Source organism: Medicago sativa, chromosome 1 (assembly GCF_051527215.1).
Source record: "Medicago sativa cultivar Bolivia chromosome 1, Bolivia_mono, whole genome shotgun sequence".
In the NCBI taxonomy this organism is placed as follows: domain Eukaryota; kingdom Viridiplantae; phylum Streptophyta; class Magnoliopsida; order Fabales; family Fabaceae; genus Medicago; species Medicago sativa.
This window is the reverse complement of record NC_140749.1, coordinates 32,364,057-32,508,235: the sequence shown is the minus strand read 5'-3', so window position 1 is coordinate 32,508,235 and position 144,179 is coordinate 32,364,057. Positions and strand designations below refer to the sequence as shown.

The window sequence follows — 144,179 nt, the reverse complement described above, 5'->3', positions numbered from 1 at the left end:
AGATGAGAGCATCTCAGAGTAGGCAGAAGAGTTATCACGATAAGAGGAGGAAAGACATCGAGTTTCAGGTTGGTGATCATGTGTTTTTGAGAGTGAACCATGTAACTGGTGTAGGACGTGCTTTGAAGTGTCGGAAGTTGACTCCTCGTTTTGTTGGACCTTTTGAGATTGTTGAGAAGGTTGGGGTTGTAGCGTATCGGATTGCGTTACCGCCATCTTTGTCGAATCTTCATGATGTGTTTCATGTGTCTCAGTTGAGGAAGTATGTGTATGATGCGTCCCATGTGATTCAAGTGGATGATTTGGAAGTAAGGGATAATTTGACCGTTGAGACCTGGCCGGTTAGGATTGAGGATCGTGAAGTGAAGCGTTTGCGTGGCAAGGAGGTCGTTTTGGTTAAAGTGATTTGGGTTGGACTAACCGGTGAGAGTGCCACTTGGGAATCAGAGAGTAGGATGAGGGTTGCGTATCCAGAGTTGTTTTCTTCAGGTAATTTTCGAGGGCGAAAATTCTTTTTAGTGGGGGAGAGTTGTAACAACCCGATTTTCGCTAGTTTTATTTTATTATTTATTTATGTGTGTTATATGTGCTCTTATGTGATTATTTGCCTCTGTGTGTATTTTTAGTTGGGATTCGTAGAATTCGGTGTAGAAGGGTATTTTAGTCATTTTGGACTTAGAGGCATTTTGGTCATTTTGAGGGCAGTGACAATTTTGTAATTTTGCAGAAAGTTATTTTTTTTTTAGTGTTTAGTGGAAGTTATTATTTTACCAAGTTACTAGAGAGGGTTTAGTAATTATTTTAATTACCGTTAAGTGACCGTTAGTGTTATATTTTACCGGTAAGTGAATAGTAACATTTTTGAAGTTGAATTAGAAATGGGTTAGGCCCATTAAGGTTTGTGAGATAAGCCCATTAAGTGAGCCTTTATAAACTAATGTTAGTGAGAAGAGATAGGGTTACAACATTTTCATTTCATTTCATTGGAGAAGAGAAGAGATAGAAACTAGGGAGAAGAGCAAGAACAAGGGTTAGAGGCAAGAGGGAGATTCACCATCTAGGAGCTAAATTGAAGCTTGAATTAAGGATTCTTAGTGTTAGAGGTAAGGGGGTTAGTCTTTACTCATAATCACCTAGTTGTAGCTTCTACCCTAACTTCTACATAAGTGCTTATTTGAATAATTGATTATTTGTGAAATTAATGGTGAAATTCGTGCTTATGTTGTGATGCAATGTTTGGGTATGTGAATTGAATGATAATTGTGTTGTTGTTGTTGAATTTGCATGACAAAATGGGTTTATATATATATATAACATGTTCTTGAGTGAAATAGTTGATGAATTATGTTGTAGTTGTTGAATTGGTGGTAAATTCATGATGTTTAGCGGCTGTTGTTGTTGAGAGATGTTGTTGTTGATGATTAAAACATTGGGTAATCATAATTGGAGAGTTTGATATGACTTTGTGTTGTTTTGTTTGAAGTTTGATGAAAAATGGGTCAAATGATGATTTTTGTTGTAAGGATGTTTTGATGCAAGTTTTACATGATTTTGAGTGTCTTTTCTTGTTTAGAAATGTTTAAACAAACAGTGGGATCAAATTTGAGCTTTGGGAAGTCAAAATTGGGGTTTTGGGGTGAAAAAGTGAGTTTTTCTCGTAACAGGACTGTCCCAACTCGCCACAGCGAGTGGGAGGCGAGCAGGAGGTGCTTTCGGTGAGCTTACTCGCCTCGCGAATAGATTTACTCGCCACGGCGAGCTGCACGGTGGCAGCATCCTCTGTTTCGCGTTCTCGCATCTTTTTCCCTCGTTTCTGTTCTGAATTGGCTTTTGGTGTAAACATGAAAGTTGTAGATAATTTTGTTAGCTTTCCAATGGCTTTGGTTTGACTTGAAAATGATTCTTTGTTTGTGAGTTATGAGGAAAATACTCCAAGGTGGTCTTAGAAAAATTTCACGAAAAATCCGCATAACTATTTCTAAGTCGACCCAAATCTTATGGATTGTTTCCAAACTTCAAACTTGGGTTTTATGAGTTCAATTAAGGTGTTTAATACTATCTAATCTATGAGGTGATGGATCTAACTTGTTTTGCTTTGAAAATGGAAAATTTTGTGAAAAGTGAAAAAGTGAGACGAACTTTGAGTTTTTCTTGAATTCGTCGTTTTTGGCCGATGAAATACTTATGTATCCTCTACTGCACCTATGAGTGACTTGTGAGAATACATGGCATAGGCAATTGAGCTTGTAGGATTGGTTTTGGTTCATAACTTCTATTATTTTTAAATGGTGACTTTTGGAGACGAACTTAGTAGAAATGAATCTTGATGCACTAAAGTCTTATGAATCTTTTGTGAATAGGTCACATAGGACTAAGTAATTGTGCCTGAATGATTGTGGAAGGTTGAGAATGATGTTATCATAAATTGTTGTGTTATTCCATTTTACTTGATTTATGTGATGTAAATGGAAATGAATTGTAAAAGGATGTTGATGAATGTTGATGAATTTTATGTGAGATGTGATTGTTGAATGTATGGGCATGATTCTTGATAATGCAATGTTGTTGAGTTGTTGAAATGTAAAAGGAGGTGTACTTTTACATTGTTTTGATAGTTGTTATGTTGGAGTTGTGCATTATCGAGTCATTGTTATATGCCCATGCATCATACCATGTTATTGTTGTTGTTGAAATGTAAAAGGAGGTGTACTTTTACATAGTAAGAGGAGGTGTACTCTTACTTAGATGTTCAGTTGGCATCTATTGTTGTTGATCTGGTACCATATGCATATATGTGTCAAGTCTAGGCGCATTGCATAACTTTAATTGTCAGATGGTTACTTTTGTGATTGTTAATGATGGGTGGTAAGTGTGGACTTGTATTGCTTATATGATTGAATGTTGATGTTGGACATGTATGTAAATATCTATGAACTCTTTTATATTCGTACATCTATCCATTATGATTTGATTATGATTAATGTAATACTTACCCCCAGTGGTTTCGACCGCCTACCTGTCTGTATGGATGGGTAGACGTTGTGCAAGACTAGACGCTTGGTGAGTTTGCTTGTTGGATGTTTGGACGACGGGAGCTTTCTCCGTTGTCGTGTCAGTGTCGTAGTATCTAGGCTCTGATTAGGCTTAGCGTCTATTTGTTGTTTTGGATTCTGTTGCTATGTTGTTGCTATTGTCCACTTGTCGGATTTGAAGTAATTTCATATGAGGATTTATTTGACCATGGCATGTATATGTTGAAGTTATGATTTGAATTCCGCTGTGACCGTTGAAATATTATATATATGCATGATATCTTTTGGTTTGTTTTGAGAAGTAACATCTATTTCTAGAATATTTCTGATGTATTCGCGCGTTTTACCGCTTAATAGAAATAGGGTGTTACAGGGAGTGAGAAGTTCGTTGCATAGAACTAAGTATATACGTTTGAGTAGTTTGGCGTTGTTTGCCATCTAAGTATAATACTTTTTGAGTTTTTCGACATTCCAAGTCCTTGGAATTGCGTTTTGATGGAGATCTTCGAGTCCGTAAGCCCCCGTCCCGGTTTTCATCCGGATTTTGTAAGGACCGTCCCAGTTGGCGGCGATTTTCCCATCTTCGAATTCCCTCTTTATAACTTCCCGCAAGGTAGTGTCAGTCCTGACTTCGTCAATAAATTCGAGCTCTTCACATAGATTTGCCGTGTTGGCCGGGAAGTCGGCGTTGGCGTCGGTTCGCCATGTGAGTTCGGTTAGCTCAATAGGTAAGACCGCCTCCGTCCCATACATAAGTCGAAAAGGTGACTCACCAGTTGTGGAATGGGGAGTAATTCTATAAGCCAAAAGGATCGCGTGTAACTCTTCAGCCCATTGGGTTTTGGACGTCTCTAGCCTTCTTCGTATCCCTCGTAGAATGACCCTGTTTGCTGCCTCGGCGAGGTCGTTGGCTTGAGGGTGTTCAACTGAGGTGAAACTTTGTTTGATGCCGATATTCCTTAGGTAGTTCTGGAAACTTTGGTCCGCGAACTGTGTACCATTTTTGGATATCACCAGAGCTGGTACTCCAAATCTTGCTAGGATGTTTCTTTTGAAGAAACGGAGTAAGTTTTTAGCTGTGATCTTGGCCAATTGTTCAGCTTGGATCCATTTAGTTGAGTAGTCGATGGCGGCCACCAGATATTTTAGCTGCCTAGTGGCTTTGGGGAACGGTCCCAGAAGGTCGATGCCCCACCATGCAAAAGGCCATGGGGAAACTAAGGATGTTAGCTCAGCAGGGGGTGCTAGGTGCATATCCCCGTGTCCCTGGATTTTATCACAAAGGTTCACATAATCTTGAGCGTCCTTCAACATGGTAGGCCAATAGTATCCCGCTCGTAGGACCTTTTTTGCGAGAGATTTGGCACAAAGGTGTTGTCCGCATATGTCGTTGTGAACGTCAGTGAGGACTTCTTGGGTCTCGTTAGGTCTTAAACACTTGATGAGTGGGGTGATGAAGCCTCTTTTGTACAAGGTTCCCTCTACCAAAGTGAATGAGCAGGCCCTTCGTTTCAGCCTTGTTTTTTCGTGTGGGTCGGAAGGGAGTTCTCCATTCTCTATGTATCGAGAGATGGGTCCCCTCTAGTCTTCCATTCCGATGATCGAGTTGATCTCTTGAGATTGAGTTCCTTTGTCCGGGATGCTTGGTTCGTCGAGAACTTCCTGTATTATGGTTTTGTTCCCATTTGCAGTACGCGTACTTGCGAGTTTTGAAAGAATATTTTCTCGAGTATTCTGTTTGCGGGGAACGTGATCTACTTCGATAGTTTTGAATTCTTTCATTTTCTCTAGTACTAATTGGACGTACTTTTGGAGGTGGTATTCGTTCACCTGAGACTCTCCCGTGACTTGGGAAGCAACGAGTTGCGAGTCGGTAAAGATTTTCACCTTTTTTGGCCCCATGTCTTGGGCGGTTCGTAAGCCGGCCAAGAAGGCTACGTACTCTGCAGTATTATTAGTTATAGGAAAAGATAAAGCAAGAGAAATCTCGATAGTGATACCTTTGTTATCTTCTATGATTATTCCAGCTCCGCTTCCTTTGGAATTGGATGATCCGTCCATGAAGACGGTCCATTCCTCGGAGTTGTCCTCGGCTGGAAAAGTCATTTCGGCGAAGAAGTTAGCGAACACTTGTGCCTTGAGTGCCTTTCTGGACTCGTAGTGTATGTCGAACTCAGATAGCTCGAGTGACCACTTCATCATCCAACCAGCAACGTCAGGGCGACCCAAGATTTGTCTGATGGGTTGGTCCGTCCGGACTATCACCGTGTGAGCTAGAAAATACTGCCTCAATCTTCGGGCCGCTGTGAGGAGGGCGAGGGCCACCTTTTCAATTCTTTGGTACCTCGTTTCAGACCCTAGCAATGCTTTGCTGGTGAAGTATACTGGTTTCTGTCCCTCCGTGGTTTCTCTGATGAGGACGGCGCTTACCGCGTCAGAAGAAATGGAAAGGTATAGGTACAGTACTTCACCTTGGTCGGGTCGCGAGAGAACTGGCGGTGCGGAGAGGGTTTCATTGAGATGTTTCAAGGCGTTCTCGCACTCGTCTGTCCACTCGAACTTCGTTTCTTTCCTCAAGAGTCTGAAGAAAGGAAGTGCGTGTTGAGCGGACTTAGGCACGAATCTGGAGAGAGCAGTTAGCATACCATTGAGTGTTTGGATTCACTTCTTGGAGTGGGGCGTTGGGAGCTCAGTAAATGCGCGACATTTATCTGGGTTCGCCTTAATTCCTCTTTCCGTCAGGTAGAAGCCAATGAATTTACTCGCTTGGACTCCAAAGGTGCACTTATTTGGGTTGAGCCGCATGTTGTACTTACTAGTTTGTTCGAACACTATTCTGAGGTGAGCGGCATGATCCACCTCTTGTTGGGATTTTACAATCATGTCGTCCATGTAAACCTTGAGAATGTCGTCCAGAAGCGTCTTGTCATAAACTTTGTTCATCATACGTTGATAAGTAGCCCCCGCGTTTCGCAGACCGAATGACATTACGTTGTAGTAATAGTTCCCTGATTCGGTCATGAAGGCTATTTTTATTTTATCTTCTTCAGCCATGGGTATCTGGTTATACCCAGAATAGGCGTCCATGAAGGATAAAAGTTTGTAACCGGAGGAATTATCTACGAGTTTATCGATGTTAGGAAGAGGATATGCATCTTTAGGGCAGGCACTATTAAGATCGGTATAGTCAACACACATACGCCATTTTCCATTAGATTTCTTGACAAGTACAACAATGGAGAGCCAAGTAGTGTATTTGGCCTCAGAAATAAAATTTTCCTCTAAGAGGTCTTTTACAGCTTTTTCTGCAGTCTCTGATTTTTCAGGAGACTGATTTCTACGTCGCTGGGCTACAGCGCTAACTCCGGGATCTACTGTCAGCTTGTGACAAGCGACGCTAGGGTCGATTCCGGGCATGTCGGCAGCATTCCATGCGAACAGGTCGACGTTCTCTCTAAGGCAGGCGATCAGCTAAGCTTTGACAAGTTCGGGAAGATCCTTACCGATCTTGAAGTTTTTCGAGGGGTCATTTCCGAAAGGGACCAGCTCGAACTCACCATCAAGAATAGGTCTAAGAAGTTTTGCGTTGAGCGGATCCTTCTTTTCCCGTTTTTGTTCCTTAAGGTCTTCCTTGGCGAACCTGGGGTCAAGTTCGACCAAGTTGGCATCCAGAGTGCTCGCAGCAGCTTCCCCTTTGTCTTCAGCAAGTTTGCTAGATTGGGAAACCGAGTTCTGGGATTTATTAGCTTGGAGGAAACATCTTCTTGCCGCTTCAATGTCTCCGTTGAGAGAGGCGATGATGCCATCCTTCGCATGGTATTTCAACTTTAGATGAGCGGTTGAACATGCGGCCCCTAGTTTGGCAAGCCCGGTTCTCCCTATGATGCAATTGTAGAGAGAAGGGCAGTCGATCACCAAGAATGGGATCTTTATTGTTTTCTTGGCCTCCTTTTCGCCGAAGGTGACCAATAGTTCTACGTACCCCCATGGCTGAGTAGACGAGCCGTTGAAGCCGTAGAGTTCATTTCCAACATAGGGAGAAAGGTTTTTCTCTGTCAGTTGGAGAGTTTTGAAAAGGCAGGTGTACATGATGTCGCACAAGGCCCCTATGTCAATCAGGAGTCGTTGGACGTCTGCGTTGGCCATCGACGCTCGTACGAACAAAGGGATGGCGGAATTTGAACCTCCACTAGGAAGTTCAGAATCATAGAACGCCAAAGGTGGCTTTCCTCCGTGGTTGGAGGGGGCCACCAAGTTGACGCTCATGAGCTCTTCGAATTTCCTCTTCATGCTTCCCATGGAGATATTCAGTGTTCCTCCAGTGACGACGTTGGCAGTGGGGAACTGTTCCCAGGTGCATGAGTAAGGGATGATCTCCACGTTGTCAGGGAAATCACCGAGATGCTCTACAGACATGACGATGGTTTTGCCAGGCTCAGAACCATCACAGATGAGCTCGACGGTTTTTCTTTCTGCTTCTGGGCTCTTCAAGAACTGCTTGAGGCGACCTCTTTGAATGAGGAGCTCAATAGCATCCTTCAAGTGGATGTAATCGTCGTTGGTGTGTCCGTGGCATTTGTGGAATCGACAATATTTTGTTTTGTCGACCCCCTTCCTCTCCTGAGACGGAGCCTTTGGTGGCTTGATGCCAGCTTCCGTTAGATCGGCTACAGCGATCTTGGCGAGGATTTTCTCCCTTGACATAGCGAAAGGTGTGTACTCGGTAAAGTGACCGTTGGGTCTTTTGCTTTCCCGAGCAGCTTTGCCTTCCTTCTTTTTCTCGTGGAAGGGCTTTTTGGAGGATTCAGCAGCCAGCTCCTCCTTCATGGATTTGTTGAGGCTTTCAGCTTACAGCTCTTCTTCATAGGCAATGTAGATCGTGGCGATCGCTAGGAACTCGTTGAGAGTCCTTGGGCGATCCAGGCAGATAACTTTATTGACTTCTATGCCTTCACGCAGACCTTTGGCAATGAGGTACCGTTTCATTGTCTCATCAGCACCTCTTACCTGAACAGCTTCTTTGTTGAACCTCTCGATGTAGTCGCGGAGGGGTTCGCTTCTTCCTTGAACAATGGCTTCAAGGGATGCCACCATTTTTGGTTGCGTCCTTGAAGCAGTGAAGTGGGTTGTGAACTCGTAGCAGAGGTCGCTCCACGAATCAATGCAGTTTCTCTTTAAGTTCTTAAACCATGCGACAGCTCCTCGTCTAAAAGTAGTGACGAAGAGCTTGCATTTGACTGCGCCTCGCACCGATCTGTAATTGAGAACTGCCTCGATGTTCTCGATGTGCTCATCCGGGTCAGTCGTCCCGTCGTATGAGTCCTTTTGTGGAGGCTTCTCCAGTCCGCGGGGAATAGGAGCTTCTCGGATGCGTAGTGTAAATAGGAGCTTCTCCTGGTGTAACTTGGAGATCTGACGCTTACTGAACGCCGAGGGGATCTGGTACGTAACCTGCGAGGGCTCATTCCCCTTCTGCTATGTACTGGGGAGGGAGTCCGTCTGGTGAGGTGGCGTGCCTGCTCCAGATCCATCAGGCGTCAGTTCTTTTCCTCTATTAACGATGTCTGTCGTTGAACCGTGCGGATCAGGTTACCGGCGAGGGCACTGGTTGGTGTGGTATCCTCAAGTGTCTCCGTAGGTCGTAGGGGACCTTGCAAAGGCCTTTGCTGGAGAGGAACTATCTGAGCTGGTTCCTCCTAAAGGGATTTTAAGAGGGGTTTTTCAAAAATTTAAATATTCTTTGTAGAAGAAATCCCATTGAAACGGATCTTCATTAAATCATTAATCACAAATCAAACACATACTTAAACAATTTAAGGATTCATGTGTTTACCTCTTGAAGAGCAGAACTTTTATAGTAGAATTATTTCTGATCACGAGCAAAGCAAAGCAGCGATGCCTCTAGTTAGTCCACACGATCAGTGCTCCTCCAAAACTTGGTGCTAGCCAAGGAATTAAAAGTGCAGAGAAAAAAGGTTGCTCCAAAAACCTGTATCCAAAAACTACAGCACTAGGGTTCTATTTATAGAACTTCTAGTGTGCTTTGCAAGTCAGAAGTCACTATTGGGCTTCAGTAAGCCCAACAACGAGTTTAGTAATTTTGCTAACTAATTAGCAATATTTACTAAACGCACCCCTTATATAAGTCATACTTATATATTTCTCTTTTGACTGTTCTTTGTGTGTGACCCTATAGGTTCTAGTCACGTTGGCAATAATATTAAATATAACATTTAATATTATAAACAATGAGCGGTATCTAGCAACACATCATTGCTACCCAAGTGACAAGAATGTCAAGTGATCTGACGAAACCTTTCCATGATAATACTTATGTGTACAATTACTCCTTTGTCTCGATATCTTTATTGATCCCAAGGCATAAATATTGTCACCCTTGTATAGATCAATGTTTATATTTCTTGATTCCGAAATATACTGAATAACGAATAAGTCCAAAATATCTTATATTGACTTAGTTCGGCATGGCCATGCAGTTTTACAGTCATATTTCATCAAGAGGCCTAAAGATATATCTCCTATTTATGAGGAGGGACAAATCCCATCTTGGACACTCATGTCCCTCAGCATGCTTCATCAGGTACCCATCAACCAACGTTATGGTTATCCTTTTACAGACAACGTTAGAATGGCAACAAAGCACTTGAGTCCACATCTAGGGATCATAGTGGTTTCAGGTCTAAGAGCGATATACACTATTATCATTGTGAGAATATCTTATGACAATTGCATAACTTACTATGTAGTATTCTCACGGCGGGTCAATCCAATATAAATATTACTCCTAATATTTATATCTATGTGAAGACTTGTAATTCTTTATCCATGATCTGTGAGATGTGATCATCAGTCTACCCACATAATAGTCTCTATGCTTTAATGATATCCCACTTCTTAATAAAGCTTGACTACAGATACTTTTAGAATAGTTTTCTTATGTTTAACGGGGTCTCACAATTAAGTTATACTTAATGTTCCATTAAACGGACTAACTATTCTAGGGACTTTATTATTTTGAAACAAAACAAAATCAATAAAGAAATGCCTTATAATTTATATATTCACAATATATATACTTATATCAATATCATGATATAAAGCCAAACCCAATCAATATAGATTGGCTATTAGGGCTTACTCCAACACCTCCCTGGTCGTTTCCACAGGTGAAGGTGAGGATGTCATACCATCCCATTAAGGGACGCGTATCTCACTTCGTAACTGGGAACTGGCACCGTTGGCAGCCATGGTAGTTTTTATGGAAAGCTTTGGTTTTTAGGAGTATAAAAACAGGGGAGCTTACTATGCCAGCGCTTTAAATGAGGTGGTTGTGACGGTGGTGGAATGCGTCAGAATGCTTCTTGGAGCGGATGGGGGGTGTGTACCTGCAGGCACTCCGACGCTCAAGTCAGTAGAGATCAGAGAGTGAGGGTTTAGAGGGAAGAAAGAATTCTACCTTGGGGACTGCATTGAGTCCCCTATTTATAGAGGTGGGGGGCTGCAGAGCCGTTGTAATGGCACACCTGGCTCTGGAGGTTACGAAATCATGGGAAGTGTAACCGCCAGAGAGTTTATTGCGGGAACGTGTAGAGAGACGTTGTGGTTAGTTTGAACCGGTCTCGCTCGCTCCGTGCACCCTCCTCACGGAGAGGGCGTACGTCGCAAGTAACGCTGCAAACAAGGAGTTTGGGCTTTGGAATGTATTGGGCCTAAGTAATGGGCCAAAGATCCTTTTGGCCGGTCCAGAACAGAATCCATGTAAAAATTACATCTGGCTTAATTCTTTTTACTAGAGATAAATGAGGGCTATAAAAATTCATATTTTGATTGATAATGTTTTTATTTTATAAGAAACATTATTAATCATGTACTTACTTTAGACATGGTCATGACACTTGTAGTATTAAAAAAAAAAAAACATTCCGACCCTTTTTTTTTCTTTCTTTTGAGCAGATACATGGTCAACGAATGTCTTTGGAATCCATGTAAAAATATAGTTTCTACAAGAGACAAAGAGACAAATAAGGGTTATAAAATTTCAGATATTTGATTTGATTCATAAAGTTTACCAAACACGTTATTTTTATTGATTCGTTTCTCTCTTATGAAATGGACCGGAGTGAGTATGTTTGTAACTAGACTTAAATCCTCCAGTGTGCCGATAGTTGCGTTTGTGTTGAGTATAATGGCAGAGTTGATGGGTTTGAGTATACAAATGGCTCTTGCAGCATTCTCTTTACCTTGATGGCTCCCTTCTTCCTTCATCAATTTCAAAAGGGGCCCCACCCCTCCTTCCTCGATGATCATCTCCCCGTAACGGTCGCTTTCATTTGCTAGAAATACCAGGGATGCGGCTGCATCAGAACGATCCTCCAACGAGTAGGTACGAAGGATGGAAATTTGTTCGCAAATAAAGGAGAGGACGGGTCGGTCCATAGCTACCTTGGAATTCAAGAGAGAAATGGCCCTTGAAGCATTCTGTTTACCTTCTTGTGTTTTCCCTTCTTTCATCAACTTTAAAAGGGGGCCCACCCCTTCTTTCTCGATAATCATCTCCCCGTAACGGTCGCTTTCATTTGCTAGAAATACGAGGGATGCGGCTGCATCAGAACGATCCTCCAACGAGTCAGTACGAAGGATGGAAATTTGTTCGCAAATGAAGGAGACGACGTGCTTGTCCGCTGCTATGTCAGAAACGAAGAGAGCAATGGCTCTTGCAGCAGTTTGTTTTCCTTCTTGTGTGTTCCCTTCCTTCATCAACTTCAAAATGGGAACCACCCCTCCTTCCTCGATGAGATAATGTTTGCAAAAGTTGCTGTCTTGTGCTAGTGATAGAAGTAAAGCGGCGGACTCCGAACGATCCTTCGGGGAGCCAGTGCGGAGGATGGCAATCAATTCCCAAATGAGGCCAATCATGCGATAATTTGCGGCTATGGGAGGAAGGTCGAGATACTTGTTGTCGTCGTGTGCTAGTGACAGAAGTGAAGCGGCCTCATCGTCCGAACGATCCTTTGGGGAGTCGAGGAGGATGGCGATCGGTTCCCAAATGAGGCCACTGATGAGATAATTTGCGGTTATGGGAGGAAGGCCGAGATACTGGTTGTCGTTGTGGAGGGAGGAGGTACGGAGGAGCCAGGAAACGTTGACAATGGAATTTTCAAGTTTGAAGGAAGTTTTGCTAAAAGCGGAGACGGAGACGGAGACGGGATGATGATGAATATGCGCTTCTTGAGAAGCAAGGAAAGAGCCTTGTTGAGTACCTTCTTGGTGTCCCGGAAGATACGCACAGTCGGATGCTTGTTCAGTTCAGAGATGAACGCCTGTCGGAGAAGATCGGAGAGTTTCTCCACTTTGGATTTGATGTCCCCACATTCTTGCTTCAACGGGATTGCCTCCTCTGCTGCTTTCGCTACTTTGTCGGCCAGCTGGATCAACTTTGCTAGTTTTTGTTTCACTACATCATTGTGTTCACCCATTTGATGATACAAAGAGTATATTCAAATGCGTATTCTAATTCTCCTACTGCCTAACACTTCTTCTTTTATCGGATTAAGCTGCAACGGACAAAACATTCTTTGCCACACATAGCCTTACCCAGTCTAGTCAAACCGCGTACTTTGTGTCGTTACCCCATTGATGATACAGAGAGCATATTCAAACGCGCTTTCCAAGTCTGTACTAGTAGTCTACTACTGCCTTCTTCTTTTTTTATAAACCTGCCATGCTTTCTGGGTTAAGCTGCGCAACAGACAAAACATGTCCTTTTCTTTCTGTGTGTTTTATTCACCTTGCTTTTTCTGTTCCCTTTCCTCTTACATTCTTGTAATCTCTCAATTTAGTTTTTTTTTTCAATTCTAAAAGAATAAATTGGCCTAATTTCCTACACAAAATTTTTAGTTTATATTCCTTGCCATAAGAACATAAGTAAGCTTTTCCCATTAAATAATTAATAAACTAGTTGACTCCATCCCTCCAATAAAAATGGTAATGTAGTTGACTCCAAGATCCAATGGTCCAGACATTGACGTGGTCTTAAATAGAAAAAATAATTCATATTTTAAGCTTCAACTTACATTGTTTAATATTTACTAGTCGAGATACCCGTGCTACAGCATGGGTAGCGCGGCTACGCCGCGCAGCGAGACACATGTCTTTGTGTGGTGAGGCATGCGCGATGACTTATATAGTATTGAGCAATCTTATAAAATTATTGTATTATAATCAATTTTATCATTTGTGACTAAATTTAATTGATTATGTAGTGAAAAGAATTAGTACACTACAATAGGTAAGTAATTTTAATTTCCTTTAAAATCCTGCTAAATTATTGCATTGAGCTCCGTTGAAAAATAAATAATAATTATAAAATATAATGATAGAACTAATATTATATTAAAAAAGAACTAATTTATATTTTTACAAAATGATTTTTTGTATAAAACATTCATTAAAATATACTTGAATACTAATTTTAATTTATTGATAAGTGATTGTTCTGGACCGGCCAAAAGGATTCTTGGCCCATTGACTTAGGCCCAATATCTTTCAAAGCCCAAACTCCACGTTTGGCATTATTGCTCGCAACATACCCTCTCTCCTGGAGGGGGGTGCACGAAGCAAATGAGACCGGTTCAAACGAACCCCAACGTCTCTTTGCACATTCTGCACGTTCCCGCAATAAACTCTCTGGCGGTTACACTTCCCACGATTTCGTAACAGTCAGAGCCAGGTGTGCCTCCTCAACGGCTCTGCAGCTCTCCACCTCTATAAATAGGGGACTCAATACAGTCCCCAAGGTAGAATTCTTTCTTCCTCTAAAACCCTCACTCTCTGATCTCTACTGACTTGAGCGTCGGAGTGCCTGCAGGTACACACCCCCCATCCGCTCCAAGAAGCATTCTGACGTATTCCACCACCGTCATAACCACCGCATTCAAAGCACCGGCAGTCACCTTCTGATCAGGTACGATCAGTGGCGCCGTCTGTGGGGACATATAAGCTCCCCCGTTTTTATAATCCTAAAAATACCATAAAAATACCATGGCTGCCAACGGTGCCAAATCCCAGTTACGAAGTGAAGTGCGCATTCCTCAACGGGATGGCATGACATCCTCACCGTCACCTGTGGATACACCCAGGGAGGAACCAACTCAGATAGTCCCTCTCCAGCAAAGACCTCTGCAGGGTCCCAACCGCCCTACAGAGACTCCGGAAGATGCAACAACTGTCGCACTCATCAGTAACCTAATCCGCACGGTTCAACGACAAACGTCGTTAATCGAGGAACAGAACCGCCGACTGATGGACCTGGAACAAGCACGTCCAACCGTCCAAACCAGGCGATCTCTCTCCCCAATACGTAACAGACGAGGAGAGAATCCCAGCCGGTCACGTTCCAGGTACCCCCGACATTCGGTGAGCATCAGATCTCCATCCTACACCAGGAGGTCAACTAGGAGGTCTCCCCGATGGTCTCCACCTAGGAGATCTCCTCCAAGGCGGTCTCCACCCAGGAGATCTCCTCCAAGACGGGCCTCATCGAGGAGATCCCATCCACGCCGGACTCCTCCCGGGAGGTCTCCGTCCAGGCGCAACGGGCGTTCATGGTCGCCTTCCAGTTCAGGGGACACTCATGATACCCGAACGGACCGCAACGCTTACGGTCCATTCACACGGCGTATCCGGGAAGCTCCCATACCTCGCAGACTGGACCAGCCACCGCAAATGGACTCATACGACGGGACTACCGATCTGGATGAGCACATCGAGAACATCGAAGCAGTTCTCACCTACAGATCGGTGCGGGGCGCCGTCAAATGTAAGCTCTTCGTGGCCACACTAAGGCGAGGAGCGGTCACGTGGTTCAAGAACTTGAGGAGAAACTACATCGACTCTTGGAGCGATCTCTGCAATGAGTTCACCACCCATTTCACCGCGTCAAGGACGCAACCAAAAACGGTGGCTTCCCTCGAAGCCATCGTCCAAGGAAGAAGCGAACCCCTCCGAGACTACATCGAGAGGTTCAACAAAGAAGCCGTCCAGGTCCGAGGCGCAAATGAGACAATGAAGCTATACCTCATTGCCAAAGGCCTGCGCGAGGAGACGGACGTAAAGAAAGCTGTCTTTTTGGATCGCCCAAGGACTCTCAACGAGTTCCTAGCGATCGCCAAGATCTACATTGCCTATGAAGAGGCTTTGTACGCGGACAACCTCAACAAGGTTAGGAAGGAGGAGCCTGCTGCTGAATCCTCCAAAAAGCCCTTCCATGAGAAAAAGAAGGAAGGCAAAGCTGATTGGGAGAGCAAGAGGCCTAGTGGCCACTTCACCGAGTACACTCCATTGGCCATGTCAAGGGAGAATATCCTCGCTGAGATCGCTATAGCCGATCTAGCAGAAGTTGGCGTCAAGCCACCAACGGCTCCATCTCAGGAGAGGAAGAGGATCGACAAAACAAAATATTGTCGGTTCCACAAATACCACGGACATACCACCGACGACTGCATCCATCTGAAGGACGCCCTTGAACTCCTCATACAGAGAGGACGGCTCAAATAGTACATAAAAAATCCCGAAGTAGAAAGGAAAGCAGTCGAAGTCGTTGGTGACGGGTCTGAGCCCGGACGGACCGTTGCCATGTCCGTGGAGCACCTCGGCGATTTCCCTGACAACGTGGAAATCATCCCCTACTCATGCACCTGGGAGCAGTTCCCTATCGCCAACATCATTACCAGAGGGGCACTGAACATTTCCATGGGCAACATAAAGAGGAAATTTGAGGAGCTGATGAGCGTCAATACCATGACCCCCTCTCCCCTCGAGGAGAAAGGCCGCCTTTGGCATTCTACGACTCCGAACTGCCTGGTGGGGCTTCAAATTCCGCCATTCCTTTGCTCGTGCGAGCATCAATGTCCAACACAGATGTCCGACGAGTCCTGATAGACACAGGGGCCTCATACGACATCATGTGCACCAACCTGTTCAAAACTCTCCAACTAACGGAGAAAAACCTTTCTCCCTACGTTGGGGATGAACTCTACGGCTTCAACGGCTCTTCTACTCAACCATGGGGATACGTGGAGCTACTGGTCTCTTTCGACGAAAAGGAGGCCAAGAAAACAATAAAGATCCCATTCTTGGTGATCGACTGTCCCTCCCTCTATAATTGCATTATAGAACTGGACTCGCCCAGCTAGGGGCCGCATGTTCAACCGCTCATCTGAAGTTGAAATACAATGCAAAGGATGGCATCATCGCTTCTCTCAGCGGAGACATCGAAGCTGCAAGAAGATGTTTCCTACAAGCCAACAAAACCCAGAACTCAGTTTCCCATGCCAGCAAGCCTGCTGAGGACAAAGGGAAAGCTGCTGCGAGCATTCTGGATGCCAACTTGATCGAAATTGACCCCAGGTTCACCAAGGAAGACCTAAAGGAACAAAAACGAGAAAAGAAGGATCCGCTCAATGCGAAACTTCTCAGACCCATTCCTGACGGTGAGTTCGTGCTGGTTCCTTTCGGAAGCGACCGCTCGAAAAACTTTAAGATTGGCAAGGATCTCCCAGAGCTTGTCAGGAACCAGTTGATCGCCTGCCTCCGAGAGAACGCCAATCTGTTCGCATGGAGCGCGGCCGATATGCCCGGAATCGACCCCATCGTCGTTTGTCACCAACTGACAGTCGATCCCTGATAGGGCCAAACCGCAAGTGCACGGCCTATCGAAGTAATAGTAGTAAGTAGAGTATCGTTCCGCTAGGGAGTTGTTCAACTTAATAAATTTTTTAAAGAATGATTAGAGGAGGAGAAAGTTTATAAAAGGAGGTTTGATTGCTGAAAGTAATTAACAATAATAATAAAGAGCCTTGGGATCATTGGTTCGTCATAACAACAAACCCTTCACTAGACAAGACTTAAACATCTAATTTCATGGTTTACACACTAATTTCTAAAGACCGGTTTCCCTTAGCCCCTCACCTTTCCGATGAAAGTCCGGTGAGAGTTTACTTCTAGTAACCAAGCCTATTTCGCTGACTTGATTACTAGAAGATGCATATAGGATTGAAACTACTTGTGTCTCAATAATTGCTAAGACTATTTCACTGTTTTGCAATTATTGTCTAGATTCACTTGTTCCAACATCAAAACTCCGCTCTCGCTTTATGAATTAATGTTTGGGATGATGGATTAACGATTATCAAACCCTCCGCTTTCGCTTCCACAGTTTGATAATTGTTAATCCACGTTAAGACGGTGAATCTAGATTAGAAATTAGGGTTACATAAAATTAGGGTTTAAGCTTGGTTTGTTTAGGATCATGTCATTAGACTTCCCAACAATCCCAAGACAAAGAAGTCTACTCACTCATGTTCATCGTAGACATGGGGGAAGAAGAGAGAAAATAACAGTAAAGTAAAATTGCAAGAAAGAAAGTAAAGAAATAAAGACTTTTATTGATAATTAAAATATTCTAAGCAAAAGTAAGGTTCCCTGTTTATGGTGGAGAGCTACTCTATTTATAGTTTTACAATCGACTTAGAAACTAAGCAACTAAAAGGATAAAACAGTAAAGCTGCAACAGGGTAACTTGGGCCCGAAGAAAAAGCAGCAAAAGAGGTTTCTGGGACGGGCCGTGCCAAGCTTCTGACTATGTGGGATTATATTTTTGTCCCGTATCTTCGTATTTTCGCACTGTATTTGCTCCAGTCCTCTTTTTTTTGCTCCAAGACACCTTCCACCATATATTCGTTCCTAAAATAAAATAAAAAGCAATTTCTGCTTTTTATCTGCCTTGGTGCTTTCTGACAGACTTGGATAGTGCTGCTCAAAGATTGATGTGATGGTTTCATCATTGTCGTCTTCCACAACTTCATCCCCCCAAAATTTGGAGAGAATTTGCACACTCTTAAGGGCTGCAACAGAGTGGCGAGAGGGTTTGGAGGCAAGGACCAAGTTTTGGTTTGAAGGGAGCTTGTCACTTGTCAAACTATCATAGCTGGTAGTTACAGGTTGCTGCATAGATGGATGAGAGGTGTTGTTGTCAAGAGTAACCTTGACACTGGCATCAAAAGCTGCAATATGAGCACAATCACCTGGCTCTACATGAAACTGATGAAGACTCTTATCAAAGCTTAAATGACCGGGATCAGAACAGCTAGGCAAAGCCAAATGGGTGAGAACTGGAGTATTAGCCCAATGTAACAGAGTAACCGGATCCACAGCCTTTGAGGGCCTTTTTCAACATAAATAAGTGCCTCATCACGAGAATTAGACAATATCTCAACAACCTCTGAAGGAGAGACAATAGAAGCATCCTCAGAGAAAGCTTCCCCCAGAACCTCAAAATTCTCATCATTCAACAAAGCATACGAATTCTACAAATTAATACATAAATCAGCAGCACATCCTTTCCTATAGTTTTAGTTTGTTTGGTTTATTGAGTGGCGTCAATGTTATCTCAATGATTATTTGATAGGGGGACAACCTTATGATAATTAGGAACGCTTCGTGCTTGCAACGTAGCAGTCTGAAGTGCCTTAGCAACCTCTGAATGGATGCCAACATCCACCTCTTGGGTCTGCTGTACATTTGTAATGGTGCGGTTTTGCTCTTGTTGATTCCTTGGCAGTCTTCTAACCTTGTTCACTCCCTCCTTAGCTTGTACAACATTGACTCTCTTACATGACTGAATAGTATGCCCTAGCAACTTACAATGTGAACAGTAAGCTGGTTGCCTCTCATATTACACTTCTACAGAAAAAGCGTAACCCTCTCGCTCAACTATTACTGAATCAAATAGCTTTGAGGAAAGATCCACATCCACTAACACTCTAGCATAAAGCCTGAAAAGTCTAGCTTGTGTTGCATCATCAATAACCAAAGGAGTGCCCAGGCCTGAAGCAATTTCGAAAAGCGTCTGGTACTACCAATACTCCCACGGAAGGTGCATTAACCTCACCCAAACTTGAACATGGGTCTGAACTTGATGAAACAGATTGAAATCCTTGGACCAACAGAAGAGACTGAGTATCCCTAGCTTAAAATTAACTACCCCTTGCGACCATATTTTACGCATATCTTCAATGGAATGGAATTGGAATTCAAAGCATTGGATTTCAATGCTTTCGATGTAAGAGGGGCATCACTTTTCTGCATTGTAACTCGACAAACTACCCCTTGCGACCATATTTTAGGCATATCTTCAATGGAATGGAATTGGAATTCAAAGCATTGAATTTCAATGCTTTCGATGTAAGAGGGGCATCACTTATCTGCATTGTAACTCGACCATGAAGAGCCGCTGACACGCATCCAACTCCTTCTCATACACTGACTGTGTAATTTTTACACGCACAGTATCACTAACAATCACTTTGGAGGGAGTTGGTCTAGCTGGATCGCACAAGTGGTTGAGACAGCCTCTGCAAATGATTTCACCGGCGGAGTGCGATTATCCGGCAACACCTCTTCTGGGGAAACCAAGAACTTCCAAGGGCAAGCCATTAATACACACCGCTGAACACCAAAACTGCTTCGAAAATGCTAAAGAAAGAAAGGACAAACTAGATCTCACCGGATAAAACCGTAGGTCTCGACGGAGAAGGAGGTGAAGCACCAGTACCGAGGCAAAACCCGTGCCGTACCAACCTCGAAGCCACAAAAAACAAGGAAGAGCAAGCGAGAACTCACCGGAGAATACCAGAGATCTCGCCGAAAAAATGAAGTAGAACCACGAAAAGAGCCAATCGTGTGGGATAATCAAATAAATGGAACAAGAATGCAAAGATTGGAGAGAAATGATGAAGAATCGAACAAGAACTGGTTGAAACCAATGAAAGAACCTTCACCGGAGTAACGCCGTAAAGTATAAAAACCCTCGACGGAGCTACGAGATCAAACTGGAACAATCGCGAAAACCATGGATAAATTTTGATTGAGGAGAAAATTTGACGAAGAACGCAACAAAAACGGAGAAGAATGAAGCAAAAATGAGGTAAAACACCACCGGAAAAGTTAGTTATGGTGGCCGGAAAGATGCTTCTGAGGAGAGAGAACGAATCTCCATTCCATTCTTGCAAAAAAGATTCCCATATGAATGAAATCAACAACGTTATAAAAAGAAGGGTCATGTTAACCAGTGCCCCTGGGGCACTGGTTAAGGAAGCCAAAAGTGGAAACTTTAATTCAAAAAAGACATTTTTTATGCTTTTAATGCAATGACCGCACAACTTTCAATACAAAATACTACTATATTTGACCCTTAACCAGTGCCCCGGGGGCACTGGTTACATTTCCCTAAAAAGAATCATGCATTAAAGAATTAAATTTAATTAATGGAAAATTTAGGTGTATTTCCTTATTTAATTTCAGGTTTGAAATTCCTCGGCAGTTAACTGCCGAAGTTTTCCTTGACAGTTAACTGCCGCAGGGGCATTTACGTCTTTTACTAGTGTTTTTCAGCCTTATCATATGTGTATACAACAGATTTCCTATAACTATTGAGTGTTGTGTGGTAACATGGGAATGATGTTGATGACACATTATCATATGATGTTTTTAGCTATGTTATCGAGTCTTTTTTTAGTTATTTGATGACATTTTATATGTTTTAACGTGTGTTACTTATGGCTTGAGAGATGTTTTGTAATGTTTGTATTTTAGTCATTGTAATTTGTTTTCCTTACTGATCAAACAACTTCACAGGTGTTTTGAGTCTTTAATTTATGGTACAAATCATGTAATTCAGAACACCAAAAAATCTCATTGAAGTTATGGAAGCTAGAGGATGAAGCACAGGGAAGAATTGAAGACAAAACAACATCGGGAAATTTTGTACCAAGTCTCAAGCTCATATCAAGGCTGAAAAATGCATGAAGAATAAAGAAAACAAGGAAAAAAAGCCTATGATCCATGCGCCCCAGAGCGTCCTAAAGATTGCAGAGCACATAACCACTCATTTGTCCATGCGCCTCATGCGGAAATTTTACCCTATACCCCGACATTCAAACCTTCACCCCTACAAATTATTGATAATTCCAATTTTATCCTTTTAACCCTAACATTCTACCCATTCAATTTTCACCCTAACTTCCAATATTTTCAATTTCAACATATGTTCACCCCCACATCGCATCCCAGTTTCAATAATTTCACAAAACTTATGTATACAATCATGATTTTTTTCTTAAAAATAGTTCCATTTTTTCTTACAAAACTATATTCAAATTAAATGGCAAAAAGGGCTAGTAACATAGATCTGAGTTTTCCATTGCCTATTACAACCGTAAGCTTGACTTGACTAGTAACGAGATCTGCCTATTATGAAATGGAATCATCCCCATGAGTTTTCCAGTAAACCATATTTGAACCAGAATCATCTTTACGCGTTTTCCGATAACGAGATCGGAACCGTAAAGTTGGAATGCGTTGGAACTGAACCTATACCAATTGGAGGAAAAGTCATCTGATAATCGATTTGAATCAGAAACTGCTGGTTTGGGTTTACGATATAGAAGGACACTGGATATACTGTTTTCCTTTGTTTCTCGGCTACTTCCTCTTTCGTTTTATCTTCTGCACATCGGAAACAGTTGAATTTTTTTTTAAACAAATGAAAAAAATGAGGTTTTTAACTTTATATACGAGGGTAAAATAGGTAGCTTATCTAAAATGTATGGGTGAAGGTATAATTGTTGGGGTATATGGTATAACGTTCGCCTCATGCATGCTGAAGAAAAAACAACTTCGAGGAATTATGTCATAGGTCCAAGCTCATATCAAGGATGAAAAACGCATGAAGAATAATGAAAACAAAGAAAAATGCCTATAATCCAAGTGCCCCGCATGTCCTAAAGATTGCACAGCTCAAAACTACTCACTTGTTCATGTACTCCACACACGATGAAGACAAAAAAAAAATTGGTTGATAATCAAAGGAATTGGTTAATAATTATCAACTAATTGAAAGATTTATAGTTTATAAATTATAAATTATTAATTTGATTCAATTGAAGGAATGATTCTAGAGATTAATTAATATTCAATGTTAATGTAAAATTATTTACACTTTTGTATTCAATGATAATTGCTAGGAACTCGTATACAAATAAGATATAAAAAAGAGTGAATAAATAAAAAAAAAGGTCGGGCTGAGCTAACCCATTTATGTAGTCGATCCTCCCGAGCTGGGACAACCCATTTGACACCTCTAATCATGAGTAGCTAAACACTTTAGATTATGTTTCAGAATGTGTAACAGCCCAATTTAAGTATGAAGAATTTAAAACTATTTCATCTTAAATGGGAGTTTACATTAAAATTTTAACTTCAAAATTTCAATTACATAACTTTGAATGAATTAATTTACAATAAACAATTACAAATATTTGAAAATTACATACAGTAGAAACTCTTTAATTTAATACTCGGTAAATTAATAAACTCTCTAAAATAATAAATTTGTCCGGTCCCGACTTGGGCCAATGTAAAAAATTGAAAAACTCGATAAAATAATAAGATAATAATTTTTCGGGAGATCCCTTTATAATTTTCGGTCCCAAGAAAATCATAAATTAATAATTCATAGAAACTGAAAAAAAAAATATTAAGAATGCATTGAACACATTTGTTCCTCTTGTTTACATTTACTGTACTTCAAAAGTCATTATTGATTTCCAATGCATATGAACACAGTAGTTACTAATTTACGTTGAGTCTCAAGGTTCGCTACAACGTAATTCTAAGAGGCATAGACTAATTTGCCTTTTTGTTTGGTATGTACAGTAGAATTACTTAAAAACTCTTTAAATTAATAATTATTAATTTATCGATAAATTAATAACTCTCTAAATTAATAAATTTCTCCGGTCCTGACATTATTAATTTATAGAGTTTTAACTGTAGTACTTTTTGAAAGGTACAACAATTAAATAGATCCTAAATTAGATTGTGGCTTAGATATGTTCTTTTGTAATTCATTATAATGGCTTATACCATAAAAAATATAATTAACATGGGGTGAGATATTTACTATCTCAGCGAGCCTTCCAAGTTGGATAAAACATAATCTTGTCATTGAACAAGATTTTAGTTAAATACACAAGCATAATTTAAGAATTTAAGTATAACAATCAATTTTGTCAAAAACAATGTACAACAATTAATTAAACTCATGCTAACATACACATAGGTGATATAATTAATTAGGTTACAAAATGTGGGAAACCTCATATAACCTAAAATATTCTAAAAACTATGTGGTAAGATGGAGGTAGATTAACTCCAATAAACATCATCTCATTTACCCTTTCTTATACATCCTGTTGTAGATGGAGAATCCACCTACTAGCTAGGGTAAACCTCAATATTCCCACTTAGTTCCTAAATTTTATCTTATCAATCATTCTATTACATTCTATTATAATTTAGGCTAAACTGCACTTTTTTTTCCTAAGTTTCAACATGTTGCGATTTTGGCCCGTTATTAAAAAAAAAATTAAAATTTGGTCCCTTTCGTTCCAAAATTGCTGAGAAAACGCCACGTATCCTAAAAAGGGGACCATAACTGGGAGTGTGAAAGAGAGCAAGAAGGGTAAAAGGAAGTTTATCCCTTATGGAAAGCTCTTGTCTGAATTGAACTCTTCTACAAGAACAACTTGATCAAGAACCTGAAGGATTATGGAGCATTTTCAGAGTTAGACACAGTATGGAAAATTGCTCAACTCTGTCACTTTGGTTAATATGAAGATTCTGAAAAGTGATGAGGTTTTGGATTCCAAACTTCCTTTATCTGTCAGACAAAGGAATCCAGACTTCATTAACGACTATCATGTTATCTTAAGACTTGATAACAAGGAAGTCATTCAGAGTTACATGGAAGAAGGAGTCAACATCAACATGGAGGATATACCAGAAGGACCTCTAGATATGTACAAAGCACCAAAGAAAAAGAAAAGCAGACTCTGAGGGTCAGAAGGAGCTTAAGGAGAAGGCTCTTCCAAAGGCTTCGAAGACCAGAAGTGGTGCTTCTCCTGCCACTTCTGAAGAACAAATACCTCCTCCAGGAAAGAAGAAGAGGCTGAGGAAAATGATCACAATTGATGAAGATATAGTAGAAGAAGAGCAACCCTTGATCAAGACCATAAGGGAAGCTAATCTTCTAGCTAAGCAAGAAAAGCCTTACCGATACATGAGCAACACTCAATAATTGAAAAAATATATTCTTGGGAATTGAGTATTAAATCAGTATAAACCAATTGCAAAATGTATGCTTCATATAACTGACATTAACCAATTTGTAATAAACCCATTCCAAAGATGGAAGTAAATCAAACAAAACACTAGTTAATCATTCAATGGACACGCATGTAATCTACCTTTATCAGTCTACAAAGGTACAATGATTAAAGTTTCAATGGTATCCAACTATACAAATCATTACAAAAGAATGTGTCTCAATCATTAGAATATTACGTGTAGGCACGACATGTATACGACATGTATCCTCTTTGTTTCAATCATTGATCAATTAACGTTTCTGCCTACCGAAGGGATGATGCAACAAACATGGGAAGGCAGCAATGTAGTGTGTAAAAGTAACACAAAGGTCATGTAAAAAAAACAATCAAACTGGTCTAATTTTAAAATTTGGAGTACTGATGTGAACAATTGAATGCAACATAAACAATGCCAAATTGAAACGGATGAATAGACAACAATATAAGACTGAATTTTGTGTATCAGGAACATGAGAGAACAAAATATTTACCTGAACGATTGTAATTTTTATTAATAGGGGGAAACTTTGGTTGATTCAAGAGAAATCTAAGAAGGGAACGGAACCTGATTGGCCAAGAAATTGGTAGCCGTATTCATTGTTAGATGATTGTTAGGATTCAAAGAGATTTCCTTTGATTAAATGAAGCTTATTATGTACCATGATCCTCCTTAACATAGCAGTGCTCATCATTTTCTATTCTTTCACACTCACCATCACCAACGACATTGTACCTTCGGATTTTACACCAGAACAGAAACCATGCATGCGATAACACATATCTATTGTATCGCCATTATTTTCCATAATAACAAGTTGATACCCATTGTGTCTTGTTCTTCTCATCTCAAAGTTTCTTCTTGCACTTAAAAGTGAATATATCGGATGTTAAACTAACATTTAAAGATATGTGCAAAGATTACCATCAATATTGCTTCTTCTTGTATGCAGCATTCACAATTTCACATATACTTGTAACTTAAAAGTAACAGACCTATATTAACAAACTGACAGTTTACATTGACAAACTAATAGAAACAGACTAAACTCAACTATACCAAATCCCAATTGACGTCCTTGTTTCAAGACCATGCAGATAGTAGATCCGGACTGTCATAAGATATTCACCACATATCGCCTTAGAGTTGAATAGGTTAAATTATACATGGCCGAGTTCTATCGCACTCGGCAAATTATACATGGCCAAGTTCTATAGCACTCGGCTCACCTGTTTCATATTTGGTCCATGAAGATATTTGGTCCATAATCTTCATGATCGACCTGTCCTTCCTCATGCATTATTGTAACATATAGAAAGAAACGGACTGAGGTTTTTACTTCAACAAACCTACTGGTAACAGACAGGGATCACACGAAGAAGGTAACTGCTAGAGGATGATTAAGCTTAAAAAGGAAAAGACGCTTGAGAGAGAAGACCAAGTCTTTCATTATTAACAACCAAACATTCTGATCATGAGCACAACTCTTCGTCAGCAGATGACTTAGATTCCATCCTGGAACACAAGAGTGTTAAATAAGTGCCCATCCAACATTGTTTAAAAAAAATTCAAAAAAGATAGAAATTATGTTTTTATTAAATTGACACATGTTTAACTTGTATTTTGAAGACAAATTATCCTGTTATTGATTCCTAAACCAATTGTTAGCAAGACTCAAAAATATGTTGTAACGATACTTAACTCTTCTCTTGTGCACATGGTTGCGGAGTTTGTGATGAGTATAACTGCTGAGTTGATGGGTTTGAGTATACGGATGTCCCTTGAAGCATTCTCTCGACCTTGAGTATTCCCTTCTTCCTTCATCAACTTCCCCCTCCTTTTATAACCGTGGCTTTCATATGCCAGTAACACAAGGGATGCAACGGCGTCGGAAAAATCCTCCGGAGAGCCAGTACGAAGGATGGAAATCAGTTCGCAAATGAAGGAGACGATGGACCCGTCTGTGTCTTATGTTGGAATTGAAGATAGTAATGTCTCTTGAAGCATTTTGTTTGCCTTCTTGTGTGTTTCCTTCTTATTTCATCAACCAGTTAGCTATAGACTTAGCTGTCCAAATCTTGCAGTTGCCTAGTGATGTTCAAAATTATGAACCTATGCATGAATTAATTTGCACAGTGAGGGGTATTAGGACAAACTATTTTTTACCAAAAGAAAAATTAGTATTATAAAAGCAATAGTAAAATCAGCAACAATAGAGGTATGCATAAATATTTAAAAATGTTCTGCTTTTTCGATGTACAAATTGAATGGAAATAAGGACAAGGGAGTTATACCTTATCAGTATAGTTATTTCCATTTACTATTTCTTTCTGTGATCCATTACTATTTTCATTCCTGAACACAACTGAAACTCTACCTTCCGTTTTGCCTCTTCCACTGCCACCATTCTATCCTTTGCCCACAACGTCAATCCTGTGTGACACCATTCTTGTGAGCGACATTGTAACTTTTCATATGTGCGCAACCCCATGATAGTAAGATCTCTTGCCAGTTCTTCCTAATAGTAGCATTCATAATTGAGAGGATGAATTTCAACAATGCATTAAGATCCAGTCATAATAATGTTATGTATGCCTGGTGAAATGAAAGCCTTCCAGCCATAGTAAAAAGTGACACAAGCTCCTAGCTTATGACAAAAAGCTCTTCAATAACCACACCAACCTGTCTTTGGAGGAATAAAACTTTGGCATTGTTATCACTTTCATACATTGCAAATAATGAATCTAACAATGTGAGATCTCAAATGAAATAGTCAGGGTTGAATAGAATGCGTTACGTACCAAAAGTGTCCAAGATTCAAAACAGAATGACAGCAAAACAGACAAACAGATAAAATAGTTAGCAATCAATTATTTAGACTGAATCAGATACTAAAAATGCAAGCAGCCATGTCTAGGCGACTTTGGCAAAGGATCATTGATTTTCTTCAGTTCCTCTCTCACTTTTTGCAGTCATGTCTTATGGTAGCCAATTCAGGCAGTTCTTTCAATCAAAGTTATAAGACACCAACACAAATAGACGCATAAGTGCATCCATCTTGGGCAGTGTGTCCAACTAATTAATACAATTATGAACATGTAGGGAAGCTCTTGTGCTAAAAATTTATTACAGCATCTATCTATCTTTTCAGTTTAGACATCTAAATTTGGTAAATTATGAATTTTTTTTAAATGCTTGAAATTAACTAACGTAGACTTCATTTTCCAATTCAATCAAACAGCTCTGTTGACTCTTTTCAGAAACACTCTACTTCTTTTCAGATATTATTTGGTTTACATATTCATACATACAACATGAATAAGTAGAAAAGGGAAGTATTAGAAATGATAAAACTGAAATCTAAAGTTTTAATTATTCACACATGTTCAAGCAGCAAATTACATCATCGAAAAAACTCAAGTGTTTAAATTCTATTTTCATTCACAAAAGTAGATTCCACCACTGAAAGTTCCAAACCATAATAGTGATAAGATAAAATCCTCTACATTCAAATCAATCAAATAAAAGACTAATTATTATTATTACATATTTTCCACATTAAGCCACTCTTTGACAGTAAACACATCTAGACATTTTTCCAAATAAGAAACATCTCCATCAATTTCAACCCTCAATTTCATTATATTTTCATACTAACTTAGAGCACATAACCTATTTAGATTCACACAGACAAAATTAGAAGATTAAGACAAACCCAAAAGGTGGAAATTGATAATCTAAAATTTATAGATATCGTGTCAGCAAACCGTTCAATAATCGATGATGATATTATAACTAAGGAAAATTAGATGACAACATTGAGGGTATCTCATACATTCATAATATCATTCTTCATAAAATAAAATAAAAATATAAACAGAAAAGAAACACTAATTGGTTTCATCTTCAAAATCATCACTTGGAAGCTCATTCAAATCGAAATTCCTGACAACTTTTGGCCCTAATTCGGTTTCATCTTCGGTAACATTCTTCTTGCCTTCAATATCAAGGTTAGAGACTGCAGGTTCCTTTGAATCTTGTGATGTTTGAAAAATCACATCTTTTGGAATCTTCAACCTCAGCACCAAGTTCTTTTCGTTGTGGCAAACACACCTTGTTAGCATCACACCTTGTTCCTTCATCTTCTCATTATCATCCACCGTATTGCTGGAAATCTTCTGCCTTTTAGTTGATCCCTCATAACCCCCGTAAGACATGTATAACAATGTTTTTGCAGCAATAGTAATTTCCTCATCATCATCAGCAGCAATATGCCTTCTCCTGGGACTCCGTTTTTTGGTTTTATACGATATTGGTGGCAAGTACTTTGACAAGTCAGTTACTGGTAGAAACTCAAGATGACTTTGTTCCAAGGAAGATGGGGCAGTCGGTGAGTGGATAATAACACCCTTCTTCGAACCCTTTTGAGTATGCCATCTCATATGTCCATTCAAAGCACTGTTGGATGAAAAAACCTTGTTACAAACATCACATGTATGGTTCTTCAGTTTCCCATCATCATGATTATGTTTGTGAAGAGAAGAAGAAAAAACCCAAGTAATTTTTGTAGTCTTCTTCAAGGTGCCGCCGTTATTCACAGCATGATCATGGATCTGTTTGTTTGTTTTAGGTTGAAGAAGAGTGTTAGAGGAGCGGTGAATGGTTTTGTGACCACCAAGTGATTTACCAGAGGTGAATGTTTTGTGACAAAACTCACAACTGTAGATTCTTGAACCTGGGTTTTTCTTATCATCTTCAAGAGTCTGTTGGTGATAATGATCATGGCTGTTTTTGGGTTTATCAAACGAATGGTGAGAAGAAGGTGAAGAATAGTGTTTGTTCATGATGTTGTGAGTGTTTGGCTCAGGAGAGTGTACAAAAAAACTATAGGGTTTGAACTTAGGGTTTGAACCTTGTTGTTTCTGAATTTCATTATCATGATGATATTCATAGTTGTCTTTGGGTTTGTGATCGATTGAATGATGAAAATAGAAATAGGGTGAAGAAAAAGAACTCTTCATGATGATGTTGTGATCGAAGTAGCAGTGGAATTGAACTGAGAAAATAGGGTTTGAAGAAACAAAAGAAACAAAGCGATGGAAAGCGTGGATGTGAAGCAGCAAAGAGAACGCGCGAGGTTTATAAAGTAATAGCTAGGGCTTTTTCGAAGAAATAGCTAGGGTTTATCTTATCTTACTTTCTCTTTCTTTCATCAAACTTCAACTTTGTTACCTTTAGTTTATGCCTAGTTTTCATCACTCCCTTATTCTATTTTCATCACTCCCTTATTCTCATTTATTTTATTCTACAAAAAATAATCTCTTTTTACTAATTTTTTGTTGAATAAATAATATATATTTTTAGTAAACTAATATCTGTTCATTGCAATTTTTCTGACGACACTACATTTTGTTCCGGCCTGAACAAAGGCTTAATCCCGAGGTCAATGCTCCAATCGTGGAGTCAAAGACCAACAAGACATATAAGTCCAGTACAAACCACTTACAACAATGCATTTCTCGAGGTTTTAAGGTGAGAGGAGCCTTGGTTGACCATGGAGCCTTGTTTTTTTAATGCATAGTTATCATTGAATTAGTTGCAAATTTGACGATGAAAATGAAATGAATGCAACACTTGCTCGACATTTTGATGAAACCGAGGGATGAGTTCAATTGAGGATGTATCTCCAAGCAGAGCGTTATCCAAATGAGGATGGGGAGAAATCCACAACTTCAAGGAGTCGACATATTAGTAACATCAAACTTAGCCAACCAATCAAAACATTCATTACCTTCTTAGAGTATAAATAAAGGAGAGCTCCCAAGAAAGAGAAGAAATCTTCCTAATAAGAGAAAGCAAAGTTGCATGAGGATGAAGTCATTCTGCTTGGTATCAAAAATTTCCATCAATAAGTCCTTATGAAAATTATTGGAAGCATTGAAACATCTTCTTCTTTGATCAATCATCCCTCGTATTCTTCTCCATCAACTGCATTGACAAAAGCTCAAGCCAAAACATTGGGAGGTCACCATCTTTTTCTTCTTTGTTCATAATGTCATCACCATCTTCTTCTTTGTTCATAATTACATCATCACCCTCTTCTTTGCTCATGATAAGATCACCATCTTCTAGGTTCATAAAGATATAACTTTCATGCTCATTTTTCAAAATGTATTTCCTATAATCTACTTTATTTAATGCTCTCTCTATTTGATTGGTAGTTTTAACCACTTCAGTTTTGTTATTTCAATTGTTAAGTTGATTTCTTGGATTTTGATCAATATTTTCCCCCAGCCAAATATTATTGTTCTCTTACAAAATGTGAATGCAAGAGCACAATATAATAATGGACTGAATGATCGATAAAACTAAAATGCAAGATCAAAATAATAGTGTTTGTAAACTTGAAAAAATAATGAGATTTTACTTTTTTTATGAGACTAAAAACACACTATCGTTTTTTTTTTTGAAGGAAAAAACACACTATCGTTGTTGTTAGTACATGAATTAAAAAAAGAAAAGAGAACAAAATAAAAATATTTTATATTTTAATTTTATATCAATGAAAAATATTTAATTAACCCAAAAATAAATAAGATAAAAATATACTTAAATAAGCTAGTAACATACTAACTGGTCTTTTTTTTTTTTTTTACGAGCATACTAGCTGGTAATTGATCTAAGTTTTAATATTCACATTTTTTTTTTAATAAAAATTCAAACGAATGAGGTTGCTGTACTTGCAGAAAAGTACGGTAAGGAATACTAGGATTCTAGGGTTTAGACTGATGATTAGATGCCTTGAGAATGCTCTCAAGAGTAGTATTTATAGCCTGTCATGGGCTTGGGTTTCGGTTGCTTGGTTCCCAAGCAACAGGGGTATTTATGTATTTTAGGCGGTTTCTAGAGGTTTCTAGAAGCCTAGAAGGGCGGTGCCTCAAGGCGAGCGCGCCAGAGTCTCAAGAGCCCTTCTGGAGGGCGCCTGAGCCTTTCTGGAGGTCTTAGAGCCTTTCTGGAGGGCTTCTAAGCCTTTAGGAATATTATGACGGTTCACAGCCCCCCAAGCACGAGTCTTGGGACAAGGCGAAGTGATGACAACATGGGACTGGATCTCCTAGAGATCATTAAGTCTTTAGAAAGGTTTTGGTGGTTCACAACCCCCCAAGCACGAGTCTTGGGACAAGGCGAAGTGTTTGAATTTCTTAATGCTTTTTCCTTTGGGCGTTGTCGTCCGAACTTGGAGAAACCCCCTAGGGTGATTTTATGTTTTCTTTATAGACCTCCATGGAGTATCTATTCGAATTGTTTTTATAGGTTGATCACTCACAGCCCCCCAAGCACGAGTCTTGGAACAAGGCGAAGTGGTTTGTATCGTTGTGACGAGTTTACTTTTTTATGGCGTCTCCTCATTAAATTTGCGTCGGTTTTGTTTGCTGAATTTGTTTTTGGAGATTTATATAAACGATTTTATTACTTTTGATGCTTCGGCGATTTGCAACAATTTGAATTTTGTCGTGCTTATTTTCTCGTATGCTCCGGTGACTGTGTGAGCTCAGATTCTCAACATTTGGCGTGATGTCCTGGCGACTTTTGTCGGTTGATCTTCATTTGTTTGGTGTTTGTGACTTTGAATATTTATTCAAGCTATGTTTGATGCGGTATCCCTTTCTTCTGTGGCTTGATTTTCCACGAACGTTAAGTAATTTTATGATTTTATACGTTGCTTTGATTTCATTCTGCATGTTGGTGCTTTTTGGTTGATTGTTGATGGGATGCGGGAGTCGTTTCTTTAAAAGTGAGCGTTTCAGCGACTACGTCTCTTTTGTAGATCCGATTAAATCTTTATCAATCAACTGGTACCTTTCGGCGTCCTAAAATGTTGACATAAGCACTTCGGCGATCATGTCGAGACGCCTGGCGTTTATTCTTTCGGCGTTTATTTTTTGTTTTCAAGAGAAACCCTGATGGCGGGCAGTCCGATTTATTAGTTTACACTTCCAACTCTGATGGAAGGCGCTTCCCACTCTGAGGGAAGACTTTTGCTTCCCACTCTGAGGGAAGACTTTTTATTTTACACTTCCAACTCTGATGGAAGGCGCCTCCTACTCTGAAGGAGGACTTTTGCTTCCCGCTCTGAGGGAAGACTTTTTATTTTACACTTCCAACTCTGATGGAAGGCGCCTCCTACTCTGAAGGAGGACTTTTGCTTCCCGCTCTGAGGGAAGACTTTTTATTTTACACTTCCAACTCTGATGGAAGGCGCCTCCTGCTCTGAAGGAGGACTTTTGCTTCCCACTCTGAGGGAAGACTTTTTATTTTACACTTCCAACTCTGATGGAAGGCGCCTCCTACTCTGAAGGAGGACTTTTGCTTCCCACTCTGAGGGAAGACTTTTTATTTTACACTTCCAACTCTGATGGAAGGCGCCTCCTACTCTGAAGGAGGACTTTTGCTTCCCACTCTGAGGGAAGACTTTTTATTTTACACTTCCAACTCTGATGGAAGGCGCCTCCTACTCTGAAGGAGGACTTTTGCTTCCCACTCTGAGGGAAGACTTTTTATTTTACACTTCCAACTCTGATGGAAGGCGCCTCCTACTCTGAAGGAGGACTTTTGCTTCCCACTCTGAGGGAAGACTTTATTTTACACTTCCAACTCTGATGGAAGGCGCCTCCTACTCTGAAGGAGGACTTTTGCTTCCCACTCTGAGGGAAGACTTTTTATTTTACACTTCCAACTCTGATGGAAGGCGCCTCCTACTCTGAAGGAGGACTTTTGCTTCCCACTCTGAGGGAAGACTTTTATTTTACACTTCCAACTCTGATGGAAGGTGCTTCCCACTCTGAGGGAAGGCTTCACTCTGAGAAGGCTTTTATCCTCGTTAAAAACCTGCAAAACAAATCTCAAAGTTTGATAAAGGTTAGGATAACTTAGTGTTTTATTAATGGCGGGACAATCGCTTCCATATGCATTATGGCGTGCTGTTTGGCGAGTACTCTCCTTTCGTTAATCTCGCCTTTGGCGGGCTTGTTTTGCCTCCCAAGCCTTATTTATCTGAAATATAACAATTCTTCCATACTTTCAAGAAATCAATATCATAAATAAAGGAGCCTTTAATCATATGCAATCATACTTAATGAGAACTAACTATTTAACTCGCCCATATGCAATCATACTTAATGAGAACTAACTATTCTTCTCTTATTAACTCGCCCACATTTCTTACTCCTCTTCCTATTCTTTTTCGCTTTTCTCACTCCACAACTTTCTTAATTATCTTGTGATATTTTTCTTTCTTTTTGGAATTAATTCTTCAATTCAACTTTTGTCGCTTCTCTTAAATCGAAACTCACTCATTCCTTTCTAAATCTGACGTAACTCGCCACTTCATCCTTCTTCTTTTATACTTCTCCTCTTAAATTGGACTTGGCTCGATTGATATCTTATCTTCTACTCTTCTTTATGATCCTATTATATTTGAATTAACTCGGCTCATATTTTAATTTTTACACACTCTCCTTATTAAATCGAAACTAATTCTTTTATTCAACTCTATCCCCGTACTTCTTGCTCGCCCGAACTTGGGACTAATTCTTCGTTAAAGTCCTTTTATTCTTTCCCCTAACTCGCCCAATATGTATATCATACTCCCCTAACTTGAAATGAATCCTCCATCTTCTACTAAATTGAAACTAACTACCCTTCTTGTTATCTTATTCTTTTGCTCCTCATACACTCACTTGCCCACCAGAATAAATATTTTTGCTAAAACAATGTGTTAGTGAAGGATAACAGCATGTCGGTTGACAGTCCACATATCATGTATATGCACCAAAAAATAATTACAAAATAAACAAAAATCGATAAGAGCCTTCAAAATATATTTTCTCAAAATATATTGGGCAAGACACTTTCTTCAAAAACAAAAAGTGGAAATATAGTCTCCAAATATAAAAATTTTCTTCAAATCAAAAAGTTTAGATATATTTTCTCGAAGTATGTCGAGCATAAAATTTTCTTCAAAGCAAAAAGCGTAGATGTATTTTCTCAAAAGATATTGGAAACATAGAACCTGGTATTTTTTCGAAAAAGAATTCTTTCGAAAGAGAATTGCTTTCGGGTGGGAGAATCACTTCGAGGAAGTACGTGTGGGAGAATCACTTCGAGAAAGTACGTCGTCGCCAAGATTTTGAGACTTGAATTTGGTTTGGTCTTCGCCGGCCATCATCTCCTCGTCTTTGAGGTAGCCGCTATGTCCAAGGGCGTCATGTGCAGCTCCAAATTCTTTGATGTCACATGCAACACTATAACTTGCAAACTTCGTTGTGAAGCTCGCGCTGATATTCGCCTCATCTTTCTCGGTCTTCCTTCCGTATGCACTCCCCAACATAGAATTGGTGCAATAACTCAATAAACACAAAAAGAATAGTTATCTTTAATGATGAAGTATAGCCACCGATTAATTTGACAAAAGACTAGCCATCAATTAAGCTTTAATAATATATTCACATGAACAAAGTAGTCATTGAAAACCCAATAGCATAAAAATAAATAGATATTATTGGGCGTTTAGGCAAGCAAGGCATTATCGATGAAAATAAACTATAAGGTATAGCATCGGTTATTCACAAATAATTAAAGTCATCCATGAAAAAGTAAAAAGGATAGGAAATTGAAGCCGCCGATGACAAATTCATTCATATAGTTGGTTTCGATAGAAAAAACAAAGTCATCATCGCTGAATAATTGGTTGTAAATATATTAAGCATTGATGAAAACATAAGTAACATAGCAGTTGTCGAAAATTGTATATGATCTGTCACAAAAGAAAATAACATGGTTTGAATAACCTGATATGATCTCCGGTGACGAGTTGTCCGTGATGATTGGCCTTAGGATTCTTTTGAGATCGCCGGTATATTTTTAGGTCTTCTATTTCTTGGTCTCCGTCTTCTGTTAATTTGATGGATACTTTAAAGTAACCGGCAGCTTGTCGTTAATGATGCCGCTTCGGTCCTTGCTGCTTTGAGCATTTATCCGGGTTCGTTCCTCGTGACATGATTGTATATGATATCCGCTTGTTCATAAGGATGACTATGATGGTGACGAATTGAGCTCCACTGTCGGTCAGATCTTATTCACCGAAAACCGGGTTGATGAGAAATTGAGTTCGTTTGTTGAATCTTGAGGCCCTGAAAATTACTTAGAAAATACAACACCCTCGCTGTAGTATTAATAAAGTCAGGGATGAAGGTCCAACCTATTGTCTCCAGAATATCAATTATCATACTAGATCATTGCTAAGAGAAAAAAACTATAAGCCAATTGCAGCACAAGGCATATATATATCCACCGAAAAACCAATGCAAATATGATAACTTGTAATAGATTAAATATTGGGCATTGTATATCACGTAAACAATAATCTTGCTTCAGTTGAGTGAGTTAAAAATTAGTAGCGTTCATCTCCTGATAAGTTAAACTTTATGACACATGTAGCAGTTAAAACCAAGCATGCGATGACTAATATACATCTTTTATATTGTCTATACGATAGTGATTGCACATAATAAAGTCAAATAGATGACAGATAACACTATGTTTGTCAACTAAGAAATTTACTCTAACAAAGGGATAAGAAAGTCTATTATGATATGGATACCGCAAAATCCATATGTTGGGATATATTTTAACAAATAGAGGTTAAAAACAAGTAAGAGTATGGTTCCTACTGTTATGGATTTTAACAAGAATTAAATAACTGGACACAAAACTCTAACCATGATAACACAAGCTGACGTGCTGATACCATGTTTGACGGCTATGGTGCGTATGAATATATCAAACCGAATCGCCTCACAGAAAACAATATTACGTCGGTTTGCTTTAGTTTGCCAAAACTGAATTCAATCGAACGTATGATAAAATTGAAAACACATATATCGAAGCTAGCTGAATTATATACATGTCGTACAAACGACGGATAGAAAGTATAGTAATAGCATAAACTAGATTCCAATTCGCTTAATTTCACCAAGAGATACGCGACTCAAATTATATAGGTCAGAAGCCATTTTAAGGATTTCGACAAAAGGATCAATGGAGAATAATAGAGTTAGAAAGGTACAACCTGATAAAATATTACGATCTTTAGGCGGCTTGGCGACAAGGGCAGCCTTTCTTATCTACCTCGGCGGCGTCGACGGAGCAGGAAGGCCATGAAGCAGGAATGGTCTCATGATGGTAAACTTGAAAGGAGGCATGTTGAAACTTATGGCGATGAAGGAACAAAAACTTCATCGGAGAGATGGCGAGGTTGGGATCCTAAATCATGATGAGAGATGCGATTTAGGGGTCTGTAGTCGGAGGCTGCGATTAGAGTTTTAGGTTTAGGGTTTTCCAAATCACGATTTTGCGATTTAGAAACGTGGTCAAGGTCAGTTTTACCTTTTCCCACAGACGGCGCCAACTGTACTTGCAGAAAAGTACGGTAAGGAATACTAGGATTCTAGGGTTTAGACTGATGATTAGATGCCTTGAGAATGCTCTCAAGAGTAGTATTTATAGCCTGTCATGGGCTTGGGTTTCGGTTGCTTGGTTCCCAAGCAACAGGGGTATTTATGTATTTTAGGCGGTTTCTAGAGGTTTCTAGAAGCCTAGAAGGGCGGTGCCTCAAGGCGAGCGCGCCAGAGTCTCAGGAGCCCTTCTGGAGGGCGCCTGAGCCTTTCTGGAGGTCTTAGAGCCTTTCTGGAGGGCTTCTAAGCCTTTAGGAATATTATGACGGTTCAGTTGCTCATGCTTTAACACGGGTAGCCACATCTCGGGTTAGTTCTCAAATACATGAGCAACACTCAATATGAGAAGGTTACAAATGGGAACATATTTTGGTAATTTATGAAATTATAATTCAAAAATTATTTATATTCTTGGGAATTGAATATTAAATTAAATGAGTATAAATCATTTGCCAAACGTATGCTTGACCAAAAGTTGTCTTCTTTTTGGGAGCAGAACTTTTTTTTTCTCCCTGAGCGTAATATTTACAAGACCAACTTGAGTTGAAAATTGTGAAACATGACATTCCGACATAGAGCCGATTGATGTTTCAGGTTCATAATGAGTAAACTCTCCATTTTGTGTATCCATTTAAGGTCTATAAAATATGTTGGGGTTAGTTGGTGGCAACGGAAAATGGTTGGGTTTGTCGGCAGTGACGAAAATTGAGAATTTTGAGAACTTTGGTTTTGGTAATTTTGCATAAAATGCAAAGATTGTTGATAATTATAATGATTGGGATCCATTGGAGGATATAAACAATGAATAATAAAAACCAAAGAGATGAAATTATGAAGTTAAACTTACGAGGAGGGTGAATTTGTGTGTAAAAATATGAGCAAAACGATAAAATTGTGAGGAAAAAATGTGCAAAAATAAGAGCAAAGATATAAAATTGTGAGAAAAAAGTTTTGTGAAATATTTTTGAATGAACACAATTTATAAGTGAAAAAAAAAATGGTAAAGAAATAAAAGAAGATGTGATTTGTGCATAACGGTAACATGTTTATACATTTTTTAATCAGTAACCGTTGCTTCACCAATGTAGTGTGTAAAAGCAGATAATTATTAAAAACAAGGGATGCTTAGATTGATGTTATACCCTAATTTTGGACCTAAAAATACTTGTTTCCTCTTTTCCTGCATTTCAAGCCATTTGAACTGTCTCTGATCAATTACATCTGTCTCTGCATTTTATTTCAATTTTATTTGCAAAATTCAGGGAAAAAGGGCATTTTAGTCATTTCTTATGTCAAAATCTCTTCCAATCTTTAAAATTTTGTTTGAGTCCTTTCAAGTAGTTTGGATAAGTCTTTGTTTCATTCTATGTCAAAACCCTTTCCAAAAATTGCATTTGAAGTCATTTTGGGTCAGTTTTGCCCCTAGGGGCATTTTAGTCTTTTCATGTGTTAAAGCCCTGTTTAAATCCTAAAAATTGTCTCTGAGTCTTTTAATTTTGGTTGTATGAGTCTTTGCTTCAAGTTCTTGTAAAAATCCATTTCAAAATTTGTATCTGAGTCATTTTCAGTCGTTTTAGCCCTAGGGGCATTTTGGTCATTTCACACGAAATTTCGGCAGAGAGAGGTTACTTTAAAGTACCTCATTTAGGCCATTGGTTCGTTTTAGTCCGTTTTGTCAAATTTTAGACGTTTCACTTTACGTTTAGTCAAATTACCATTTTTTATTCCAATTTTATTTTTAGTTTTTTTTTCTAAGTCCTAAAGTTCCTAAAATTGCACTTTGGTCCTTCATGTTATTTTATCTTATTTTAAGATTTTTTTTTAGGTCAAATTTCGTTTAAGTTTTTTGGTCAATTGCACTTTAGTCCCAAAGTTCCAAATATTGCAAGAGAGTCCTTTTTGTCCAGGTTATTTCTTTTTAAGTTTTTTATTTTGCAGGTCAGTCCTTTTAATTCTCAAAATTGCAGGATGGTCCCTGGGTCCAAAATACAGCAAGGCCGAAGCCAGCTAAGCCAAAAATCCACATGTCAACAATTCATTGGTCCAACATCACACTTGGTGGCCTATAAATAGGCCACATCACCCAATGCAGTGCCAGAATCAATAATCACGCGCCAACTCATCAAACCACAGAAACAGAATCAAAACTTTCTCTCTCTTGGCAGTTAGATCAAAATTCAGAAACTACCAAGAACAACGAAGAACACAGTGAAGAACCCTAGAATTGCAGAACAAGAAATTGAATCAAATTGAAGTGAAAGCACTGCAATTCTCAGAGATTCACATTCGAATCTTCATCATCGAATTGAAAACTGCAATTCCAGCACAATTTCAAGGAAATTGTACGATCACAGTTCGAAGAAGAGAGAAGAAAGGGGAAATTGAAGCAAGATCACAGTTCGAAGAAGAGAAAGATCAAAACACCGATTTATTTTCGGTCTCGAAGCTTGCTCCAGGATCTTTCGTTCGAATCTCCAAACAATTTCAGGTATATTCAAGAAAAACCTTCTCGTTTTTGCTCGTATTCATCATCGAAGGTTTGAAATCAAGAATAAACGGTGAATCGAAGGAAAATTTTGAAAAAGATTCGAAGAAGTTTCGAACGAAGCCCTAGAAGCATGATTCGTCCAAGATTCACCGTTTATTTCATCAATTGAGGTTCAAATCCATCATCAGTGAAGAAAGTAGTTCGAATTAGGGTTTTGCTTCAGAAAAATTTGAAAAGAAAGTTGAAACCCTAAAAAACGTAAAGATCCAAAATCAAACCTGTAAAAAACATGTAGATCGAAACGTTTTGAACACTCTTCTTCAAAGAACTTGTAGATCGAAACGTTTCGAACTCTTTTTCTCCAAAAATGTCAAAATCGAACGGTTCGAACAACTTTCTTCAGAAAAATAGCAAGATCGAAGTGTTTTGTGTCTGTTCTATGATAATTTGTGATTTGATTCATAGCTTATGGTCCAAAATCATGTTTAATGTATGAAAATCATGAAAGAAGCCATGAGAAAGCGAGAGAGAACGAGAGAGTCTGAAGAGAAGAAAGAGAAACCTAGGTTTGGAATGAAGGTGGACCGGTTTCGCCATTTTTATAAGAGTGTGAACCAGACCGGTTCACCTGAACCAGTCTGGTTCACCCTCAGACCGGTCCTTCCTTCATTTCTCACCGTTTGATGTAGTTAGGGATGACGTGGACGGCGTGATTGCATTGTTATGGTAGTCTGGATGTGCCTTATGGTGTGCCTTGCGTCCCTGGCCCTTAGATTTAGGTTTGTGATGAACTTGGATCAATCCAACGCCTCTGAGGCATCTGGATGGTCCAAGATCCATCAAGAACCTTGGGCCTGGGTCACTTCTTGCTGAATCCCTCGTTTTTGCTCATTTCTTGCTAATTACACCCCTGGACTTGGCTTCCTGCACCTCCTGTGTGTCAAAATTTTTTGCAAAAAATTCCAAACCATTTTTCCATGATTTCTTGATATTTTCTTGGTGTTTTCCTAATACTTTTGCACTGGAATTGTTGATAAAAAATATATAGGCAATTTTAGTGTTATTTCTTGAAGTTTATGTTAAAAAATGGATGAAAATTGGTTCAACTTTGTTTCTTGTCTTTGATGCACACTTGTGATGCATGATATGTGTTCCTCTAACTTCTTAACCACTGTTTGAACATGATTTTGATACTTGTGTGTGAAATTTAGTTAGTTGCTTAGCTTACAAGTTAGTTGTGTAGTTAAATAATGCGAGTATGCTTAAAATTTGTTTTAAAATGCCAAGTAAATCATATTGCCTTAATTCCCATTCCAAGATTTGTTTCTAAACCTTTAAAAATGTATTGGAATGTGAGAATTATGGGTCATATGGTTCTTGCATTCTATGAACAAATTTTAGTCATGTTTGCATTCATTTTGCCTATGTTTTCTATCTTTTATGTCCTAGTGTTTCTATTGCTTTATTTCCTTTGATAGTGTCATGTGCTACTAACTCCTTTCATTTCATGTTTCATCATTTCATAAGCATCTCCATTTCATCCCATATTCATCTCTATTTCCTTCTTGCAACTTAATTTGTACCAAAGTTAGAATGTAAACACTTAGGAGTTTTGTAATATTTTTCCTTTATGCACTTTTAACTTTCTTGGCAAAGAGGCCATAGAATGTACCTAGGGTATGATGTAAAGGACAATGGACTCTAATGATGCACACCGACACAAGCACCGACACATGCACACACTTCACTTTAGATGTATGGCTAGGATTGTATGTTTAGATGAATGCTTAGGCTTTACACTTAGAAAAATCATTTTCCAAAAAATGTGAACAACATCACTCAAGCATTTTTCAAAACAAACCTTGGGGTCAAAACCCCATTGATTTTCCTTTTCATTTTTCTTAATCAAATCTCAATAAATTCTAATCATACTTTGACTTGTTTTTGCAAATAACTAATCAAACCCCACTCTTTTCTAAACCTCATGCCCTTGAGGCCTCTTTCTATTCTTCAAAATCCATTTTCAAACTTAAAATCAACCAACAAAAACAAAAAACATTTTTTGAAAGAGAACTACGGTGGATTTGATCCCTTAAACGGGTACGTAGGCAAGGAACAAAATTCCTTCAATTCAACTAAAATAAAAATCCAAAAACACTTTTCTCCCTCCAATTCTTCACTTAGAACATTCTTAGGTCTAATAAACACTTTCAAATAGCATTTAAAAATAAAGCGCGCGCGTAGAAATTAAAGACGGTTCCTATAGGATACTATAGTCGTTATGGGTGCCTAACACCTTCCCGTAGCGAAAACAACTCCCGGACCTCGATTCTCAAGGGTTTTGCTTACTTTTTCCCTTCCCAAGAAAAAATAAGATATCACCGGTTAGAAAGGTTCAAACGTAATCAATGTTTGACACCCGAAAACCAAGATAAAACAGCTGGCGACTTCACTGGGGAGATTCGAGAGTTACGCCTAGTCTTTATTTCCACGCTAGCGCTCTTTTTACTTGTTTCTTTTACTTGCTTTCCTATGTGAATAAATGTTTAAATTCTTGCAAACGTGTGAGGTGAGAATATCAAAAAACCTGCACCCGGGCTGAGTGAACTTAGGATTTAGGAGGGATATAATCGACAATTCATTCCGGGGGTCGCCTCGTGTTTTGGATTATGCGATCAATCCCACATAGCTGAGGCATTTTGGGGGTGATGTTGTCGGCGCGTGTTATCGCGTTTAGGCACTTTACTTCTAATTGTTCTATGACGCTATGAACCGTAGATAACCAAACCCATCCATGGCCATTTTCTAGGATGTAGTGCGGAGGCTAAACCGAGTGTTGTCTCGAGTTTTAGTCGTCACGCGATACTACACTCAAGTTAGACCTTCCACGTATAATCATGGAGCGAGTGTTGTCTCGTGACACCGTGAGATACGTCGGAGAGGTTGCAACTTGGGAACCTTTTTAGAACCCGGTTACTATATCCTAAAGCCCTAGTTTCACCGGACACCGTGTCCACCCGTGACTCCTCGACTTTGAACTTTAACCCACCATGTTTTCTCCGAACTTGAACATAATCATGCATTCATGCATACATGCATACATGCATAAACTTTTTTTCCATGCATTGTCATCGAAGGGCTTAGACAAGTTGAATTTGTAAACATTGTAGGGATGAAGATGACTAAGTCCTACAAGTTCAAGGAAGTGGATTTGGCTAGTTTGAGAGATTTGGCACTCAAGATTGAGGATCCGACTGGTTTCCGACATCGTTACGGGGCTTTACTTCCTATTCTTCATACTAATATGGATGAGAAGCTTGTGCACACCCTAGTGCAATTCTATGATCGGGACTATCGGTGCTTCACTTTCCCAGACTTTCAGTTGGTGCCTACTCTAGAGGCTTATTCTTCCTTGATGGATCTGTCTATTGCTAAGGGGGTACCTTTCTCAGGACTTGAGCCTCCTCTTACTCCATTGGTTATTGCTAAAGATCTCTATCTCAAGACCACCGATGTCTCCAAGAATCTTGTCACTAAAGCACGCATCCGAGGGTTCACTTCAGAGTATCTTCTTGGGAAAGCCAACCTCAATACCACTTGTCAGGACACTCTCGAGGCTATTCTTGCACTTCTCATCTATGGGCTTATTCTCTTTCCGAATCTTGATGGCTTCGTGGACATGAATGCTATTATGATCTTCCACTCCAAGAATCCGGTTCCTACTCTGCTAGCTGACACATACCATGCTATTCATGATCGTTCCGGCAAGGGTCGTGGCTACATTCTTTGTTGTGTGCCTCTCCTCTATAGGTGGTTTATTTCGCACCTTCCGCAGTCTTTCCACGACAATCCGAGGAATTGGTCTATTTCACAGAGGATTATGGCTCTCACTCCTAATGAAGTGGTTTGGCTCACTCCAGCTTCTAGGGTCAGGGAAATTATCTTTGGTGGTGGAAAGTTTCTTAATGTACCTCTTCTTGGTACCCGGGGTGGAATCAACTATAACCCGGAGCTTGCTTTGCGACAATTTGGTTTTCCGATGAAAGATAAGCCCATCAATCTTGCTACAGCTCCTTACTTCTTTCACTACTCCAATGCTCCCACAGGCATAAGAGAGGATTTCATAGGAGCTTGGTCCAAGCTTCGGAAGAAAGAGGTGAAGCATATGGGTGTAAGGTCCGGTGTTGCTCATGAAGCCTATACACAGTGGGTGATAAACCAAGCTGAGGAGATTGGTATGCCTTACCCCCCTATGAGATATGTGTCTGCATCTGTTCCTACCATGCCTTTGCCTCTACTCCCACCTACCCAGGAGATGTATCAGGAGCATCTAGCTATGGAGAGTCGGGAGAAGCATCAGTGGAGAGCTAGATACTATGAGGCTGAGAACTTGATCATGACTTTGGATGGAAAGGATGAGCAGAAGACTCATGAGGTCTTGACACTGAAGAAAGAGTTAGCTAAGGCTAAGAGAGAGATTGAAGAGAAAGATAGGTTGCTTATGAGAGACTCTAAGAGGGCTAGGGGTGCCCGTGACTTCTATGCACGATACTGCAGCTATGAGTCTGAGTCTGAGGATGATGCTTCCACTTTCTATGCTTGAGGATCTCCATTTCCTGTTGTTATTTCCAGTTGTTTATGTTGTTTTACATTTCAAAGTCTATCCCTTGGCTTAGCATTTCAAAGGGAATCATCTTGCAAAACTATATGTTGGTTGTTTGTTGCTCGTTTATGTTAATTGTTGTTTAGTAATGTTTACAAGTTTATAATTTGTCTAAAACCCTTCGATGACACAAAAAAGAGTCTTTTTGCATATGCATTAACACATTTCATGCATCATATGCATTCATTGGCCACAAAGAACTTCTCTTGTGCTCATTGCCTCCTGGTTTTGTCCGCCGCAGTCTAAAAAGTGGCTCGTGTTCGCAAAGTCTACCAACCAGACAGAATTCATCAGACAAGATTTCACAAGAGAAGGATGATGGCTAACTTTGAAGAAGAAAATGCTCAGCTCCGTGCCGAATTGGCTGCTATGAAAGAAGACTTGGCTAAGGCTCATGACGCTATGTCCGCTATGATGGCTGCACAGGAACAACCAGCCACTTCTGTTCCAATTACTGCTGAGGTGATTCCCTCTATCCCACTGTCTACTGTGACTACTGATGCTCGCTTTGTTATGCCCAACGGCCGTCCTTATGGCCTCTCAGCTTACTACTCTCCTAATACTGCTGCTGGTGTCTCTGGTGTCGCTGGTCAAGGACAGATTCCTGTATCCACTGCTATGCCTCAAGTAACCACTGTTGTTACCGACCCTATTGTACACACTGTGCAACAGGTGATTGATGTTGATACTCCGCGTGGACAAGATCCCGCAATGGAAGCTATGAAAAGACAGTTGAGGGAGTTGGCTGGAGAACTCCGTGAGGTCAAGGCTAGCCGAGGAAACAATGGTGCTCCTGCTAAAGCTCGTGATCTATGCTTGGTATCCCGATTTGAGGTTCCTAAGAAATTCAAAGAACCAGAATTTGACAAATACAATGGGGCTTCTTGCCCACATAACCATGTTATCCGGTATGTCCGAAAGATGGCTAATTACGCAGATAATGATGCACTGATGATCCATTGCTTCCAGAGTAGCTTGACAGATGATGCAGCAGATTGGTACACTAGTTTGAGCAAGGATAACATCCATACTTTTGAGGAACTCGCTGCTGCTTTTGAAGGTCAATATGAATTCAACACCCGTCTGAAGCCAAATAGGGACTCTCTTAAAGCCCTATCTCAGAAATCAGATGAAACCTTCCGTGAATATGCTCAGAGGTGGAGAGGGGCAGCTGCCCGTGTTTCTCCTCGACTTGATGAGGAAGAGTTAACACAGACATTCCTGAAGACTCTGAAGAAGGAATATAAGGAGAGAATGATAGTCTCTGCTCCAAACAACTTCTCTGATATGGTTACAATGGGAACCCGTCTAGAGGAGGCTGTCCGAGATGGTATTATTGTCCTTGAGAAGGGAGAATCTTCAAACAGTGCACCAAAGAAGTACGGTAACGGTCATCATAAGAGGAAAGAATCTGACGTAGGGATGGTATCTGGTAACCCATCTGCAGCTGCTACACAACTACCTCTGCCCTATCACTACATGCAATACTCTCAACATCCTTTCTTCCCACCATTCTACCAGCAATATCCTCTGCCACCGGGTCAACCACCAATGCCCGTCAATGCCATTCCTCAGCAAGTACAACAACAACCTCCCGCTCAACAGCAACGGCAGCAACAACAGGGTCCCCGACCCAAACCTTCTTTTCCACCAATACCAATGCGGTATGGTGAGCTGCTCCCAACTCTACTGGCTAAGGGACACTGTGTCACTAGACCAGGCAAGCCTCCGCCTAATCCATTGCCTCCCAGGTTCCGACAGGATCTGACATGTGAGTTCCATCAGGGCGCTCAAGGCCACGATGTTGAAGGTTGCTTTGCTCTGAAATATATTGTGAAAGACCTGATAGAAAAGGGACGGTTGACTTTTGAGAATAGTGTTCCTCATGTTCTTGACAATCCGCTTCCAAACCATGCTGCCGTCAATATGATTGAGGCCTTTGAAAGGGTTCCCGTTACTCAAGATGAGCCCATGTTGGATGTCCGCAATGTTGTTACTCCCTTGGTGCCGCTACATGTCAAGCTATGTCAGGCTTCTTTGTTCAATCATGATCATGCTTCTTGTTCAGAGTGTCTCCAAAATCCTATGGGCTGTTGTGTGGTGCAAGATGATATTCAGAGCATGATGGATGACAAACACTTGATTGCCAGTGATGTATGTGTGATTGTACCAGTGTTCCATGACTCTCCTGTTGAAAGTGTATCCCAGGCAAAGAATGTTGAGCCTTTGGTGATCAGGTTACCTGGTCCGGTATCTTATACCTCTACCAAAGCAATTCCCTACAAGTACAATGCAACCATGATTGAGAACGGGGTGGAGGTGCCTCTGGTATCCCCAGCTACAGTTGATAATGTTGCTAGTGAAGTTACAGCTCTCAGAAGCGGGAAAGTCCGTCCACCCTTGTTTCAAAAGAAGGTAGTTACACCCATTGCCACGGTAACCCCACCAGTTGCTCCTCCTGTTGACAAGAACACCGGCCCATCAGGCCAATCTATTGAAGAGTCCAATCTGGACGAAATCCTGAGGCTCATCAAGAAAAGTGACTATAAGATTGTTGACCAACTGCTACAAACCCCATCAAAGATATCCATCTTGTCTCTGCTCATGAGCTCAGAAGCTCACAGGAAGGTGTTGATGAAGATACTTGAGCAAGCTTATGTTGATCACGAAGTCTCTGTGGAGCAATTTAATGGAATAGTGGGTAATATTACTGCTTGCAACAGCTTGGGATTCGGTGATGATGAACTCCCCGAAGCAGGGAAGTATCACAACTTGGCTCTACATATCTCGGTGCACTGTGGGTCTGATATGATATCCAATGTTTTGGTGGATACTGGATCGTCTCTGAATGTAATGCCTGAGTCCACACTAAGGCAATTAAGCCATCATGGAATTTCCCTGAGGGGTAGCAGCTATCTGGTTAAGGCTTTCGATGGATCTCGCAAGGATGTTCTCGGGGAAGTAGACTTGCCAATTACCATTGGTCCTGAGACATTTCGGATTACTTTCCAGGTCATGGATATCAATGCCTCTTACAGCTGTCTCCTCGGAAGACCATGGATCCATGACGCTGGAGCAGTCACGTCCACTTTGCATCAGAAGCTCAAGTTCATGAGGAATGGTAAGATTGTCACTGTGCATGGTGAGGAAGCATATCTAGTTAGCCAAGTATCATCGTTCTCTTGTGTTGAAGCAGGGTCCGCTGAAGGGACATCATTTCAAGGGTTGACCGTTGAGGGCGCAGAACCCCGGAGGGCTGGTACTGCTATGGCTTCACTGAAAGACGCCCAGAAAGCTGTTCAAGAAGGGCAAGCTGCCGGCTGGGGCAAAGTGATTCAGATTTTGGAAAACAAGCGTAAAGAGGGCCTTGGATTCTCTCCAACATCTGCTGTTTCAAAGGGAACTTTCTACAGTGCTGGGTTCATCAATCCTATTACTGAAGATGCTGCTGAAAGAAACCACGTGCCTACATTTGTTATACCAGGAGGCACTGTGAGAAATTGGGAAGCCATTGATGTTCCTTTAGTCATGCATGCTTCCATGTAATGTGTTTTGTTGCTCATGTTTTTTGTTTTCAAAATAACAATCCTTTCGCTCTGCCCAAGGCGAAAGTGATATCATTGTAAGGGCGTGTTTGTTTCGGCATTGCCGTTATCAATAAAAGTTGTCGTTTTTCTCACGACTCTTTGTTTTTTACTTTTTAGTGCCTTTTTCTTGGAAATAATGGTAATGCCAGAAAAAACCAAAACATCTATATTTTTCTTATTAATTTCAAAAATCTGCATAAAAAACATTTTTCTCAAATCATCCCAATCATATTATGCAGATTGAACCATAATAAACCCGTTGAACACAGTGACCCTATGGTTCCTCCAAATTTTGAATTCCCTGTATATGAAGCTGAAGATGAGGATGATGATAATGAAGAGATACCGTATGAGATCACTCGACTGCTTGAGCGAGAAAGAAGAGCCATTCAGCCTCATCAGGAAGAGATTGAGCTTATCAACCTGGGTACCGAAGAGAACAAGCGAGAGATCAAGATTGGTGCTGCACTTGAGCCAGAAGTGAAAAAGAAGATCATTCAACTTCTCCATGATTATCCAGACGTCTTTGCATGGTCCTATGAAGATATGCCGGGTCTAGATCCCAAGATTGTGGAACATCGAATACCGACAAGACCTGAATGTCCTCCTGTCAAACAGAAACTGAGAAGATCTCGTCCAGACATGGCTCTCAAAATCAAGGCTGAGGTGCAAAAGCAAATTGATGCGGGTTTCCTCATGACAGCTGAATACCCTGAGTGGATTGCTAACATCGTACCAGTACCAAAGAAAGATGGGAAAGTTCGAATGTGTGTTGATTACAGAGATCTGAATAAAGCCAGCCCAAAAGATAACTTCCCATTGCCTCATATAGATGTGCTTGTTGACAGTACGGCTCAGTCTAAAGTGTTCTCCTTCATGGATGGTTTCTCTGGCTATAACCAGATACGGATGTCGCCTGAAGATAGAGAAAAGACATCCTTCATCACTCCGTGGGGAACATTCTGTTATAAAGTGATGTCGTTTGGCTTGATAAATGCTGGTGCTACCTATCAAAGGGGTATGACCACTCCGTTCCATGATATGATTCACAAAGAGATTGAAGTATATGTTGATGACATGATTGTGAAATCAAGTGATGAAGAGCAGCATGTTGTGTATTTGAAGAAGATGTTTGAAAGACTGAGAAAGTACAAGCTGCGGTTGAATCCTAACAAGTGCACATTTGGTGTAAGATCTGGAAAGTTGCTAGGCTTCATTGTCAGCCAAAAAGGCATTGAGGTTGATCCTGACAAAGTCCGAGCCATCAGAGAGATGCCGGCCCCTCAAACTGAAAAGCAAGTCAGAGGTTTCCTCGGACGTCCGAACTACATTTCAAGATTCATATCTCACATGACTACTACTTGTGGTCCCATTTTCAAATTGCTCAGAAAGAATCAGCCTGTTGTATGGAATGATGAATGTCAGGAAGCTTTTGATAGCATTAAAGAATACCTGTTAGAACCACCCATCCTTGTCCCGCCAGTGGAAGGAAGGCCCTTGATTATGTATCTGTCAGTGTTAGATGATTCAGTGGGTTGTGTCCTCGGTCAGCAAGATGAGACTGGTAAGAAAGAGCATGCCATCTACTATCTGAGCAAGAAGTTCACCGACTGCGAGACTCGGTATACAATGCTTGAAAAGACTTGTTGTGCTTTAGCATGGGCTGCCAAACGCCTGCGTCATTATATGGTGAATCATACAACTTGGTTGATATCCCGAATGGATCCAATCAAGTATATCTTTGAAAAGCCTGCTGTTACTGGAAAGATCGCACGTTGGCAAATGTTGTTGTCTGAATATGATATTGTGTACAAAGCTCAGAAAGCAATCAAGGGAAGTGTCCTTGCTGAGCATCTTGCTTGTCAGCCTCTTGATGATTACCAGCCGATTAAGTTTGATTTCCCTGATGAAGAGATTATGTATTTGAAAGCAAAAGACTGTGAAGAACCACTGATCAATGAAGGGCCGGACCCCAATAGCAAGTGGGGATTGGTGTTTGATGGTGCTGTCAATGCTTATGGTAAAGGAATTGGAGCCATCATTGTAACTCCACAGGGGCATCACATTCCTTTCACCGCTCGAATAACTTTTGAATGCACAAACAACATAGCTGAATATGAAGCGTGCATCTTGGGCATCGAAGAAGCCCTTGACCTGAGAATCAAGCACCTTGACATCTATGGAGATTCTGCACTTGTTATTAATCAGATAAAAGGTGAATGAGAGACTCATCATGAGAAGCTGATCCCATACCGTGACTATGCAAGACGTCTGTTGACATACTTTACAAAGGTTGAGCTGCACCATATCCCTCGGGATGAAAATCAAATGGCTGATGCTCTTGCTACTCTGTCTTCCATGTTTCGTGTCAATCACTGGAATGATGTGCCCGTAATCAAAGTGCAGCGTCTTGATAGACCCGCTCATGTGTTTACTATTGAAAATATGCCAGATCAAGCTGATAGGGTTGTGAATGATAAAAAGCCTTGGTATTACAACATCAAACAATTCTTGCAAAATCGCGAATATCCACCTGGTGCTTCCAACAGAGATAAAAAGACTTTGAGACGATGGGCTAGCAAATTCCTTCTAGACGGAGAAATCCTATACAAGAGGAACTATGACATGGTCTTGTTGAGATGTGTTGACAAACAAGAAGCTGAGAAATTGATGCATGATGTACATGACGGTACCTTTGGGACCCATGCTTCGGGCCACACCATGTCGAGGAAATTGTTAAGAGCCGGCTATTACTGGATAACTATGGAGCGTGATTGCCACAAACATGCTAAGAGATGTCACAAATGTCAAATCTATGCTGACAAGATTCATGTGCCTCCACACGCTCTCAATGTTATATCTTCCCCGTGGCCTTTCTCTATGTGGGGCATTGACATGATCGGAAGAATTGAACCAAAAGCTTCCAATGGACATCGTTTCATTCTAGTGGCAATTGACTATTTCACCAAGTGGGTTGAAGCTGCTTCCTATGCCAATGTGACCAAACAAGTGGTTGTCAAGTTTATCAAGAATAACATCATCTGTCGTTATGGTGTTCCCAACAAGATCATCACTGACAATGGTTCCAATCTGAACAATAGCATGATGCAAGCTTTATGTGAAGAATTCAAAATTGAACATCACAATTCTTCTCCTTATAGACCTCAGATGAATGGCGCAGTTGAGGCCGCTAACAAGAACATCAAGAAGATTGTTCAGAAGATGGTCACTACTTACAAAGACTGGCACGAGATGCTACCATTTGCCTTGCATGGTTACCGTACTACAGTGCGCAGTTCAACCGGGGCAACTCCTTTCTCTCTTGTGTATGGTATGGAAGCAGTTCTCCCTCTGGAAGTGGAGATTCCATCTCTTCGAGTAATCATGGAAGCAAAGTTAACTGAGGCTGAATGGTGTCAAAGTCGGTACGATCAATTGAATCTGATTGAAGAGAAACGTATGGATGCTATGACTCATGGACAGTTGTATCAAGTGCGAATGAAGAATGCCTTTGACAAGAAAGTCCGACCGCGAGAATTCAAGGAAGGCGAACTTGTATTGAAAAGAAGGATAAGTCAGCAACCCGACCCAAGGGGCAAGTGGACACCTAACTACGAAGGTCCTTATGTTGTCAAGAAGGCTTTCTCTGGTGGTGCTTTGATTCTTACACACATGGATGGTGTTGAACTCCCAAATCCTGTTAATGCCGATATAGTCAAGAAATACTTTGTCTAGAAAGAAAAGAACAGCGTGGTAGGTCGAAAACCCGAAAGGGCGGCCTAGGCAAAAATGCGCTTCCCGGTGGATCGAAAACCCGAAAGGGCGATCCAGGCAAAAGTTAGGGACAAAAAAAAATGAATATGAAAAAGCTCGCTGAGATTGTACGCAACTCAGGCAAGAATGAGCGCCTCGATGAGCCGAAAACCCGAAAGGGCGGTTCATGCAAAAATGAGGTTGACAATAAAAGGCAAGTAACTATATCTGGCAAATCACCATCACCCTTGGGGCATCTGCAACTGTCAATGATCGTCTTCATCAGAGGTTTCTGTACTTGTGAATTCAAAATTTCTATGAAATGTAGCGGTCATCGTGTTCAATGTATCACCAACCAATAAAATTACCATTTTCCAAGCTTCGTAAATCCGTGAAGTCATGCTTTTGGCTGATTTTCACTCTTCTACATCAATTTGAGCCTGTGCTATTGTTTGAAACTCTATTTCCTTTCTACTTTCAATGCGTTATACAAAATATTTCCTTTCCAATTGATAATGTTAATGTCTGAAACAAACATCTTTGAAAATTGAAAAAATCTTTTCCTGTTTATTTTGAAAACAAACCTGAGCAACAGGGTACATTTCAATGAAACATGCATGAATAAATGAATGTCAATGTCTATTTCAATACATGTCACAAGCAGGTTACTCCCCAGGATGATCTGTGGTCGATGGCAAAAATGAAAAGAATGAAAAAGAAAAATGAAAAATGAAAATAAGAAGCTCGCTAAGTTGAAAACCCGAAAGGGCGGCTTAGGCAAAAATGAGCACCCCGCTGATTGACAATCTATGAAGGCAATTCAGGCAAAAATGGGGCAATAAAAGGAATATTACTCCCCGGTGAATCGAAAACCCGAAAGGGCGGTTCAGGCAAAAATGGGGTTTGAAAATGAAAAATGAAAGAATGAAAAGAGTATAAAAGCATTGACCACAGATGCGAGCATCCAATGTTTACCCAGCACTGACACGCCTAGCAACGGCGACCTGTATCCAAGAACCTTCCAAAGGTCCTCCTTTACAAGTCTTATTGCCCTCAGCCATGGTTTTGATACGTCTCTCAAATGACGGTCTCTCCAAAGAGGTTTTCCCCTGTGAATATGTCGCAGCACGAGCCACTACGTGCCCAATCTTCCAATGTCTTGTCTGCCTTTGTGAAACCTCTCTGCCAAATTGCCAATCAATCATGCCTTTCAAGCATTCATACATGCATAATCATGCATTTTATGTGCTCATACATCCAATAACCTTGCTATACCATACATACATGTTGCATATCCAACTGTCAGCTGTCAGATTCAACGCCAATTTCAAATTTCAATTCCAAATGTCAATATTCAATGTCAAATTCGAAGCAATGTCAATGTCAATATTCAATGTCAAATTCAAAGCAATGTCAATGTCAAATGTCAATGTCAATATCAATGTCAATGTCAAATGTCAATGTCAATATCAATGTCAATGTCAAATGTCAATATCAATGTCAATGTCAATATCCAATGTCAATGTCAATGTCAATGTCAATATCCAATGTCAATGTCAACTTTCAAACCAATTTCAATCCAATTTCAATGTCAATTGCAACTCTCCAATCCAATGTCTATGTCTTTGTCTCTGCTCAATCTCAACTTTCAATCTCTCTTTCAATGTCAATCTTCAATTCAAATCAATGTCAATTCACTCTCAATTTACTCTTGGGCCAACAAAATGGTCATGTCTATTTTCAAATCAAGTCAATGACAATTTACCCTCAATTGGTATTTTGTTAAACCAGACTTTCAATTTATATTCCGTTACTGGTCAAGTGCCAGGTTCAATCCAAAAAGAACCACTTATACCTGCTTATATACCTATGCTTCCGGACAAACGACAAGTTCGATCTGAAAAGAACAGTTTGTACCCAGCTCATGCTTTGTTATCAGTCAGACGGCAAGTTCAATCTGAAGAACAGTTTGTACCCAGCTTATGTTTTGTTATCGGTCAAACGACAAGTTCGATCTAAGAGAACAGTCTGCACCTTCCCACATGACGTGGTGATAATCCAACAAGCAAGTTCGATCCAAAGAAACAGCTTGTATCAACCCTTTTGCCTATGTATCCAGCCAAACAGCCAGTTCAATCCAAAGAACAGTTTGTGTCTGCCTATCTGTTTGTATCTTCAACCAAGTGTCAAGTTCGATCCAAAGAACAGCTCGTATCTGCCTATATGTCTATGTTTCCGGTCAAGTGCCAAGTTCAATCCCAAGAACAGCTTGCACCTATCTTTTGTTTTGTATTCCTTGGTCAAGTGGCTAGTTCGACCCAAAGAACAACTTGTACCCTATTTTCTACTCCGTGGGTTGTCTACCCTGTCAATGTCCACCTGAATCCCCAGTGACATCACAGGTTCCATAGACTCCAGTTGTTTGTTTTGCATTCATAATCAAAGTATTGCATGACATTCACATTCTTAAAAATCTGAAAGCGTATTTTTATGTCCAAAAGCAGTGCAAATGCTAATATTTAAGTATCTCCGTCCCGTCAACTCTAAGACTTCGTCTCTTGACTTTCTGGACAAAGAAACTTAAATAGGGGCAATTGAACACAAAGATCATGTAAAAAAAAAAAAAAAGTAAAACAGTCGAAATGGAAAATCTAACTCAAAAATTAGGAGTACTAATTATGTGTGTAAGACTAATGAGCATAAGAATACTCCAAAAATCAAACTCAAATTTGTTGTCACCAGTTCTTTTCACAAATTTGTTGTAAACCATGTTTTGTCTGGGTGGAGTGCTAAGAAAACTCTCAAACACGCAATCTACTAAAGATAATTCATCTTTTAGCATTTCCTTTTGCTAAAGATTACTGTTCAATATATTTTTCATACTAAAGAATATGGCTATTGCTTCCACCAACGTTAATTAGTTTGTCTAACCAACTTCACCTTATGATTTTAAGAATGGATTTTTTTTATTATGGTTTCCATACTTATTGGAGATAATAATGGTATAATACGATTAATTTACACAAGTGGATAAACGAAGGGGATAAATAATACTAGCATTTCAACAAACAAAAAACTATACTTCCTGAAATATTGTAGAGTGAATAAAGCTCAAAGATATATTTTAACAATTTGCCTTAAAAATGAAACTTCAATTGAAAAACCTTCAAATGGTTTAGGCTATGGTTTAGTTATATTTATAAAAAAAAAAATCCAGTTATTAAAAGTCACCTCGCAGAATAAATCAAATATGATTCTTTCAAAAAAAAAAAATCAAATATAATAATATCTTATAATAATTTTGTCATAGATACATACATTTATTAAAAATAAAGCAATACAAAAATTTATGTTCTTATTCATGAACTTTATCCAAAAAAATTATAAAATTATATCATTAATCTCTTTAGATAATTAATCGTTTATAAAACATCTTACACAAATATTTAACATAAAAATTTAAGATTTTTTTTTAAAAAAAAACATGACTATGAATATAATATTTTTGCATATTATTTTATTGATTTTGAAATATTTTATTTAGTAAAATTTACGATAAAATAATTTTTTTATTAAAATATACCTATAAAACACCATTTAACATTAAAAAGTTTTTTAATATAGAAAAGAACAATTTTTCTCACCTTTCAATTTTTTTTTACCAAACGACTTTAACTTTGTTTTTAAAGCTCTTACTTTTAACTTTAAGCTCAAAGCAACTTCTCCGCTAACAAAAAGCTGGGCCAAACGGACCCATAATAAAAGATAACTATCACTTGGAATAATAATAATAATAATAATAATAATAATAATAATAATAAATAAAATAAAAAATTATGCGTGAAAATACCATTGAATTTTTCCCTTTCATTAGTTAGAGAGTCAACTAGCTATTGACTTGAGATATTGGTTTGGTGGTACTTGCACCACCTCTCATGTTTCTGACTCATCATAACGAAAGCATTTAGAAAAACGAAAAAAAAAAAGTGATTGTGACTCAGCAAACAATTTATTTTTCCGATGAATTTCTTCTACACAGAACTTCATTGAGTTATACTATAATATTCATAGCTATACTTGACTAAAATATATTTTTAAAAATAGAATTGGCATAAGTATATATGAATTCTAGTGCATCTTCCATTACATCTCAACAACGCCACTAATCAGAAATATTGACTACAATTTTGGCAAAAGGTGATCTACTTTCCTGTTAATTTCAACAACTTCAGTATGATCCATGCCTCACAGACAACCACTCCAACACACTCTTCATTCCCTCTTATATAATACCAAGACTTGCATTTCAATCCACTCATCCAAACAAAGATTCATTACCACAAAGAAATACTAGTATATCTATATCTGAAAAACTTGGAAACAAGATGGCTATGCGATTACTAGCTATATCTCCTTTGGCAATGTTGGTTGCTTTTTCTTATTTAACAATGTCTATAACAGCAGTTGACCCTATTGCAGCCACAGGGAAAGAACCAATCATTGAGTTGTTCATGCATGACATTCTTGGTGGAAGTAACCCAACCGCTCGACCGGTAACTGGTTTGCTGGGCAACATATACAGTGGCCAAGTGCCCTTTGCAACCCCAATAGGATTCAACACGCCACAAGGTGGGATTCCCATCCCTAATGCAAATGGCGCTATCCCCACCGTCAATGGTGTTACCGGTATCCCATTAGGAACTGGTTTGGCTGGTACTTCTTTTGCACCAAACAACAACAATCAAAACAATGCTCAGGTGCAGTTAGGACCTGATGGACTTGGACTTGGATTTGGTACAATCACTGTTATTGATGATATACTAACATCCCAACCTGAATTGGGTTCTCAAATGGTTGGGAAAGCTCAAGGTGTTTATGTGGCAAGTTCAGCAGATGGGAGCAGACAGATGATGGTTTTCACAGCCTTGTTTGAAGGAGGGGAATATGGAGATAGCTTGAACTTTTATGGTTTGTATAAAATAGGAAGTACCATGTCGCGATTATCCGTAATAGGGGGCACAGGAAAGTTCAAGAATGCAAGGGGGTTTGCAGAACTGAGACCTCTTATCCCACCAGGACAGATTGCAACTGACGGTGCTGAGACATTGCTGAGGATGAGTGTCCATTTGAAATACTAGTATTGTGCTGTAGAAATGGAAAAGCGACCGAGTGGTTTTTAATTACAGATGACGATGAAATTGATCTTGTATGCTGTCTAGTTTGAGTGAAAAATTGTATTTGATATCTTATTTGTAATCCCATGAAACCATATATGGTGATTTGTATTTTTGTGTTAAAAAAAGGGTATTTGTAGCTACTTCTTACTTAGTGCCATTTAATCAATCTGAAAATGAATTTTGAACGAAAAATGCCTCAGAATACATGTTACGCATTAAAAAAAGAAATATCAAACGAAGTCACAGGCATCATAAGTGGTGAAACATTAGCTATTATAGCACATGAACAAGAATGAAGCATTAGAATGAAAAAAAAAAAAAACATGATGGAACAATATCACATAAGTCTATGAAACAAAACCAGAACAAATAAAAAGTTTACTGCATACTGCATAAGAAGCATGGCATGTAAGAAAATGTTCCTCAAAAAAAAAAAAAAAAAAAGGTAAGAAAATGTTATTCATTCCCTCATATATATAATTGACTCTACAGATCTTCCACATGATAAGCAATGTCTCAAGCTCAACGGTTCAGGAACAACTTTCAACAAATCAATTCCTATGCATCACAGACATTATAAGGAATTAACTTCCAAAATACGGTTGATGTTGACCAAAATAAGTTAGGATGATAAAAAAAACTGGACCATTCTTTCTAGCCAAGGCAATACTAGTGAAACCGTGAGATATTTTAAAGCAGAACATCCTGTTATTACTAGCTAGTGATTATTGACAAAAATTCTAGAGGATCTCCACTGTCACTAAGATCTATCTTGAACTAGTGGATACCAAAATTAACAACTATGAGCTATGATAGATATAAAATGTAATAATAATTACCAATTTGCAAAATCTGTATGCGGATCTTCAGATTTCAATACAAGCTAGTGATATTAACATGAGATTGCAAGGTAGCTTCATCAAGACTGTAAAGTGCATCTATCAAGTGCATCCGCAACGATGCAGGACCTTTAGCCATTTTCATTCCCAGCTCACCCGCAACGCCAAATACAGATAATGCCGATACTGTTGCATCTAAAACATGGTTTTTGTCAACTGCAACAAAGGTAGCAATAAGTGCAGTGAGTGCACATCCAGTTGCTGTTATTTTTTGCATCAATGTCAGTGACCCCGGACAGTGCAACTATGGAACCACTTGTTTGAGCCAACAACTTTGCTGCTTCAACTGCATCCATTGAACCGTGAGTACTGTCCACACCTTTTACAACAGAAGAGCTAAATTACAGAGTGCAAATCCAAAACCCCAGATCAAAGGTTAGAGAAGGAATGAACAGAGTTTTTGTTCAATTTTGGATGAGACCGTGTAAGTGAAATCTATTTTTTCCATTTACCTTTCCTAGGGAAAACTATCAGAAACACAACAACAACCAAACCTTATAAATGAAATGACATATAATATTCTATTATAGATCATGTCTATAGACAATCCATTGGCCTCTAAATTTTTCTGAATAGTTTTTGCCTATAATCTAATTTGGTTGTTCTCTTCTTCTAGTGATTAAGCTGCCCCACATATAATTAACCTTTTTTACTACATAATCTACATATTTTCTCTACACGAACATAGGTTCTTACTTCATATCTGATAACTCCTTCATACGAATTTAGATCTCTAAATTTGAAGTCCATGAATTTCCTTAATTGGAGTCTAAATCATTTTCATTTATTATCAAACAGCCTAAGTAGATATTCAATCATCTTTTCTACAACCAGTACAGCCTCAATTATCTTTCTAGAGTTGAATTTAGAGTTACCTTTGAGGCAGCAGAGGATTGAAGCGAGGAAGAAGAAAGAGAGATAATTTCAGAGGCATTTCCTCGAATAACAGTTGGTTTGAATCGAACAAGTTGAACGCAAGCATCGAAACGGAAAGAAGAAGCAGAAACAGCAACAGGGTCAAGAACCCATGGGATATCCAACTCAGAGCATAGCTTAGCGGCAGCTATCATAGCAGGAAGAGAAGAAGGTGAGAGTGTTCCAACATTAAGACAGAGAGCACTGACGCGTGGAGTGAAATCAGGAATCTCTTCGAGTGAATGAACCATTGCTGGTGATGCACCAGCTGATAAGAGAGTATTCGCCATTAAATCCATTGATACAAAGTTAGTTATGCATTGAATCAGCGGTGATTCCATTCGAACCTTTTCTTCCCCATTCCACCTCCTCTTTCTTGCTCGCTTCCATGATAAAGGCAGGGAAACGAAACACCAATTCAGGAGATACAAATATGTTTGTCTCTGCAGATTCTTCTTAACTCTAAATAAATGTACTTTTGACCCTCTAGTTTTTTCAATTTTGCGATTTTTGATCCCTATTAAAAAAAATGATAAATTTAGTCCCTTAATTAATCTCTTTGTGATATTTATCATTTTGAACAATTTTGACTTATTCAAGGCTGACGTTGCATCTCATTAAACTATTTAGCATGCCATGTGGATAATTAATCAATTAAAAAAATAAAATTGACTCATAATCATTTATCATTTATGAAATTAAATATAAAAAATGAAAAAAAGGAAAAAATAAATCAAAAAATTGATGAATCTTCATCATCTATGACAAGAATCACTCCAACAACAACAATCTTCATTTTCTTTCAAAAAGAAAAACAACAATCCTCATTAAAAAAAATCCAAAATCAGACACATCATCACGAAAACACATGGGTGACTTCAAACCAGAAAGAGGGAAAAGGATGGGGTGCAAAATCGCTCCATTAAAAATTCTTATAGGTAGTACTAAACAATTCTTATAAGTCTTCATTCAAACATGTAGTCTCATACATGTACGACTTCAGGATCACTTTCATTCCAATGTGATTCGGTTGCCTAGAAGCTACCACGAGTCGGACCATTCCCCGTCGTCGTCAGTTGGACCACTTCACGCCCTCGTTAGCTTCGGGCATTACAGAGCTCTTTTAATGTCACTATCTTGACGGTTAGAAAGAGATTTTGTTTCTCAGTTTGGGTCGTGCATAACAAAATTGGTTCCCTTCTAAAGAGGATCAAAATTCTCCTCAAACAAGTCTTCAATACCCAAGTCCTTTATGGGAGGATTTTTAGCCAATAATTTCGCATTGACTTGGGCATCACCAGTTAAGTTTGTAAATGCATTGTTTACTAGACATGCTTCTAAACCATTGTGTGCAGATGATGCTAAAGAGCATTCCTTCACACAATTGTCAATAACATCAATCATACAACAAGAGTCCTGAATGGAAGGGCTCTTCATATGATTAGCAAACTCAAAATTAAATTTTCTCTTCTTCTAAATTATATGTCAACTTAACATACTTGACATTAATTATGGCACCTGCAATAGCAAGGAAAGGTCTCCCTAAAAAATTGGAACTTGGGAGTCCTCTTCCATCTTAATATTCTTGTTCAAGTAGTGAAGTCTCTTGTTCAGAAATGACATTTCTTCAACATCATAATGATCTTCAGAATCTTCCTCTGCGTCTCTTATTCAGTTTTTTACAGCTTGAAGTGTTTTGACAAATTTTTCCATTGACTTCAAAGCAGACTTCTTAGTTGGTTCATCACTTATAAGTTCCATCTCATGACTCTTAAGAGAACTTATCAAGTTCTTCAACAACTTGTTTAAGTCTTTTACTTCCTAAATAGCAGTAATCTTATGTCTCCACTTAGGAGGTAGACTGCCCAGAATCTTCTTGATATGATCTGATGTTGTATAAATCTTATTCAAAACTTGCAGACCAGAGACAAGAGTTTGAAACCTTGAGAACATGGTTTCAATATTTTCATCATCCTTCATTCTGAATAATTCATACTGTTGAACCATAAGGTTAACCTTCACTTATTTCACTTAATGATTTCCTTCATAGGTTGAGTAGAGAGATTAAAAAATGCTCCTAGTAGTAGATTTATTAACAATCTTGGTATATTCTAGATAAGGAAGAGCCTCAACCAAAATACCACGAACTCAATGATGCTTCTTATAAATCTTTTTTTTTTGTAAATTAGTTAAGCTCTTTCAATAAATAATAATTGAAGGAAAATCGAATTACAGGATAAACAGCAAAATAAAATTTTCGACTTTCTTTCCTTGGAAACTTATAGGACCTATCCGAAACAAACTCGAAACTTAAAGGACCTATCTGAAACCTTAGAAACTTAAAGGATCTATCTAAAACAAACATGAAACTTAAAGGACCTCGGGAGGTATTTGGCCTTCATTTTATTTCAATGACTACATTCCACTCTTCTCTTATGTCAATAGGTAAAATCCATTTTGAATAATATGTTAATATGTTCAATATATATTTGTAGTCAAAAATTGAATTTGGATTCTCTCAAGTTGGAATCCCAAATCAAAGGGTTATATTGATACTCTCTCCTTAAAATTCATTAGATACCACTTAAATAGTTTTAAGATGCATAACTCAATTAAATTTAATGTTGAGATCCACGACATAGACCCCTCATGTTATATTTAAACACGATAGGATTCAAATTTAAGAAGAACAAAAAAATCTCCTTTCCCCCATTGCTTACTAAATTTTAAATTGTAACAGAAAAATACTAGAGTTTAAATTACTACTTTACTAATTGCTGTTGAATCTGGTTTGATCTGTCAAGAGTGTGGTGTCACTATTAATCAAACGCCCCAAATTTGTCTTCAATAAGCAAGGCCTTAGCTCAAACAATGTTATTTGGACACGCAAAACGGGTCATATTAGCCAATAAGTTAAATAAATATATTTTTGTTTTATGAGTTATAAATATGTGTTATAAGCTCCAAAATTGACTTTGTCAAACAACCTCTAAATATATGATGTTGATGTTGCATTGTGTGGGAAAAATATTTTTCTTACTCTAATCTTTTCTAACTTAACAAAGATTTCAAATTCAAATTCGAATTTTAGACATGCAAAACGTTAAAATTGTTGGGAGAATTTGCTCCCATCTAAGTGTCACAATATTTAAGTGATGCAGTTGCGTTAGGATTTCAAATTCAAATTCGAATTTTAGACATACAAAACGTTAAAATTGTTAGGAGAATTTGCTCCCAGGTGTCACAATATTTAAGTGATGCAGTTGCGTTAGGATTGTTTACACACAAAAATAGTAGGCATGTGGTTATGAAATCATCTTCACTTGGGATTGAATAATGAAAAAAGAGCATTTATGGTACCATGACATCTCAACAAACATATGACTCCCCCATTTCTTACGGGAAAAATGATTTGAGTCGGTGATAGTGGCAGGCTACATATTATGATCCATAATGCTTCATTACTTGTCATCCATAAATTTAAGAGACCCCTCATCCATTGATAGTGCATACATCATCAATACAAGCATCAAGATTTAAAGTGGCTTGACTTATAAGCTTCAAATCATGTACATTTATAAGAATGTTGTGTGTTTCTAAAGTTATTATATTTTAATAAGTGTACGTAAATTTGTTACTACTACTATTTTGAATGGCGCTTTTCTAGGAGGATAAAGCAAATTCTTGACTCTAGGATTGAGTTATTTAACTTAGTCAAATAAAACTACAATATGATAAGGATTTCTCAAGGCAAAAGTAAAAAGTAAAAGGTTTGATTATACTTTTTAGATAATCATATGGACATACTCAATATGCTTCTGTCCAGCCCCTTGTTTCATACTTTAATTTAAAACTATGGGGGAAGCAAGAAAAGGTGAAAGGTATAAAAGGAACAATCTGTCTTTATAATAATAATGCATAGAGAGAACATAAAAAGTTAAAAACATCAAGAGAACATGATCTATATTTACCCTACGGATGTACATAAGTAAATAATGTATGCGTTGCCTCATTTCTTTCCATTTTGGAGAATGAAAGTAATTTGGAGATAAATAATTAATTAAAGATTTTAATAATTACATATAAAAATACTAATTGATAAATCTAAATATATTTTACTACGGATAAAACTTACATAACGGTAAACAACAGTATTTAAAAGGGTATGAAAAAACAGCTTTTTTTAAAGATAAAAAAGTCTCCTTGTGAAAAACAGTGAGAACGACACTTATATACTACATCTAGGTTTAGTATTTTTACTATATTTGAGTCCAAACTATTATTAAATTAAATAAATATTTACAAGACTTTGTTTATGGGTGTTGGAGTGGTCACACACAATTGGGTTTGGTCACACACATAGTTTTTTCTTTCTTTCTTTACTTTTTCCATTTTCTCTCTCTTCTCTCTTCTCTCTCTTCTCTCCCATTTATTTGGTTGTGACCACACAATGGGATGTCCACACAAGTATTTTCGGTTGGAGTGTTCACTTGTTTTTTTATCTAGCTATCTAATAGTGCATGTGTCTATTATCATTTTTTTAGCAAATATTATAATTATTATTGTTAGTATGAGAATTAACTACAACCTGAAGTTGATATGATGAGATTATTAAAAAGAGAAATGGAGATGACAACCAACTTTATTGATAAATAGTGGTGTGCAGTTAAATACTGCTCAATCATAAGGTTCCTAGTAAACAGTTTATTATGTGCTGATCATATATCCACTAATAACTATACGTGGGGTTGTACACACCACTTTTCCTAATTTTTCTTTTTCTTAGAAGATCTCAACTTGTATTTTTGTTCTTCTTTTTCCCTGTTCCTTTAGTTGGCACACAATTGAATTCTTTTGATAAAGCAATGGAAACTCAAAGCAAAGAGGCGGGGTCTGAAATTACTTATAATAATCAAGGCCTTTTAATTTAGAAAAATGCTAACAAATGTTCTTAAGACATTTTTTTAAGCATCTAAAAGTAGTAAGTAATTTTTATATTGAAATTTGTAATTATGATTTTTACATATATTTAATTTCTATTTTCGTGACAAAATTTCTTTTTGTAAGTTCCTTAAATATTGTTCTTATGACATTTGTTAGCAAGACCCTTTAATTTATGAGTAATATATAGTATCAAACAAATTATGATTTACGTGGATAGATAAAGACAAAATATTTTAAAATTAATTGTGTGAGATGATAAATTGATGATTTCTTATTAAATGACATGATACATTGTATGCATGCTTATTAAACTCATAGCTAAAATGTTTAAATATTCTTCAAATACCTAAACTATTTGATTTAAAAAAAAATTGATTGCTAACAAAAACAAATGTAATCAGATCACTGAAGTAATATATTTTTTATAATTAAATTCTATGTTACACCATGATTGCTCTTTTTTTTTGGCTGTATACTAATGAAATATTTGAATCGGGGGACTGAATTGATTTCTATTTTTTAATGAATGATTAAAGAAATTAAATACTATTTTTAAAAATTTGAAGGACTAATTTGACTCACTATTACAATTTAAATGACTAGAGTACTTGTTTTCTCGAATATTACTACTACCTTAGTACATTTGGTTTGTTTTTTGAAGTAAATATCTACACGAAATTGCGTGAATACAAAGTGTCTGTAATTCCAAAAACAGTTACAAAGTATGACAAGTTGCGTGACTAAGGTGCTATCACCAATTCATTGGAAAAGAGTAACTTATATACTAAGAAAGGCATGAAGGAGATACTACACTAAGTTGGCACCATATTATGTAAAAATTTAACCATATTGATTTGCTCATATAAACTATTGATTTACATTTTAACCTTTTTTTTCCCCTTAACTCTTTGATTTCCAATAGGAAGGGATTCAGTGACATAAATAAAAATATCTCATGAAGAGATTATAGATTTCGACTCATTTCCTTATCATTGTAGTAGACTTTTCGATGTTCATAAATCCTAACTCATAAAAATATCGAAATGATTAGGTTACATTTTATGGAACCTGCTATACCACACCACAACCGATGGAGAGTGAAAAACGAGTTCATCATTCGATAAAACTCACTTGAATATCTTCGTTGGAGAGACTATAGTGTATTGTGTGCAACATTTTATCCAAACACTTTCAAGACATAGGAGGAGCTAGTGTGAATGTGATCGAAAGCTTGCATCTTTTATTATTTTTTCCTCCTAACTTTCTCTACCCTCTTTTTCCTTTATTCTTTTGACTTTGAGTAAAGCTACATTAGTATCATCAAGTTTTTTATTTTGACAGATAACTACTATCATTAGGTTGTACCAATATATTAATGAAATATGCCATCAAATTTCTCCAAAACACTTGTTAAAGAATCAAATAAAATACATTTATCTTAAAATTTATGTAGTCAATCTTTTAAAAATATAAAAAAAATTATTTATTTTGTTTTTCAATTAATATCTCATGAGAACTAGTTAGCAATTTCAGTTTAATTTTGATGCACCTAACATATTGTCAATAACTTTAATAATTTGACGATTATAACTGATTAAAATTATTCATCGATATAAATTAAATCCATAAAAAAATTATTTACTTTACCGTACTATTATATCGAATATTTTGATCTTGCTCTCAACTGTTAGAGTTGTGTGTGTGAGTTTCTGATAAAAAAAAAAACCATATTATCTGAACAGTGAGCAGCCAAGAGAATGAGGTACAAAGTCCGCGCGCACCGGAGACTCAAAAGAAAGTGGCAGCATGCTACCCCACACAACAACATCAGTACTGATGAAGTTACCAAATTGTGTTATGTGTCATTTAATGCAAACAAAATAACTTGGTTTGTGTGCTTAAATCTTAATCACATTCTTGTCTCTTTCATTATTATTATTACTACCATACCATCCACTAGCCAATAACTATTAACTAAGTGGTATGGCTATCATTGGTTTTTGAAATTTTCATATTTTTTACTATTACTACTTATACTTATTTTGCTTCTTTTTTAAACTTTCCAAGTTATTCTGGTTTTGTTCTTTGTTTCTATTTTCATTCTTTTTCAAATAGCAAAATGAGTTCTGAAGAAAATAAACATGTCACTGAGGATCATGAACATGATGATGATGATACTTCTTGCAGAAGAACAGTTTCTCTTCCTCCTGTTATTCACAAGGTACTTTGTTTCAACTTTTTTTCCTTCTTCTCTTTGTTTTGGTTCTTTTGGAGTGATGATGTTTCTTCTTACTAAGGTTCTTTAAGGTTTGTGTTTTTTTTGTTGCTATGTCTATAGTAGACATGTTCCACCAACACTCAAACCAATCCTTATGGTGGTGGAGTTTGCTTTTCTGGGATTTTGTTTTATAATATGAATAGTATCCTTTTGTTGGTTTTCAAATTTTAATATTATTTTGTAATTTGTTTTCCAAAAAATTTGGAGCTTTTGATCTATTTTTGTTTCCTTTACTTTGAACTATGCAGTTGAAAAGATTTTTAACTTTGTATTAGCTAGAAGACCAAATTACCAATCTAAAATGAATCATCTCTAGCTGATATTTGTTATCAACGATCAGTGGTTTGAATTTCTGACAGTATATTTGATTCTTTGATTTTTAATTCATCTGGTAAATGTGTCTTCATGCAGATATTTAATCTATAAGAATATATTTTTGCATTGTTTTATTCATTCATTACATAAATACCAGTATGTCAAAAACTATAGTACTTTGTCGGTATCGATGAATGGGAGAATCTGCTTACTGAGAAAACAGATAAATTAGTTGGCCACTATTAATCAGTTCAATTGTATTGTAGTTTGGTTAATTTTGAGTAAAAAATCATTTTAGTCCTTGAATGTATGAGACGGTTATCAAAATTACACGAACATACTTGAATGTATCTTTTAATAGTCAATTTGGTTCTCGTATGTGTCTTTCATCGGTTAGTTTAGTCATAAGATGTGTTTTCTGTTAGTTTCATGGCAAGTGAAGTTACGAACAGAAGACACACTCGCTGACAATTTTGTAATTTTGATACATTCGAGAACTGTAGCGACACCACCTCACATATTTAGTGATTAAAATGACGGTTTACTCGGTGAATTTCAAGATAACTATGATTTTGTTATGCAGCTAAATTATATTTTATTGCTTGCATCACTTATTGTGTCTATTTCATTTTGTATTTATAGGATGATGATGATTCAATGGGTATAACTGAAGAAACATCACATGTTCCTCCTAGGAAGAAACAAAATCTTCTCCTAGAAATACCATCAAGAACACCAGAAGAGTGTTCAGAAGATTTTGTTGCAATCAAAATGCCAATGACACCAAGTCCTACTCCAACTCCTACTCCCAAGAGAGTGAATTTTCTTATGACTTCTCGCTCGGTCGATGCTCCGACAAATAACTCTCCTGGATCTGCAACACCAAAAGGCAAATCATCCATAAGAAAGATGCTGCCAAAATTGAGTTTTAGGTATAGGACACCGACAGATATTGAAAAGGCGAATACACCAACTCGGGAAGTTTCCTCTTCAAGCACTCGAGAAAAGCCTTTAATATCAAGATCATTGTCGCTTGGTAAAATATTTACTCCTAGGATGAAAAGAACTTCATCATTGCCATTAGGAGAAATTGGACATTCAAACCCTGAATCTACTCATGGTGGAAATGGAAGTGTTGGCGGTCCTCTCAGTGTATGATTTTAAGCATTGCTTCCAACTTATCTTATGAAAATAATAATGTTACCATCATTTTAACTTGTCAATTTCTTTTGCAGAAAAAAGAGACTCGGCGAAAGATAGCGCGTTCTCTTTCAATGCCTGCCAACAACAGCAAGGACAAAAGTATAAGGAGGATGGATTCGTTTTTTCGTGTTGTTCCTTCTACTCCTCGAGTAAAAGAAGGAAATGAATTGTTGAACACGTCCTCGCCAAAGGATACTGGTATAGTCAATATATATGTCATTACTAACACTTGCCTATGCATTCATGAAAAATGGAAGAATTTTATTTTCAAATGCTTTCTTTGTCCAGAAATTGAAGATGATGATGATGATGGTGAAGATATAGCTGAATAAGAAGCTGTGTGTAGAATATGTCTGGTTGAATTATGTGAAGGAGGTGAGACCTTCAAGTTGGAATGTAGCTGTAAAGGCGAACTTGCTTTGGCTCACAAAGAATGTGCTATTAAATGGTTTAGTATAAAGGGAAACAAGATATGTGATGTCTGCAAAAAGGAGGTTACAAACCTTCCTGTCACTCTATTACGGATCCAGAGTGTTCGAAATCGGAATGGTGGATTAAGTCGAGCTCAGCTTGAAGATGTAAACGGGTACAGGCATGTCGACTTTTGTTTCAGAAAAGTTTATACTAGTTTTGTATGATAAAGATGGATTTGGCTTGTGTGCTGTGTAAATGCACTCAGTCAGCGACGTCTGGACCGTCTGATCAGACTTCAAGTTCGGTATTTTAGATTTCAGACCATCTGATCCAGATATGGCTGACTGTGTGCAGTCAGGAGTTTGTGACTGCACACAACTCAAATCCAATAAAGATCTTTTCTGATTTCTAATGAATGAGTGAGTTATGCATATATGCTTCGATTAGGAGCTTCATGGATATCATAAAATCATCAAGAATCATGAACCATTTTATTTGTCTTCTCAATTTTATAGGGTTTGGCAAGAAGTTCCGGTGCTTGTCATTGTTAGCATGTTGGCCTATTTTTGTTTTCTTGAGCAACTTTTGGTAAGAAAAACATTTCTCTAACAATGAACTGTCAAATTTTGAAATTTTCTTAATAATTTTCTTAGAAGTCTAGTACAAAAAATAGCTTCTTCTTTTCTTAAAAATTTCTAAATTATTGAATACTAAAGTGGCTTCTGATTTTCTCTTTTTTGTAGGTGACAAAAATGGGAACTGGTGCAATTGCCATATCTCTTCCATTTTCATGTGTATTAGGTCTGCTCTCCTCCATGACATCATCAACCATGGGTAGGTTTGCAACACATGGATAATATTAGATCAGTCAAAATCAGTTGGTCATGTGCGTAATAAATTCAAACCATTGCAATTTTGTATATCATGGTATACGTGCAAGTTGTATCTCGATTCAATACTATGTTGAATCCGATCGATACATGTGATTATACTTAATCTTACTGATTTCAATATTTTCATGATGCTAATGCTAAGTTGAGTTTCACTCTTTCATGCCACAACCCTGACATTTATTTTGTTTGAATTTGTGTCCAGTGATGAGCAGGTTCATATGGATTTATGCATCCTTCCAGTTTGCTCTAGTGGTTCTCTTCGCGCATATATTTTACTCCTTGGTAACCGCTTTCTATGAGAACTATATTCTTATTACCTATACTTTTCATTTGAGAAAAAGGTTGATAATTCTCATCTTCTTATTACCTACATGTACTTTTCACTAGAGAAAAAGCCCTACATAGAGAAGCATTAGAATCTTGATTTCTGATTTTTTATGATATCTGTCACTTGCAGGTTCATGTGCAAGCAGTTCTGTCAATCCTTCTTGCAACATTTGCTGGTTTTGGTGTAGTAATGAGTGGAAGTTCTATGCTTGTTGAGTTCTTTAGATGGAGAAGGAGATGGCAGGCTTCATTAGAGCAACAACATGGCCCTCTACCGATGACACAAGCAGGACAACAGTCTCGAACTGCAACCACGCCGCGTTCGGGCCAATCCAACCACAATCAATCTATAGTGCAAAATCAACAAGATTCAAATCAATCTACAGTGCAAAATCAACAAGATTCAAATCAAAGCTGAATTGATAGTATTTGCTTCTCATGACAAAGCTAGTGCCTGCATAACTTATTGTGTATAGGGTAGGGAATTTAACTTTTATCACACATCTATATGGGACTTCATTGTACAGCTTATGAATATAGCCTCTCTTGCTATGGAATTTCTGTTTGCTTATTTGTATTGATCAATGAGGCACGGATACGGACACAGACACTGGACACGACACGGACATTGACACGCCGACACCGCAAATAATTTGAGAAAAACACATAATTCAGTGAAATTATATGTGTCGGTGTCGTGTTCGTGTCCGACACCGGGACACGTCTAATCCAAGAAGTGTTTGTGCTTCATAGGTACTGATGGATATTTCAGCACATGAAAACAAGAAGGGTTTTTGGCTTTCTTTTTTGTAGGCTTGGGTGTGACACAATGATTTTGCTTTAGGTCAAAGTGAGAGTGAAGGGTTGAGGGAAATGTGTTTGTTAGATTGTTGTTAGAGTTTGATCATTGATGAGCATTGCCAAATGCAATATGTAGTTACTTTACTTGCATGGAGATGTATTTCCTTCTATTTTCTAGGCCTAGAACAGATTTTCCACATCTTCAGTTTGGAGTGCTGCTTATGGAGGAAACACTGAAAATTATAACACATTACAATTTAATTATTCCAATCTAGTAAATCTATCAATTGTTAGTTTTACTACTGCACTTTTCAGCAAAGTTTAATGTGTATCATGTGATGATAATAATAATCTACACATTTTTTGGGAGAAAAAACTTGTGATAATTTGACTACTTGTGAAGAATCTATAGCTAATCTGTAATTCATCAAGCACTTGCCATTTAATCAACGACACTTTAGATTGAGGGTGTTGCCGTGTTTAATAGCGATTTGTTGCCAACAAATGTAATTGTATTCAATCACTTATATTTTCTTAACCTTCATGTTTGGTTAGAATCTCGCATTCAGAGTGAAGCTACAAATACTAACTTCTCAAAATCACGACAAAAACGCAATGAAGAAAAGCAAAACCAAACACGCTATTATATTATTACAAGTGTTTGCTTGTCACTTGTCAGTATCATATTTGGTGTTGTTTTGTGCTGCGTTTCATTGATGACAAGACCATTGCTTAACTTATGTGACACATATAGTTTGCCATATTTTATCACCAAGATAAAGAAGATTGCTTTTTATTCAAGCTGACACTGAATTGTGCTGTAAACTTTATCTGTTATGCTTTTCCCTTTATTTTGGGAGGAATAAAAAATTTGTCTACGATCCACAGTGACAACTTGGTTTGTTTTTAGTTACACGAATGAATGTGGACCAGAAAAGTACAATATGATAAGTTTCTTTGAATTAAAATAATTGCTTTAAGCAATTTTTCTGCCACTGCTGTAAGCATTTGCTGTGCTTTATGTGTAGTAATAGTGTATACTCCCTCCGTCCCTCAATAGATGATCTAGTTGACTCTGACACACATATTAATGCATATGTCTTATCTTTGATATCTTCAATTCTCTACTAAAAAAATTATGAAAATTTAATATTTTAAAAGTATTCATCGAGACGAATCCATCAACACCTTACATGATATTATTTATCTTTGTGAATTAGTAGAAAAATATGGTCAAAGTATGTCAAGTCAATAATGTATATTGTCAACTAGATCATCTATTGAGGGACGGAAAGAGTACTGTATTTGGAAGATAGGAGAGGGAAAGGAGGGGATCAAATTCCCTATAAACTGCTCCCCTTTGAAATGGGAGGATTTGGAGTGAATAGATGATTTGGTTTTATATTTTGATTTAAATGTCTTTATTTAATTTGATCTTAAATATGATAAAGGAGTAAAATGTAATTTTATCATTTTCTTTTAAAAATTAAAATTTCTTCTCTCGATGAACGAAACACAACAAAAGATCTTAAAATTCTTTCTATCCCACTGTTATACCAAAGATCTATTTCGAGACAATAAAAAAAAAATCAAAGTAATGTTTGTAAGAATGACGTAATTTAATATTAATATATATATATTTTATAATTTAATATTAATATATTTTTTTTTTAGGTTAAGTTATACTCCCTCCGTTTCAAAATGAGTGTCGCTTTAGCCAAAAAAATTTGTTTCAAAATGAGTGTCGCTTTCAGTTTCCAATGCAATAATAACTTTTTCTTTTCAATTGTACCCTCCAATTTATACTTTGCACACTCCTGCCAAAGTATTACTTTTAAAACTAACCAATAGTTAATAAGGATAATTTGGTAAAATAATCATTCTCTTTCTTTTAATCATTGCATTTCTTAATATGTGTGTAAACACCTAAAACGACACTCATTTTGAAACGGATGGAGTATTTTTATTTTGAGGGGAGCAAGGTTTTACAACTCGAGAGTTTACCTCAACTCGTTTTGCCTAGGTAAACTCGACTCGAGAACTCGTACGAGTTTACCTAAAATTAAAATTATATAAAATTTATTATATGCATGACATATACTTCCTCTGTCCCTATATGTAAACACTATTTCCCTCTAATAAAATGGTGCTTACATATAGGGACGGAGTGAGTATAAGCTAATATAATATTGTAAATAGGTCAATAGTGCAAAATATGGCTTAATTACAAGGTAAATTATATCAAACTACCATAATAAAACATTATGTTCAACTTAGCATCAAAATACAAAAATTAACGCACAAAATCATAAGTTTCATAAGTCTCTAAGTTTAAGTCATCCATAAAACCATCCAAAAAAGCAAGTTTCCCAAGTTCCTTAAGTTGTTAATAAAACTATCTAGAAAATTCTTCAAAATGTTAATAAACACCACCACCGCAACCCTAACTTGCGTCGCAATCATCGGCGTCGAAATATGAATCTCCACCGTTGGAATCGCAACCCTAACTGATATGTGCTCCCTTGTTCATGGTTTGAGAACTTAGAGAAGAAAGAAAAAGAAACGTTTCATCTTAGAAACAACGTGTTACTGTAAAGGTAACTATTTAGTAAACGTTTCAGTCTTTGGGCTTGTAGAAAAGGAATTGGGATTTGAAAAAATGGGCCCAAAAAAAAGGGCTGATTTTTTTTAAACTCAATCGAGTTTACTGAGTGTTAACTCGGTCAAACTCGTCAGGCCTTTCGATTTTACCAGAAATCAAGTTTACCTCCGATTTAACACGATTTTGGTACCTAAAAACGTAAACTCGGTAAACTCGGAGTGTTAACACTCGATTTGCGGAACATTGGAGGGGAGGTTAAGTTATATTTTCATGATTGAAAAGTTAATCCATATTATTTTCTGTCAAAAAAAAAAATTAATCTATATTATTAGTAGTTAAATCTAGGGTATTCAAAACCGGACCAACCCAAAAGTAAAACCACAAACCAAACCAAACCAAAAATCTCAAAACCCACAGTTGATTTGGATGAATTCGGACCATTTTTGAAGTGAACCGCGCAGTTCGGTTTGATTTGTGGTTTTCATCTCAGCAACCATCAAATCAAAACAAAGCAAGCTGCAACAATTACCATGTTACTATAGCTAGCCCAACTACTCAGCCCAAGTTCCATTCGTCTGATCTCATACTGCATGCGCATCCATCTCATTCAAAGAGACGGGATTCTGAGGTGATTTTCTGTTTTTAAATCAGAATTGCTTCCCCCTCCCTACTTTTTGGTTTGAACTTGCTTTTCATAGATTATAGTTCACATATATAGATGTTCAGGCTTTGTTGATGCAATCGGTTTGTATCCCTTGTTGTTCACATATATCATAGATTATAGGAACAAGGAAATCTAATAGTTAAGTATACAAGACTTGGTATGTAGTAGTGGTTTAGTTTATTTTTTCGTGATACTTTCCAATATCTGAGCATGGAATGAAGTTAGTCCGCACCGCTTATCTTATGCTGACTACTGAAAAGACGGACATTCTTTCCGCTCTTTTTATTGCGCTAACGTTTGAAAATTATGAATGATGTTTTTTTATGAAATTTTGATTCTGAATAAAACTAAAAATATAAATGTTTGTTGCTTTCAAAACCATGATTATCTACTTCAATCACACAAAAAAATAATCTGGATACTTTTTTTAGCGACACCAACAATCTTAATTACTCTCTCTGTTTCAAAATGAGTGTCACTTTAGCAAAAAAAATTGTTTCAAAATAAATGTCATTTTACATTTCCAATACAACTTTGATTTTTTTTTCTTTCAACTTTACCCTCAATAAATACTTCAGCTTTTCTCTGGCACAATTTTCAATGCAACTTTAAGTTTGTCTTTTTCTTACTCCATCTGTCCCTTTATGTAAACCCCTTTGTTTTTTTATATTTCTTAAGAAAAGTTGCTAATGTAATTAATGTGTCTATTTTGTGTGTTAATATTACCAAATTGTCCTTTGTTTATATGCGTATTAAATTTGACTTTTTATATTTCAAGACAAGTTAGTAGTATTAAGGGTTAATTATGTTTTTGTTCCCTACAATATTGCGACCTTGTAAGTTTAGTCCTTACTTAATTTTAATAGCATTTTTAATCCCTACAAAAAATTTCTGCACTCAATATTAATCCTTACTCAATCCAAATTTGTTTAATTTATGCTTAAACTCTTAAGTTTTTCAACAATTTTTTACAGGCGTGTTAAGAACGTTATTACAAGGTCCTCCGAAAAAAATATCGCAAAAATTTGATTTCTACGTCCATATTTTTGTTACTTATATCTTAAACTTTTGTCGTTTTAAAAAATTCATATTTAATTTATTTCATATTAAAAAATTATAGATTTTAGTAAATGAACCTTTCATAGTGTTCTAAACTTGTATAAAAAGAATCGTTAAAAAATTTAAGAGTTTAAGGATAATTAAACAAAATTTATTTTAGTAGGGACTAAATTTATAAGTAAATTTTTTTTTGTAGGGATTAAAAATACTATTAAAATTAAGTAAGGACTAAACTTACAAGGTCGCAATTTTGTAGGGACCAAAAAACATAATTAACCCTAGTATTAATTAGGGGTATGTTTAGGAAAATAATAATAAATGCATCTAGTAATTTGAAAAGGGGTTTACATTTATGGCTCAAAAATAAAATCCAATGGGTGCTTAGATATAGGGACGGATGGAGTATAAAGTAAGGACATTTTAGTAAAAGTGTTATATCTAATGATTATTTCATTCTATTTCTTAATCTGCGTGTCAAAACCTTAAACGACACTCATTTTGAAACAGATGGAGTATATAAAAGTTGTTTAAGGGTATAATTAGAATAATTAAAAGATATGTATAAATATATTCATCTAGTTTGTTACACTTTTTAAATGATAAAGAAAAAAAAAACAGACATGTATATAATCATATCGTGTTTGTTATATTTTTCTTAATATTTAAATTTATTCTTATCTATTTCTTACATGTATTGAAAAATTAAAATTGAAGGTATTTTTGAAAAGAAAAAAAGTCAGCGCAAAAAAGTTGAAAGAATGTGTTTTCTTTATATATAATATAGAAATATAGAGTATAGTGTAGATTTTCCTAACCGGGGCAAACCCCAACAAATTTAATGACCAAACCAATCCAATAATTGATTTGGTTTGGATGACTTTTTTAAAGCCAACCAAATCAAATCGAAATCCCACTCGTAGTTAGAATAATTTTTAAGGAAATGTTAACTTGTGCCCTTAAGGCACAAATTAATGAATCAAATATGAAAATTGTTTATTGGAAAGTGTGCATTATATTTAATTTTTAACTTTTTAATAAGTTGAATGCACACAATTTTAGAGAATATTTATTCTTGGGTTAATAGGTCTTTACCCCCTATAATATGTCATTTCCGGTTTTACACCCTGTAAAAAAAAAATCGATTCATCCCTCTGTAAAATAATTTTTTTTATTTACCCCCTAATAAGCCAAACAAAAACGAAAATTTCTTTAAAAAAAATAAAATTGGTTTTTGTTTGGCCTATTAGGGGAGTAGATAAAAAAAAATTTACAAGGGGTGAATAAAAAAAAAAAATTACAGGGAAAAACCGAAAATGACCTATATTAAAGGGGGTAAAGACCTATTAACCCTTTATTCTTTTGGATTTCTTAGAGCACAAGTTAACACTACCGTAATTTTTATACTCAAAACCGAACCAAACCCACAAACACCATACTCAAACCTAAAGTACAAATATAACTTTTTTCGCCCTCTATAATTTAAATAAATTTTGGACTGTAATTTGAACAAATTTTAGACATTTGTATCAAATTTTAGACTGTAACTTGAACAAAATTCGTCCAAAAAAAAATATAAAAATAAAAATAAAAAATACATGCGGGTAAACACCTGTCAGCTTAAAAAAAAAAGGAAAATTACCGATTTCAAAAGAGTTATGTTTTTATCCCTCTAATAATAACTAGTGGATATACCCGTGCTATAGCACGGGTAGCGCGGCTTCGCCGCGCTGTATGGCCGCGGCTCCGCCGCGTGTCATGTGTCGGATGTGCTTGGTATAGTGTTTTTTTTGTCCATAGTGAAAATATGTAAAGTCTGTCAATTAATAATGTATCTATTGATCGGTAGTAATAAAAAATTATAAAATAATTAAATTTTAATATGAAAAAAATATATATTAAATTTTAGTATTGACGATATTAAAAACCTAATAAATAAAAATAATCATGTTATCAATAATTTTTGTAGTCGTTACATTTCTTATGTAGATGTATACATTAGATTAGTGTTCAAATTCGGTGTCGTGTATCAATTATACATTCTTCAGATGATTTTGGTAGTGGAGATTTTATATGGAGTTTTTTGTTGTGATATAACATTTCACAAATAAAGATATACTAACATAACAACAACGTTTGTCAGTTTATTCCAAAAAAAAATTATGTCAATTTTAGTGTATCTATTAATAATGTATCTATTAATATGTAGTATTTTTATTAATAGATAGTCCATACTCCCACCTTCATCATTTAAATTACTCATATATATTTTTATTAATATATAGTCCATACTCCCACATATACTTTATTAATATACTTTATTAATAAAACTTAGCGCGGTGTTTAAATAGAGATATTAAAAAATACTAATTTTTTTTTAAAGATTAAAAAAGACTAATTAAAACTGATCACTCGTTATAGTTACTAAAATGGGTCTCGTATTACAATTCCCCTAAAAAAAATTAATTTTAACCAATTAGTCACATGGGTCCCGTAAAAATATCTATTATCACATGTATTTTCATTAAAGTAAAAATAAAAAATTCATAGTAATTTTTATTAATATAGTTCATACACTAACATATATTTTATTAATGTATAGTTCCCATTTTTAAAAACAATGTATTTTTATGTTGATGATATTTAAAAACAATAATTTTAACCAATTCCCCTAAAAAAAATTAATTTTAACCAATTACTCGCATGGGTCCCATAAAAATATATATTCTCACATGTATTTTCATTAATATTGTTTATATACTCACAAATATTTTATTAGTTGACGATAAGTTTCATAAATAAACATATACTCACATATTATGGTAAAAAAATACTCATATACATTTTTATGAATATATAGTTCATACACTATTTTATTACTACCTCCGTCCCTAAATATAGGAGCCTTTTGCCAAAATTGCGGAGATTAAGAAAGTTGGTTGTAGTATTAAATTTGTATATAATTACTATTGTTTTTACAATTTTATCCTTAAGAGAGAGAGTTAATTTATGTTTTCAATATAATATTTATTGTTGATTGAAAAAAAAATGCAAAATAAATAAGGGTATGTTGGTAAAGAAATAATTAATGTACTTGGAAATATCAAAGGGGTCTTATAAAAAGGGACAAATTATTTTTTCAAAAGGGTCTTATAATTAGGGACGGAGGTAGTAATATATAGTTCTTATTTTTACAAAACAATGTATTTTTATGTTGACGATATTTAAGAACAATAATAGTTCATTTAATATACAGTTTATTTGCATACAACTTACGTTGAATAAACATATATAATGACATTTTCCCGTAAAAAACATATACTCGCATATAATATGTCCGATAGAGTAATGTCATTTTTAATACTCACATATTTCTAACCTAGACCGTCAAAGTTATTGTGCAGTGCAAAAGTGGGAGACACAAATTAAAAGTGGGAGACAAAAATCACCTTGGTATCCTAGAAATTATGTTCTACTACCTATCTTTCCTTGAGCAGTGCGCAAGACCTTTTAATATTAAAACTTTCCATTTGCTTTAAAAAAAACTTGCCATTTAATTAGTCACATTTAATTAGCGTGAACCAATCTTTGTTATGAATTAGTAGAAAAATATGGTAATAGTATGCCAACTCAATATTGTATATTGTCAATCAGGTCATCTATTGAGAAACGGATGGATTAAAAATTATGAATTAAAATATGTGCAAAGGAATGGGCATGGCAAACATGTGTGTTGGTGTAACCAAAAAAAAAAAAAAACATGTGTGTTGGAGGCAATCTGTGAAGCCCCGATACTTCAAAATGGATGACGTACCGTATCCCCTGCGTATCCTGCACCGATACCTGCCCGATACTTCCCGATACGTATCCAGAGAGTATCCAAATATTAAATTTTAATTTTTAAAAAATTAATTATCGGATACTTTCCGATACGTCCCGATACACACGGATACTTGTGTTTTTTATATTATTTTGATTTCTGTTTTTTTTTTGTAAAAAATAAGAATTAAAACATTATATTACTATAATATATATACATTTCCTTTATCTTTATTTGGTGTCAGTACGACCCACACCACACCACACAAACAATTGCATCTTTCCCTTTCTAAGAAATTAGGGTCTCAACTTTTTCTTCCAAACTGGTCGCCGTCCACTTTGGCCACCGTCGAAGTCTTGGTATCGGACGACTTTGGTATATATTGCGTATGTAATTGACTAATGATCACTCTCTTAATCGTCAATATTATTTATATTTATGTTAATGTGCTACGAGCCTGGTTTCTTGTGTTTGTTAATATATTTGCATATTAAAAAAATGGTTATAATTATATTGTACATTTAATTATATAATTTTTTATTAACGTATCCCAGCCGTATCGTATCTTGATTTTTGAAATTTTTCCGTATTGACGTATCGGTGCAGTATCGTATCCGTATCGTATCTCGTATCCGGGCTTCACAGGAGGCAATACAAAGTTGGGCGTGAGATGGCTCTTGGAAGGACAAAAGAGTATGGGCCAGAAAAAAGTTAATAATAATAATAATAATAATAATAATAAATTAATAGTAGTGGCTACATTGTTTTTAATTTGTTTTTCCAGCATTCAATACAAACCACCTATTACTCTTTTTCCATCATTTAATTTGTTTATTATATGATATATGATTGCTCTATCCCGTTCTCTCTCTCTATCTCCACACAACAACACCTATTACTCTCTTTTATTGGATCTCATTTTTTTCCTCATCCAACCAAACAGGCAGCAGTCCACCTTCTCTCTTCATTTTCTATCATCTTGTTCATGCTAACCACCACACCAACAATCACAAAAAAGGACCATCGGAGCAACTTCGTCGGCAACCACCATGCCAAAAGTCGGCTCCACCATACCGGTTCGTAGTGCATCAGATTCATCTCTTGCTGTGGTTGGTAAGTCTTCATGTCATGATGAGGACGAGATATTTTGTTCTCCACTACTGTCATACTTGAAACAACAACAACAACAACAATCAAATTATAAGATTAGATCTAATTTTGGTGTATTTTTTTTTTACAGTTTTACTCTTAGCACAATATTTGGTCTCTTGAATCATGTTTCTATACATATATATCAGAATTTTTATGGATCTGTAATATTTTTCTTTGTTTAGTAAAAAGAAAAGAATTTTGTTTTGATGAATAAAAAAAGAATTTTGTTGTTGGTAATCAAAAAGAATATATGAATGCATGATTTAACAACACAACATGAATTTTTGTAATAAAAAAAAAACATACATTTCAAAAAAATTAAATAAATGAAATGTTAGAAAACACTTTTGATGAAAATATAGTTGTGTAAGGAAAAAGAAAGTAACATAGTTAATAGGTGAGAACTAAAATTTTTTTTCTTTGGATCGCATATGTTGTTTTGATTTGTTTGTAATGTTTGAGAAAAAAAAACATAAGTAACATAGTTATTTCTAAAACATATATTCTATTTCAAAAAAACTAAAAACATACATTTTTATTGTCAATCACAAATTATTTTGGGTAAAAAATAGTACAAACGAATATTCAATCTTGAATTTTGGATCACAAATTATTCAATCTTGAATCACAAATCTTGAACTGCTTATCTTCAAAGATGAAAACGAATTATTGTACCTGCAAAAAAAATTAGATCTGTAGTTCTATAAAAAAAAAAAGTTAAATCTGAAGCAATTTAATTTTATAATTTATCTACATGTATTATAGCAATTTTTCAGGGATGATTTATGTATAGTTTAAAGAACAATAATCTTATTTTGATGATGATTTATGTATTAAAGTAATTAGTAATTAGTAATTCTCATCGTTTACTTACTTGTGTTTTTTTTCTTTGTTTGTAGATTGATGAAGAGACACTTTGCAGCATTGGACTACTTGTTTTGATGAGTAAAGAAGTTTCACGTTTCCTGCAAAATAAAATTAAAGAGGAGAAGATGAAGATTAGAATTTTGGAAAGAGACGGAGACAATGAGAAGGAGAGATGAGAGAAATGAGGTCTGTTTTTGTAGAAAGAATGTAAGAGAGGGAATATAAAGGAGTGAATAGCCAAATACCCCCCCGAAATTGCAAGGCACGTCAATTACCCCCCTGTAGTTAACGAAATATCAATTACCCCCCCGAAATTGATAAACGTTAGTCAATTACCCCCCTCCGTTAATTTCCTCCATCCAACATGCTGATGTGGCAGTTAACTGCCCACGTGGCACTGCCACATGGTCAGAAAAGGCATGCCACGTCAGAGGGGGGTAATTGACTATATTTTCTAATTTTTTTTTTGAAATTTTTTTTTTGAATTTTTTTTTTTGAACAAAAATATGATTTTTTTTTTCCTTTTGAACAAAAATATGATTTTTCCTTGCAAATTTATGATAATTGATCACTACTATGAATCTTATTCTTTCTATATTCTAATTTATATGACTAATATATGCCACTGTCATTATTATCACTACTATATAATGTGCTTATACAGAGATAATTCTGTCATATAGTTCTGTCATATAGATGTTCTATGCTTATACTGTTCTATGCTTATACTGTCATTATAGGTAGCATACTTAAATGATGATTTCACAGAGATAATTCTGTCATATAGTAGCATACCTTAGTCATAGATTATGAACTTAGACACTCATGCACCCAGACACTGCAGGCACCCAGACACTGCAGGCCCATAGCAGAAACACTCCACCAGCCACAAACAGAACTAGCATAACAGGTTCTGTCAAAACATAAGCCCAAATAATTCAAATACAGGGGGGTTTTTGACCATTATTGATAAACTACAGGGGGGTTTTTGACACGAACTTGTTGGAACAATAACAACACAAACAACTTAGAACAATAGCAGCACAAACAGCTTAGCATAATTGCCTCTTACATTTGTTTCCAATACACATAAGAAAATACTTAGAACAACAATACATATTTCATATAACTATTGTGAACCAAGAATTTTAATCAAAACTACCAACATACACAACAATACTATCATGTACTTCAATAAAAATCAACATGCAAAGCTTCCATTATCATTTTCATCATTATTAAGCCCTAAAGCAAGCTTCAATTCCCCCTCTTCTGTCCAAATCGAAACACACCATCAACTTCACCATTTCTGAAATTGTGTTCAAATTAAGCTCAGAAGTGAATGCATGTTTAGTGTGATGTTGATGATGACTTAAATTGGTGTTTAGAAGCAATTGTGGGAGAAAGGAGAAGGAGTTGAAGCTTTAAGAGATTTCAGAATAATCTTTGTGAGTTCCTAGTAGTTTAGATCCTTCCTTAGGGTGGGTTATGTTAGATTGTTACCTGAAATCTTTGATTTGTTGAACAAAATCAAATCATTGTTTTCAATTTCAAAACCTGCCACACAATCAAATACCCCCTGTAGCCAAAAACCCCCCCCGAAAATGCAGTTTCAATTTAAAAAAAAAAAAATCAGATTTTTTTCAAAAAAAAAAAAATCAAATATAGTCAATTACCCCCCCTATGACGTGGCATGACTTTTCTGACCATGTGGCAGTGCCACGTGGCAGTTAACGGCCACATCAGCATGTTGGATGGAGGAAATTAACGGAGGGGGGTAATTGACAGACGCTAGACAATTTCGGGGGGGTAATTGATGTTTCGTTAACTACAGGGGGGTATTTGATTCACCTTGCAATTTCGGGGGGGTCTTTGGCTAATTACTCGAATATAAAGTGAATGAATGAATTTTGAAATTTGAAATTTGAATTTAGATAAAAGTGGGAAAGTTGAGTAGCATAAAACATTTACTTGCATGAAATGATGCATCTGCCCTTCAATGTAGAAGTTGGAATGGTATTGGTTCAGGGGTAGTCTAGTCCGATTTTGGTTAAAAAGCTCACATTGCATCTTGAAACTTGAACTACCAATAGTACCCTTTGTAATAAGTGAAAACAGTTATGTAATTCAGGGACAGTTAGGTAATTGTAATAGTATTTTGTTTTGTTATATTGAGAGTAGATTTCTAAAACCCCGTATTTATCCGAAACATTAAACAACCCAAATCAGGAAAAGCACAAGGCAGTTGCGAACCTTGTTGATGATGAACATATCCTCCATACAACAAGGACGGTTTCTAGTCAACGCTTCCTTCTTACGAGGTGCACTTTAGTCACACAACCACTGTCAGTCTCTTCCTCTCCTTCTGCTTCTTCTCTTTCTTATCAACATTTTATCAAACACTTGGTGTGTCATTCCAAATTCACCAAATTTCTCATATTCTTACTTTTTTACACATACACACTTTAATTTCATGCTTAAAAATCCTTCCTTTCGTTTTTTCATTCTTGATATTGTTACTGTTATTGGGTTTTGTGGGAAGTAAGGAATAATAAAATCTTCAATCATATAAATTGGGAAGTTGTGGATGACATTAAGGTGGTTTCCTGGAGATGGATGTTGTCTCGGATTAATGTTTTGGCATGTTTATATTATGAATGGAGATGGAATCCTAAGGATTGTCTTTTGAGGTAAGTGGAGGTTTTGGTGTTGTTTTTTCGGATGAGGTTTTGTGCAGCTGTTTGGGCGGCTGTTTGTGCCGGTTGTTTGTGCCTGGCAGGTTCCTTTTCGGCCGGTTTTGTGCTGGGCAGCTGTCTGCTGAGTTTTGCAGCAGCTGTTTTCCGTTTTTGAACAGCTACTGTCCTGTTATTGGGTGCCTATTTTTTTTTTCTGTTTTTGCGGTTCAGGGGTGTGGGGATTTTGGTGCCTTTTTTCTCTTTGGTTGTGCTCTTGGCCATTTCAGGAGCGGGTGGTTATTTGATTGGGTGTTTAGGCGGTTTTTAGGAAGGGTGTTTTGAGGTTCCACATATATACGGTTGGGGTTGTCACCGTTGGGTGTTCCGCGTATATATGGCAACTTGTATATATCGCTTTTCCGTCCAAGTTTGTGGTTTCTTTACACATTCTTTGGCTTAATAAATTTGGCTGATTCAAAAAGATATTGTTACTGCTATTGTTGTTTTTTGTTGATTGCATTGACTGAACCAATGATACTTGTATTTCAGGGGTGTGTAAGTTGGCGTGTGTTCGACGTTTGCGGCAGAATCAAAATCAAAGAATTATAAGGGGTTTCTCCAAAAACATGGCTTGGAGTATGGAAAGATGTGACTTGGGTCTTGATATTAAGACTGGCGTGGTTCATCCTGCAACAGATGCTTATGCTGCAGAGGCTGTTGAAGCTTTGAAAGCTGGGAAGGTCATAGCTGTTCCCACTGATACATTGTATGGATTTGCTTGTGATGCTTGGTATGTATGCTATTTTAATTTTAATTTGTGCTTAAAATTTATTACATATAGCCTTGAAATCCTTAATGCATCTTTTAACATGCTTCCTATTTTATATGAATTTTATTAACTTTGTTGCACCAACACTTCCGACACCGACACTTGTGATTACAATTAAACTCAATCAGCATAAAATACAATTTCAACAATAGGAAACCAACAACAGCGTGAAAACAAAAAATTGACAATCTTCTACATCTCACAAAAATGGTTCCCAGCAGTTTTTTCCCTTCCGACATACCTACTAAGTTAATCTCTGGTTTTTATAAAAGCTGTTTCTTGTAGTCTTTCTCTTGATGTCTTTCCTTCAACTCAGAAGGAGGGCATGAGGAACTTCGATACCAGCTTGGATTTGGCCCCAACCAATGAGACACCAATGCTTCTCAAGACGTCTACTTAGAGCAATCTTCTCACCCTTGCTGGTGCACACAGGGGAAGTAAGTTGCAACTTCGTCGAAGTGGGATCCATTATTGTTCCAACACCAATTAGGCCTCCAGGAACTTCAAATTGAAGCTCATTTTGTTCAGCAAATAGTGAAACTATTCTGGAGTAGATCGGTGTGCATCGGATATTTCCACTCTCGTCTTCAACAACTATTGCAGGTCGAACTTCGATGAATTGGTTGACCTTTAAAACACCCCTCAGAGTACTTCCACCAGCTACGCCTCCCTTTATTTCATCAGCCTCATAACCAGGTTTATTGACATCAAATGACCGAATTACTATCATATTAGGTGGAGAAATGAAGTTCCGTTCAGGGATTGGGATCTTTTTCATGATTTACTCACACACAACATCAATATTATACTTCAGTTGTGCTGAAATAGGTACTACTGGTGCACTATCAGCAACAGTTCTTTGTATAAACTTCTGAATTGCTTCATGATGGTTGATAGTCACATTTTCTTGAATCAAGCCTACCTTGTTCTGAAGGATTATTATGTGTTGTAGACGCATAATTTCCACAGCAGCTAAATGCTCAGATGTTTGTGGTTGAGGGCAACTTTCATTAGCTGCAATGAGTAGCAAAGCTCCATCCATGATTGCTGCTCCATTAAGCATAGTAGCCATGTAAATATCATGTCCCGGGCAATCAACAAAAGAAGCATGTCTCAGGCTCTCAGCAATTTCATCTTGGAATTTTCAAACCCAGGTACATCACACATAGGACTATCTTCCTTTCCACTTCCATAGGCCTTGGACACCGTTCATCTTCACACTTGTATTTTTGCATTCACATAGCCAAGCTTGATTGTAATCTTACGTTCCAACTCATTTTTAAATCGCACAGCTGAACACCTGATATTGCTTTCACAACTGCTGACTTTTCATGTGCCACATGACCTATGGTACCAATATTGATAGTAGCCTGGCGGGAAATGACTTCAGGAGAAAGCGGATGCAATCTTGTGACATCCAACGTACTCAGGTCTTGTTCCATCCAACGTACTCAGAGAGAAGAAGAATCTCTTCGAAATCGGTTATATGAGTCAAGAAATCGAAGAAGATTCTTGGTGTATGTGGTTTTGGGGGTGGCTAGGTTTTTCCTTGAATTCAGAAACAGAAGAAGCCACTTGTGATTACAATTGAAATATGTCATTTTTCTCAAAACTTTATCGGTGTTGACATGTCGGTGTCGTGTCAGGTGTCCGTGCTTCATATCCTATCAAGCACCTAAAATAACTATATATAATAATTAAATTAACCTTAGCTTAAAATCTTCAACTGAAATGGTAGAATTAAACACTGGTTTGAGAATGAATTAAACAGGTGAAGTGAATATTGCAGTACACTATCACTTTCCTAGTTAATAACCCATTTTGCATTCTATTGAAAAGTTGGTGAAATACTAGATACTCTTCAAACTAAATGCCTATAATGCTTGACCATTAACCCATTTTGGCATGCAGTTGAAAGGAAAATAAATTGGCAGAAAGAAGAAGAGTTGTGCCTTAAGATGTACTGTAGTATTGATATGGTTGGGAGAAATAAGCAAGTAGGCTGAACTACATCATAGCATTCGATAAAATAGTGAGTAGAAAGTTAATTGCGCTGTCAAAATGCTTGGTTATTTGGGTGGGAATAGTAGCATGGAAACTTACATGGCATTAGAGTAATAAAGATATTTGATAAGAAATATTTGATAATTACTAAAAACTTAAACAAGACAGCAGTAATGTGTGATATAAGGCAGAAGAAAAGCTATGCAAAGTTACATTACTTGCTGCTGGTATAGTTGTGCTGTAGACTGCTATTGGACACCAACAAGCATTAACCTATAGACTTCTCAAATTTTGTTTTTATTTAAAAGTTCTGCGGCACCATGTAGGAAGAGTTGGGAAATCAATTGTTGAGCCATCTGCCGATTCTGTTAACAAACCTTTCAATAGCATCATTGTACACAAGAGAAAATGTTTGCTGTTAAAAGATGATTTTATAGTGTAGTTAAGAATCTCTTTAAACTAATGTTTTTCCTTGATTGAGGGTAAGTGAATCCAAACTTAGCCACACATTTTAAGCAACTCTGCTCAATAAACAGGGGGTGGTTGTTATTGCTAATGTTTGGAATAATGGCATTAAGACAGTTATATGCTGGAACTTTGCTTGTTTTATCCTTTGGGATGTATGGATATAAAGGTCAATGGAGGCTTTCAAATGATTTTTTTCCCTACATTTTTCAAGACTTATCGAAAGTCAATTGTTTATTAAACCATTTAGGATGGTTTAGGATGAATATACTATTTTCCAGCAAACTATCAGCCAAGTGATTTACAAAATAAATTTCAATAATTGAATATAAAGCGAGTCTCACTTGTATATGTTTAACCAGTATTTTTAAAATCTCATTTGCACTGCATAGTTTCCATATATTTAGACCTATTATGATTCAATTGCTTTCTGAATGATTAATAATTGCTTGTTACCTTTGGAACATGTTGGCAGCTCATTGGAAGCAGTTAACAGGATTTATGAGATTAAAGGTCGTAAGCATACAAGCCCACTAGCTATTTGTGTTGGTGACGTATCAGACATAAATCGCTTTGCCCTCACTGATCATTTACCTCATGGTCTGCTTGATTCCCTACTACCAGGGCCTGTCACAGTTGTACTAAGACGAGGTTTGTTTGCCATATGTCGTTTTGTGTGTGAGTGTATTGGAAAATGAATTTATGGAAAAGTATGTGGAAAGCATATATTTAAATCAATTAATTCACAAAACTTGTTTAAAGCAACAATAATCCTATTTCTTCAATCCCTTCGTACTGCATTTCTTCTGTGAACCTTTGATTTCATTGTAAAGATTCTGTGTAATATATGATTGTATGCTTGAATGTTACAGGTGAGTCAAGTGCTCTAGAGCGATATCTGAACCCAGGATTCGATAGTATAGGAGTTAGAGTGCCAGATTGCAATTTCATTAGGCTCATTGCCCGTGGTTCAGGAACTGCTTTGGCCCTTACCAGTGCAAACCTAAGTGGACAACCAAGTAGTGTTTGCATCAAAGATTTTGAAAAACTATGGGAGCACTGTGCTTCTGTTTATGATGGTGGTTTGCTTCCATCCGGTCGTGCAGGTTCAACTGTTGTGGATCTCAGTACACCATACAAATACAAGATTCTTAGACCTGGAAGGTAGCCTCTCTACACTTACTTTTGCTGCATTGTTTAAAGAATGGACCGTACTGATATGTCCGATGAAAATGCTAAAATATGTTTCCCTTACATAATCTTCATTTATCTAATATAGGATGGTGGTAGCTGTGGGATTTTGATGTTCTAATATTTCACCGTGGATATCTAAAAATGAATGAGACTAGATTCATCTCCCGCTTAGGTTACTTTATCTGTGCAAAATGCATGAGACATGGTCATCATAATTTTGAAGCCTTTGAAATAATTATACAGCAAACAACCATTTTGGTCCCTGAATGTTTGAGGCGTTGTCACTATGGTCCCTAAGCGTATTGATATTGCGAACACATCCCTAGTTCCTCTTTTGTTAGTAATTTTATGGATTAATCAACGAAAAACACATTCAAGGATTAAATTGACTACCTAAAAACATACTCGATGACCAAAATGACTAAAAGAAGAGACATGTGTGGATGTGTTTGCAATTTCGATGCATTCAAGAACTATAATGACAACGCCTAACACATTCAGGACCGAAGTGATTGTTTACTTTTTGGGTTAAAACTACATTTGTGCCGTAGGATAGATAATTGAGGTTACATGTTTGGAAGAAACCAGTTTTGGGATTACAATGTACATTTGATATTTTACAAATATGAATTGTGTTTCATAAAAATGCATTGATTGGTCTTGTTCGCTTCGCCTTCTATTTGCAGCGCGAAGGAAGAGACAATTGCCATCTTGGAGAAGCATGCTTTAGTCGAGGAAGTGTGACTACTTAAATTAAATTAGTTTGTGGTTCTTGTGATCCATTTGCAGCGCCACGTTCTAGGTATTTTTCGCTTGCAAAAATCAATTCTTTTGCTTGGACATGAGAGGAAATATCTCCAAGCTAATTTCTTTTCATGAAATGTGTATAAGTTATGCAACAGGATCTTGTGGGTGCATGTACCTACATTTGACAATGTTCGAAACAGACACATGTTGTCTGAGTTGCACTAAGCTTTGTGTCATGTGTTTTAAAAGCTCATTATATTCTGTAATAGTGAAATTAGGTTTTTTGAGAACCTAACATGTTACTAAGTGATAATTATCTTACTTATCTTGGTAAATGAAAATGAGAGAATTTGTGCTACGGTTGATAAAATACATTTGGTTGGTAAAAGCGCATTATGAATTAGTGGACTACTGCTGTATTTGTTGTGACATCTTAGGCACATAAGGAAACCACAGGATTTGAATGCTTTAACATGTTACTTGTGCATCATGAATTATGTTACTTGTTTGTCAAAAGTTTACTTTTAATAGAGCCCATCTCATCTCTATATGGTTAAAGAAGCATGTTACTTGTTTAATTTTTTTGACAAAATGTTGCTTGTTTAATAGTTTTTTAAATATCAGACGTTATTTTCTATTTCTAGAAAGAAACAAAATTATATTACTCCCTCCGTCCCGAAATATCTGACCCATTTACTAAAAAAAAGTGTCCCAAAATAATTGAGTCATTTCAATTTTCAATACAACTTTCATCATTTCCAATACAATATAACTCTGATTAATACTACTTTCATCATTTCCAATTCAATATATTTCACTTTCCCCTTTATTTATACATTTTTCTTAATCTATGTGAAAAACCAAATTGGCTCAGATATTCCGGGACGGAGGGAGTATAACTTTTTGTAAAGCTGATTTGATTATAATGACTTTAAACATTAATTTTGTTTTCAACTAGTGAAGCTGTCAACTAGTGTTTGTTACTCATCTCCTTTTGTTTGAAAATCCATCTTCCTTCTTTGATGCTCAATTTTCCTATAACTTTTTGTTTTGTTTAAACTAAGGTATTGTTTGGAAACAATTGTAAAAACTAATCTCGAAGTTATTGAGATCTGTTCAAATAGTTCATCTCTCTAAGTATATGTTATTACATACGCTTTGATAAGAATCAAAATTATGATCAGATAGTCAAGGGACTCTATGTATCTCTTGTGCTAAATTTTATTGGTATTGTATCGACTTATTTTGGAGCTTCTATTTTGTGTAAACCTTACCTAACATCTCATCAACATAAAGTCAACTTTTGTCAAATAAAAATATAAAAGAAAGTCAACTAGACTATATGAATTTCGATTAACAAGTTTTATTGATGACTTGTTGCATGTTGGTAGTGGCAGAACCTAATTTTGAAAGATTTTAAATTGGATTGATTAAAAGAAGCTGTTGCAGGAGGAAGTGTCATCTCAATCCTGTGGCAGAACCTAATTTTGTCTACAAGAAAGTAGTACACAAATACAAGGGTAGCAATAAATTGTTTTCAAAAGGACAGTTGGTTTGATTGAAATTTGATTGGCCAATGATCACTGTCGTGTTATGCTGTAAAAGTGTATATCTTTAATGTGGTGATAAAGATTGATTTTGAAACAATTTATTTTGTAAAATTGATTTTAGTCAAAAGTGGATTGGATGAGATGGGAAGATTTTCTTTAGATACACATAAAAATGAGTATTGAAATAGATTTACGTTTAAAAATCATGTTCAAAGTTAAAAGTTACGAATCATATTTCTATTTAGAATCAATTTAAAGGTAAAAATAATTCTTCTTAGACACCGAAAATGCGAAAACATGTTAAAATCAATAATACATTTTTAAAATAAAATAAGTATGATCCATCTAAAATTGAAACAAAAAATACACCGTTCTACTCGACAATTAGCACATGTTCCAAAAGCAGTATAAGGAATTTAATTTCAACACAACTACCAAATAAAGCTTGGTCATTAGACTCTGCAAGCAATTGCATTATGGATACAGACCAACCAGAGTATAGAGTACTTTGCTTTGCCCCTATTAATGACCACATGTAGCTTGAACAATGACAATCACATGCATGTTTGAATCCAATTTTGGAAGACATAAAAGTAATTATATAAACATACTAATTGATTTTGACATTTTTCAATTTTCTCAAATATAATTGATTATGCTATGAAGACAATGTTTTCAACATTAACCATTAACTAAAAAATAGTTTCCATAGATAGCTGACCAGCTGAGTTTGTAAGGGAGCATCTAGGTTCAATTCTGCTTAGCACACTATTGGTGGTGTAGTTCATGCATCTATTTTGTGATATTACAACTAAATTATCATTGGTGTTGATTTTTTTATACTTTGAATACTAGTTTTAATATGAATTATGTTTGAAAAAAATTGGATTAATTTGCCACTTTTTTATACAATTGCTTTTAAATTGAATCAGTTTTTCTTTTTTTAGAAAGTTAAATACAATGAGACATTTTTTTGACAAGAATTAATGCAATGAGATTACTGCTGGTAAAATAATCACCACACAATAAATATCACTGTGTTCCCTTCTAAAATTAAAAGATTAAATATCATTGTGTGACATTTGACTTTTTTGGTGTGGATGTGACGTTTGACTTCTAATAAAATTCAAATTAATTTTCCCTTTAGAAAAATAAATTCACTTAATTGCATCTCAAAGTTATTTATTACTAGTTAATGGCAGATATCCTTTTAAAAAATGTAGTTAATGGAAGATATATAATAAGTGCTCTAAAAACATTCATTACCATTTCTCTAATTAAAAAATTATTAGTTTAAAAAATACAATATTATAATTTTGTTGAATACACAAATATACAAAATTTTATAAAATCTTTTAACTTAACGTCTTTGAAGAGTGTCTCAAGGATGCTCAATAGTATTACACGAATAATAACTTATACAATGACAATGTTGATTAAATTAATTGAATTTTTTTACCAAATTAACTGTTTTTGTTTTGAAAAAAAAATGAGCATCACTGATGGAAATTATTATTTTATCAAGATGAATGGAAGCATTTACAGTAGTGAAATTAAAATACTAGCAAAATACAGAGCACAATGATATGGGATTCAGAGTAATTAAGATTCATGACTATAGTTGACTCCAATGGATAATTTTTCAAAATCTTAAAACGAAGTAACAATATCAAATCTTCAAAGTCTATCCCAATCTCAATCATTAACAGATTATTGCAAAAAAATCAATAGTAATCATAATCAAAAATCTAGAACAGTATACGAATGAATGCTGCTAATTACTTCTAATAAATTGTATAATCTTTGGCATAAACTCATACATTCAAATCGAATCGAATCTTTTACAGAAGTTCTCTTCTTGCTGTGTATCCATACTCAGATCTCTGAATATTCTGTCTACGCTTCTTCACCACCATCGCTCCCAATGCAACCACACCTACCGCCGCAATCACTCCAACCGCTATCCCTGCCTTTTTACCAGAACTCATTCCTCCGCCGGACGATTTTCCATCTTCGCCGATGCCAGTGTGGTTTACTCCTTATCATCCGCCACATCCGGCGATGGTACTGGAGATGGAGATGGTGAAGGCGAAGAAGAAGGAGAAGGAGAATTCTCTGGTGAAGGTACTGGTGGTGAATCGGAATGAGGAGAGGGAGTTGGAGTTGGCGCTGGAGGTGATGTTGCCGGAGAAGGAGTCAGAATCGGAGTTGGAGAAGGAGAATTTACCGATGAATTCGTCGTCGGCGACGGCGACGGAGCCGGAGAATCAACGGATGAAGCGATGTTGAAGGTGAAGTTAGCCAATCTTTCTCTTAATTATCATGGTTGGTGGTGTAGCCCGTTTAATGTCCTAGGCATTGGCTAATTGTGTTTTGTTGTTTGTTTTTTTGGTGGTTGGTTTTGACCTTTGTAATTAGTGTATATACTTTGGATGTAACTATGGTGTTTCTTCCTTAGCATATCTTGTGCTAGGAAGGCCATTTTGTTGTGGTAATATATTTCATTTTAGCCTCTTCAAAAAAAAAAATCAAAGTAATGTTCTTAAGAATGACTTAATTTAATATATAAATTTTTTAGGTTAAGTTATAATTTTTTTAGAGGAGGTTAAGTTATATTTTTATGATTGAAAAGTTAATCTATATTATTAGCAGTCAAAGCTAGAGTGCCCTCGTGAGCTTAACTCAATTGGTATGGACTATGCAAGGTTCGGGGTTCGAACCCCGGCCACCACAAAAAAAAAAGTCAAAGCTAGAGTAGGGTACAAATTTTATTTTTTACGAGCAAATAGAGTACTAGAGTAGAGTACAAATTTTATTTTTTACGAGCAAATAGAGTACAAATCAAAGTTAGAGTAGAGTACAAATTTTATTTTTTACGAGCAAATAGAGTACAAATTTTATTTTTTACGAGCAAATGTTAGTGGTTAAGTTAATTTTTCAGATCAATTTAGGAATCTATTATTTTTTTACAAGCAAATGTTAGTGGTTAAGTTAATTTTTCAGATCAATTTAGGAATCTTCTATTTTTTTTTTTCTTTTTCTCCTTCAATAGTTTTTTTTTAAAGTAAAACTCCCTCAATGGTAGTATAATCATGATGTACTTTGAATGATTTTTACCATTATAATATTAATTATAATATTAAAAAAATGGAAAATAATCTTCTTCTTATTGCATAGGTTAGCATATGAAAATAAATGAATGATTTTTACCATTCTAATATTAAAAAAAAAAAACAGGTTAAATGGTGTATATTATCGTCATTTGAGTGAATTTTGATTTATCTTTATAAAAAAACTTTGAATTTAATTTGAAGATTGATTTATGACAACAAATTTCAAAATTAAGGTATTTTCGCTCTCAGTAATTAGAACAAATTTTGGATATTCATATCATCTATTTTATACCTTCAAAATTCATTCAAAATTAAAATAAAATCTTTACATTTCTCATTAAAAAAAAATTGGAATTCGAAGTTTTTTGCAGAGTAAATAAAAACTTCGTGAGGTTAGCTCACTTGGTAAGGGATAATGTATAATTTTTGTAGGGCTGGAATTTGAACCTCAAACATCTCACTTATTCATCTTTAACGGGGTGAATTTCTTTAACTGCTAAGTTAATTGACAAAAAAAAACTCGTCCAAATAACATGCGGGAAAACACAAATTTTAAAAAACTCAACCAATACTATCAACTTATCTCGCAATTGATTATCATTAATCACACATTATTGTTTTCCTCAAATTTCAAGTAATTACTTTTTTTTTATTCAAAAAAAGTAATTACTTTTTTTTTTGTTACAAAGTTTAAAGCAATTGTACCAGTACTACTGTCAATCACTCCATTAAAAACCTCCTCGGAAAGAAATTATTGATACTACTAAAGCAATTGAATTTTCTTCCTCCTTCGTCAACTCAACAGAATTTCAATTCTAAAGTAAATTACAGGTTTAAAGTCTTCTTAATCCTAATCCATCCTTGACTTAACTATTTTTCTTCCCTTACTACTTCATAATATGACATTTGATTTTTGCTATCATACGTACGGCATCTAACTTCTCGATTCTATTTTGACGTATATTGGATTTTTCTTACTTTTTAACTTAAAAAAAAATTACTGATTTTGGAGATGTACCTTTTTTATCTCTCTAATAATAATAATTTCTAAAACACCGAATTTATCCGAAACATTAAACAACCCAAATCAGGAAAAGCACAAGGCAGTTGTGTTGTGAACACTGCTGATGAACATATCCTCCCTACAACAAGGACGGTTTCTAGTCAACACTTCCTTCTTACGAGGTGCACTTTAGTCACCCTACACCACTGTCAGTCTTTTCTTCTACTTCTCTTTCTTTTCCACATTTTATCAAACACTTGCTGTGTCATTCCAAATTTCTCATATTCTAACCTTTTTACACATACCCACTTTATTTTCATGCTTAAAAATCCTTCCTTTCATCATATTAAACTACAAAAATGTTCAATTTTTATATGGGTCGTTGTTAATTCTTGATATTGTTACTGTTATTGTTGTTTTTTGTTGACTGAACCAATGGTAATTGTATTTCAGGGGTGTGTAAGTTGACGTGTGTTCGAAGTTTGCGGCAGCAGAATCAAGGGATTAGAAGGGGTTTCTCCAAAAACATGGCTTGGAGTATGGAAAGATGTGACTTGGGTCTTGATGTTAAGACTGGTGTGGTTCATCCTGCAACAGATGCTTATGCTGCAGAGGCATTTGAAGCTTTGAAAGCTAGAAAGGTCATTGCAGTTCCCACTGATACACTATATGGATTTGCTTGTGATGCCTGGTATGTATGCTATTTTAATGTTAATTTGTGCTTAAAATTTATTGCATATAGCCTTAAAATCCTTCGTGCATCTTTTAACATGTTTCCTGTTATATATGCATTTTATAAACACAAATTATGATTTTAATTCATAAGAAATCATATACCTATCAACTTTGTTGCACCAACACTTTTGATTGAAGACGTGTCCGACACCGACACTTGTGATTACAATTAAAATATGTCATTTTCTCAAAATTTTATCAGTGTTGACGCATCATTGTCGTGCCCGGTTTTCGTGTTTCATATCCTATCAAGCACCTAAATTAACCTTAGCATAGAATCTGCACTGAAATGATAGAATTAAAGACCGGTTTGAGAATAAATTAAACAGGTAAAGTAGTTTTTTGCTTATAAATGTGACCGGAGGGAGTAGTGTAGTATTGATATGGTTGGGAGAACTAAGCAAGTAGGCTGCTGAACTACATCATAGTATCGGATAAAACAGTGGGTAGAAAGTTAATTGCGTTGTCAAAATGCTTGGGTGTTTAGGTGGGAATCGTAGCGTGGAAACTTAAATGGCATTAGAGTAATAAAGATATTTGATAAGCAATATATGATGATCACTAAAAAATTAAACAAGACAGCAGTAATGTGTGATATAGGGTGGAAGAAAAGCAATGCTAAGTTACATTACTTGCTGACATAGTTGTGCGGGAGACTGCTAGTGGACACCAACAAGCATTGACCTATAGACTTCTCAAATTTAGCACCATGTCGGAAGAGTTGGGGAAATCAATTGTTGAGCCATTGCCGATTTTATTAAAAGACCTTTGATTTGGAATGCGAGGAACCAAAGAGCGTTTCACAATGTGGAGAAGGAGGTGGAGGAGTTGGTTGAGGAAGCTAAGGTGTTATCTTGGAAATGGACTTTGGGTAGAGTGAAGGTTCCATTTTGTTTGTTCTATGAGTGGAATTGGAATCCGAGAGATTGCCTTATGAGGAAATAGCTGGTGAGGTGTTGTAGGTCGTGCGCGTTTTTCTCCTTGTGGTCGCTGTGTGCGTTTTTTGGGTGTGAAGTGATAGAAAATGATATAAAAATAGAAATTTAATAGTAAGATTACGATATAATCCCAAGAAATTCGAGAGTCTTGGTTCTCTCCCCTCCAAGAACTCGAGAGCTTGGTCTCTCCCTACCTTTATCCCAATCCCCAAATGCCCTTATTTTCTTCTCCATCTTTATTTATAATACTAACTCCTTATAGCAGTTACATAGAAGTTCTGCGGACAGGAGATATTAAATACAATTTAATAATATTATATAACTTCTGCCCTTACCCCTTAGAAGTCCTATTACTAACATTACCCCCCCCCCCCCCCCCCTCTTAAAGATTCACCTTGTCCTTAAGGTGAAGGATTGGATTAGTGTCCACCAGGGTCCCATAACTTGAAACATGATGACCAACCTATGCATGAAACTGAAGAACATAATCTCGGATCAAATGCCATGTTTTCGATGTAACTTTTGACCAAAAAGCATAATCTAATTACTGGGTTGATACCAGCAGCAGAACACGTTACCCACACAGGCCCCATTTTCTCAATAGGAAAGTCTGCTCCTTCCCTCATGTAACTCAAGATGTTTAGCGAGTCAAACAAAAAATCTTCACCCCTATTCATTAAAAATGACAGTTGATTTTAATGCATGAGGTATTAGGATCATAAGGACAATGGTATCAGCAGGATAACTTCCCAAAGTTACAATGTATGGCGCCTCTTGCTTTGCATATGAACATACTTTGCGTACCACATTAGCAATGACTGTGTGCAGAGGATCTGGCGGTTTGGACAACGACAGCGCTGTTAGTGGAAATTTGTCGCTCCTAGACTCTGTTCTCGAAATAGCAGCAACTGCCATGTGGGATCTACTGTTTGAAGGTTTCGGCAACGACGACAACTGGACTAACTGTTCTGGCGGTCGCCACTCAGTCGGTCCATCTCTGAATCTCTCAATTCCCTAATTCTCTTTGTTGCAAACTTCCTCAATTGTGATGGCAATAGTGACATCGGCGGATCGCAGAAAATGCATGGAACCTGCAATTCTAAGTAATATTTCTCTACCATATCACATCTCGTTGCTTCTTTCACAGGATCCAATTCCATACCTTCTCTTTTCCTTCAAGATTTTCCTTCATCCTTACCAATCTTTTGCTACACTTAAATTGGTCTTTGCTCACTGCATTTCATCTCAGTTGTCTTTCTACATTTCCTCTTTCTAGTTCTGGTTCTACATTCAGATTTTTGCCTTCATTTTCGTTTTATTTACTCATTTGTGTCGTTTTATGATAGACGTTTGGCAAGTGCACCAAATACTATCGAAGTAGTAAAAATATCGATCCCACGAGGACTGTTTTTAACTTCAATAATTCAATTGCGTTATAAAAATAGGATGTATAAAGGTTTATTTTAGTTTGCCACTAGGCAGTAGATTTGGTTTGATTTTAAGAAATCAAATAAAAGAAATAGGTTTGATTAAGAAAATATGGAGAGAGATGAGATCAGGTTTGTCGAATCCTCTATGTTTCCCCTAATTTGTTACTGCACCTATTATTACTAATGATTCTCTAGTTTCACGATAGTTAACAAATTAGCCCTAATCAATCCCTTGAGTTAGGACCCTCTTTTTAAACTACAGCCCCTAATTCCTTAGGTGGTCTAATAATCATCAAAGGTTTAAGCACGTTAACCTAATATCACTAACAAACGATTATCCATTCCTAGACTAACCATGTTTATTAGAACAATTCAATTAGGTCTAAGTCGAAAGCTATGGTCAGTAGTCATTCGTTCTCACAAAATCATGTTTATATTTGATCAGGATATAAAAAGCATTAAGAACAATTGAATTGAATGAAAACTAGAATATCATTAATAAGTAATAGAGTTTCACAGCAACATGTATCAATTAGGGTTACATAGATTCATCTCTGACCTAATCTCTGAGAGATTTAGCTACTCATAATCGAGTTTACAAATAGCATAATCAATGAAATAATTAAAACATACATGAATTGGTAAAAGGATGAAGAAATCGCCCTTCTAGCCGTCTCTGATGTCTCAAAATCGCACTTTGCTCTCCAAAATCGTAACCCTTGTTCTTCAGATTGAGTGCAGTATTTATAGAAGTCATGGGCCTGACCCGTCAAAATCGCGCCGCGCCATGTATATAGGCGTGCCGCGATTTCCCTCAAACAGGGAGGATGTAATTTTGCTTCAAAAATCGCAGCACGGCTTGAAATTGGCGTGGCGCGATTTCCTTCGAACAGACTTCAATATTTAAGCTTTTTGCACTCCAGAACAGTATAAATTGCATGAGAACTCTATCAAAATGTCACAATAAGTCCCTAATATTACGTAATGACAGAATGTCATCACAACCCCAAACTTAAACCATTCCTTGTCCTCAAGGAATTTGCTTGCAACAGTGACAAATGACAGTAAAATAACAGTTACCTGACAAAACGATAGTACCCAAAAGTTCATTCTCCTTCTAGCTAAAGATGAGCTAGTTTGACTTGTTCGCATCCACCAATTCACAACTCCTCGCATCAAATTGAAACAGGGTTCTACCAGTCGACATGCAGGTCTACATATTACCATACGCTTGAAAAGTTTCTAAACATCAATCAAAGTCAATATCATTACACACTTTTGAGGTCTTTAGGGTTATAACGGGGCTTAGGTGAAAGGTGGGATATATTTGGATAAGTAGGCTACACAAAATTTGAGTTAGGCATTCCTACGGAAGTTAAAGCACAGAGTTCAATCCTTCATATATTCACCTTGTGGAAATACAATCAATGCAAAGGTACTAGAGAACATTTTTAACATTTAGGGACATTCGAGTTTGAAGTTACTCGGATTTTCAATGTTTTGTCCCTTTTTCATCATTCAATTTCTTCTTTTTTTTTTGATACACCATTTTTGTGTGTATTTTGCATGACAATTTCATATTTCTTTCATTTTTGTTCTCTTTTTCTCTAGTACCCCCACCCCAAACTTAGTTGGTTGCAAATTCCAATAGCAATCCCAAACTTAATCTTTAGCAACATTCTACAATGCCTTAACTCAGAAATTCATTAAGGGACAAGTCCTAAAAGTCTCTAGGCTTGTAATGTAGTTTGTCACCGAACAAAAAGTTCTAATCCTACCGGCTCACAATTGGTTAAGAAAGGATAAATTCAACAAATTAAAACAGGGTAGGCTTCAAAAAGGCTCACAGGACCAAGCACTTTTGCCTCAGTGTGTAATTGACAAAGACCAATCAATAATAGAGAAACAATGCAAGTTCTAGAAATGTAGTTGCATGGAAAACTAATCTAAATATAAGTAAATTGAAAAATAAATTTGGCAATGAACCTTATGGCTGAGATTTCTGGGAGTATGTGACTACCTAGCAACGCCGTACACTTCGCCTTTGAATCAAGTCACCCCTCCTTTAGAACTTTTGGAATACCGTTTCATCAAACAACTGTTACTAAACTGGAATAGGTCACATGAAACAAAACAAATTCATTAATAATAAACAAGTGCAGGAGCAATTACAATAGGGAAATAAGTTCAATGGACTTCGACATTAAAAAGAAAATAAAAAGAAAATACATCAAAAGAAAAATGACTGAAAAATAAAATACAAAGCAGAAAATGCTAATCGATCAGTAGATCAGCCCATGTCTTGATCATCATCCGAGTGTCCAGCCCCCGGTGTCCTCAATCCTTCAAAGATGCTATCCCCTTGATCTTGCTCGGTGGTATTGAAATCATCAGTGATTTCCCTCCTCATGCGCAGCCCATACTCTTCTTGATGTGTAAAATATTTCTCCATGCGCTCACGGGAGCCTCCAAACCTCTCATAAGACCCACTAATCGAACCCATATGCAATTGAGCCTCCGTAGCAAACGCAGCTGAGAACCTAGGACGGTTCACCCACAGCTGGTCCGAAGTCTCATTCATCCAATTAGCTTGCACATGCATGAATTCCTCAAGCTTTGGGTGAAGAGGAGCATAACCCCCTTGGCTACTACTCCCTCCTTGCTCCATTTGTTGTTGCCTTGCTGCCTCCCTCTCTCTCTCCTTCATATAGCCTTCATATTTCTTGACAAACCCATCCATGACCGAGTCGGTGATCGGCTTCATATTGCTTGTGTTGAGATCACTATCATAAGCCGGCACCAACTGTTGCTCACACAACCAATTAATTAAGCTTCCATGTCCCAATTGTGTGGTGTTCCCGGTTGCTAGATCATGAAGACTATTGGCCAAGAGGCGGCCAATATCTATAGGGTGCCCCTTGATGATGGCATAGGCAGCAAGCACCCTCTTGAGAGGAATTTCAGAAGTGCAAGATGCACTCTCAAGAGTCTGGACCACATATGATACCCACGCCTTGGGTACCGGCAGCATCTCCGCATAAGTAAGCATCCGGGACTTTTTCCAAGTCGACCCAGGCCTACACATGGTGGTGATGATCTCATCAAAGGTATCCTCCGTAATAGCAAATCTCTCCCTCCTCAATTTTTCAACCCAACACTCCTCCGGTGCCTGAACATTCAGCCATGCGTTGAGAGCATCCGGGCTGAAATCAATGTACTTTCCTCGAACAAAAGATTGAAAGGGTGTATCGGACACCCTTGCATTTGCAAAGAATTCGACGATCACCGTTTTGTTGTTTGCCTCGTCGATCATCTCATTCAATCTCGTCCACCCCCTCCTTCGTAATTCAGACTCAAAGAAAGGATATTTCACAAGCTTTGTGAAATCAAACTTCCTCTCCCCTATGACTTCAAAACTCTTCAAAGATTGATGGAACTCTTGGGCTAGGTCATTGATGAAATGGATGGCGTTTTCGGGTGGTTCGGATGCGGTACGAGGGCGTTTGGATTTGCTTGTGGATGGTTTGGGGTTGGTAGTTTTCTTTGAGCGGGTGTTTCTTTGGTTTGAGGCCATTTGTGGTTTAGGAAGATGGTGAAAGGAAAGTTTTGTGAAGTTTGGGAAGGTTTGGAATGATTGTGGTTTGATGGTGGTTTGGATTGGTGAATTTGTGATAGTAATGTGGTATGACGATGGTTTAGGAAGTGAAAAAGGAGATGAAGATGAGGAGAATTCGTGACTAGAAGTTTAGGGAAGTTTTGGTAGAGAAAGGTATGAAGAATGGAATGAAAATGATGATGAACAGTGAAGGATTTATAGGTCTGTTTGGTCAAAATCGCGGCACGCCAAAAAGCAAGGCGCGGCGCGATTTTGTGTTGCAACGGCTAATAACGGCTAGTTCTTAACGGTTGGGAAGTTTGGTGGGTTTGTAACGGCTAGTTTTTGCAACGGTTATGAATCTTTCAAGCAAAATCGCGCTGCGGCCAATTACAAGGCGCGGCGCGATTTCTATAAATCAGGGAAAGTGCTCTCCTGTTCTTCAAAATCGCGGCACGCCAATTTGCACAGAGCGGCGCGATTTTGATGAAACAGGTTGTGTGTTTTGCTTCCTCAGGCCAAAAAAAAATTGTTTTCTTAAAAAAAAAAATGCCTGAGTTCCTTTAAGTTCTGAAAATTTTTGAGGAGAGAATCATGCAAGACATCAGTACCTTGCATGATTTTCTTGGCAAGAGGTATATTTTGAACAAATTTTTAAACTTTCCTGCCTTGTGTTAAAAGAAAAGAAAAATATTTTTGTGTTTTTATTTTTGAAAGCAATAAAATCATACCTGAAAAATAAATAGTGGGTTGCCTCCCACTCAGCGCTTCTTTACCGTCACTAGCTTGACTGATGACTATCCCTAAGGATCAGTTGATGTGGCTCCCTCTTCATTGTTTGGGAGTCCTCCTTCACGGCACCGTTTCAGCTTTTGTTCCTTACCCTTGAAAGTTCCTTGTGCACCAAACTTCTTTAGGTCCACAGCTTCATCAACAGGCTTGTTTCTTGCCAACCCTTCGTCACAGTACCTCCTAATTCTTTCTAAAGTATCAGAGAGAGTTGAAAGCATACACCATTGAAAAGAAGCCGGCCCATTACGCATCCCACAGGGAATCCTCTTATAAGCCAATTTACCACCTGGACCAGTGGTAGTAGTCTTTATTTCATTTTTACCAGTTGTCAATCCCCCATACTTGTTGTCACGGATGTCTCCTGACGATTGTTGTTGCATCTGTTCTTTGCTTACTTCCAGTTGCTTAACACCCTCTATCATTCCAACATCTTCAATCACTTCTTGTCTAACTATAGATTCCACACTTTCCACCTCCTTAGATTGAATAGGTTGAGATTCAAGGGTTTTATCTTCGACTGTTTCTTCCACAACGTCAATCCGGTAACACTTGGGATTCTCATCTTGGTGCTTCATTGCCTCAAAGATATCGAAGACTACCTGCTCCTTATGAAACCTCAACATTAGCTCTCCACGTTCAACATCAATCAAAGCACGGCCAGTTGCAAGGAAAGGTCTCCCTAGAATGAGTGGCATATCTTCATCTTCAGCCATATCTAGGACCACAAAATCTGCTGGGAACACCAAGTCATTAACCTTGACTAGCGCATCTTCAAGTATACCGAAAGGATAAGAGATTGACCGATCAGCTAAAGTAATGGTCATTCTTGTTGGTTTTGGTTCCCCACACTTAAGCTTCTTCATCATTGAAAGTGGCATCAGATTTATACTTGCTCCCAAGTCACATAAAGCTCTTCCAATGTCTACCGGTCCAATTGAACAAGGGATAGTAAATGCACCAGGATCCTTCAGCTTAGGTGGCAGCTTCTTTTGAAGAATAGCACTACAGTTTTCAGAAAGTGCAATGTTCTCATCATCCTTAGGCTTCCTTCGTTTAGTCAACAAGTCTTTCATGAACTTAGCATACAACGGCATTTGATCAAGAGCTTCGCCGAAAGGAATATTCACCTGAAGTTGTGAGAAAAGTTGCATGAACTTCTTGAATTGGCCTTCATCCTTTTCTTTCTTCTTTGAAAGGTGAGGGTATGGAAGCTTCACATATGATGGAACAATCTGTGGTTTATCTCCATCTTTCAAAATTTGACTCTTCGACTTCCTCAAGATTGAATCTTCATCAATTAACTTCTCACTTTTTTCTCCCTCTATTTTTTTCTTCCTTTCATTTTCAACTACTCCATTATCATTTTCTTTTTCAACTACACCCTCATCATTTTTTTCAACTACACCGTTCTCCTCCATCTCAACTACTTCATCAACCTTCTTTTGAGCTTTTGGAACTAAAGGTGTCAAAACCTTTTTGCTCCTCAATTCAATAGCATTACAAGACTCATTCTTAGGGTTATCTATAGTGTTACCTGAGAATCCGCCTTTGTTTTGTTCAGCCAACTGCTTAGCCAATTGCCCCAGTTGAGTTTCAAGCATCTTCCTAGAAGCTTCATTGTTCTTTCTTTCAGCTTCTTGACTCTTCTTCATCTCTTCAAAGTTGCCTTGAGTCATCTTCATGAAGTTCATCATAGTTTCCTCAAGAGCTGATGGCTTCCTTTGTTGTTGTTGAGGAGGAGTGAGCATTTGAGAGTTCAAAGCATTGTTATTTGAGTAGCTTAAATTTGGATGCTTATTGATGCCTGAATTGTAGTATTGATTCTGCCTTTGATAACCTCCCATGAAGTTAGCTTCTTCACTTGATCCTTCTGGAACACACTCACCGTTGGGATGTTCTTCACCACATAAGTCACATTTGATTGCAGCTACTTGTTGTTGCTTATGAGCCAAAGTGAAGCCTTGAAACTCCTTAGTTAGAGCTTCGATTTGTTTGTTCATAGCTGCTTGGTTCGCAAGGATAGCAGTTTGTTCACTCACCCCAAACACTCCTCTTTCTTTCTTTTTAGCTTGATCACGATACTCATTGCCAGCCATGTTTTCAATTAGAGCTTGAACTTCATGATCAGTTTTGCTTTTGAGACTACCTCCCGCGGAAGCATCTAAGAACATTCTAGTGTTTGGAGTCACCCCCTCAGTGAAGATTTGGAGGTATTGTTTCTCGGTGAACTCATGATTTGGGCATCTCTTAAGAAGTAAGTTAAATCGCTCCCAAGCATCATATAATGATTCACCTTCTCCTTGCTTGAAGTTAGAGATCTCCATCTTCTTTTCCCAATATTTAGACATAGGGAAATATTTCTCCAAGAACTTCAGCTCTAACTCTTCCCATGTTTGGACAGTCCCGTTTGGTATTGTCAGCAACCAATCTTTTGCTCTTCCCGTCAAGGTGAAAGGAAACAGCCTTAGCTTCTTTTGTGCTTCAGTCACGGTGGCTGGTTGCACACAAAACTCGCAGGTTTCAGCAAAGCGGCTCAAGTGTTCATGAGGACTCATAGCTTCAGTCCCATCGAATTGCTTGTCCCTCAAACCGTTGAGGACAGTTGTCTTGATGTCGAAAGCTACAGGGTTAGCTGGTTGAAAAGTGTGGGTCAGTTGACCGCGATGAGTGGCTAACCCGTAGTCTCCTAGCTTAGGTCTCGGTGGTACAACTCCTTCTCCTTCCATAGTTGCAGATTTAGGAGAAGAGATTGTTTCAGATTCAGTTGAGAGTGGCTCCGGTATTTGTTCTCGAACACCCAGTGGAACGGACTGAGCTAACCTTTGCGATCGGACAGCTTTCCGAAGTGCTCTAGCAGTCCTTTCAATTTCCGGATCGTATTCTAGGTCGTCTGAGCTCTGTTTACCTCGCATAAACAGCAAAATACCTTAGTAGCACTGCACAACGCAAAGTAATCAAGTGAATATGAAAACAGAAAAATAAAAATTAAAAACAGAAAAGTAAATTGCAAAAACCCTAAATTATAACGTAATTGCCTTGTTGAAATAATTCAACAGTCCCCGGCAGCGGCGCCAAAAACTTGATAGACGTTTGGCAAGTGCACCAAATACTATCGAAGTAGTAAAAATATCGATCCCACGAGGACTGTTTTTAACTTCAATAATTCAATTGCGTTATAAAAATAGGATGTATAAAGGTTTATTTTAGTTTGCCACTAGGCAGTAGATTTGGTTTGATTTTAAGAAATCAAATAAAAGAAATAGGTTTGATTAAGAAAATATGGAGAGAGATGAGATCAGGTCTGTCGAATCCTCTATGTTTCCCCTAATTTGTTACTGCACCTATTATTACTAATGATTCTCTAGTTTCACGATAGTTAACAAATTAGCCCTAATCAATCCCTTGAGTTAGGACCCTCTTTTTAAACTACAGCCCCTAATTCCTTAGGTGGTCTAATAATCATCAAAGGTTTAAGCACGTTAACCTAATATCACTAACAAACGATTATCCATTCCTAGACTAACCATGTTTATTAGAACAATTCAATTAGGTCTAAGTCGAAAGCTATGGTCAGTAGTCATTCGTTCTCACAAAATCATGTTTATATTTGATCAGGATATAAAAAGCATTAAGAACAATTGAATTGAATGAAAACTAGAATATCATTAATAAGTAATAGAGTTTCAAAGCAACATGTATCAATTAGGGTTACATAGATTCATCTCTGACCTAATCTCTGAGAGATTTAGCTACTCATAATCGAGTTTACAAATAGCATAATCAATGAAATAATTAAAACATACATGAATTGGTAAAAGGATGAAGAAATCGCCCTTCTAGCCGTCTCTGATGTCTCAAAATCGCACTTTGCTCTCCAAAATCGTAACCCTTGTTCTTCAGATTGAGTGCAGTATTTATAGAAGTCATGGGCCTGACCCGTCAAAATCGCGTCGCGCCATGTATATAGGCGTGCCGCGATTTCCCTCAAACAGGGAGGATGTAATTTTGCTTCAAAAATCGCAGCACGGCTTGAAATTGGCGTGGCGCGATTTCCTTCGAACAGACTTCAATATTTAAGCTTTTTGCACTCCAGAACAGTATAAATTGCATGAGAACTCTATCAAAATGTCACAATAAGTCCCTAATATTACGTAATGACGGAATGTCATCATTTTATCTTCATCTTCACTTATGATTTTTGTTTTATTTTGAGATGCTACCAGTTCTTGCTTCTCTTCTTGAACTTCAGTGTTGCCTCTGTTTTCTTGGCCATCATTTTCTGAATCCAGAAGAGAATCACAAACTTCTGGTTGGAACTTCTTGAGAATGGCCTTTGAAAAATCCCACCAACAAGTATTTGGATTGCTCTCCTTCCAAGAATCTTCACCAATCAAGAGCGTCTCCTCTCAATGTAAATGCAACAACCCACCAAAGTTTCATCTCTTCACTCATTTTTCTTGACTAAATTCTGCCCTTACCCGTAAGGAGTCCTTTTACTATCATGAAGCTGCTGTTCTGGTTTGGTTGTGTTTCTGGCTTTTAGGCAGTACTGTTTAAGTGGGGCAAGGTTTCCCCTTTGATATAGTGTTGTGTTTTACAGCAGGTTTTTTCTGTTTTTGTGGTTTAGTGCAGTTGCATCAGCTGCTGTACTTTGTTTTTGGTTGTTTTTGTCCAGGAAGTTTTATATCCGGGGCTTGTGTTTCTATTTTTTCGTTTTTTCGGACCTCTATGTACGGCTTGTACTGGAGTTTCCTGTTTATAAAACCTGCGCTTTAAAAAAAAATCAGCATCAGTGTATACGAGAAATTTTTGCTATTAAAAGATGATTTTATGGCATAGTTAAGAATCTCTTTAAACAAGTGTTTTTCCTTGAGGTTATGTGAATCCAAACTTAGCCACACATTTTAAGCAACTCTGCTCGATATAAAGGGTGTGGTTGTTGTTGTTGTTATTGTTAATGTTTGAAATAATGGTATTAAGACAGTTATATACCGGAACTTTGCTTGTTTTATCCTCCGGGATGTATGGATATAAAGGTCAATGGAGGCTTTCAAATGATTTTTTCCCTACATTTTTCAAGACTTATCTGAAAGTCAATTGTTTATTAAACCATTTAGGATGGTTTAGGATGAATATACTATTTTCCAGCAAACTATCAACCAAGTGATTTGCAAAATAAATTTCAGTAATTGAATATAAAGCGGGTCTCACTTGTATGCGATTTACCAGTACTTTTAAAATCTCATTTGCACTGCATAGTCTCCATATATTTAGACCTATTATGATTCATGATTCAATTGCTTTCTGAATGATTAATAACTGCTTGTTACCTTTGGAAAATGTTGGCAGCTCATTGGAAGCAGTTAACATGATTTATGAGATTAAAGGTCGTAAACATACAAGCCCACTAGCTATTTGTGTTGGTGATGTATCAGACATAAATCGCTTTGCCCTCACTGATCATTTACCTCATGTTCTGCTTGATTCCCTACTACCAGGGCCTGTCACAGTTGTACTAAGACGAGGTTTGTGTGCCATATGTCATTTTTGTGTGAGTGTAACGGAAAATGAATTTAGGGAAAGTATGTAGAAAGCATATATTTTAATCAATCGATTCACAAAACTTGTTTAAAGCAACAATGGTCCTATTTCTTCAATCCCTTTCTACAATATTTCTTCTGTGAACCTTTGATTTCGTTGTAAAGATCCTATGTAATATCTGATTGTATGCGTGAATGTTACAGGTGAGTCAAGTGCTCTTGAACGATCTCTAAACCCAGGATTTGATAGTATAGGAGTTAGAGTGCCAGATTGCAATTTCATTCGGCTCATTGCTCGTGGTTCAGGAACTGCCTTGGCCCTTACCAGTGCAAACCTAAGTGGACAACCAAGTAGTGTTTGCATCAAAGATTTTGAAAAACTATGGGAGCACTGTGCTTCTGTTTATGATGGTGGTTTGCTTCCATCCGGCCGTGTAGGTTCAACTGTTGTGGATCTCAGTACACCATACAAATACAAGATATTTAGACCTGGAAGGCATTTCTCTACACTTATTTTTGCTGCACTGTTTACAGAATGGACTGTACTGATAAGTCTGATGCAGATGCTAAAATACGTTTCTTTTTATATAATCTTCATATATCTAATATAGGATGGTGGTAGCTGTGAGACTTTGATGTTCTAATATTTCACCATGGATATCTAAAAATGAATGATGCTAGATTCATCTCCCACTTAGGTTACTTTATCTGTGCAAAATGCATATGAAACATGGTCATCATAATTTTGAAGCCTTTGAAATAATTATAAAGCAAACAACCATTTTGTTCCCTGAATGTTTGAGGCGTTGTCACCATGGTCCCTAAACGTATTGAAATTGCAAACACATCCCTAGTTCCTCTTTTGTTAGTAATTTTATGGATTGATCAACGAAAAACACATTCAATGATTAACTGTGTGATGTGTGAAGGATTAACGTGATAGGATTCGGACTAGAGTTAATCTCTCTAGAAGGAATGTCTTACCGCCGGATTCTTCGATTAACTGTGTGATGTGTGAAGGGGTGCCGGAAGCGTCGGATCACTTATTCCTTAATTGTGTTATGGCAAGGGAGGTTTGGGCTGGTATTTTGAGGTGGCTAGGCTTTGTTTATCACACACCACCGGATCTATTTGTGCATTGGAAGTGGTGGAATGAGTTGTCGGGGAATAAGAAGATTCGTAAGGGGTACCGGATTATCTGGCATGCGGCTATTTGGACAATTTGGCGAGTTAGAAATGACTTGATTTTCAATAACTCTACTTGTGGGATTGAAGAAGTGGTCAAGGCTATCAAGGTGTTAGCTTGGAGATGGGTGCTGAACCGTTTAAACTTGCCGGCATGTATGTTCTATGAATGGACTTGGAACCCGCAAGACTGTCTGCTGCGGTAATGGTGCGTTTTTCTTGTTACAAAGTTTAAAGCAATTGTACTAGTACTACTGTCAATCACTCCATTAAAATGTAACCAAAAAAAAATCACTCCATTAAAAACCTCCTCGGAAAGAAATTATTGATACTACTAAAGCAATTGAATTTTCTTCCTCCTTCGTCAACTCAACAGAATTTCAATTCTAAAGTAAATTACAGGTTTAAAGTCTTCTTAATCCTAATCCATCCTTGACTTAACTATTTTTCTTCCCTTACTACTTCATAATCTGACATTTGATTTTTGCTATCATACGTACGGCATCTAACTTCTCGATTCTATTTTGACGTATATTGGATTTTTCTTACTTTTTAACTTAAAAAAAAATTACTGATTTTGGAGATGTACCTTTTTTATCTCTCTAATAATAATAATTTCTAAAACACCGAATTTATCCGAAACATTAAACAACCCAAATCAGGAAAAGCACAAGGCAGTTGTGTTGTGAACACTGCTGATGAACATATCCTCCCTACAACAAGGACGGTTTCTAGTCAACACTTCCTTCTTACGAGGTGCACTTTAGTCACCCTACACCACTGTCAGTCTTTTCTTCTACTTCTCTTTCTTTTCCACATTTTATCAAACACTTGCTGTGTCATTCCAAATTTCTCATATTCTAACCTTTTTACACATACCCACTTTATTTTCATGCTTAAAAATCCTTCCTTTCATCATATTAAACTACAAAAATGTTCAATTTTTATATGGGTCGTTGTTAATTCTTGATATTGTTACTGTTATTGTTGTTTTTTGTTGACTGAACCAATGGTAATTGTATTTCAGGGGTGTGTAAGTTGACGTGTGTTCGAAGTTTGCGGCAGCAGAATCAAGGGATTAGAAGGGGTTTCTCCAAAAACATGGCTTGGAGTATGGAAAGATGTGACTTGGGTCTTGATGTTAAGACTGGTGTGGTTCATCCTGCAACAGATGCTTATGCTGCAGAGGCATTTGAAGCTTTGAAAGCTGGAAAGGTCATTGCAGTTCCCACTGATACACTATATGGATTTGCTTGTGATGCCTGGTATGTATGCTATTTTAATGTTAATTTGTGCTTAAAATTTATTGCATATAGCCTTAAAATCCTTCGTGCATCTTTTAACATGTTTCCTGTTATATATGCATTTTATAAACAAAAATTATGATTTTAATTCATAAGAAATCATATACCTATCAACTTTGTTGCACCAACACTTTTGATTGAAGACGTGTCCGACACCGACACTTGTGATTACAATTGAAATATGTCATTTTCTCAAAATTTTATCAGTGTTGACGCATCATTGTCGTGCCCGGTTTTCGTGTTTCATATCCTATCAAGCACCTAAATTAACCTTAGCTTAGAATCTGCACTGAAATGATAGAATTAAAGACCGGTTTGAGAATAAATTAAACAGGTAAAGTAGTTTTTTGCTTATAAATGTGACCGGAAGGAGTAGTGTAGTATTGATATGGTTGGGAGAACTAAGCAAGTAGGTTGCTGAACTACATCATAGTATCGGATAAAACAGTGAGTAGAAAGTTAATTGCGTTGTCAAAATGCTTGGGTGTTTAGGTGGGAATAGTAGCGTGGAAACTTAAATGGCATTAGAGTAATAAAGATATTTGATAAGCAATATATGATGATCACTAAAAAATTAAACAAGACAGCAGTAATGTGTGATATAGGGTAGAAGAAAAGCAATGCTAAGTTACATTACTTGCTGACATAGTTGTGCGGGAGACTGCTAGTGGACACCAACAAGCATTGACCTATAGACTTCTCAAATTTAGCACCATGTCGGAAAAGTTGGGGAAATCAATTGTTGAGCCATTGCCGATTTTGTTAAAAGACCTTTGATTTGGAATGCGAGGAACCAAAGAGCGTTTCACAATGTGGAGAAGGAGGTGGAGGAGTTGGTTGAGGAAGCTAAGGTGTTATATTGGAAATGGACTTTGGGTGCAGTGAAGGTTCCATTTTGTTTCTTCTATGAGTGGAATTGGAATCCGAGAGATTGCCTTATGAGGAAATAGCTGGTGAGGTGTTGTAGGCCGTGCGCGTTTTTCTCCTTGTGGTCGCTGTGTGCGTTTTTTGGGTGTGAAGTGATAGAAAATGATATAAAAATAGAAATTTAATAGTAAGATTACGATATAATCCCAAGAAATTCGAGAGTCTTGGTTCTCTCCCCTCCAAGAACTCGAGAGCTTGGTCTCTCCCTACCTTTATCCCAATCCCCAAATGCCCTTATTTTCTTCTCCATCTTTATTTATAATACTAACTTCTTATAGCAGTTACATAGAAGTTCTGCGGACAGGAGATATTAAATACAATTTAATAATATTATATAACTTCTGCCCTTACCCCTTAGAAGTCCTATTACTAACATTACCCCCCCCCCCCTAAAGATTCACCTTGTCCTTAAGGTGAAGGATTGGATTAGTGTCCACCAGGGTCCCATAACTTGAAACATGATGACCAACCTATGCATGAAACTGAAGAACATACTCTCGGATCAAATGCCATGTTTTCGATGTAACTTTTGACCAAAAAGCATAATCTAATTACTGGGTTGATACCAGCAGCAGAACACGTTACCCACAGAGGCCCCATTTTCTCAATAGGAAAGTCTGCTCCTTCCCTCATGTAACTCAAGATGTTTAGCGAGTCAAACAAAAAATCTTCACCCCTATTCATTAAAAATGACAGTTGATTTTAATGCATGAGGTATTAGGATCATAAGGACAATGGTATCAGCAGGATAACTTCCCAAAGTTACAATGTATGGCGCCTCTTGCTTTGCATATGAACATACTTTGCGTACCACATTAGCAATGACTGTGTGCAGAGGAGCTGGCGGTTTGGACAACGACAGCGTTGTTAGTGGAAATTTGTCGCTCCTAGACTCTGTTCTCGAAATAGCAGCAACTGCCATGTGTGATCTACTGTTTGAAGGTTTCGGCAACGACGGCAACTGGACTAACTGTTCTGGCGGTCGCCACTCAGTCGGTCCATCTCTGAATCTCTCAATTCCCTAATTCTCTTTGTTGCAAACTTCCTCAATTGTGATGGCAATAGTGACATCGGCGGATCGCAGAACATGCATGGAACCTGCAATTCTAAGTAATATTTCTCTACCATATCACATCTCGTTGCTTCTTTCACAGGATCCAATTCCATACCTTCTCTTTTCCTTCAAGATTTTCCTTCATCCTTACCAATCTTTTGCTATACTTAAATTGGTCTTTGCTCACTGCATTTAATCTCAGTTGTCTTTCTACATTTCCTCTTTCTAGTTCTGGTTCTACATTCAGATTTTTGCCTTCATTTTCGTTTTATTTACTCATCTGTGTCGTTTTATCTTCATCTTCACTTATGATTTTTGTTTTATTTTGAGATGCTACCAGTTCTTGCTTCTCTTCTTGAACTTCAGTGTTGCCTCTGTTTTCTTGGCCTTCATTTTCTGAATCCAGAAGAGAATCCCAAACTTCTGGTTGGAACTTCTTGAGAATGGCCTTTGAAAAATCCCACCAACAAGTATTTGGATTGCTCTCCTTCCAAGAATCTTCACCAATCAAGAGCGTCTCCTCTCAATGTAAATGCAACAACCCACCAAAGTTTCATCTCTTCACTCATTTTTCTTGACTAAATTCTGCCCTTACCCGTTAGGAGTCCTTTTACTATCATGAAGCTGCTGTTCTGGTTTGGTTGTGTTTCTGGCTTTTAGGCAGTACTGTTTAAGTGGGGCAAGGTTTCCCCTTTGATATAGTGTTGTGTTTTACAGCAGGTTTTTTCTGTTTTTGTGGTTTAGTGCAGTTGCATCAGCTGCTGTACTTTGTTTTTGGTTGTTTTTGTCCAGGAAGTTTTATATCCGGGGCCTGTGTTTCTATTTTTTCGTTTTTTCGGACCTCTATGTACGGCTTGTACTGGAGTTTCCTGTTTATAAAACCTGCCCTTTAAAAAAAAATCAGCATCAGTGTATACGAGAAATTTTTGCTATTAAAAGATGATTTTATGGCATAGTTAAGAATCTCTTTAAACAAGTGTTTTTCCTTGAGGTTATGTGAATCCAAACTTAGCCACACATTTTAAGCAACTCTGCTCGATATAAAGGGTGTGGTTGTTGTTGTTGTTATTGTTAATGTTTGAAATAATGGTATTAAGACAGTTATATACCGGAACTTTGCTTGTTTTATCCTCCGGGATGTATGGATATAAAGGTCAATGGAGGCTTTCAAATGATTTTTTCCCTACATTTTTCAAGACTTATCTGAAAGTCAATTGTTTATTAAACCATTTAGGATGGTTTAGGATGAATATACTATTTTCCAGCAAACTATCAACCAAGTGATTTGCAAAATAAATTTCAGTAATTGAATATAAAGCGGGTCTCACTTGTATGTGATTTACCAGTACTTTTAAAATCTCATTTGCACTGCATAGTCTCCATATATTTAGACCTATTATGATTCATGATTCAATTGCTTTCTGAATGATTAATAACTGCTTGTTACCTTTGGAAAATGTTGGCAGCTCATTGGAAGCAGTTAACAGGATTTATGAGATTAAAGGTCGTAAACATACAAGCCCACTAGCTATTTGTGTTGGTGATGTATCAGACATAAATCGCTTTGCCCTCACTGATCATTTACCTCATGTTCTGCTTGATTCCCTACTACCAGGGCCTGTCACAGTTGTACTAAGACGAGGTTTGTGTGCCATATGTCATTTTTGTGTGAGTGTAACGGAAAATGAATTTAGGGAAAGTATGTAGAAAGCATATATTTTAATCAATCGATTCACAAAACTTGTTTAAAGCAACAATGGTCCTATTTCTTCAATCCCTTTCTACAATATTTCTTCTGTGAACCTTTGATTTCGTTGTAAAGATCCTATGTAATATCTGATTGTATGCTTGAATGTTACAGGTGAGTCAAGTGCTCTTGAACGATCTCTAAACCCAGGATTTGATAGTATAGGAGTTAGAGTGCCAGATTGCAATTTCATTCGGCTCATTGCCCGTGGTTCAGGAACTGCCTTGGCCCTTACCAGTGCAAACCTAAGTGGACAACCAAGTAGTGTTTGCATCAAAGATTTTGAAAAACTATGGGAGCACTGTGCTTCTGTTTATGATGGTGGTTTGCTTCCATCCGGCCGTGTAGGTTCAACTGTTGTGGATCTCAGTACACCATACAAATACAAGATACTTAGACCTGGAAGGTATTTCTCTACACTTATTTTTGCTGCACTGTTTACAGAATGGACTGTACTGCTAAGTCTGATGCAGATGCTAAAATACGTTTCTTTTTATATAATCTTCATATATCTAATATAGGATGGTGGTAGCTGTGAGACTTTGATGTTCTAATATTTCACCATGGATATCTAAAAATGAATGATGCTAGATTCATCTCCCACTTAGGTTACTTTATCTGTGCAAAATGCATATGAAACATGGTCATCATAATTTTGAAGCCTTTGAAATAATTATAAAGCAAACAACCATTTTGTTCCCTGAATGTTTGAGGCGTTGTCACCATGGTCCCTAAACGTATTGAAATTGCAAACACATCCCTAGTTCCTCTTTTGCTAGTAATTTTATGGATTGATCAACGAAAAACACATTCAAGGATTAACTGTGTGATGTGTGAAGGATTAACGTGATAGGATTCCGACTAGAGTTAATCTCTCTAGAAGGAATGTCTTACCGCCGGATTCTTCGATTAACTGTGTGATGTGTGAAGGGGTGCCGGAAGCGTCGGATCACTTATTCCTTAATTGTGTTATGGCAAGGGAGGTTTGGGCTGGTATTTTGAGGTGGCTAGGCTTTGTTTATCACACACCACCGGATCTATTTGTGCATTGGAAGTGGTGGAATGAGTTGTCGGGGAATAAATTCGTAAGGGGTACCGGATTATCTGGCATGCGGCTATTTGGACAATTTGGCGAGTTAGAAATGACTTGATTTTCAATAACTCTACTTGTGGGATTGAAGAAGTGGTCAAGGCTATCAAGGTGTTAGCTTGGAGATGGGTGCTGAACCGTTTAAACTTGCCGGCATGTATGTTCTATGAATGGACTTGGAACCCGCAAGACTGTCTGCTGCGGTAATGGTGCGTTTTTCTTGTTACAAAGTTTAAAGCAATTGTACTAGTACTACTGTCAATCACTCCATTAAAATGTAACCAAAAAAAAATCACTCCATTAAAAACCTCCTCGGAAAGAAATTATTGATACTACTAAAGCAATTGAATTTTCTTCCTCCTTCGTCAACTCAACAGAATTTCAATTCTAAAGTAAATTATAGGTTTAAAGTCTTCTTAATCGTAATCCATCCTTGACTTAACTATTTTTCTTCCCTTACTACTTCATAATCTGACATTTGATTTTTGCTATCATACGTACGGCATCTAACTTCTCGATTCTATTTTGACGTATATTGGATTTTTCTTACTTTTTAACTTAAAAAAAAAATTACTGATTTTGGAGATGTACCTTTTTTATCTCTCTAATAATAATAATTTCTAAAACACCGAATTTATCCGAAACATTAAACAACCCAAATCAGGAAAAGCACAAGGCAGTTGTGTTGTGAACACTGCTGATGAACATATCCTCCCTACAACAAGGACAGTTTCTAGTCAACACTTACTTCTTACGAGGTGCACTTTAGTCACCCTACACCACTGTCAGTCTTTTCTTCTACTTCTCTTTCTTTTCCACATTTTATCAAACACTTGCTGTGTCATTCCAAATTTCTCATATTCTAACCTTTTTACACATACCCACTTTATTTTCATGCTTAAAAATCCTTCCTTTCATCATATTAAACTACAAAAATGTTCAATTTTTATATGGGTCGTTGTTAATTCTTGATATTGTTACTGTTATTGTTGTTTTTTGTTGACTGAACCAATGGTAATTGTATTTCAGGGGTGTGTAAGTTGACGTGTGTTCGAAGTTTGCGGCAGCAGAATCAAGGGATTAGAAGGGGTTTCTCCAAAAACATGGCTTGGAGTATGGAAAGATGTGACTTGGGTCTTGATGTTAAGACTGGTGTGGTTCATCCTGCAACAGATGCTTATGCTGCAGAGGCATTTGAAGCTTTGAAAGCTGGAAAGGTCATTGCAGTTCCCACTGATACACTATATGGATTTGCTTGTGATGCCTGGTATGTATGCTATTTTAATGTTAATTTGTGCTTAAAATTTATTGCATATAGCCTTAAAATCCTTCGTGCATCTTTTAACATGTTTCCTGTTATATATGCATTTTATAAACACAAATTATGATTTTAATTCATAAGAAATCATATACCTATCAACTTTGTTGCACCAACACTTTTGATTGAAGACGTGTCCGACACCGACACTTGTGATTACAATTGAAATATGTCATTTTCTCAAAATTTTATCAGTGTTGACGCATCATTGTCGTGCCCGGTTTTCGTGTTTCATATCCTATCAAGCACCTAAATTAACCTTAGCTTAGAATCTGCACTGAAATGATAGAATTAAAGACCAGTTTGAGAATAAATTAAACAGGTAAAGTAGTTTTTTGCTTATAAATGTGACCGGAGGGAGTAGTGTAGTATTGATATGGTTGGGAGAACTAAGCAACTAGGTTGCTGAACTACATCATAGTATCGGATAAAACAGTGAGTAGAAAGTTAATTGCGTTGTCAAAATGCTTGGGTGTTTAGGTGGGAATAGTAGCGTGGAAACTTAAATGGCATTAGAGTAATAAAGATATTTGATAAGCAATATATGATGATCACTAAAAAATTAAACAAGACAGCAGTAATGTGTGATATAGGGTAGAAGAAAAGCAATGCTAAGTTACATTACTTGCTGACATAGTTGTGCGGGAGACTGCTAGTGGACACCAACAAGCATTGACCTATAGACTTCTCAAATTTAGCACCATGTCGGAAGAGTTGGGGAAATCAATTGTTGAGCCATTGCCGATTTTGTTAAAAGACCTTTGATTTGGAATGCGAGGAACCAAAGAGCGTTTCACAATGTGGAGAAGGAGGTGGAGGAGTTGGTTGAGGAAGCTAAGGTGTTATCTTGGAAATGGACTTTGGGTAGAGTGAAGGTTCCATTTTGTTTGTTCTATGAGTGGAATTGGAATCCGAGAGATTGCCTTATGAGGAAATAGCTGGTGAGGTGTTGTAGGCCGTGCGCGTTTTTCTCCTTGTGGTCGCTGTGTGCGTTTTTTGGGTGTGAAGTGATAGAAAATGATATAAAAATAGAAATTTAATAGTAAGATTACGATATAATCCTAAGAAATTCGAGAGTCTTGGTTCTCTCCCCTCCAAGAACTCGAGAGCTTGGTCTCTCCCTACCTTTATCCCAATCCCCAAATGCCCTTATTTTCTTCTCCATCTTTATTTATAATACTAACTCCTTATAGCAGTTACATAGAAGTTCTGCGGACAGGAGATATTAAATACAATTTAATAACATTATATAACTTCTGCCCTTACCCCTTAGAAGTCCTATTACTAACATTACCCCCCCCCCCCCTAAAGATTCACCTTGTCCTTAAGGTGAAGGATTGGATTAGTGTCCACCAGGGTCCCATAACTTGAAACATGATGACCAACCTATGCATGAAACTGAAGAACATACTCTCAGATCAAATGCCATGTTTTCGATGTAACTTTTGACCAAAAAGCATAATCTAATTACTGGGTTGATACCAGCAGCAGAACACGTTACCCACACAGGCCCCATTTTCTCAATAGGAAAGTCTGCTCCTTCCCTCATGTAACTCAAGATGTTTAGCGAGTCAAACAAAAAATCTTCACCCCTATTCATTAAAAATGACAGTTGATTTTAATGCATGAGGTATTAGGATCATAAGGACAATGGTATCAGCAGGATAACTTCCCAAAGTTACAATGTATGGCGCCTCTTGCTTTGCATATGAACATACTTTGCGTACCACATTAGCAATGACTGTGTGCAGAGGATCTGGCGGTTTGGACAACGACAGCGCTGTTAGTGGAAATTTGTCGCTCCTAGACTCTGTTCTCGAAATAGCAGCAACTGCCATGTGGGATCTACTGTTTGAAGGTTTCGGCAACGACGGCAACTGGACTAACTGTTCTGGCGGTCGCCACTCAGTCGGTCCATCTCTGAATCTCTCAATTCCCTAATTCTCTTTGTTGCAAACTTCCTCAATTGTGATGGCAATAGTGACATCGGCGGATCGCAGAACATGCATGGAACCTGCAATTCTAAGTAATATTTCTCTACCATATCACATCTCGTTGCTTCTTTCACAGGATCCAATTCCATACCTTCTCTTTTCCTTCAAGATTTTCCTTCATCCTTACCAATCTTTTGCTACACTTAAATTGGTCTTTGCTCACTGCATTTCATCTCAGTTGTCTTTCTACATTTCCTCTTTCTAGTTCTGGTTCTACATTCAGATTTTTGCCTTCATTTTCGTTTTATTTACTCATCTGTGTCGTTTTATCTTCATCTTCACTTATGATTTTTGTTTTATTTTGAGATGCTACCAGTTCTTGCTTCTCTTCTTGAACTTCAGTGTTGCCTCTGTTTTCTTGGCCATCATTTTCTGAATCCAGAAGAGAATCCCAAACTTCTGGTTGGAACTTCTTGAGAATGGCCTTTGAAAAATCCCACCAACAAGTATTTGGATTGCTCTCCTTCCAAGAATCTTCACCAATCAAGAGCGTCTCCTCTCAATGTAAATGCAACAACCCACCAAAGTTTCATCTCTTCACTCATTTTTCTTGACTAAATTCTGCCCTTACCCGTTAGGAGTCCTTTTACTATCATGAAGCTGCTGTTCTGGTTTGGTTGTGTTTCTGGCTTTTAGGCAGTACTGTTTAAGTGGGGCAAGGTTTCCCCTTTGATATAGTGTTGTGTTTTACAGCAGGTTTTTTCTGTTTTTTTTTTGGTTTAGTGCAGTTGCATCAGCTGCTGTACTTTGTTTTTGGTTGTTTTTGTCCAGGAAGTTTTATATCCGGGGCCTGTGTTTCTATTTTTTCGTTTTTTCGGACCTCTATGTACGGCTTGTACTGGAGTTTCCTGTTTATAAAACCTGCCCTTTAAAAAAAATCAGCATCAGTGTATACGAGAAATTTTTGCTATTAAAAGATGATTTTATGGCATAGTTAAGAATCTCTTTAAACAAGTGTTTTTCCTTGAGGTTATGTGAATCCAAACTTAGCCACACATTTTAAGCAACTCTGCTCGATATAAAGGGTGTGGTTGTTGTTGTTGATATTGTTAATGTTTGAAATAATGGTATTAAGACAGTTATATACCGGAACTTTGCTTGTTTTATCCTCCGGGATGTATGGATATAAAGGTCAATGGAGGCTTTCAAATGATTTTTTCCCTACATTTTTCAAGACTTATCTGAAAGTCAATTGTTTATTAAACCATTTAGGATGGTTTAGGATGAATATACTATTTTCCAGCAAACTATCAACCAAGTGATTTGCAAAATAAATTTCAGTAATTGAATATAAAGCGGGTCTCACTTGTATGTGATTTACCAGTACTTTTAAAATCTCATTTGCACTGCATAGTCTCCATATATTTAGACCTATTATGATTCATGATTCAATTGCTTTCTGAATGATTAATAACTGCTTGTTACCTTTGGAAAATGTTGGCAGCTCATTGGAAGCAGTTAACAGGATTTATGAGATTAAAGGTCGTAAACATACAAGCCCACTAGCTATTTGTGTTGGTGATGTATCAGACATAAATCGCTTTGCCCTCACTGATCATTTACCTCATGTTCTGCTTGATTCCCTACTACCAGGGCCTGTCACAGTTGTACTAAGACGAGGTTTGTGTGCCATATGTCATTTTTGTGTGAGTGTAACGGAAAATGAATTTAGGGAAAGTATGTAGAAAGCATATATTTTAATCAATCGATTCACAAAACTTGTTTAAAGCAACAATGGTCCTATTTCTTCAATCCCTTTCTACAATATTTCTTCTGTGAACCTTTGATTTCGTTGTAAAGATCCTATGTAATATCTGATTGTATGCTTGAATGTTACAGGTGAGTCAAGTGCTCTTGAACGATCTCTAAACCCAGGATTTGATAGTATAGGAGTTAGAGTGCCAGATTGCAATTTCATTTGGCTCATTGCCCGTGGTTCAGGAACTGCCTTGGCCCTTACCAGTGCAAACCTAAGTGGACAACCAAGTAGTGTTTGCATCAAAGATTTTGAAAAACTATGGGAGCACTGTGCTTCTGTTTATGATGGTGGTTTGCTTCCATCCGGCCGTGTAGGTTCAACTGTTGTGGATCTCAGTACACCATACAAATACAAGATAGTTAGACCTGGAAGGTATTTCTCTACACTTATTTTTGCTGCACTGTTTACAGAATGGACTGTACTGATAAGTCTGATGCAGATGCTAAAATACGTTTCTTTTTATATAATCTTCATATATCTAATATAGGATGGTGGTAGCTGTGAGATTTTGATGTTCTAATATTTCACCATGGATATCTAAAAATGAATGATGCTAGATTCATCTCCCACTTAGGTTACTTTATCTGTGCAAAATGCATATGAAACATGGTCATCATAATTTTGAAGCCTTTGAAATAATTATAAAGCAAACAACCATTTTGTTCCCTGAATGTTTGAGGCGTTGTCACCATGGTCCCTAAACGTATTGAAATTGCAAACACATCCCTAGTTCCTCTTTTGTTAGTAATTTTATGGATTGATCAACGAAAAACACATTCAAGGATTAACTGTGTGATGTGTGAAGGATTAACGTGATAGGATTCCGACTAGAGTTAATCTCTCTAGAAGGAATGTCTTACAGCCGGATTCTTCGATTAACTGTGTGATGTGTGAAGGGGTGCCGGAAGCGTCGGATCACTTATTCCTTAATTGTGTTATGGCAAGGGAGGTTTGGGCTGGTATTTTGAGGTGGCTAGGCTTTGTTTATCACACACCACCGGATCTATTTGTGCATTGGAAGTGATGGAATGAGTTGTCGGGGAATAAGAAGATTCGTAAGGGGTACCGGATTATCTGGCATGCGGCTATTTGGACAATTTGGCGAGTTAGAAATGACTTGATTTTCAATAACTCTACTTGTGGGATTGAAGAAGTGGTCAAGGCTATCAAGGTGTTAGCTTGGAGATGGGTGCTGAACCGTTTAAACTTGCCGGCATGTATGTTCTATGAATGGACTTGGAACCCGCAAGACTGTCTGATACGGTAATGGTGCGTTTTTCTTGTTGCTGAAGTGGATGGTGATGCTGGTGTATGCTGCTGTTTGCTGTCATGACAGCAGGTTTTTCTGCTGTTCTGTTCCAGCAGTTCTGCTTGTGGTGCTGGCAGGTTCATAATTGCAAAGAGTCTGCGGTTTTTTAGGGTTTTCTGCTGTCATTTTGGGTCTGGTATGTGGTTTGGAGGGTGCTGTGCTGCTGTAGTTTCTGGCGCAGTAGTTGTGTTCCTGTTTGGTTGGATTTTTAATCCTATTTTGGTGTGTTTTGGTTTGTGATGCCGGGGTATGCGCCCCCTAGCAGTTGCCTCTGTCGCGGTTTTCTGTTGGGCGTGACTGTGCTGTTTTGGTCACTTGGCGTATACTCCGGCATCATGATTCGGTGCCGCATATATACGGTGCGCCTTTTGGTTGTTTTTTTTTGTTTTTCCCGCGTGTTGCAGGTGTGTCTTACACCTCTCGTCAACAAATAAAATTTGCCGTTTCAAAAAAATAAAAATAAAAAAAGGATTAAATTGACTACCTAAAAACATACTTGATGACCAAAATGACTAATAAAAGAGATACGCGTGGATGTGTTTGCAATTTGAGTGCATTCAAGGACTATAATGACAACACTTCATACATTCAGGACCAAAGTGATTGTTTACTTTTATGGGTCAAAACTACATGTTTGGAAGAAACAATTTTTGGATTATAATTTACATTTGATATTTTACAAATATGAATTTTCTATTTCATAAAAATGCATTGATTGTGTCCTTGTTCGCCTTCAATTTGCAGCTCGAAGGAAGAGACAGTTGCCATCTTGGAGAAACATGCTTTTGTTGAGGAAGTGTGACATACTTAAATTAAATCAGTTGTGATTCTTGTGATCCATTTGCAGTGCCACGTTCTAGGTATTTTTCGCTTGCAAAAATCAATTCTTTTGCTTGGACATGAGAGGAAATATCTCCAAGCTAATTTCTTTCCATGAAGTGTATAAGTTATACCATAGGATCTTTGGGGGTGCATGAACCCACATTTGACAATGTTTGAAACAGACACATGTGGTCTGGGTTGCACTAAGTTTTAAAAGCTCATTATATTCTGTAATAGTGAAATTAGGTTTTTGAGAACCTAACATGTTACTAAGTGATAATTATCTTATTTATCTTGGTTGATAAAATACATTTGGTTGGTAAAAGCACATTATGAATTAGTGGATTACTGCTGTATTTGTTGTGACATCTTAGGCACATAAGGAAACCACGGGATTTGGATGCTTTATCATGTTACTTGTGCATCATGAAATATGTTACTTGTTTGTCAAAAATTTACTTTTAATAGAGCCCGTCTCATCTCTGTATGATTAAAGAAGCATGTTACTTGTTTAATAGTTTTTAAAATATCAGAAGTTATTTTCTATTTCTAGAAAGAAACAAAATTATAACCTTTTGTAAAGCTGATTTGTTTTGTTTAAGCTAAGGTATTATTTGCACACAATTGTAAAAACTAATCTCGAAGTTATTGAGATCTGTTCAAATGGTTCACCTCTTTAAGTATATGTTAAATAGAACAAGAGTATACGTACATAGTTTAACGCATGAAGAAAGATTTTAAATTGGATTGATTAAAAGAAGCTGTTGCAGGAGTAAGTGTCATCTCAATCCTGTGGCAGAACCTAATTTTGTCTTCAAGAAAGTACACAAACACAAGGGAAGAAATAAATTGTCTTCAAAAGGACAGCTGGTTTGATTGAAATTTGATTGGCCAATGATCACTGTCGTGTTATGCTGTATAAGTGCATATATCGTTAATGTGGTGATAAAGATTGATTTTGAAACAATTTATTTTGTAAAATTGATTTTAGTCAAAAGTGAGTTGGATGGGAAGATTTTCTTTAGATACACGTAAAAATGGGTGGCATTTGGTATGCACAAATATAAGATTTGTGCACCATGCACAACTTGTGCATTTAAAAGCTGAAATTAAATCTGGACCGTTGATTTAATAATATAATATTGGAACGGTCCAGATTTGTTGCAAAAGTTGGAAAGGTGACCTGCTGGTTGTAGTTGGCGCGGGTCCCACGGATGGAATAAAGTTGAGTATTTTAATGAATTTTTTTGGCAAGTGATGTATTGGGCTTATATTACAAAACCAGGCCCAAGCTTAAAATAAAACAAGGCCCATAATATAAATTTATCAATTAGTTTTGGTAGAAGGAAATTTAACAATTTTCCTTAAATCATAATATAAATTAAATATACAATAAATCATATTTATAAATTTACTTTTAAATCATTCTCTCAAAAAAAAATTTACTTTTAAATCATAATATTTTTTGCGGTCCTTACTTATTCGTTACAAAGAACAAAGACTAAAACAAGTTATAATTGCAACCAACAATAAAAGAAAACTAGTTTTTAAATCAGCTAGCTCCTATAACACAAAATGATATTGCATATAACTGGAATCCTTGAGAATGCCGAACCCTTCAACTCCTTTGATTATGAGCTTCATCTAGTTTCTTTTTCCGTTTAATGATGACAATATCATGCTTATTTTTCTTGCGCTCGTTAGATATCTGCATAGCTTCAAGTAGCTTCCTCTTATTATGTGACAACATGAGTTTACCCATCTGAGCACCGTCATTGGTATTAGCTTGAACATTACTAGTTGATTCAACAGTCTGAATGACTGCGGTAGATGTTTCTTTTTCAACAGTAGACCCTGCTGAAGTATATGTTTCACCCTTTAAAGAATAAAAATTGAGAAGTTGTTGAAGTAAATTGAGAAAATTTAGATAATTGGATTTTTTTTTTATTTTTCGAAAATTTAGAATATTTAATAATTGGATAAAAATTTAGTAATTTGATTTTTTTTCCTTTCAAAAATTTAGATAATTGGATTTTTTTTTAATATTAAAAAATTTAGAATATGAATAAATTGGGTAATAAATAAATATAACATGTTAGGTTTATTTAATAAATAGTGTGTGTAATGTATATTAAATACCACGTAGATTAATTATTGAATAAATATAAAATGTCAAGTTTTTCTTATTTTGGTGACCAAAGTGTGTACGTTATTGTTGAATGGGTCAAGGTAGATGGACATTAAAATACGCAGAACATTTATTCATTAGCAAGTCTGAGCTTTTGTATTTTTAAGAATTTTGTTTTGTATTTTATTTCTTAAGTTTATTTAATTAAAGTAGGATTATGTTATTTTCATTTCAATTCGTTTAAAAAATAGTTGTAATTTGTTATCTATATTGAATTTATAAATTAGTTTTATAATAATAACGATCAAAATAATTAAATACAATCCACGTAGTGAATATCTTGATTAATCAATTAATATTTATCCAAATACTTTCCGTATAAGATTCTCGATGTTAGGGTAAGAGTTGTGGGTTTGATTAGTCGTTGTGACCTCTTGATCTAACTATTAGCAGTCTTCCAAGCAGTTTAGGTCGAAGACTAATGTCGTTAGGGTTAGAGTTACAAGCTTGATTAGTTGTTGAACGTTCATCTAAGTACTTTGACTCCAAGATTCTTTCAGTTAGGGTAAGAGTTGTGAGTTTGATCAGTCGTCCTGACATCTTTGAATTAGTTTAGGTCAAAGAATCTTGTCATTAGGGTGAGAGTTGTAAGCTTGGTTAGTCGATAACAAGAGTTTGATTAGTCATTGAACGTTCATCTAAGTACTTTGACTCCAAGATTCCTTCAGTTAAGGTAAGAGTTATGAGTTTGATTAGTCGCTGCGACATCTTTGAATTAGTTTAGGTCAAAGAATCTTGTCATTAAGGTTAGAGTTGTAAGCTTGGTTAGTCAATAACAAGAGTTTGATTAGTCATTGAACGTTCATCTAAGTACTTTGACTCCAAGATTCTTTCAGTTAGGGTAAGAGTTGTGAGTTTGATCAGTCGTTGCAACATCTTTGAATTAGTTTAGGTCAAAGAATCTTGTCATTAGGGTGAGAGATGTAAGCTGGAATAGTCGATAACAAGAGTTTGATTAGTCGTTGAACGTTCATCCAAGTACTTTCAGTGCAAGATTCTTTCAGTTAGGGTAAGAGTTATGAGTTTGATGAGTCATTCTGACATCTTCGAAGTAGTTTAGGTCGAAGAATCTTGTCATTAGGGTTAGAGTTTTAAACTTGATTAGTTGGTTAAAATTTTATAAGTCATTGAACATTCATCCAAGTACTTTGGCTACAAGATTCTTTTAGTTAGGGTAAGAGTTGTGAATTTGATGGATCTTTCTGAAATCTTGGAAGTAGTTTAGGTCGAAGAATTTTGTCATTAGGGTGAGAGTTTTAAGCTTGATTAGTCAGTTCAATTTTTTATTAGTCATTGAACTTTCATTCAAGTACTTTAACTACAAGATTCTTTTAGTTAGGGTAAGAGTTGTGAGTTTGATGAGTCGTTCTGAAATCTTGGAAGTAGTTTAGGTCGAAGAATTTTGTCATTAGGGCGAGAGTTTTAAGCTTGATTAGTCGGTTCAATTTTTTATTAGTCATTGAACTTTCATTCAAGTACTTTAACTACAAGATTCTTTTAGTTAGGGTAAGATTTGCGAGTTTGATGAGTCGTTCTGAAATCTTGGAAGTAGTTTAGGTTGAAGAATCTTGTCATTAAGGTGAGAGTTTTAAGTTTTATTAGTCGGTTAAATTTTTTATTAGTCATTGAACTTTCATCTAAGTATTTTAACTACAAAATTATTTCAGCTAGGATAAGAGTTGTGAGTTTGATTAGTCGGTGAAGCTAGAAGAGTAGTCATTGGACATTCATTGAAGTGCTTTCATTATGAGATTCATTATGTTAGGGTGAGAGTTATGTATATTTGAAGATGAAAAACTTGAAGGGATAGATATGGAATTAGAGTTAGACTTTATTTGTCTTTTTTTAATTCATCATTTTTCTAATTTTCGCAATTTTGTTCTTTCTATTAGGGCTGAACTTTATTTGATCTTCCTTTTCAAATTTATCATTTTTCTAATTTCCACAATTTTGTTCCTTCTACTAGGGTTGGACTTTATTTGCTTTTCCTTTTCAAATTAATCATTCTTCTAATTTCCACAATTTTGTTCATTCTACTACGGTTGTACTTTATTTGCTCTTCCTTTTCAAATTCATCATTTTTCAAATTTCAACAAATTTGTTCATTATACTAGGGTTGGACATTATTTGATATTCCTTTTCAAATTCATCATAGTATAGAGTCCAAAAGAGCTGAAAAAGGTTATTTTCTTTATATATAATATAAATTATGTGAAACGAATATATTAACTAAAAAAGGGTGTTATTTTTTAAAAGGGTTAAATATGTTTTTGGTCCCTATAAAATTGGGAACTTCTAAGTTTAATCCTTACTTAATTTTAATAGGTTTTTTAGTCCCTACAAAAAAGAATTACTTCTATTTTTAGTCCCTGTTACAACAAAGTTTGTTTAATTATCCTTAAACTCTTAAATTTTTGAACGATTTTTTAGAGACAAGTTTAGAACACTATGAAAGGTTCATTTACTAAAATTTAGAATTTTTTAAAATGAAATGAATTAAATATGAATTTTTTAAAACTGCAAAAGTTAAAGATCAAATTAACAAAATATGGACGAAGAAATCGAATTTCACGACAATTTTTTGCAGAGGAATTTTTAGTAATGTTCTTAACACGTCTGTAAAAAATTGTTCAAAAACTCAAGAATTTAAGCATAAATTAAACAAATTTGAATTGAGGGGTGACTAATACTGAGTCCAGAAAAAAATTAGAAACTAAAAGAACTATTAAAATTAAGTAAGGACTAAACTTGAACGGTCCCAATTTTATAGGGACCAAAAACATATTTAACCCTTTTTAAAAAAATAAATAAATAAGGGAATGATTTTTTATTTTTTTGAATAAATGTAATGAATTGAATATTAACTAAGAAAACATAATTTGATTTTAATTATTGTTTTTGGTAGAATCATATTACTCAATTTTCTTTTTCCTCTTATGCGAAAATAATCAAATTTCATCTCCCTCCAATTTTTCTTTCGAAAAATAAAAATAAAAATCTCCCTCCAATTTCACTTTCCCTCTTATGCCAAAATAATCAAATTTTATCTCCCTCCAATTTCACTTTTATGGCAAAATAATTGAATTTCATTTTCCTCTTATACCACTATTTTCACTTGGCTCCAACATTTTCCTCCATTTAATTTTAAGTAAAAGAAAGAAAGAACTAAAGTCACTTCATAATTTCTTCTTCCTCTCTTGTTGTAGTTGTACGACTCTTTCTTCTTATTCTTTCTCATTTTTTCGTCACCACCACCACCAACTTCCGGTCACCATAACTTTTCCGTCCGGCCTCCTTTAAAATCCCCACCACCACCATTGAATCCCTCTCTTCTTCCTCTACAAAAGCCCTCAATTTATTTTTAGATTGAAGAAGTTTAATTTTTGAGATCTCCCCCTTCTCTCTTATTTTCCGGCCTCCGTGAGTTGCCATTGGGAAAACCAAACCCACCATATTCTTCCTCATGATGTCAGCAACAAAACCCCTAGGTTTATTTTGCAATCGGAGCAACTTTGTCGAGGACCACCGTGCCGGAGTTCACCTCTGCCGCGCCGGAAAACTGGTTTTGTATACGGATTTTTGAACCAGGACATTATTTAAACATGTTTTTGGCGATTTATTCTCTGTTTTAATGTTCACGGATGAAGGGTGGGTGTTACCTGTGGAGTAATTGAGACCGTGACCCATTGAGAGATTAGGGATTTTATACACTTAGTGAGTAAGATTCGAGAGTTACGCCTAGTCTTTATTTCCACACTTGCGCTCTCTTTACTTGTTTCTTTTACTTGCTTTCCTATGTGAATAAATGTCTAATTTCTTGCAAACGTGTGGGGTGAGAATATCAAAAGTCCTGCACCCGGGCTGAGTGAACTTAGGATTTAGGAGGGATATAATCGACAATTCATTCCGGGGGTTGCCTCGTGTTTTGGATTATGCGATCGATCCCACATAGCTGAGGCATTTTAGGGGTGATGTTGTCGGCGCGTGTTGTCGCGTTTAGACACTTTACTTCTAATTGTTCTATGACGCTATGAACCGTAGATAACCAAACCCATCCATGGCCATTTTCTACGATGTAGTTCGGAGGCTAAACCGAGTGTCGTCTCGAGTTTTAGTCGTCACGCGATACTACACTCAAGTTAGACCTTCCACGGATAATCATGGAGCGAGTGTTGTCTCGTGACACCGTGATATACGTCGGAGAGGTTGCAACTTGGGAACCTTTTTAGAACCCGGTTGCTATTTCCTAAAGCCCTAGATTCACCGGACACCGTGTCCACCCATGACTCCTCGACTTTGAAATTTAACCCACCATGTTTTCTCCGAACTTGAACATAATCATGCATTCATGCATTCATGCATACATGCATAAACTTTTTCATGCATTGTTATCGAAGGGCTTAGACAAGTTGAATTTGTAAACATTGTAGGAATGAAGAAGACTAAGTCCTACAAGTTCAAGGAAGTGGATTTGGCTAGTTTGAGAGATTTGGCACTCAAGATCGAGGATCCGACTGGTTTCCGACGTCGTTACGGGGCTTTACTTACTATTCTCCAGACTAATGTGGATGAGAAGCTTGTGCACACTCTAGTGCAATTCTATGATCCGGAGTATCGGTGCTTTACTTTCCCCGACTTTCAGTTGGTGCCTACTCTAGAGGCCTATTCTTCCTTGATGGGTCTATCTATTGCTAAGGGGATACCTTTCTCAGGACCTGAAAATCCTCCTACTCCATTGGTTATTGCTAAGGATCTCTATCTCAAGACCACCGATGTCTCCAAGAATCTTGTCACTAAGGCACGAATCCGAGGGTTCACTTCAGAGTATCTTCTTGGGAAAGCCAACCTCAATACCACTTGTCAGGACACTCTCGAGGCTATTCTTGCACTTCTCATCTATGGGCTTATTCTCTTTCCGAATCTTGGTGGCTTCGTGGACATGAATGCTATTATGATCTTCCACTCCAAGAATCCGGTCCCTACTTTGCTAGCTGACACATACCATGCTATTCACGATCGTTCCGACAAAGGTTGCGGATACATTCTTTGTTGTGTGCCTCTCCTCTATAGGTGGTTTATTTCGCACCTTCCGCAGTCTTTCCACGACAATCCGGGGAATTGGTCTATTTCACAGAGAATTATGGCTCTCACTCCTAATGAAGTGGTTTGGCTCACTCCAGCTTCTAGAGTTAAGGAAATTATCTTTGGCGGTGGAAAGTTTCTTAATGTACCTCTTCTTGGTACCCGGGGTGGAATCAACTATAACCCGGAGCTCGCTTTGCGACAATTTGGTTTCCCGATGAAAGATAAACCCGTCAATCTTGCTACAGCTCCTTACTTCTTTCACTACTCCAATGCTCCCACGGGAATAAAAGAGGATTTCATGGATGCTTGGTCCAAGCTTCGGAAGAAAGAGGTGAAGCACATGGGTGTAAGGTCCGGTGTTGCTCATGAGGCCTATACACAGTGGGTAATAAACCAAGCTGAGGAGATTGGTATGCCTTACCCCTCTATGAGATATGTGTCTGCATCTGTTCCCACCATGCCTTTGCCTCTACTCCCACCTACCCAGGAGATGTATCAGGAGCATCTAGCTATGGAGAGTATGGAGAAGCATCAGTGGAGGGCTAGATACTATGAGGCTGAGAACTTGATCATGACTTTGGACGGAAAGGATGAGCAGCAGACTCATGAGGTCCTGACACTGAAGAAAGAGTTAGCTAAGGCTAAGAGAGAGATTGAAGAAAAGGATATGTTGCTTATGAGAGACTCTAAGAGGGCTAGGGGTGCCCGTGACTTCTATGCACGATACTGCAGCTATGAGTCTGAGTCTGAGGATGACGTTTCCACTTCCTACGCTTGAGGATCTCTGTTTCCCGTTGTTATTTCCATTTGTTTATGTCGGAATTGTCTTGTGAAACTATATGTTGGTTGTTTGTTTCCCGTTCATGTTAATTGTTGTTAGTAATGTTTACAAGTTTCTAATTTGTCTAAAACCCTTCGGTAACACAAAAAGAGTCTTTTTGCATACGCATTAACACATTTCATGCATCATATGCATTCATTGGTCACAAAAAACTTCTCTCGTGCTCATTGCCTCCTGGTTTTGTCCGCCGCAGTCTGAAAAGTGGCTCGTGTTCGCAAAGTCTACCAACCAGATAGAATTCATCAAACAAGATTTCACAAGAGAAGAATGATGGCTAACTTTGAAGAAGAGAATGCTCAGCTCCGTGCCGAATTGGCTGCTATGAAAGAAGACTTGGCTAAGGCTCATGACGCTATGTCCGCTATGATGGCTGCACAGGAACAACCAGCCACTTCTGTTCCAGTTACTGCTGAGGTGATTCCCTCTATCCCACTGTCTACTGTGGCTACTGATGCTCGTTTTGTTATGCCCAACGGCCGTCCCTATGGCCTCTCAGCTTACTACTCTCCTAATACTGCTGCTGGTGTCTCTGGTTTTGCTGGTCAAGGACAGATTCCTGTATCCACTGCTATGCCTCAAGTAACCACTGTTGCCACCGACCCTATTGTACACACTGTGCAACAGGTGATTGATATCGATGCTCTGCGTGGACAAGATCCCGCGATGGAAACTATGAAGAGACAGTTAAAGGAGTTGGCTGGAGAACTCCGTGAGGTCAAGGCTAGCCGGGGAAGCAATGGTGCTCCTGCTAAAGCTCGTGATCTATGCTTGGTATCCCGGTTTGAGATTCCTAAGAAATTCAAAGAGCCAGAATTTGACAAATACAATGGGACTTCTTGCCCACACAACCATGTCATCCGGTATGTCCGAAAGATGGCTAATTACGCAGATAATGATGCACTGATGATCCACTGCTTTCAGAGTAGCTTGACAGATGATGCAGCAGATTGGTATACTAGTTTGAGCAAAGACAACATCCATACTTTTGAGGAACTCGCTGCTGCTTTTGAAGGTCAATATGAATTCAATACCCGTCTGAAGCCAAATAGGGACTCTCTTAAATCCTTGTCTCAGAAATCAGATGAAACCTTCCGTGAATATGCTTAGAGGTGGAGAGGGGCAGCTGCCCGTGTCTCTCCTCGACTTGATGAGGAAGAATTAACACAGACATTCCTGAAGACTCTGAAGAAGGAATATAAGGAGAGAATGATAGTCTCTGCTCCGAACAACTTCTCTGACATGGTTACAATGGGAACTCGTCTAGAGGAGGCTGTCCGAGAGGGTATTATTGTTCTTGAGAAAGGTGAATCTTCAACCAATGCGCCAAAGAAGTACGGTAATGGCCACCATAAGAGGAAAGAATCTGAAGTAGGGATGGTATCTGGCAATCCATCTGCAGTTGTTGCACAATTACCTCTGCCTTATCAATACATGCAATACTCTCAACATCCTTTCTTCCCACCATTCTATCAACAGTATCCTCTGTCGCCGAGTCAACCACCAGTGCCCGTCAATGCCATCGCTCAGCAAGTACAACAACAGCCTCCTGCTCAACAGCAACGGCAGCAACAACAGGGTCCCCGACCCAAGCCTTCTTTTCCACCAATACCAATGCGGTATGGTGAGCTGCTCCCAACTCTACTGGCTAAGGGACACTGTGTCACCAGACCAGGCAAGCCTCCGCCTAATCCATTGCCTCCCAGGTTCCGTCAGGACCTAACATGTGAATTCCACCAGGGTGCTCAAGGTCATGATGTTGAAGGTTGCTTTGCTCTGAAATATATTGTGAAAGACCTGATAGAAAAGGGACGGTTGACTTTTGAGAATAGTGTTCCTCATGTTCTTGACAACCCGCTTCCAAACCATGCTGCTGTTAACATGATTGAGGCTTTCGAAAGAATTTCTGTTCCTCAAGAAGAGCCCATGTTGGATGTCCGCAATGTTGTCACTCTCTTGGTGCCATTACATGTCAAGCTCTGCCAGGCTTCTCTGTTCAAACATGATCATGCTTCTTGTCCAGAATGTCTTCGGAATCCTATGGGCTGTTGTGTTGTGCAAGATGATATCCAGAGTCTGATGGATAACAAACACTTGATTGCCAGTGATGTATGTGTGATTGTGCTAGTGTTCCATGACTCTCCTGTTGAAAGTGTATCTCGGACAAGGGATGTTGAGCCCTTGGTGATCAGGTTACCTGGTCCGGTATCTTATACGTCTACAAAAGCAATTCCCTACAAATACAATGCAACCATGGTCGAGAATGGAGTGGAGGTGCCTCTGGTATCCCCAGCTACAGTCGATAATGTTGCGGGAGAAATCACAGCTCTGAGAAGCGGAAAAGTCCGTCCACCCTTGTTTCAAAAGAAGGTGGTTACACCTATTGCCACGGTAACTCCACCAGTTGCTCCTCCTATTGACAAAAGCCCCGGCCCAACAGGCCAATCTATTGAAGAGTCTAATCAGGATGAGATTCTGAGGCTTATTAAGAAGAGTGATTATAAGATCGTTGACCAACTGCTGCAAACTCCGTCAAAGATATCCATCCTGTCTCTGCTCATGAGCTCAGAGGCTCACAGGAAGGTGTTAATGAAGGTACTGGAGCAAGCTTATGTTGACAACGAAGTCTCTGTGGATCAGTTTGATGGGATAGTGAGTAATATTACTGCCTGCAACAACTTGGGATTTGGTGACGATGAACTCCCTGAAGCAGGGAAACACCACAACTTGGCTCTGCACATCTCAGTGCACTGCAAGTCTGACATGATATCCAATGTGTTGGTGGACACTGGATCATCGTTGAATGTAATTCCTGAATCCACACTAAGACAATTGAGCCATCATGGAATCTCTCTGAGGGGAAGCAGCTACTTGGTTAAAGCTTTTGATGGATCCCGCAAGGATGTTCTCGGGGAGGTAGACTTGCCAATTACCATTGGTCCGGAGACATTCCAAATCACTTTCCAAGTCATGGACATCAATGCTTCGTACAGCTGTCTCCTCGGAAGGCCGTGGATTCATGACGCTGGGGCAGTCACTTCTACTTTGCATCAAAAGCTCAAGTTCATGAGGAACGGTAAGATCGTCACTGTACATGGTGAAGAAGCATTTCTGGTTAGCCAAGTATCATCTTTCTCTTGTGTTGAAGCAGGGTCCGCTGAAGGACGTCGTTTCAAGGCTTGACCGTCGAGGGTGCAGAACCCCGGAGGGCTGGTACTAGCATGGCTTCACTAAAGGACGCCTAGAAGGCTGTTCGAGAAGGACAAACTACTGGCTGGGGCAAAGTGATTCAGATTCTGGAAAACAAGCGTAAAGAGGGCCTTGGATTCTCCCCAACCTCTGGTGTTTCAACAGGGACTTTCTACAGTGCTGGGTTCATCAACGCTATTACCGAAGATGCTGCTGAAGGAAGTCACGTGCCTACATTTGTTGTACCAGGAGGCATTGTGAGAAATTGGGAGGCCATTGATGTTCCTTTAGTCATGCATGCTTCCATGTAATGTGTCTTGTTGCTCATGTTTTTCTTTGTTTTCAAAATAACAATCCTTTCGCTCTGCCCAAGGCGAAAGTGATATCATTGTAAGGGCATGTTTGTTTCGGCATTGCCGTTATCAATAAAAAAAAATTGTCGTTTTTCTCACGACTCTTTGTTTTTTTACTTTTTAGTGCCTTTTCTTGGAAATAATGGTAATGCCAGAAATAACCAAAACATTTGTTATTTTCTTATTAATTTCAAAAATCTGCATAGAATAACTTTTTTCTAAAATCATCCCAATCATATTATGCAGATTGAACCACAATAAACCCGTTGAACACAGTGACCCTATGGTTCCTCCAAATTTTGAATTCCCTATATATGAAGCTGAAGATGAGGAAGATGATGAAGAGATACCGTATGAGATCACTCGACTGCTTGAGCAGGAAAGAAGAGCCATTCAGCCTCACCAGGAGGAGATTGAGCTCATCAACCTGGGTACTGAAGAGAACAAGCGAGAGATCAAGATTGGTGCTGCACTTGAGCCAGAAGTGAAAAAGAAGATCACTCAGCTTCTCCATGATTATCCAGATGTCTTTGCATGGTCCTATGAAGATATGCCGGGTCTAGACCCCAAGATTGTGGAACACCGGATTCCGACAAGGCCTGAATGTCCTCCTGTCAAACAGAAATTGAGAAGGTCTCGCCCAGACATGGCTCTTAAGATCAAGGCTGAGGTACAGAAGCAAATTGATGCGGGTTTCCTCATGACAGCTGAATACCCTGAGTGGATTGCCAACATCGTACCAGTACCAAAGAAAGATGGGAAAGTTCGAATGTGTGTTGATTACAGAGATCTGAACAAAGCCAGTCCAAAAGATAATTTCCCATTGCCTCATATTGATGTGCTTGTTGACAGTAGTGCTCAATCCAAAGTGTTCTCCTTTATGGATGGTTTCTCTGGCTATAACCAGATACGGATGTCACCTGAAGATCGAGAAAAGACGTCCTTCATTACTCCATGGGGAACGTTCTGTTATAAAGTGATGCCGTTTGGTTTGATAAATGCTGGTGCTACCTATCAAAGGGGTATGACCACTCTGTTTCATGATATGATTCACAAGGAGATTGAAGTATATGTTGATGATATGATTGTGAAGTCAAGTGATGAGGAGCAGCATGTTGTGTATTTGAAGAAGATGTTTGAAAGACTGAGAAAGTACAAGCTGCGGTTGAATCCTAACAAGTGTACATTCGGTGTACGGTCCGGAAAGTTGCTAGGCTTCATTGTCAGCCAGAGAGGCATTGAAGTTGATCCTGACAAAGTCCGAGCCATCAGAGAGATGTCGGCCCCTCAAACTGAGAAGCAAGTCAGAGGTTTCCCCGGACGTCTGAACTATATTTCAAGATTCATATCTCACATGACTACTACCTGTGGTCCAATTTTCAAGTTGCTTAGAAAGAATCAGCCTGTTGTATGGAATGATGAATGTCAGGAAGCTTTTGATAGCATTAAAGAATACCTGTTAGAGCCACCTATCCTTGTCCCGCCAGTGGAAGGAAGGCCTTTGATTATGTATCTGTCAGTGTTAGATGATTCTGTGGGTTGTATCCTCGGTCAACAAGACGAGACTGGTAAGAAAGAGCATGCCATCTACTATCTGAGCAAGAAGTTCACCAACTGTGAGACTCGGTATACAATGCTTGAAAAGACTTGTTGTGCTTTAGCTTGGGCTGCCAAACGCCTGCGTCATTATATGGTGAATCATACAACTTGGTTGATATCCCGAATGGATCCAATCAAGTACATCTTTGAGAAGCCTGCTGTTACTGGAAAGATTGCACGTTGGCAAATGTTGTTGTCTGAATATGATATTGTGTACAAAGCTCAGAAAGCAATCAAAGGAAGTGTCCTTGCTGAGCATCTTGCTTGTCAGCCCCTTGATGATTACCAGCCAATTAAGTTTGATTTCCCTGATGAAGAGATCATGTATTTGAAAGCGAAAGACTGTGAAGAACCACTGATCAATGAAGGGCCGGACCCCAATAGCAAATGGGGGTTGGTATTTGATGGTGCTGTTAATGCTTATGGTAAAGGAATTGGAGCCATCATTGTAACTCCGCAGGGGCATCACATTCCTTTCACCGCTCGAATAACTTTTGAATGCACAAACAACATAGCTGAGTATGAAGCGTGCATCTTGGGCATCGAAGAAGCCCTTGACCTGAGAATCAAACACCTTGACATCTATGGAGATTCTGCACTTGTTATTAATCAGATAAAGGGTGAATGGGAGACTCATCATGAGAAGCTGATCCCTTATCGTGACTATGCAAGACGTCTGTTGACATACTTTACAAAGGTTGAGCTGCACCACATCCCTCGGGATGAAAATCAGATGGCTGATGCTCTTGCTACTCTGTCTTCCATGTTTCGTGTCAATCACTGGAATGATGTGCCCGTAATCAAAGTGCAGCGTCTCGATAGACCCGCTCACGTGTTTACTATTGACAATATGCCAGATCAAGCTGATAAGGTTGTGAATGATAAAAAGCCTTGGTATTACAACATCAAGCAATTCTTGCAGAATCGTGAATATCCACCTGGTGCTTCCAACAGGGATAAAAAGACTTTGAGACGATGGGCTAGCAAATTCCTTCTGGACGGAGAAATCCTATACAAGAGGAACTATGACATGGTCTTGTTGAGATGTGTCGATAAACAAGAAGCTGAGAAGTTGATGCATGATGTACATGATGGTACTTTTGGGACCCATGCTTCGGGCCACACTATGTCAAGAAAGCTGTTAAGAGCCGGCTATTACTGGATAACTATGGAGCGTGACTGCCACAAACATGCTAAGAGATGCCACAAATGTCAAATTTATACTGATAAGATTCATGTGCCTCCACACGCTCTCAATGTTATATCTTCCCCATGGCCTTTCTCTATGTGGGGCATTGACATGATCGGAAGAATTGAGCCAAAGGCTTCCAACGGACATCGTTTCATTCTAGTGGCAATTGACTATTTCACCAAGTGGGTTGAAGCTGCTTCCTATGCAAATGTGACCAAGCAAGTGGTTGTCAAGTTTATCAAGAATAACATCATCTGTCGGTATGGTGTTCCCAACAAGATCATCACCGACAATGGCTCCAATCTGAACAATAGCATGATGCAAGCTTTATGTGAAGAATTCAAAATCGAACATCACAACTCTTCTCCTTATAGACCTCAGATGAATGGTGCAGTTGAGGCCGCTAACAAGAACATCAAGAAGATTGTTCAGAAGATGGTCACTACTTACAAAGACTGGCATGAAATGTTACCTTTCGCCCTGCATGGTTACCGTACTACAGTACGCAGTTCAACCGGGGCAACTCCCTTCTCTTTGGTATATGGTATGGAAGCAGTTCTCCCTCTGGAAGTGGAGATTCCATCTCTTCGAGTAATCATGGAAGCAAAATTAACTGAGGCTGAATGGTGTCAAAGTCGGTATGACCAGTTGAATTTGATTGAAGAGAAACGTATGGATGCAATGGCTCATGGACAGTTGTACCAAGTGCTAATGAAAAATGCTTTTGACAAGAAAGTCCGACCTCGAGAATTCAAGGAAGGCGAACTTGTATTGAAAAGAAGGATAAGTCAACAATCCGACCCAAGGGGCAAGTGGACACCTAACTACGAAGGTCCTTATGTTGTCAAGAAGGCTTTCTCTGGTGGTGCTTTGATTCTTACACACATGGATGGTGTTGAACTCCCAAATCCTGTCAATGCCGATATAGTCAAGAAATACTTTGTCTAGAAAGAAAAGAACAGCGTGGTAGGTCGAAAACCCGAAAGGGCGGCCTAGGCAAAAATGCGCTTCCCGGTGGATCGAAAACCCGAAAGGGCGATCCAGGCAAAAGTTAGGGACAAAAAAAAATGAATATAAAAAAGCTCGCTGAGATTGTACGCAACTCAGGCAAGAATGAGCGCCTTGATGAGCCGAAAACCCGAAAGGGCGGTTCATGCAAAAATGAGGTTGACAATAAAAGACAAGTAACTATATCTGGCAAACCACCATCACCCCTTTGGGGCATCTGCAACTGTCAACAATCGTCTTCATCAGAGGCTTCTGTACTTGTGAATTCAAAATTTCTATGAAATTTAGCGGTCATCGTGTTCAATGTATCACCAACCAATAAAATTACCATTTTCCAAGCTTTGTAAATCCGTGGAGTCCTGCCTTTGGCTGACTCTCACTCTTCTACATCAATTTGAGCCTGTGCTATTTGTTTGAAACTCTATTTTTCTTTCTACTTTCAATGCTATATACAAAATATTTTCCTTCTATTTGATAATGTCAATGTCTGAAACAAACATCTTTTAAAATTGAAAAATCTTTTTCTGTCTATTTTGAAAGCAAACCTGAGCAATAGGGTACATTTCAATGAAACATGCATGAATAAATGAATGTCAATGTCTCTTTCAATACAAGTTACAAGCAGGTTACTCCCTATGATGATCTGTGGTCAATGGCAAGAATGAAAAAATAGAATGAAAAATTGAAAAAATAATACAAATGAAAAGCTCGCTAAGTTGAAAACCCGAAAGGGCGGCTTAGGCAAAAATGAGCACCCCGCTGATTGACAACCTATGAAGGCAATTCAGGCAAAAATGGGGCAATGAAAGGAATCTATTCCCCGGTGAATCGAAAACCCGAAAGGGCGGTTCAGGCAAAAATGGGGTTTGAAAGTGAAAAATGAAAGAATGAAATATTGAAAAGCATTGACCACAGATGCGAACATCCAATGATTACCCAGCACTGACACGCCTAGCAATGGCGACCTGTATCCAAGAACCTTCCAAGTGTCCCTCCTTTACAGGACTTATTGCCCTCAGCCATGGTTTTGATACGTCTCTCAACGACGATCTCTCCAAAGAGGTTTTCCCCTGTGAATATGTCGCAGCACGAGCCACTACGTGCCCAATCTTCCAATGTTTTGTCTGCCTTTGTAAAACTTCTCTGTCAAACTGCCAACCAATCGTGCATTTCAAGCATTCATACATGCATAATCATGCATTTTATGTGCTCATACATCCAATGGTCTTGCTATACCATACATACATGTTGCATATCCAACTCTCAACTGTCAAATCCAATCCAAATTGCAACTGTCAAACTCAATTTCAATCACAATTCCAAATTCCAACTGTCAAATTCAAATTCAACTGTCAAATTCAATGCAATCTCCAATTTCAATTTCAAATCATTTCAACTGTCAAATTCGATACAATCTCAACTCTCAAATTCCAATTTCAATTGTCAAATTCAATCCAATTTCAACTTTCAATTTCAAATGTCAAATTCAAAGCAATCTCAATTTCAATGTCAATGTCAATATCCAATCTCAATGTCAATGTCAATTTCAATTTTCAATTCAATTCCAATCCAATCTCAATGTCAAATGCAACTCTCCAATCCAATGTCAATGTCTATGTCTCAATTCAATTCCAATTTCCAATGTCTCTTTCAATTTCAACTCTCAATCCAATGTCTATGCCTATGTCTCTGTTCAATCTCAACTTTCAATCCCTCTGCCAATGTCAACTTTCAATTCAATTCAAATCAATGTCAATTTACTCTCAACTTGCTTTTGGGCCAACAAAAATGGTCATGTCTACCCTCAAATAAAGTCAATAACAATTTACCCTCAATTGGTATCTTGTTAAACCAGACTTTCAATTTGTATCTTGTTACTGGTCAAGTGCCAGGTTCGATCCAAAAAGGAACCACTTGTACCTGCTTATATACCTATACCCCCGGACAAACGACAAGTTCGATCTAAAGAACAGTTTGTACCCACCTTTTGCTTTATTATCGGTCAAACGGCAAGTTCGATCTAAAAGAACAGTTTGCACCTACCCACATGATGTGGTGATAATCCAACAAGCAAGTTCGATCCAAAGAACAGTTTGTATCTACCCTTTTTGTCTATGTCTCCAGCCAAACGGCCAGTTCAATCCAAAGAACAGTTTGTGTCTGCCTATCTGTTTGTATCTTCAGTCAAGTGTCAAGTTCGATCCAAAGAACAGCTCGTATCTGCCTATATGTCTATGTTTCCGGTCAAGTGCCGAGTTCGATCCCAAGAACAGCTTGCACCTATCTCTTGTTTTGTATTCCTTGGTCAAGTGACTAGTTCGATCTAAAGAACAACTTGTCCCTTATTTTCTATCCCCTGGTTTGTCCACCCTGTCAGTGTCCATTTAAATCCCCAGTGACCTGACATGTTCCATGGACTCCAGTTGTTTGTTTTGCATTCATAATCAAAGTATTGCATGGCATTCATATCTTTGAAACTCTGGAAGCGTATTTTTATGTCCAAAAGCAGTGCAAATGTTAATATTTAAGTATCTTCGTCCCGTCAACTCAAAGACGTCGTCTCTTGACTCTCCGGACAAAGAAACTTAAATAGGGGCAGCTGTTATACCCTAATTTTGGACCTAAAAATACTTATTCAATTCTTCTTTTCTTGCATTATAAGTCATTTGAACTGTCTCTGATCAATTTCATCTTTCTCTGCATTTTATTTCAATGTTATTTGCAAAATTCACACATAAGGGTATTTTAGTCATTTCCTGCATTCAACTCATTTTAATCTTTGAAATTTGTTTGAGTCTTTTCATTTGGTTAGAATAAGTCCTTATTTCAATTCTATGTCAAAGCCCTTTCCAAAATTTGCATTTGAGGTCATTTTGAGTCAGTTTTGCCCCTAGGGGCATTTTAGTCTTTTCAAGTGTCAAAGCTCTGTTCAAATCTTAAAAGGTGCCTCTGGGTCTTCCAAGTTGGTTTAAATAAACTGTTGTTTCAATTCTCTGTTAAAAATCCATTTTAAAATTGCATCTGAGTCATTTTCAGTCGTTTTAAGCCCCAAGGGCATTTTGGTCATTTCACGCGAAATTTCGGCAGAGAGAGGTTACTTTAAAGTACCTCATTTAGGCCATTGGTTCATTTTAGTCCGTTTTGTCAAATTTTAGTCGTTTCACTTTACGTTTATTTCAAATTACGTCTTTTAATTCAATTTTATTATTTTTTTTTTCATTTAAGTCCTAGAAATTTCCAAATTTGCATTTAAGTCATTCTTTTAGGTTTTAGATTTTACTCTTAAGTCCTTGTTTATTATTTTCAGGTCATTTTTTCCCTTTTTTCTTTTAGTCCTTTTTAAGTCATTTACAGTTGGGTCCTTTTGTCCAAAGTTTTTGCAGTCTGGTCCTTTTTTATTATTTGCAGGGCAGTCCTTCGAAGTTTCAAAATTGCAAAAGAGCCCAAAGTCCAAAATAAGCCAAGGCCGAGCCATTTCAAGTCCAAATCCAGGTGTCCAATTCCTATTGGTCCAGTAATACACTTGGCAGCCTATAAAAGGCCCCCAATCATTGCTTTGCCACTCAGATTTTTACAACTCAAAAAACACCATTTCGATTCTCTTTCCAGAATCAAGAGGATCAAACCCAGAGATATCACAAGAAAACGATGAAGTTTTGAAGAACCTTCAAACCCTAACCGTTTTTCCAGCACCACAATTCATCCAAACTCTCTCAAATTCACATCAATTCATATCAATCCACATCAATTCACAACAAAATCCACACCAGTTTCATCATAAGGAAGTCAGATTCAACAATTATCACGAAAAAGCTGTTTCGAATTTGAAAACCCTAAAAGTTTCGGAACTAAAATTCGTCACAATTGAAGCAAGTTACGGCGATTCTCAGAGATTCACCACTGAATCTTCATCATTGAATCGCAATTCTTCGCAATTCGAGTGAGATTCCGTCACTTACAGTGATAGATTCAATCACGATCACGAAGAATTTCGAAGAGTGAGAAGAAGAGAGAAGAAAACCAGATTCAAACCGAAGAAGAAGAAAGATGAACCGAATCAAGCCGGTGTACAAGAACTAGCAAACTCACCGATTTATTTTCGGTCCAAAGCCTCATTCCTAAAGAACGAAGGAAAACGTGAAGTATTCCGTCATCATCTCCGTTCGTTCTCCGATTTACACCGAGGTAAAATTTTCGTTCTTATCTTCTTGAATCTTTAGTTTAATCGTTGTTTCGAACAAAGAGTGGTGTAGAACGAAGAACGAACGTTTGATTCCATAGGAAAAGCTTCAGAAACATAGATAAATGCATGAACTGCTTCGTTTTTCCTTCCAAAACATAGACGAGAGTGCCTCGTCCATAGATCGACGTAGATCGAAGCTTTTAAAGCTGTTCTCCTTCAAAAGGATTCAAGATCCGAAACGTTTTCAAGAAAACTGTAAAGATCGAAGTCCAGACTACGTCGATCTACCTTTTGTTTTTGGAATCAAGGTTTTAAGTCTGAAAATGGCATGAATCTCTGAGCATTTTAGGGTTGATTAGGGTTAGTGTGAGAAAGAACGGTGAGGAGACGAGAGAGAACGATCGAAGAGAGAGAGAGGTGTGTTGGAAATGAGACTGGACCGGTCTCATACCTTATATAAAGGCGTTGAACAGGTCCGGTTTGTTTCTGGTTCAGTTCCTTTTCATTTCAACCGTCAGATCTAGGTTTTGGAAGATCTGGATCAATCCAACGCCTCTGAGGCTCTTGGATGATCCAGATCCATCCATGGGTTTGGGTTTGGGCCTTGTGTCCCTGCAGACTTCGTTTTTCCTTCTATTTTTGCTATTTCCTACATTTTTTTTACTTCCTGCACCCCTGTGTATGCTCAAAATTACTTGGAAATTTCTACAAATTTTTGTGTATATTCTTGATGATTTTTGTGATATTTGTGAGCAATTTGTTTACTGAAAATGTTGATAAAAAATATTCTTGTATTTTCTTGCATTATTACTTGATTTTATGTGAAAATTCTCATGGAAAATGGTCTAAATTCTACTTCAAATTCTTAATATGTTGATGATAGATGTTGATTGATTTTGTGAATACTTTGCTACTGTTTTGCTGCTTGTGTGTGATTTTTTAATTGTTTACTTGCTTTACAAGTTACCTTTGTGAATAAATAGTATAAATGTGTCTAAATTCACTTAAGAATGTAGGGCTCATCATGTGGCTTCAATTCTCATTCTTTGAAATAGAATGTATACTTCTAAAAATGTATAAGACTATGAGAGTTGTGAGCTCTATGATGCTTGCATTTCATGAGTGAATTCTTAGTCATATTTTGCACTTGGTTTGGTTTATTTCGTGTTAGATTCCATGATTTTATTATAGTACTTTTCTTGCCTTATTTTTCTCCATATTATCATGTGCTACTAACCATTTTCTTGTGTTTCATGTCTCATACATCATAAGCATACTTCCTATCAAACTTTCTCATCCCATTTCTTTACATTTCTTTTGCTTTTAATTCATTTGTGTGGGATTAAATTCTCACAAGGAAGTAGTGTGTATCTAGGCCAATGATGTAAAGGACAATGGACTCTAATAATGTACACCGACACAAGCACCGACACATGCACACACATCACTTTAGATATAGCTAGAATATGCATGTTTAGATGTATGTTTAGGATTGTATGTTTAGATGAATGTTTAGGCTTTACATTTAGAAAAATCATTTTCCAAAAAAAACTTGAACAAACTTCACTCAAACCATTTTCAAAATAAACCTTGGGATCAAAATCCCATTGTATTTTCCTTTTTCATTTTCTTAATCAAAAATTCAATGAAAATAATCATATTTGACTTTTTTTTGCAAATGACTAATTCAACCCCCACTTTTTACAATCTCATGCCCTTGAGGCCTCTTTCTATTCTTTAAACTCCAATTTTCAAACTTAAAATCAACCAACAAAAGCAAAAACATTTTTGGAAGAGAACTACGGTGGATTTGATCCCTTAAACGGGTACGTAGGCAAGGAACAAAATTCCTTCAATTCAAATAAAACAAAAATCCAAAAACATTCTTCTCCCTCCAATTCTTCACTTAGAATACCTTTAGGCTTAATATTTTCTTTCAAAGTAGCATTTAAAAATAAAGCGCGCGCGTAGAAATTAAAGACGGTTCCTATAGGATACTATAGTCGTTATGGGTGCCTAACACCTTCCCGTAGCGAAAACAACTCCCGGACCTCGATTCTCAAGGGTTTTGCTTACTTTTTCCCTTCCCAAGAAAAAATAAGATATCACCGGTTTAAAAGGTTCAAACGTAATCAATGTTTGACACCCGAAAACCAAGATAAAACAGATAGTCCTGGAGGTCAAGCTTGGAGAAGCAAGGTCGTTTCTAGGATTAGTTTAGATTCTCTCATTGGCTTGAGAGAGTCATAGCGTTAGGATGGCCATAATCATGTCACTTTTATTATTGTATAATTGTTATGCATGTCATGATTGGAGTGCGAATATATATGATATATAAGCCGTGGTGAGGTGAGATCAAACTTAATAAAAATCCTTCAATTCAAAATATTAAGTTTAATGCTTTCCAAAAGTTTAACACCCTTCAAGACTAATATCGAAATGTGTAGGTTTCGCCTCCGCGAGGTGCACTTTCTATACTAGTAAGTTGCGGTGTGGTAATCCAATTTACCCAAGTGTTATTCTTTTGGGTTTAACTTAACTAAATTAATTTTAATAAGATTAAAATAAATTTAGAAGCAATGTTTGGGAACATCTATATGATAGATTAGAGTAAGGAGTTATTCACTCAAATGATTTGAAAGTTGTATGAGATACAATTGGAAGGAGTTCCTACCTAAATAACTGAGTTTTGAGTACAACCCCCGTTGACTTAAAGCAAGGTGAAATATGGATTTCAACCCACTAGAAAATCTTCCAACGGGATTTTCCGAATCAAGTGTTTTGAAGGTCATTTGATTTGAGTAAAATAGTGGGAGCGTATTTAATTAAAGACCTATTTAAATATGTTTTAAATCATGATACATTTATTTTATTTATTTTCTGTATTTAGAATTTCTTTAGCATATAAATTTTATTATACTGTTAAAAGTTCTTATGAAGAACAAAATTTTCAGAAAAGAGTTTCTGAATTGGTACAAAAATTAAGAATTGTTCTTAAGAATGAGAAAAACTGTATATTCTCGAGCAGTTATTTCCTAGCAACTTTCTATGTCTATATTTGAAAAACAACGCTTATCAGAAGCATTGGGTCAAATGAGTAGATATATGATATCTCATAGTGGTAACGACGATGGAGAATGATATGATCATTCAACCTCAATGTTATAAGATGAATAGTTTAAGCCTATCAAGTAGATGTACATGGATAAGAATAAAATTCAAATTCTGTTTTTCTACCTTTGAAAGGTTAAACACGGTTGCAAAAAGGGGAAGCAATTATTTCAAAAGTTGAAAAACAAAAATTGCTCGTAGTTTTGAAAGGGTCAAAATATAAGATAGAAGTAAGACTTCTTATCTACCCATATAGTTATAGAAAGTTAAATTTCTACTTCTGCATCATAAGTATATGATATTTGATGATTAGTCTCATATTTGTTGAAATATAGAGAGTTCTAAAGAAGCGGGAGATTAACTATAAGTGAAGTCCACTTACGTCTAGAATGAAACAAATTGTTTTATTGACTATAAGAGCTTATGTTTGGACTTAAACTTAACTTGATATAGAACCAAATAATTGTTATTAAATTCCATATAAAATAGAAACAATAAATCATAAATCTTGTATTGACAAGAGAAGGATTATGTAGTTGAATGATAGACAAATATTGTCCTATTGTCCTAATAATGTTTTCTATACAATGTGCTAATCAAGTAATGGATTTGAGTTCCATGATCTTGATAAGCTAGTCTATAACATATGAGAAAAGGATCAAAT

The 144,179-nt window shown here is 37.3% G+C and overlaps 8 protein-coding genes, 2 long non-coding RNA genes and 1 pseudogene across 25 annotated transcripts; 6 read left to right on the top strand and 5 right to left on the bottom strand.

The window, feature by feature from the left end:
* Positions 1 to 4,613: 4,613 nt before the first annotated feature.
* LOC146954388 (uncharacterized) lies at positions 4,614 to 6,449 on the bottom strand. The gene is made up of 2 exons (XM_085744530.1): positions 6,103 to 6,449; positions 4,614 to 5,655 (listed from the first exon to the last, which is right to left on the bottom strand). The coding sequence occupies exons 1-2, from the start codon at positions 6,447 to 6,449 to the stop codon at positions 4,614 to 4,616; spliced, it is 1,389 nt and encodes a 462-aa protein (XP_085600656.1).
* A 49,108-nt stretch (positions 6,450 to 55,557) lies between these two features.
* On the top strand, positions 55,558 to 56,692 carry LOC146954387 (dirigent protein 18-like). The gene has a single exon (XM_085716160.1). The coding sequence runs from the start codon at positions 55,709 to 55,711 to the stop codon at positions 56,459 to 56,461; it is 753 nt and encodes a 250-aa protein (XP_085572286.1). The 5' UTR covers positions 55,558 to 55,708; the 3' UTR covers positions 56,462 to 56,692.
* Positions 56,693 to 56,752: 60 nt separating this feature from the next.
* LOC146954386 (uncharacterized) lies at positions 56,753 to 58,742 on the bottom strand. The gene is made up of 3 exons (XR_015013152.1): positions 58,275 to 58,742; positions 57,340 to 57,735; positions 56,753 to 57,058 (listed from the first exon to the last, which is right to left on the bottom strand). It is a non-coding gene; the product is annotated as an uncharacterized LOC146954386 (long non-coding RNA).
* Positions 58,743 to 65,322: 6,580 nt separating this feature from the next.
* LOC146954385 (uncharacterized) lies at positions 65,323 to 67,640 on the top strand. Its single transcript, XM_085716150.1, has 4 exons — positions 65,323 to 65,479; positions 66,494 to 67,003; positions 67,087 to 67,252; positions 67,343 to 67,640. The coding sequence occupies exons 1-4, from the start codon at positions 65,378 to 65,380 to the stop codon at positions 67,384 to 67,386; spliced, it is 822 nt and encodes a 273-aa protein (XP_085572276.1). The 5' UTR covers positions 65,323 to 65,377; the 3' UTR covers positions 67,387 to 67,640.
* A 10,865-nt stretch (positions 67,641 to 78,505) lies between these two features.
* On the top strand, positions 78,506 to 87,936 carry LOC146954382 (uncharacterized). 7 transcript variants are annotated; one of them, XM_085716128.1, is made up of 6 exons: positions 78,506 to 78,744; positions 79,683 to 79,836; positions 82,875 to 83,115; positions 86,099 to 86,274; positions 86,496 to 86,787; positions 87,504 to 87,936. In XM_085716128.1, the coding sequence occupies exons 3-6, from the start codon at positions 82,952 to 82,954 to the stop codon at positions 87,559 to 87,561; spliced, it is 690 nt and encodes a 229-aa protein (XP_085572254.1). In that variant the 5' UTR covers positions 78,506 to 78,744; positions 79,683 to 79,836; positions 82,875 to 82,951; the 3' UTR covers positions 87,562 to 87,936. The 7 variants fall into 7 exon arrangements, 6 of the variants coding, with proteins under 6 accessions (XP_085572254.1, XP_085572256.1, XP_085572253.1 ...); XM_085716130.1 differs by having other exon boundaries at positions 79,683 to 79,857; XM_085716127.1 differs by having other exon boundaries at positions 79,683 to 79,912.
* On the bottom strand, positions 78,748 to 79,801 carry LOC146954384 (uncharacterized). Its single transcript, XR_015013140.1, has 2 exons — positions 79,658 to 79,801; positions 78,748 to 78,799 (listed from the first exon to the last, which is right to left on the bottom strand). It is a non-coding gene; the product is annotated as an uncharacterized LOC146954384 (long non-coding RNA).
* LOC146954383 (uncharacterized) lies at positions 83,458 to 84,729 on the bottom strand (annotated as a pseudogene).
* Positions 87,937 to 90,735: 2,799 nt separating the features above from the next.
* LOC146954381 (uncharacterized) lies at positions 90,736 to 91,421 on the bottom strand. Its single transcript, XM_085716124.1, has one exon. The coding sequence runs from the start codon at positions 91,100 to 91,102 to the stop codon at positions 90,956 to 90,958; it is 147 nt and encodes a 48-aa protein (XP_085572250.1). The 5' UTR covers positions 91,103 to 91,421; the 3' UTR covers positions 90,736 to 90,955.
* Positions 91,422 to 93,020: 1,599 nt separating this feature from the next.
* Positions 93,021 to 107,125, top strand: LOC146954380 (uncharacterized). 2 transcript variants are annotated; one of them, XM_085716113.1, is made up of 4 exons: positions 93,021 to 93,438; positions 93,684 to 93,921; positions 106,070 to 106,245; positions 106,465 to 107,125. In XM_085716113.1, exons 2-4 carry the CDS (start codon positions 93,758 to 93,760, stop codon positions 106,869 to 106,871), a joined length of 747 nt encoding a protein of 248 aa, XP_085572239.1. In that variant the 5' UTR covers positions 93,021 to 93,438; positions 93,684 to 93,757; the 3' UTR covers positions 106,872 to 107,125. The 2 variants fall into 2 exon arrangements, with proteins under 2 accessions (XP_085572239.1, XP_085572238.1); XM_085716112.1 differs by having other exon boundaries at positions 93,266 to 93,412; positions 106,465 to 106,871.
* A 388-nt stretch (positions 107,126 to 107,513) lies between these two features.
* On the top strand, positions 107,514 to 113,609 carry LOC146954379 (uncharacterized). Of its 6 annotated transcripts, none has more exons than XM_085716115.1 (5): positions 107,514 to 107,653; positions 108,473 to 108,710; positions 112,197 to 112,372; positions 112,592 to 112,883; positions 113,317 to 113,439. In XM_085716115.1, the coding sequence occupies exons 1-5, from the start codon at positions 107,611 to 107,613 to the stop codon at positions 113,396 to 113,398; spliced, it is 831 nt and encodes a 276-aa protein (XP_085572241.1). In that variant the 5' UTR covers positions 107,514 to 107,610; the 3' UTR covers positions 113,399 to 113,439. The 6 variants fall into 6 exon arrangements, with proteins under 6 accessions (XP_085572241.1, XP_085572242.1, XP_085572243.1 ...); XM_085716116.1 differs by having other exon boundaries at positions 107,524 to 107,647; positions 113,317 to 113,440; XM_085716117.1 differs by lacking the exon at positions 107,514 to 107,653 and adding an exon at positions 108,064 to 108,201 and having other exon boundaries at positions 113,408 to 113,609.
* Positions 113,610 to 113,636: 27 nt separating this feature from the next.
* On the top strand, positions 113,637 to 121,117 carry LOC146954378 (uncharacterized). Of its 4 annotated transcripts, none has more exons than XM_085716120.1 (5): positions 113,637 to 113,776; positions 114,597 to 114,834; positions 118,324 to 118,499; positions 118,719 to 119,010; positions 120,692 to 121,117. In XM_085716120.1, exons 1-5 carry the CDS (start codon positions 113,734 to 113,736, stop codon positions 120,747 to 120,749), a joined length of 807 nt encoding a protein of 268 aa, XP_085572246.1. In that variant the 5' UTR covers positions 113,637 to 113,733; the 3' UTR covers positions 120,750 to 121,117. The 4 variants fall into 4 exon arrangements, with proteins under 4 accessions (XP_085572246.1, XP_085572248.1, XP_085572247.1 ...); XM_085716122.1 differs by lacking the exon at positions 120,692 to 121,117 and adding an exon at positions 119,535 to 120,299; XM_085716121.1 differs by having other exon boundaries at positions 113,647 to 113,770.
* The last annotated feature ends 23,062 nt before the right edge of the window (positions 121,118 to 144,179 follow it).

Coding starts and splice junctions, on each gene's coding strand:
- LOC146954388 (XM_085744530.1), bottom strand. CDS start 6,449: ATGCCCGGAATCGACCCTAGCGTCGCTTGTCACAAGCTGACAGTAGAT. Junction 5,656..6,102: donor TTCATGGACGCCTATTCTGG/GTATAACCAGAT, acceptor TGCTCTCTCCAG/ATTCGTGCCTAAGTCCGCTC.
- LOC146954387 (XM_085716160.1), top strand. CDS start 55,709: ATGGCTATGCGATTACTAGCTATATCTCCTTTGGCAATGTTGGTTGCT.
- LOC146954385 (XM_085716150.1), top strand. CDS start 65,378: ATGAGTTCTGAAGAAAATAAACATGTCACTGAGGATCATGAACATGAT. Junction 65,480..66,493: donor TTCCTCCTGTTATTCACAAG/GTACTTTGTTTC, acceptor TTGTATTTATAG/GATGATGATGATTCAATGGG. Junction 67,253..67,342: donor GTCCTCGCCAAAGGATACTG/GTATAGTCAATA, acceptor TTCTTTGTCCAG/AAATTGAAGATGATGATGAT.
- LOC146954382 (XM_085716126.1), top strand. CDS start 81,911: ATGATGAACATATCCTCCATACAACAAGGACGGTTTCTAGTCAACGCT. Junction 81,972..82,874: donor CAACGCTTCCTTCTTACGAG/GTGCACTTTAGT, acceptor CTTGTATTTCAG/GGGTGTGTAAGTTGGCGTGT. Junction 86,788..87,503: donor AAGATTCTTAGACCTGGAAG/GTAGCCTCTCTA, acceptor TTCTATTTGCAG/CGCGAAGGAAGAGACAATTG.
- LOC146954381 (XM_085716124.1), bottom strand. CDS start 91,102: ATGAGTTCTGGTAAAAAGGCAGGGATAGCGGTTGGAGTGATTGCGGCG.
- LOC146954380 (XM_085716112.1), top strand. CDS start 93,355: ATGAACATATCCTCCCTACAACAAGGACGGTTTCTAGTCAACACTTCC. Junction 93,413..93,683: donor CAACACTTCCTTCTTACGAG/GTGCACTTTAGT, acceptor ATTGTATTTCAG/GGGTGTGTAAGTTGACGTGT. Junction 93,922..106,069: donor GGATTTGCTTGTGATGCCTG/GTATGTATGCTA, acceptor AAATGTTGGCAG/CTCATTGGAAGCAGTTAACA.
- LOC146954379 (XM_085716114.1), top strand. CDS start 108,144: ATGAACATATCCTCCCTACAACAAGGACGGTTTCTAGTCAACACTTCC. Junction 108,202..108,472: donor CAACACTTCCTTCTTACGAG/GTGCACTTTAGT, acceptor ATTGTATTTCAG/GGGTGTGTAAGTTGACGTGT. Junction 108,711..112,196: donor GGATTTGCTTGTGATGCCTG/GTATGTATGCTA, acceptor AAATGTTGGCAG/CTCATTGGAAGCAGTTAACA.
- LOC146954378 (XM_085716120.1), top strand. CDS start 113,734: ATGAATGGACTTGGAACCCGCAAGACTGTCTGCTGCGGTAATG. Junction 118,500..118,718: donor CACAGTTGTACTAAGACGAG/GTTTGTGTGCCA, acceptor TGAATGTTACAG/GTGAGTCAAGTGCTCTTGAA. Junction 119,011..120,691: donor AAGATAGTTAGACCTGGAAG/GTATTTCTCTAC, acceptor TTCAATTTGCAG/CTCGAAGGAAGAGACAGTTG.